This window comes from Pagrus major, chromosome 3 (genome assembly GCF_040436345.1).
Source record: "Pagrus major chromosome 3, Pma_NU_1.0".
Lineage (NCBI taxonomy): Eukaryota > Metazoa > Chordata > Actinopteri > Spariformes > Sparidae > Pagrus > Pagrus major.
Genome location: NC_133217.1, coordinates 7,826,778 through 7,950,122, shown reverse-complemented (window position 1 = coordinate 7,950,122; position 123,345 = coordinate 7,826,778). Strand labels below are relative to the sequence as shown.

At 41.3% G+C, this 123,345-nt stretch overlaps 1 protein-coding gene across 2 annotated transcripts; it reads left to right on the top strand.

Annotated features, from left to right (window-relative positions):
• Nucleotides 1-3,230: 3,230 nt before the first annotated feature.
• Nucleotides 3,231-122,434, top strand: elmo1 (engulfment and cell motility 1 (ced-12 homolog, C. elegans)). 2 transcript variants are annotated; one of them, XM_073463397.1, is made up of 22 exons: nucleotides 3,231-3,323; nucleotides 40,783-40,940; nucleotides 49,186-49,226; nucleotides 50,404-50,476; nucleotides 50,603-50,653; nucleotides 50,749-50,918; nucleotides 55,772-55,807; nucleotides 57,906-58,005; nucleotides 59,009-59,160; nucleotides 59,292-59,370; nucleotides 61,468-61,518; nucleotides 61,918-62,040; nucleotides 63,356-63,484; nucleotides 66,957-67,061; nucleotides 68,729-68,837; nucleotides 88,243-88,379; nucleotides 107,304-107,467; nucleotides 110,404-110,516; nucleotides 115,176-115,283; nucleotides 115,555-115,637; nucleotides 118,523-118,600; nucleotides 120,929-122,434. In XM_073463397.1, exons 2-22 carry the CDS (start codon nucleotides 40,863-40,865, stop codon nucleotides 121,127-121,129), a joined length of 2,181 nt encoding a protein of 726 aa, XP_073319498.1. In that variant the 5' UTR covers nucleotides 3,231-3,323; nucleotides 40,783-40,862; the 3' UTR covers nucleotides 121,130-122,434. The 2 variants fall into 2 exon arrangements, with proteins under 2 accessions (XP_073319498.1, XP_073319499.1); XM_073463398.1 differs by lacking the exon at nucleotides 3,231-3,323 and adding an exon at nucleotides 29,153-29,380.
• Nucleotides 122,435-123,345: the final 911 nt, after the last annotated feature.

The window sequence follows — 123,345 nt, the reverse complement described above, 5'->3', positions numbered from 1 at the left end:
TTAGTCTCTGAGTAGAACAATGAATCTCCCAGATGAGGTTCAGTCAGAAGCTGCTCAGAGGGAGGTAGTGCCACGTAGAGAGAATGTGGTCAGCGGAGAGTCTTTATTGAAGCACTCTGTCTTCTTGGACAAGAGACAGGTAGGATTGAGTGCCAGGGCCGAGTCCCTGTGCAGCAGATTGTGTTAGAGGCCCAACATATTTGCAGGAAACTACTTAAATCTTTATGACTTGAGCACTGCGCTTAACTCATGAATAATAATTATGTTTTGCCAAAAGGGAGAGAAGCAGTAACGAGGCTTCCCTCCCCGTTTTTTTTTTTTTTGGTTGTGTGATATCATCTTCACACCAGATGGGCAGAGGTTCAGCCAGCGGTTGTGAAGCGAGGTGCGTTCAAAGCCATTACACAACCAGGTAAAAGTGACAACTGAAGCCCATGTGAAAAGCAAACAGGAGTGACTCTGCACTTTATTGGATGCAGAGGTACACTGTGCTGCATTGTGAGTCTGCACTTTTATTGTCTGCACCATGCAGTACTTTTTAAACTACATTGGCTGACTTAAACCCACTCCACTGCCTCTCTGCTGCCTCAGATAAAAAGATTACATCTTCTGTGAGCTCTCTGATGTAGTTTTGACCACTTTGAAGCTGAAGTTGGAGATGCAAAAGTCACCATAACTTAATGATGGGAACAGAGTAAAAGAAAACAGAGAAGTGTATTTTGTTTTCCCATGTGCCCTAATCAAAAAAGAAATTAAAGGATAAGTTCACCCCAAAATGAGAATTGAGTCACTATCTACTCACTCCCATGCTGATGAAAAGTATGGAGGTATACAAAACATTTCTGGAGTTTGGATTACGAAACACTTGAGTCCTGCTACATTAAATAGTTGCCACACTGAATCAAATAATCAGTTTGCTTTCTGTTAATGTTGGATCAGCTCCCTCCACAGCTCATGTGTGTAGTCAAATTAACAACTTAATAGAGGACGTAGGCTGACTTTTAAATACAGAGGCTCGTTTATTTTTATATATTTTTTTACAGAGAGCAAAACCAACAGAGAGAGGGGAGAAAGGGAGATTTCTGCCGGGTGTGTCGCTCCAGATTATTTATCAGGACGTACAGGGCCTCTGTGTTAATCCTCCTCCTGCTGCTCCTGCTGAGTGGAGACAAGGATGAGCTGCAGGACTGTCTGCTACACACCAGTCCCTCTCTTTTTTCCACTCATAAACACATACACTCTGGGTTTAACATCAGAAACAGCCTGTAATCACTGACAGAATTAAAGGGAAGTGGCCTCATGTGGGATACAGTCCTGTAAAACGACATCCAATGAGACTATAGCGCTGCTGAGCTATATTAAAATGGTTCCCAACATAATGTAACATTAGGAGGTCATAATCCCACCCTCCACACAGCTCTGTGCGGAGACCAGAGACCGCTCAATAACCATGAATTATTGAGATCATTGTTCCTGTTTGTCTTTTCCTCCTGGCTGCAAGATGGGAGGCGGTCGTGTCTTTGTGTCCCGGCATGAGGAGAGAGGAGAGACATGCTCGATTGTTTGTTTGTTTATTCAAATATGATTCATTGTAAATCCCCTTTATTCATTTGTTCAGACAGTGTAGGGAAGTTTTCTGTCCTCTAGGGGAGCTCAGGGTCAGTTTGAACATGTTTTACCAGATTTTTAAAAAAGCAACAAAAAGCATAATTATTATTTAGACATTTAGCTACACATGTATTTTTTTTCCCACTAGTTAACTTGTAAATCAGCTCAGTTAACACGTGTAGCCTTTCTTGTGATTTCATGTTTTAATGTAAAGCAACTTTTAATTGGCCTGTTTTTGAACACGTTTATACAAACATGTATACAAACCTTGCCTAAATTCAACAGCTATCAAAATTATACGGCTTTTAATCGCCTAAGTCTAAACAAAACAAGCATAAACAAGCCTTTTTATAGCTAAAAAATAACACTAGGGCTGCAACTAACTATTATTAGCATTGTAGATTAAACTGCCAATTACTGAACAATGCTCATCACAGTGTCCCAGCACCCAAAGTGACGTCTTCAAACTGCTTCATTTGTCGAGCCAAAAGTTAAAAAAAAGCCCAATGACTTTTCATTTTTCTATCATAAAAGACAAAGAAAAGCAAGAAATTATTACATTTAAGAAGCTGGAACCAGAAAATGTTTGACATTTTTGCTTGAAAAATGAATTAAACAGTTAATCAGTTCTCAAAATAGTTGGCAATTAATCTTCTTGTGATCAATGAATGACTAATTGACTTATCGTTGCAGCTCTAAAAAAAACACACTTGAGTCCTCTTAATCAACCACGATGTGTCAGTGTGCTTCCTCTTCATGTGCATGTACAGGTTAAACACCAGGGGCTGAGTGACATCACTCTTGTCACCCTTAAAGGATAAGTTCACCCAAAAATATAACTTCAGTCATCATCTACTCACCCTCATGCTGATTGAAAGTCAGGTGAAGCTTTGTAGTCCACAAAACATTTCTGGAGCTTCACAGGAAAACATCCTGTGAAGTCCTAAGATCCAAAACTGATTGGAAAAGATGTTATTCACACCCTCGAGGCGTGATCGTGTTTCTGCACCCACAAAGCTAACGCTATTAGCTTAGCAGCTACAATGAAGATTTAAAGGTTAAAAAAGGGTTTAAATATCTTATTTTTTCAAATCAGTCTGGGATCTTGGGGCTTTTCAAGACAGCATATGAGCTGTTTGGAGTGTTTCATGTCTGTTTTTGGTCGTTTTTTTCACATTTGAAAACAAGTCCCCATCTGCTTCAGTTGTTTAGGAGAACGCTGCGACGCTGTTTTGCTGTGAAGCTCCAGAAATGTTTTTTGAAACTTCATCCGACTTTCAATCAGCATGAGGGCGATCAGATGATGACTGAATTTTCATTGTTTGGGTGAACTTCTCCTTTAAATTCATATATCAAGGATTTTTTTTTTCAACTCGAGAGCTGCTAAAATAAAAATATCCTAATGATTTTATTTTTCTTTACATCACATTTAATATCACCATCCACTGGTTGAAGCAGTGAGTCAGTGAGCAGCAGCAGCAGCAGCAGCAGCAGCTCCCCTCTGTCTGGTATCATGGAGCCAGCCAGCAGACGGCAGAAGAAAAGAGGAAGTGGAAACATCAGCACTATCTCTCCGGCAGAGAGGGAGTGAGAGAGGGAGAGGAAACAGCGCTGAGTGACACACACACACACACACACTCACACTCACAACACACACACTAACTCCGGACATCAGCGCTCCAGTAGAAGAAGAAGAAGTGTCCTCGCTCCGTCAGGTTTGTGAACCTCTTCTTCTTCTTCTTCTCCTCGCAGGCGCGTCGGTGCTGCCAGCCGGCTGCTTGTCGCTTCACTTGTTTGGCGTTTTTTGTGCGTAGTGTTGTCGGTGTTTCTGGTGTTCGCCCGCGTCTCGTGGAGCCTCTGTCACAGTCTATTGTACCCGAGGTGATACTGCGTGTGTCCCTCCCCTCTTTATGTCTTCAGACTTTGGTGAAGTGGCCCCTTTTAGCGGCTTTTGGGCGCTGTTCTCTCTCTTTATTGACATGCATCTCTTGATGGAGGCATCGCAGCTCACTCTTCCACACACACAGACACATTGAACTGCAGTGAATACATCATGCCTGCTAATTCATTCCCCGCTTTGTCTTTTTTAGTTGTGTTTTGCGTGATAAAAAGCTGCAAGTTGTGTGTTTTGCTGCAAGAGGCTGCTGCTGCTGCTCCCCGGCTTTCTGTTTGTTCAGTGCATGCTGTTCGCTTGATGCCAAAAAAAGTGGTGCGTTTACAGATGCCTCCCTATTTGCCCCCCCCCCCTCTCACTGCTAATTAAAGAGCTGCTTTAACGGTGTGCGGTGTGTAACTCCAGCCACACCATGGGCCTGTGACTAGGAGAGAGGGGGCTCAACAGTTAAAAAGGAAAAAAAAGCAATGCTGGAGCTCTGTGCTGTCCTCCCTTCAGATGAGAGAGGAAGACGGATACCAAGATGCATTGGATCCACTTATCTGAGGGCGAGAACTTAAAAATACCTTCCCTCTTTATAAACCTTTACATGTGGGGGGTGCCCAGAAGTTTTCATGTGACCCCTTGAAAACAAGGCAATGACCACCTGCGACCTCTCAACACATACTGCATATCTTTAGATTGTTCAGTCTTCCAGCTATTTTGGTAATCAGTTCATCGGTTTGAGTATTTCTTTAAGAAAAAGAAGTCAGAATTCCAGCTACTTAAATGTGAATATTCTCTGCTTTCTTTACTCCTCTATGACAGCACTCTGGATATCTTTGGGTTGTGGACAAAACAAGACGTGTGAGGACGTCATCTTGGATCTTTGGGAAACACTGATCGACATTATTCACCATTTTCTGACATTTGATAGACCTATTATCTGGGGATAGACCAGTAATCGGCCTGGGCTGATATTCAACATTTGTCTGATTTAAAATAAACTAATTTAAAAATGTGCTACTTTGGCTTTTGATGCAGCATCCTCTCACACAATGTCCCGCCCACAACAATATTTGATTGGTTACCTGTCACAATAAAACACTGTATAACTTGAATCTGCAAAGTAAATAAAGTAATCAAATAAATGTAAGTGTAAAGTCGTAGAAGAAGAAAATACTCAAGTACCCGAACTAGTCAGCAGATTAATCAACAATGAAAGTAATCTTTAGTCGCAGCCCCTTGTCCTCCTGATCATTGCTGCACTACCCTTCAGAAATAGTTTGCAACCACTGATTCTCAAGTATGCAACCAATGCACAAGACCGTATTGGCCCTCTGTTTTAAAAGATTTTGCCCTGAATAGCCTTTTGCTTTCGAGATTTTGCTGTTCTGAACAACAAACTGAAGCCCTGATATATTAATATTGTAAATCAGCCTTTTCTCAACAAGGGGGCACTTCTTCAGTTACCAGGGGACACATAGAGAGATTGTGGAGCAGATAAGCTAATTTGAAAACAAACAAAAAAAAAACATGTTTTGTCTGGAAATTAAACAATGCAATGCAAATAGGATTACAAATTGGCGTAATGCTGAATTTATTGCCACAATAACCCAGGAGCTGTTACAGGCGTAGTTTCCCACCAATCAGCGGAGTCATTTTTGAGCCGCAAATGAAATAATGTGAAACTGAGTAAACAAACAAGCAGAAAATTCATAAAACCTGAATGTAAACTTGAAAAAACATACAAAAAAAGATCCATGTCTTGCCTTGTCTTGTATAGATTCACATGTTCAGTCAAAAGGGTTCTTGAGTCTGTCTGATCTAGCTGTGAAGCAATGTCAGACCTTATGTCTTTGGTCCCACAGTGGTCCTTAAAGGGCCCCTGGACATCCACAGATGCATCTTTGAGAAACAATTCCTCTGTCTTTTCACAGTGATCACTCAGTAACCATAATACACCATTACAGCATTGGTACTCTGGCACACAACGTGCCTCAGATCTCTCCTCCTCACGCCAGTCGTAGTGTAGCCCCGGGGCTACGCTGCCTGCCGTCCTCTCTCGGTCCCTCTGGCCCTCCAGGCGGCTTCTGATGGAGTGAGAGCCCATTTACATGCCCTGTTAGCCACCAAAGATGTCCCTGTTGTGATGGAGCCGCACGAATGCCGGCGTTATCGTGTCAGCTCGACAAGAAACACATGCAAACATAGCCTGGATACAGTAGTGCAGTGACATGTGCAGCCATGTCTCAGACACGGATATACAGCACATAGGGGCAGTTCTCAAGAGCTCGGCGACGAGCGATGTCGGGGGTGGCAATTATGGTTTCAAGAGCCATTCTGGGTGTATCAGCGAAGTAGAAAGTTGGAGGTTGATGTCTGGTTGTTCTTTGAGTTATTTCATGTAAAAGTTTGTACATACTTGCACTCTCCGAGAGCCTCTGCTGCATTGTGAGGTTTTGGCCTAAATGTGCTGCTCCCTGTCTATGTAACTGTGGTTGACAGTGGGTTAGAGATTGATGTTTGGTTTTAGGTTTAGGTCTGGCACGGCTTTGAGCAGTCAAGGAACGCAATTTTCAACAAACCGCTAACTGGAACCCTCTCTCTCCCATTTAAACTGGTATGAAGTTCAGTGCGAGCACAGCTTTGGCCAGTAGCTGTCCAGTTTAGAAGTGAAGCGTGCCAGAAGCCTTATATTTCAGTTTTACAGCCACCTGAGGGACCTATATGTCAAAAAGAATGCACACACACACATGCGAAAACGAGTTTTATTAGCCACAGCAAACCTCCGCTTCTTGTTAGCTGGCTCGCCCTGATAAATATTTCTTCATCCCGACACACTCTTAAAAGTCAGCGATTAGAAATGGAGAGTAAATGAAAAGTGAGAAGGTAAAATACAGCCATAAGTCATAACCGATGTAATTAAACTTGAGCACTCTGGTGTATTGTTTTAAACAGTGAAACTTAATCCAGGAAATCCGATTAAGAGGCAGAGATGGAGTCGTTTTTTTGGGTAGACGATGGGTGCCTGGCCTCGCTTATTGAGTTGCATCACATGCGAGATCCTGGTGTGCATCTGTTTGACACTACCTACTGTGTTTGGCAGCCTCTCACCACCTCCTGAGGTGCAACCTTGCCGCTTTCTGAGCTGTTTCCCTCTCATCTCGAGTGTCAGCGGCCCCTTCCCCACCTCCCCATGCAGCTTGTTATCATTCTCTCATTAGCTTCTTTTACACTCGCTTTCTCACGCATGCTTTCTTACTGTCTCGCTCATTTTAGCTTCTCTCTATCCCCCTATCCTCTCTATCTCTCTAGCTATCTCTTGCACTTTTCTTCTCATCGCAGCACAGCACAGCACAGCACAGCACAGCCCCCCCCACCTACTTACTCCCTCTCTGTTCTTGCTCCCCGAGGAAAACGGAGGTATGCAAATTGTTTTCTCCTTGATGGATGCCCAGCCTGCTATCTGTCCATCTTAATGAACTCGTTTCCCCCTCTCCTAAAAGCTGCATTAAAGCAACACCAAAAACTTCAGGGCCCAAAGTTTCCTGTCATCTCCTTGCTGCTTTTCATGTCTTTTGGTGCTCACAGCCATTGAGAATGCCTATAGAAAGAAAAAAAAAAACGACTTTAATGCACTCTGGTATCCTTGGTTGCAGTACACACTGGTGTGCCTGTCCTTCTGCAGCTTGAGGTTAGATTAATTTGCAGTTCCAAATGAGATGAATGTTGCCTTGCATAATTGCTCCCTGTGGTATGAAGTTAATTAAAACAGCAGGTAGGTACTGAAGGTGCGATGGGGAAGGTGCCAGACAGCCAGACAGACATAGGTGGGTGAGGAGAGATCTCATAGGTACGGCTGCCATGTTATGCTCTTTAGTATACTGATTGTCGCCCCGGGCTAAATTCAAAGCCAGGCATCTGTTTGATTTGTGCAAAAAATAAAATGCAATAAATAAGAGAAACTTATTTTAAATTTTTCGATGACAAACTGTGATCTCTCAGCAGCAGTTGCATAAGGGAATACACTCATGGGTGCATTTTGACCCTGTGCTTCTATAACTGTGTAGCCTATGTATTGGCCCTCAGGCACAGTCCAGCCATTCTTAGAATATATTATGCATCTAGTTTAAGTGGAGAGCATCCGCAGGCGTGTTTTTCAGCCCAAGTCTAGACTTTATGCGGAGCGAAGCAGCCCTAGATGACCCAGAAACTGATACGGCTCCCTCTGTGTGCTCGCTCTGCCCGCTGCATTCCAGCTGTGGTACTGCCGCAGAGCTCTGTAAATATTAAGCGAGAGGTTAGCCAGCTCTCTTGCTCTGTGTGTGTGTGTGTTTGTGGTATTTAGCATCTCTGGGCTAAGAACCTCTCAGCCTCTGAGCCTAGTGACCCAGCAGGATAAATGGTTAGATAGTCTCTCGGTCTAACCAGTAGATCCCCACTCCAGCTGTGTGAGGGGCTTGAACCTACTTTACGTTTTTAGAGTCTGGGTACTTTGTCGGGATTGCCAAGTTGTGAGCAGGTGTTAGGTTCTGCTAGACCACGTACAGCTGTTGTAGTGGGATTGTGCCTGTGTAAGTGGTGTTAACATCACACAGTGTATGATTTATGGCGTGTGTGCACATGCGTTGCAGAAATTTGCAGATTTTCAGCGCTGCGTTGCTGTGTCAGTTTTTAGTTTTCTCCACAGTATGCTGGCGTTTCAGGCCAATACAGGTGCTAAACACATTTTCTATAGCTGCAACCTAATTATAGCTGTATAAATGTGTGTGTGTGTGTTTGTGTGTCTCAGCCTTTCAAGTGGTGTGTAAGAGTATGGGTCATTGCTTGATCTCTATGTTTGCCGTTCATACATGGATGGTTGCTGTCATGCTGCCTTTCCTGTCCATCACTCCATCCATCTGTACATCTCTGCATCTCTTGATCCATGACTCATGAATCCACCCATACATCCACTTGCCTTTATTTTCTCCTCCCTCTCCATGGAGATTTGATCAGGTGGTCTATCAATGCTTGATCAGAGAATCATTTCATCGATCTCAAGGGGACAAAATGAGAAATTTAAGGGATCATAGGTGTGAGCGTGAATACCTTCAGGCCCCACAATGTGCACTTACCCAACAGTCTCGCTCACTACAGTCTTCAGTGAGTGTGAGTCAGGGGAGGTGCCCTGGTTTTCTGTACCGACTCTTCTCAAAGTGTGCACTTGACTTTTTTAGTTTCTACAGAAATGTTGACCTATTAGTTCATGGATGCTTTTGTCTGATGTGGTAATGAGTTTTCTGTTTGATCTTAGCTCTGGGGTGCACAGGGATTTTTCTGAACTCTGTGTTTGTGTGTTGATCACAGCCGCAGTGTTATTTGCAACTTTTCACACTGTGTATCGCAAAGAAAGTTTGTGAACTGAGTGTGAACCGAACAGTAACTTACACCCAAATGCATCAGATTATAACGGCAGGCAGGAGGTGTCAAGGTGTCCTGTCCCCTCGAGCATTTTATGCTGTTATTTATAAAGCTTGCTTGCTTGCTGGGAAATACATTTCAAAAGTCACAAATTTTTCTGTTTGTATTAGCAGAACAAAAAATAACCTGCACATCTGCTGCAGTACATACAGCTGAAAAAACAGGGAACAACCAAACTGGGAAATTAGATTCACCACTCTGCTTCTAACTAACAGAGCAAAGTGGAGTTCACACAAAAAGAGAACAGTTTCTTGCACATTATGTTTAGCTCCATCCTAAAACTGATGTAAATGATTTAAAGGGGAACTAAACCAATGTATGGGGGTGTACCACTGACTGCAGAAAAAACATTTGAACAAATGGTTTGTAGCTCCAGATTTAGCTGAATGGAGTCTGATAAGCTGCCTCAAGTGATGCACCACTTCCTGATTGTCCGGCAACAGATAGTGAAAATCTGTCAGCTAGGACGTGGTTGAATGCTAATGTTAGCTAATGGGTTATCAATATGTTGTTTAACGGCCCGATGACCCTCCAGATTTTCACTACCCATCATCTTTTCAGCTGCTGATCAATTGGGAAGTGGTGAAATGATGACATTTTGTGAGATTTCTTAGTTTTGTATGACGAAAGCAGCATAACATTATCCCAGCATTCGAGCTTCCCACCCCAATCGTGAAAATGGCTGCCATGTGAATATGGTCTATTAGTTATTATGACCAAAACCAAAACAACCTTTGGTGATTATGTTGCATTGTGGGTGATGTAGGTACCAGGTTTTGACAAGATAGAAGAATGCATGGAATGACGATAGCTGTGGTTTTGCTGCATTATTGTCTGCTGTCAGTCTGACAGTGTTGTAGGATTGCATTCCTAAATCAGTGGAGTATTCGTGGAACAGCCAGCCAAAGGTATTACCTCCAGTACAGTGTGTGTCAGGCTGTTACAGAGATGAAAGTTAAGGGTACTTTATGTGAAGTGAAGTCCGGATAAGTCCTCAAGGGCTCAGGCCTGTCCCTCTGCAAAATCAGCAAGTGCCTGAGGGCTCGCTGGCTGACTTTTGGAGCCCTTTATGTGCCCTTTCTCTAAATGCTGCAGACATTGCTTGAAAGACTTACCCTCATGTTATAATATACTGATGGTAAAAATGTGGATGACAAGGAACCTAAATTGAACTGAACTCATTACTGATAAAATACAAGCAGTATATGAAGAAATAAACAGCATGTCAGGCCACGAAAGTGCCTCAGTGTTGACGAATGTTTTTGACAGTTGGACACAAAGAGACAGTGGAGGGTGAGATTAAAGGGAGTTTTTCCCCAAGTAAAGGACTGATCTTGTCTGTATCTTTCTCTGTATACATAGATGTGTGTGTGTGTGTGTGTGTGTGTGTGTGTGTGTTTGTGAGCCATGAGTCACTATGTTGAAACAGAGGATGGCCCCATGTTGTCTCTGTGTGTCACACAGGCGCACACACACAACGGTGATCTTGTCAACGCCGTTACTTGATGACAGTGGACAGCACACGGATGACTGGAGGTTCAGTGAGGTGGACCGGAAATAAAACCTAGCCTGTTGTTTTGCAGGATATGAAAAGGTGGAGGGGGGTGACACTGTTTCTAAGAAACCTAGAAACTTATTTGTGTCTTATTTTTACCCAATATGCTCTCCCTGTTTGTCTCTTCCTTGTTGTCTTGCTGTCTCTGTATGTCTTTGATGATCATCGAGTCCCAATGTTCTTAAATGTACAGATGGGGTAGAAAACGACTCTGTTAAGGCTTAATTCATTCCTTGCAGTAACTGAAAGGGAAGCAGAAAAACAGTACAGTACATGCTCAGAAGACGCTGATAGTGTGTACCTGTTTGTGTAGTCTTTGATGGTGTCGCCGCCTCGCTATGCTTCACTACACAAACACATTTAAAGATAGTGGTTCCTTTTGTTGCTTTCCCCACTTGTTTGCTTATGGCGGCAGCAAGCTTGTTCATTTCAAGTTCTTTTAGAGTAAATAGGACTTGAGGACAGACTGAGGTGCAGTTGTTAGATGGCAGCTGCTGTGTGAGTCCTAAGAAAGATGAGATTAGAGCTGCAGTGATTAATCTGTTAGTTGATTGACACATCAAAACAGTCATTTGTTAACAAAAATGTCTTAAATTCTTTGGGTTTTGGACTGATGGTTGGACGAAATAAGCAATTTGAAGACGTTACTTTGGACTGTGATGAGCATTTTTCACAATTTTATTCGCTAAACCCATTGATCAGTAGATTAAAGGGCAATTCCACCAATTTTATATTTATTTAAGTGTGTACAGGTCTTCGGAAGTAGTATATGTAAAAAAAAAAAAAAAATGTAGTATAAAGCATTTTGTGGCTCCAGAGGAAGATGTATGTAATCTAATAAATTGCTGCCAGTGATGTCACTCAGTGACTAAGTTGCATTCTGGGTAACGTAGGAACTGAGTTTGAAAACTAACAAAAAGGCGATATCTCTGGTTCTGCTGTGTCGATTTTGATCATTTGTGTTTAACCTGCGCATAATGAGTTCAACAGTGTTATAGGAGTGCAATGCTAGACCAGTGGACTGCTTGTCAAAACCTGGTGCCTACATTATCCACAATGCAACAGCCACTGGATGACATCACTGGAGGCAATTTTTTTGATTATACGCAGCTTCCTCTGGAGCCACAGAAGGCTTTACTTTACTTTATTCACATATGCAGTCATACTCCCCTAGCCCTGTAAACACACTTTAATGTGTAAAATTGTGGATTCACCCTTTAAACAATAATGAAAATAAATATTAGTTGCAGGCCTAGACCAGATATAAAACCTCCACAACAACTATGAAATAAAGATTTTGTTCAAATCTGTGGAATTTTGGTTGTTGTGCATTAAAGGCAGGAAGGATTGGGGGATCATTCCCACTGAACGTCTCGGCACGCAATAAAACACAGCTAAATGTGTTGCATAATTAATGTATGGACTGAGATTAAGGATTTGCACCCATTCTGTCACGACCGTGCGGGCCTCCGCAATGTTAACATGCCGCAGCAGTGATTTCCATTAGACTAGTCGAGGATTCCTCTAGAGAGAAAGGAGACTGAGGAGGAGTGGAGGGCCTCTCACAACATGCCAAGGTCACCAGCTCGCTCGTTCTTTCAGGCTGGGGAACTGCAAGCCTTGGATTGAAGGTGTGTTGCTTTATGTCGGGGCTGCCTCGGAGTGTGTCTGAATAAATCACAACACAGAAGGACATTCGGGAACCAACAAGACACTTTGATATCTCCCTCTCGCTCTTGCTCTAACTTTTGCTCCCAGACTCTGTGTCCTCACATCTCCCGTATCAGACTGTACCAGCCAGTGCCCCTTTCTTTCATGTCTCATTTATGTCTTGAATTCTTATCTGTCAATTTCTGTTTCTGCCTCCTCTCCAGCCTTCACTTCTCCAACTGAACAACAGCATATGCATATTGTCCAGTTGCCTGCCCTCGCTGCCCACACGTTGACAGCAGTGCTCGAAAGGGCATCTGGAATAGATCGACCTGGCTCCACTGCTCGTTCATCCAGCTGCTACTTTGGAGCTCAGCAACAGCCTGAAGTGAGTTTCTGTTGGCTCCAACCAGCCTGTACAAACAAGCTGTAATCACCCTCACACCCTGACGCTGCTTTTCATCACCTGTTAGCAACAAGTAAATGTGATCTGTGGCTAGAAAACAACCACTGCGTGAAGAAGGCTTCTTTTAGGGCACTTGTTTAGGAGGTATGCAAGAGGAACAGGTGAAGCTGAACCAGAGAACTCACATTTCCTTTACAAGGAGTTGGATACTTTTTTAATAGAGCATTGGTTATAATTTAAAGGATTAATTTTTTTTGTTTTTTCCTTTGTAACTATTATGTAATTATGCTTCAATTCAATAGTTACCTGGGCTGATTGTCGTAACATGTTTTTGCATTATGTAATCCCGATTAAATGTAATGCATTACAATCAGAGTCTGGTGCCCACAATGTTTTAAGTCATGAAAAATAGAGCGTTTAAATGTGTTTCTGTTCATTTCCCAGACTGTTTGCCTTATTAGGGATGTCAGACATATAACTGGACTCTCATAAACGCATACAGACACTTCATCAAACCTTTATGTGTCTCTTTTCTTCCTGATGACACACCGTAGTAAAAACTAGTGCCTTTCTGTTGTGAAAACACCCAAAGGACAGCCTGTTTTGAGTTTTCTTCTCCCTATTGTGTGCTTGCTTATCAGTATTTTTGCTTCTTGTCATTCCTGGCAGCTTTGTTGTTGTGTCTATAGACACAGGTTTTCCCAGCCATCTGAGAGCAAGCATCAAGGAGTGTTTTGTTGTCTCTCAGACTGGTATCATTGTGTTCAGCTCAGGATTCTGTTGCTGTCTGTGGCCTGACTGGATTCCCCATCTGTAAACCACCTGCCTTAGTTACCCCGTGTCACCCTGGCTGGTCTGTGCTGGCCACACATCAGTGTTTTCCATTTCCTGTGGATGTTCCACATTGTCAGTGTGCCCACTCCCTTATCTTATCCCCAGCTATGTTAAAGCAGGAGAATATCATGGTACAGCTCAGCTCAGCTGGGCTCAGCGTGGTTCTCTATTGAGAGAAGAGAGGTATTGTAATGGAGGACTAGCTGGGTTTAATGTTGCCTTCAGGGCTTGTTGCTGCGTCTGTTCTTTTGTTGTCTGGAGGCGAAGCTTAACACTCTGTGTTTGTATTTTTGTGTGTGTGTGTGTGTGCATGTCCAACTTGTGTGGCTGCATGGCCCAGCCCAGACAGTGCGGTGGAAGAAAGGCACAGGAAATACCAATGGCATTTTTTACAATAGCTGAAGAGCTACCGGATGCATGACAGTCTTTAGGCATGAAAGTTTCTCACATACACAGCAGCGGGTTTCAGAAGTAGATTTTAGTTCAGATAGACACGCCTATCCTGAACTGGAGGTGTAAGGTGAGCCACTTCCTGCCAATATCTGCATGTTAGCCAATCCATTTCCTGTTGACAGTAAGAGTTAAGAGAAAGGTCAAGACATGCAGGCACAACCCTGCGACCCGATGTAATGCGGTTAGTCGTTAATGTTTTTCCGAATCAATTACAGGCCAGGCTGACAAGTGAAACATGTCGTGTCTGATGTCTGTTTCCATGTCCTCAGTGAATAGATGTATGGGGGGCTGCTGTGCACAGATTACATCATCCAATGACATCGTACCCACAGCAATGAAAGCCTGGCCTGAGGAATGCCCTCTGCTTGTGTTTTCCTTTCTCTTCTTTCTTCCCGCCCCCCACTTTCTCCCTCAATGTGGGTTACATGCAGTTAACCCATAAAAGGCAAAAATGAAGTTCTTTGAATCCTATGCTCCAGTCCATAAATAGCCCCACGTCAGCCTCATTTCAACTCATGTTGCAGCCTCTGTCCCACAAGCGAAGCCCCCACCCACAGTTTTACTATAACTTGATAAAAATAAGGCAGCCACTAGCAAAACCCCAATGAAAGGCTTCATGGGACTCTGCTTTAGGCACGCAGGAGGGATGAAAGTGTTTCAGCCGCGAGCCAGTCACCACACTGCTAGGGTGGAGGCCGAGCTGGCAGCGACGCTGGCTCGTGACTGACCAGACAGGCAAACATAGGCCGGGGAGGGCATGAGTGTAGCATATGGTTAAAAAAAAAAAAAAAGACGTGGGGGTAAATGAAAAAAAGGAAGACTGTGGAGAGTGGGAGGCTGAGGGCAGAGTTTAGGGGTTAGAAAATGAATGGGTGAGCCCTGAGATTGGGCACGGGGCATCTGTCAGGAGAGGGGAGGGCATGGTGGTGGAAGGGTGTGGCATGCATGAAGAGGAGGCTGGGCAAGGAGAACAATAACAAGCATCTGTGAGACTCCAGAGGGCAAGAAAGACAGAATGAAATGGAAAATATTTTGAAAATCGTAGCAAGCGTGAGCTCATGTGTTGTTGCTGTGTGCAGTGGCGTGATACTGATGAGCCGTTGGTGGTGGTGATAAATAACATCGTGCCTCCAACAGTGCAGTCAGTCAGTCAGTATGGCAGATAGGCAAAGAGCACCCAGCAGGGGAGGAAGAGAGCGCTTTTGGTGAAGCCAGGCCCCCGAAGCCACCCAAGACACGGCGTGTTTGCATGTGCACGTTGGAGTTAAGGGTAGCTTGATGTATAGCCACAGCTGGGGGGTGGGGGCTCTGAGGCTGTGGGAGAGGCCGGAGAGACAGCTGGCAGAGCAAAGGGTGAGTGTAACGAGGAGTGAGTGTGACAGCCACAGTGACTCCTTTGTTCCCACTCACTTGTGCCAGTCACAGCGAGTCGATGACAGATCTGTGAAGTGACTGAATCCTTTCACGGCACCTAGACCCGATACACAGTCTAGCTTTACATTAGCCCTCTACTCAGCATGTTTGTGTGACTGGCAATGGCTGCAGGAGATTTCCACAAGCGAGCCCATAACCATCTTCTGTAATGTCAGTGGTCCTGTAGAGCGCTTATTACACTTGTGATGATAGTCATCAGCTGCTAACATAATTGTAGCGCCAGCAATGTTGAACAGTAGCCTGTTCGCTATATGCTTATGTAATGAGTGTTGTTGAGGGGGCCTGTGTTCTCTGCTGAGTTATGGTTTAATAAGGGGAGTAATTTTTGCTCAGGCAGAGAGGAGTGTGTGTTGCAGGAGTCCTGTGCGGCTTCTGGAAGAAATGCTGCGACGGCGTGTGTGGAGTATTATCGAGGTGCAAGGTCACTTGAGACAGCTTATTCCACCTTTCTTTTATTAAACCTGTCTGGCGTGTGTGTGTGTGTGTGTGTGTGTGTGTGTGTGTGTGTGTGTGTGTGTGTGTGTGTGTGTGTGTGTGTGTGTGTGTGTGTGTGTGTGTGTCTGTCTGTCTGTCCCTGTCTGTCCCTGTCTGTCCCAGCACGTTAATTTTCCCTCCTCAGAATGCCAGTGGCCTTTAAATAATAGACCAATGGATGGGGGATGTACTCTGTAGCTTACTCCTCTCTATTAAAAGGTGCTCTTTTTCTCCGAAAGCTCTCCACTAAAGCATCCACTCTTTCACCACCATTTAGCTTTCCAGTAATTTATTTTATTATTTTTTTTATAGTTCAATAAGCCTTTTCAGTGGCTGACTTCTTCCTCTGAGTATCTGAACCATTTAGTTCAAGTAGGACAAGTAAAAATAGCCACAAATCAATCCCAAATGTTCTGGGGCTCTTCGCACATCTCGATCTAGGCTAGTGCAAGCCAACAGGGGATAGAGTGCCACGGCATTCAAAGCTGGGCAGAATGACTGGCAGACTGGCAGTTTAACGGAGGGCATGTTCATTAAAAATGTGACTGGTGGCAGAGACTCGGGCCTTGACACAGTTTAAAAGCCATTAAAGAGGCAGCGGCGGATTATGGTTTGTTGAGTTATGATGATGACATGACCTTTTGGTTATTACATGCTTCAGTAAAGATGGTAATCCTCGGAGCTATTGAATTTAGCTAAGTGGAGAGCATGTTTCCATTAAGAGATGTATATGACGTGTGCAACACTGCAGCAGCAGCAGCTTGTGGCAGAGCACATTATCAATGGCACAGAAATGTCACATGCTGTAAATGTGTCGTGTGATTCCAAAAGACAGATGGAAAGAAGAGCTGCAGTGTTGTGGAGTAACGTGCATTCATCAGCAGGCAGGCAAAGAGCAATCATAGATCTTCAGATGACTTTTTATGTTGGGAACATTCAAATAATAATAATAATAATAAAGACAAGTTTTTTCAGGTCACATACAAGCAAACATTCTGAAAACATTTGAGATTTTTTATTCAAAGAATATCATAAAAAATACATCCTATTTTTTTTCATCTTCACAGAAAAAATCCTCACAAATCACCACCAATATTTTCTTATTTTTAATGTTAAAAGGCAATAAGTCTGACTCTGAAGCAGTGTGTGCAATTTAGTGTTGCTGATAACATACTGGAATTTTTAACTTCAATAAAACATCTTGAAAAATATCGATATCCAATACAATGTTCAAATTCAAATTGGCGGAACACAGGGCATCAAAATTTTGATTTTTAGAAAGTGCAGCTGGCACTGGTGTATTGATTCTGCAGAAAATGAGTGTTGAAACTGTTCAGATATTCGGATTTGATACGTATGAATATATTGATATTTTTGACACCCACCACATTAAAACTCTTAGCATCAGCTGACTTAATCAACTCTGAGTACTTAAAGTTAGCCCAGATACGATATATATTGGACCAATAAGGCTCGGTAATGGGAAATTTATATTATTGGTTATTTATTGGTAACGCTGGAATTCTGGCTGATAAATAGAGACAATAATACCAAGCCAAATTGCCTTCACTGATTTAAAAAGTGCAGCTTTTACAAACTCCGATACAGTGGGTGGCTGTTTGCAACACACAGAAAAAGAAGAAAATAATGAAAGAAAGAAAGAAGAATAATGGGGTGATAAATCTTCCATCTTGCAAAAATGTGAAATTATCAGTTATTTTATCGATATCTGCCATAAGAAGCAGGAAAATATGTTATTGTTATCAGCAAAAAAAAAAACATCCCTATCGTGCATCCCTACTAATAATAATGACAGAACTGTAACACACCAGGGCTGCATGATTCATCTCTACTTCTATTCTTCATGCTGTCTCATGTTTACCTGAAAAATATTCTGCAGTATTTGCATGGAGCTCCATTGCATCACATCAAGAACTCCTAATGTTTCCCTAATTTAGATAATGACAAAATTGTGTTGCACTGCATGACAAGCTTTGTACAGGCAGCACAGCTAGTAGCAAAAATGAAAGCGATGTGTGTGAGAAAGAGATGAAAAACACAAAACTAAAAAAGAGTCAGAATCAAAGAAAACTTGCTGGTCTCGGAAGATGAAACAAATTAGCTTCCACCAACAAAAAATTCAAAGTTGATGATGACAGTTCATATTTGCAAGCAATATTTTGCCATTTTTTCAGCAGTGCAGGGAAACACTGCATATTTACACATAACTTTACAGAGAAGTCATTGAAAATGGGAGCTTATCTCGACATTCGGAAGAACAGTGAGAGAAAAATGTAATCTCAATTCTGACACATAGCATGCAGGAACAGTGCTGTCGCAGCTGTTTTCAGTGTTTGTGTAGACCTCCTCAGACTGTGTCAACCCTGTTCTCACAAGGCTCTAAATGCATCAGAAACCGTCTGTGCATTAGAGTTTCATGGGAAAATCTGCACTGCAATGCAAACGCTTTGGCTGAATATACACTATGTCTTCCTGTGTGTGTGTGTGTGAGTGTGTGTGTGACTGTATGTGTCGTCATCGTCTGAAAGCAATCCTGGTTGTGTATGTTTGTGTAAACGCCGGACAAAATGAAAGCAGGGCCTTGGTGGCTCAGCAATCATTTGCAATGGAAATTCTCTGACCCGGGACGCCCGATCCTTCACATCCCATTTAACTCGATGGAGCACATGCCAACCCTGCCAGCGCTGTGAGCAGAGGGAGTTAAGCTCCTATAATGTAACAAAGCAGGTCTGAAAAAGCTTTCTAGTCATCAGTGAACCAGTAGCCTTTTAGTTTTAAACCGCACTAAGACTGTAGTCATCACTGTGATGCTTTTTGCCTTACTCTATAATAAGAAATTGCTCAGTGTATCGCTTTTTGTTCAGCAGGCAACAACGGTTGGTGGATAACTCAAATCTACCAGACCCTTTAATCAAATCAGTGATTATAATACATCATCTTTGTTTGTGTTTCCAGGGCGGATTCTGTTCGATAATGAAGCCAAATATGATGTTTACTTAATTTGCTGGACCGCACTATTTCACAGTTAGATTTAAAGTTTCTCTCAACTCAAAAGTGTTTTGCTTATTGTTGCATCACTCGAGTGTTTGACTTTCACTAGAATTACACAAGAAGGCTGTTTTTGTTCGTCTGCAAAAGGAGGGAGAGTTTCTCTGTGCTCTCCTTAAATCTCTGTCAATGATGTGTAGGTACAGGCAAGACTTCACTAGTTTGGACTTCAGTCGTGATCCAATATGTAAATTGCAGAATTGTGATGAGGAAACTTGAAAACCTCCAGCACGCATTCGCTGTGGAACAGAAGATATCTTGTTTTCTCCTGGAGTTTTGAAATGAAGATTATTTACATATTCATAGATTCGTGTTTTTAACGAGGGAGAAGAAGTAGATGCACTTGTGAGAATGTTTAAACTGGGGAGAGTTAACTTTATTTGTGTGGGAAAAAAATCCTCTCAGGCACAAATTTATATTCCAAGCAGAGTATTAAAACATGTTTGTATGGGAGTGATGCTGCAGCCTCCTCAACAAGCATCAATCAGTGCTGGATCAATAGCTGTGCCTACTAGATTTGACTTTGATTTTCTATCTTGATTGGTGGGGATACAGGTACATTTAAGGGGAATTCAGGTATTTTTAAACCTGGGCCCTATATCTTCATGTTTAAGTAAATTATATAAATGATTCTTTGACAGCACTCATACAGCGAACACACCTGTGTTTTTCTACTTATATACTGTATACTTGTGGGGTAAATAAGACTATAAATAATAATCTCAAATGAACTGCAGAAGTATCGAAAGCCTTTACATATGTCAAACTGTTGCAGGTCATAATTGTAGGATTCTTGACAGAATTATTGGTCAATCAGTGGCAGTATTCAAGTTTTATTGTCACCTGAAGGGGAAACACCAGCGATCTATACAATGAAATCCTAAGGCTCAATTTAAAAATGACTCATCCAAAATTAGAAAAAAACAATATAGAGTAAACAAGAGCAGCACTCAGTAGAGCACATACGTCCACCAAGGCCCAACAGTCCCCTTTAATTCAATAAAGTCTAATACAATGTCAAATAAAACATATTTAAATCCAGTAGATACCAGCCACCTAAATACATCTGATTATTTATATAAAAATGCCCTATCTCTCAATGTGGAAAACAGAGAAAACATATCTGGATCTGCACCAAAAAGTTTATGGGGTCTATTTTGGGCTGAGACCCATCCTCCATCCAAGTTTCGTGGAAATCTGTTCAGTAATTTTTGTGCGATCCTGCTGACAAACCCAACAACAAGACAACAACAGACAGACGTGGGCGGGAGCATGTAACTGACATATGGTGTAAACATTCTGCAGGCACTGTTCACCCTGCATCACATCACCCCATTCATGGCAATTCAACTTGAAAAGCAGCATGTTTAACAAGATAGACCCCATTAAATATATATAACATTTCCAATAATCGTATTCTGCCGTACTGCCAGTGCTTTTGGGCAGAAAAGTTCTATTTTCTCCGTCAAAATGAGTGAAACTAAGCCTTTAGCTGCAGTATTGTTCTTGCGTAAGCTCCACTACTCTATTCTGGGATTTATACACACAAACTCACGCCTGGTCGGCCGAGTGCTCTGCTCTGTTTGTGTGTTCGTGGGCGTGCGCCAGTAACTTCCCACAGCACCTGCCCGTTTGGTTTTCAATTAGCACACAGAAGACGTACCATCATTATCTTCCTCGTGAACTGTGCTAATCCAGTTAAGGGATGGAAGATCCCTCACGAGCGGTATTCGGTTAGCTGGGACTTGATAACCGCTGTCTGTTTTATGAATGAGAGGCCCCGCAGAGGGGAGTATAAAAGGCAGTTTTACGTCTGTTGTCTTTCGCTTACATATACACTTGTGGCTGTGTGCGCATCTTTTCCATAATAGCCTTTTGTCTGGTGCTTTTTCCCCTGCTGTCTGGGGTATAATTTTAGCACTCTGAGGAAGTGAGATTTTTACATTTCAGCTCTTTGGTGGAATCGAAAGACACTTGAGCTTGACCCTGCTGAGTTGAACGGAAGAATGCAGTTAAAACATTGTGAACAAGTGTTGATTCTCAAGAATTTCTACCTTTTTATAGGACTAGGGAATTCAATGTTCCAGCTGCTGCTTTTCTAATGAATATTTTTCCATAACAGAGTTCGTATGAGCCAGGCTAGCAGGCATGTGATGGATAAAACATGCCTATGATGGCGTTGAGCTGGGGAAGAGTTATTGATTTGCCCTGCAGTAACACGGTTTGATTAGTTACACAATGTGCAAACTGGAGCAGGGCGTTGCTTTAATGCCCTTTTTTTTTTTTTTCAATGAAAGCCCGGCTTCATATAACCTGAACTGTGTGAGTGATTTTATAGACAAAAGACAGATTGTGTTTATGTTTTGCCTCCTCTGAAATGCACCCACTTGAAATGAGAGGGGGTGTGAGAGAGAGAGATGCTTGGATGCGCTCGCTGTTCTGCTGGAGTAGTCAAGGTCGCTTTATGACGGAGGCGTTTTTCTGCTTGTGAATGAAGAATGCTATGCTGGTCCCTCCTGGTGCTACGATGCCTCCCGCCTCCTCCAACACACACACAGAAACACACACACGCATACATACAGGCTTCGAAGTTAGACAATGGGACTATAGACCTGACTTCCCACTCTGACCAACCAAAAAGCAACATTCATCCCCGCCTCGGTCATGTGACCTAGCAGAGTTTTTGTGTGGTCCTTGCCCATCCCCTCTATATGTTCTCCCTCGCGCACAGAGGGGTCTGGTGAACTTTTGAGGAAGGCTTGTTCCTTGAAGCGTGGCCTCAGAGGCTCCAATCATTGTTGTCTGCAGTGATCAGTCATGGGGAAGCTCTGGTCAAACCATTCCCCGTTTCTCCCCCACTGTCTGCCGCTTTTGAAGGATTGCTCTTTGATATTTTGTTTCTCTACACCACAAACTGTTGTGTCTTTGGAAACAAGGCGCACATTTGTCGTGTTTCTTTTGACTCTCATGAGCTTGCTCCAAATCTTTGATATTTTAAAAAGGACTTCAGCTTTTGATGTCACAGAAGGGAAACTTTTAGTTCCTACAGGTGGGAAATGGGTCTTTATTTCTTACTAATCTTCAATCTGTTGTAATTCCAACGTGGCAATACGAGATATTTTTATTTGTTTTAGCGTTTACTAAGGAGAACATACACTATTCTTATAACATGGAGTACAAGAGGTCATATTTATTTAAAGTGAAGCTTAAAGGGGCTCTGTGTAACTTCTGTGTTGTGCTAATTTATGTTGGCAGACTCTTGAGAGTCTGAGAGAGTGCATAAAGTCACATCTTTTGGACTGTCGCAGAAAATCAGAGTCCTTCGCAAAAGAAATCCACAGTCCAGCAGCATTTGAAACGACTTAACCAAATCGCCCACAGGCTTGTACAGGCAACCGAGAGAGACGGGGAAGGTCTCATTTTTCTTGTCTCATTACAGTCCGCTCACATATGATAAAAGTGATTAATACATGTAAATTGCTACAAATTGTCACATAGAGCTCCTTTAAGAGATTAGTTTGTCACTTTTGGAAAAAAATGTATTCACATTATTGCTGAGAGTCTGGCGAGAAGATCAAATCATATTTGTCTGTTCACTATAAGGCTATAGAGATTAGCTTAAAAACTGAAAACAGGCAAGATCCACCTTACCAGAACCTCCAAAGCTCATTAATATATCTTGTTTCTTCAATTATTTCAACAATCATTTTTACAAGGTGTAAAAACAAGTTTTGTTTTTGTGGGGGTTAAGAGCGGGACGATTTCTTGGCTGTGTGCAATGACTTGTTAAACAAACATGATTTGCCATGTTCATTAGTGAGGTTAAACATTTTCAGTAGGTTGATTTTTTTACCTTTGGTTAATGAACAAGTATACATCGATCTTTTAAACAAACTCTCAGCAAGAAAGCAAATAAGTGTGTTTTTCCCCCCTAAATACCACACTATTGCAAAAAGTCTAGAGCATTGTATTACTCAGTCTGAAACCTTTCATGCTCTCTAGACTGAGAAAGTCCTGCTGGCGTATTGCAATTTGGAAATAGTCTTTTCCTTTATTAGCTGGAACCCTTGAGTTTTTCTGTGTCGACAGTCCTTTAAAAGAAATGCATTTATAAGATAACATTTGAATAGTACCAGTGTCAGCCCTGGAGTTAATTTATTCAGTGTTGCTGTAGTATTATGACACGTTACAGATTCCAGTCTGTTCCTTTAAGCAACCAGGCTCTTCTCTCCAGCTTTCGTCTTTAATGGTCCAGCTCTGTAAGTTGATTACACCAAAGACCCCACGTGCCTGCAGCCAGACCAGCCACTGTGAAGTCTTCTGGGGACACACATAGCATAGCTGACATTTTTATCTCCCTCACTCGCATCCCTAGCCGAGGCAATTTAAGGTTTAGAAACCGCTGTTATCAGCCTCAGAATTTAATCTGAGGTTCGTGAAAGCCTTCTGGTGAAGCTCTGAATGGACGAGTGGTGGAGTGTGGTGTCTTTCATGGTAACTTTAGCCGCATTCCTGATGTAGAAAATCCTTATTCCTAATGATTTCAGCCTGCTTACCAGTAAAATGGATACTAATGTGTATTTTCTGGTTTCACAAATCGGCATGTAGACTCCAACAATGTTGATGTTTCTTGCTGCTGCAGGAATTTGGTGTAGACTTTTAAAAACATCATTGAATCAGTTATTTCCATAACTTACGCCTCCTATATTTGCGAGTTTGGAGGAAATACACTATGGACAGTGGGTGTTTGACCTGGATAGGCTGCTTCCAACAGGGCTAAGAAGCCTGAGAGCAGAAGGTCACACTGTCAGTGACTCAGTACGCCCGTGGGCTCTCTCACACTCACACTCACACTCACACACACACACACACGGACACTCTTTCCCTAACTGGCAGTGAAAAGGCTTCCAGGGTAAACACCTAATTGTGCTCCTCTCTTCTGTTTTTAAGCTCTCACCGCCGACCTTGATGCTGACAGATATTGAGTTATGTAAGGATAGCATGTTATTTTTAAATCTAAAGAGAAAAGAGATTGTGTTTGAGCAGAGCACACAGCCTATTGTGTTTCAGTTAGTGAGGCGATGGAGGAAAAAACAACATGTATAATAGTCACATTACGTAACACTCTTGAATACGTAAGTGCGGTGGATTAAAATACACACACCTGGGTATTTTAATGGTACAGGTGATGTTTCATAAGCACTTTAATATCCCAAAATATCATGTGCTGAGATTGATCAGGGAACAGTGCTGAACATTTGTGAACAATGTGTCACCATGTTTGTCTGCTCGCTTCTCAGTGTTTTGTAACTCGGACGTTGGATGCTGTAAACAGCCCATAAATTCAAATAAAAAGCCAGATTTATTCAGTCATCAGTCACGATATTGCTAATGAGATAATGGCACTTGGAAGCAAACACCAACTTCTGAATTTCAGATGAACCACGAACACTTTGTTGAGCTCTCCGTCAGTTTGTTAAATCACTTAGCACTACACTAGTCAGCCAATTTTGTTTTTAACACTATTTCTCTACACGTTTTTTTCGAAATAAACCTTTTTTCCTGAGAGTTAGAAGAGAAGTGTTGCACATGAAATGTACTGTAAAAACTGAGGTGTGAAAAATACTTTCTAGTTATGAGAAATTAAATTACTGAGCTTTACTAGAGGTGCTGTTAGGCGATTTATTTGGACAGACCCAAGCTAGCTGTTTCCCTCTGTTTCAAGTTTATGCTAACTGGATAGCTGAGAGCGGTATCAGTCTTTTTTAGCAAGAAACCTCTATGCACTCTATTTCACAGCAAATGTAAGAATTTTTCACCACACATGAGGTGTATATTATGGACTGGAAAAACAAAAAGAACAGATGAGTTCTGCAGAGACGTCGGAGCTCACGGAGGTTCCTGTAGGAATGAAGACTTCGGTCGACTTGCGGTCGACTTGCATACACAGAGCTATATGGAAACGAGGCGTTAGTGTGAACATTATTCTTGTTACTGTATACCGTTGATTGACATTTCTGAAATCTTTCCCTTTCTTCATCTTAAATTCAAAGTTGTTTTTGGTTAAGGAAAAATATGCTCTGAGGGATATAAGAGCGAGACGTTTCCCCAAATGTGGTTGGTGCTTTTTCATGTGTTTTTGATGTGCAGTGTTGGTTTCTCCGCTGACTTTAGCACAGAGGATTTTAGGGAAAACATCTAGTCCATCACTTAACTTCCAAACTTTGCAGAAAGCGCTGCACTAAACTGGGCAATGACTATGCAAGCATTATATTCAGAGCACACACAGTGTAAGCTTTCTGTTTTCGGCTGTTTGTTGCCCCCATGCAGTTTGCCCTGAACTATCTGGTATAAAGCTATTGTGATACAAGCGAGGAGTCAGTAGCACATTAATCTGTGCGACCATGTTCCAATTATTATGATTATTATGAAATATCACAGACAACAATAAGAGGACACTTGCACAACCCGTGGGCAGTGAGACCCAAATAACAGTCTAACTCTACTTGACATTTTAATGCAGTACGGTAGACCCAGGAGTGTTCAGTCCAATTAAGTAGCTGCTGCAGCTAGCAGGTTGTGTACCTATTAACTTTGCCTCTGCGGCCTTCACTGCAGGCTGTTTACTCCACATGAATGGTGCAATTTTGACTTTATTTTGCAGGGGGAAGTCTGTTCTTAACTCCTATTTATTTAATCTTGTCCAGAAAATAAAGGAAATTATGCCTCATACACATTCCATCCCTGGAAAACTCTAATGCCATGCGCTCGTTACAGTGTTGGGAATTGAGATATCTGTAATTTGATCATGCATTACTGTATGTTTTGATAGATTGCAGACATACACATCCAAGCATATGCATTGATGATGATGATGATCTGGACTCCAAACTGCAACTTGATGGAGTAGTTGCCTGCTGTTATTACACATGGCCCGTGATAATTACATCACAAGTCATCTCCCAGTATAACTAATCCAGTTCAGACTTTTCCAAGCAGGAAGTCTGTCTCTCTCCAGTAGCCTTTTCCTTGTTGATATAGTGGGATTTCTACAGGCTAGTAGCTTGTGTTTACTCATTTGTATAAAAACTAGCATATGTTTACCAAGAAGCTCGCCTCAGGCGGTTGCTTTGCGCTCAAGGCCAAAGAAAATGGTTACCTCTCAGTTTGGATTTGGCGCATTCATACACCTGCTCCTGAGGTGTTGTTTTGCAAGGTGACGTGCAGTTTGGAAACTGAAACGTGGCCCAGCTTTCTTGTTGTTGACGGGGAGGATTGTAACAGACCGTTGCATGTTGAAATTCATGGATCATAACCAGTGGAGTTTGACGATTACAACTAAAGCATGTTACTCCTCTTCAAGCCGAATAAATTTGGATGTGGTTTTGAATAATAGATGATCCCCCGAGGTGTCGTGGAATTATCTTTGCCTGACAACCTTCTCTGCAAGCAGACTGTGGGAATGTGCAGATTCATTTCATATTTGAAAAATGGCAACAACAAAAAAAACATTCATTGAATAAGAAAAAGGGGTTATGAAACACTAATCGACTGGATGACGTCAAAACCTGTCTGATATTATTATTCAGCATTTGCATTTACATTTTTGGGTTTTTCAGCAGACACTCTCAGGGAGAGCCATTTAGAGCTGAGTGTAACAATAAGCTCAAATTTCTGAATCACTAACATTTCAAGCAACGGGTAGTAATGTGCGCCAGGGTCAGAGCCCCAGCTGAATGATAATAGTCTCTCTTAAAATAGTACAAACAATAACAACAAACAGAATTTAATAGTTGTAGTCAGAATGTTGCAAAAAGTCTTTATCTCTTACTGAGAAGGCAGACAGGAGGCAATCATTTACTTATCTATTATTTCTATTTTGAAGGGGCTCTATTTGACAATTTGCAACAATTTACATGTATTAATCACTTTTTTATTGACCATATGTGAGCAGATTGTGACATGACGTGAAAAATGAGAATCCCTCATCTCTCTCGGTTGCCTGTACAAGCGGATTAACTAACCTTATCTTAGAACCGGAGTCTGCCAACATAAACAACCGCCTTCCAGCACAACACAGAAGTTCCCCAGAGCCCCTTTAAATTTTAAGCCACAGACCTTAAAGGGTGCAATATGAAATAATGTCAGTTTAAATAATTAGAAAATGAACTAATATTATTAACAGAATGTAAAGAAATACCAGACCAGCTACTGTAGACTGTACCTCAAGCTCCTAACAGGACCGCTAGCTGCATGCCTAACTGTGCAAGCTATCTAACGGCAGCCAAAGTTAGCAGCACTTAGCAGTTACTCCGGTGATATGTTGCGTCCTATTTTTGGTATGAATTCGACAGGTGGCCAGTTCTTACATATTGCACCTTTTTAACGGTCAAATTGGGTGAATAAAAGTCAATGAGATTTTAATAAGCTATGATACAGGACATTTTAAATAAACTGTATGTAATGTGTAATAAATGCAGTATACCACTGTTTACACTATAGTTTGACGAAAAGGGAATTTTTCATGTCTTGTAAATGAAACAATTACCTCAAGATTTCCTCTTTTGCCACCTAATTATATCTGATTTTCAAAAATGTGAGCCTTTATGTTTGTTAGTAGTTATTATGTTCAACATTTTAAATTCAAACATTGCTTCAACACAACCAGCTTTGCATGCTAAGGTTGAATTGCTCGAGACTGGAACAACAAACAGCTTAGATGCACAGTTTGTCAGGTTAACACTGACCAGACTACAAGCTGCTGCTCCTTTTTCTTTTTCTTGGAGTTTATAAAAGCAGAATGAATCACATATAAACAGAGCAGCAGGCCATGATTATAAACCACTTGTTAGCAGTCCAGAAGAGACTTGATTACTGACATCTAACATCTCTGGTATCAATCAATCATCACTTTTAGGCGTAAAGCTTGGCTGTTGGCACTAATGCTTGTTCATGAAGAACAACAGCTGTGGTTAGCTTGAATCCTCGTTCGTCATGGTAGATACCAGAAGTATGTTTTTGACTATCAGGAAAAAACTTCAGGAATACAGTCCGAAGTATACTATAGTTGTTGAATTAGGTTTGTTGCCTTAATCCGTGTGCTCCAGTATACTTCGGTATGTATTCCTGGAGTTTTTCCTGGTGCCGGTTGAAAGGAGGTTAAACTCCTTCCTTCATCTCTGTAGGCTGGACTTTGGCATTGATAAGTCAGGAGATGTGAAATCCAGAAACACACAGCTTTCAATTTTGACAAGAGCAGCCGGTGGAGGGAGAGAAGAAGAAGTGATAAGAAGGACTTTGAAAGGTTGTCGACAGACGGGTTGCAGCCTTCTGGATGGTTCAGTGGTGCTCAGACAGAGTAGAGAGGCGGAGGGGCTCACGAGGGAGCTGAGATAGTTTGGATAGATTATTAAAGCATTTGACACGAAGTTGGGCCGAGTCCCCAGTGAGTGCTCTGACTCAGCAGACTTCAGATATTTGTGTGTAGAGCACACTCAATATTCTTCTCTAGTCTAGCAGGGAGTCATTAGTGACAAAGGTCCTCTAAACTTTTTCACTTCCTCAGGTCTCCATGACACTCAGCTTTGGCTTCAGCAAAGCGACTAACCACATGACGGCTCGACTCATACACAGTGCTGTCTTCTCATTTTCTCAGCTTGAGACAAAATCGTAATAATAACATAATCTGTTTCTATTAGCTTGTTGTTTTTTCCGGTTGCTGTGTTGAAATGTTTTTCTTCTTGGATACCTCGAAGGCACTTTGGGAGTTTGTGTCATGAGTGAAAGCTCTGGATGTTTGCATTTATGAGGCTCATACGAACCAAGTTTGACCTCAGCCTGGGTGGAGTAAACATCTGTTTTTGTGTGACACTTGCACAGATGGCCTGTTGAGCTCACAGTCTGAAATGATCGCCCCCTGCTCAAACAATAAATGTTTCATACGGGCATTTAGCCTCTTAGCTGATGATCAGTGGTCTTTTGTGACAGTGTAAACCGTGTGACTCACTCTGTTGCCGCTTGCTGTAGACTCGGCTCTGACTCCGTTACATCAGTGGTGATTGGGGCAGAAGTGAAAGTGTGTAGCATGGTGGTGGCAATCACATAATTTCTGGCCATTTTTACAGTACAGTATTAAACAGTATTCAATTTACAATTGAATCAAACTTGACTTTAGAGGCAATAATTATATTTGAGTTTAATACATTGACTTTAGAATCCATTGATCCTTTTCTTGCTCGCTATCATCTTATCTTTAAATTTTCCCGCTTCTTTCGCTGACGGACCTGTTTCCTCTTTTCTTGACAAACGCCTACTTCCTCCTTCTGTCTCTCTCTCGGCGCTCTCTTGGTCGTTGCTTTGCCTGAGGCGAGGCACTGCACAAACCTTTCTGAAGTCTTTGTCTTTGGCGTATGATGCTGAAGGCACTTCACTTGCAGGCAGATACTAAAGTTGTTTAGAAGAGAGCTGCCTTCTCTCTCCACTATAAGCGGTCGTTTGCATGAGAAGAAGGTTGATTGGGAGAAGAACCACCAAGCCCGTTTGCTGTCAAGTTTTCCGGGTGAGTCCTCTCATCGTCATAGTGTTTTTTACTCTGTCTTTGCGCGACACAGGATGCAGTAGGCCTCAGGGTGCGGCTCCGTGCACCCTCCTGCCTCCTCTCCTCTCCTCTCCAGTGTGTCATCAGAGGGCACGAACATTGTGGCTAGATGTTTGCAGTCTGGATGTAGGGAATGTCTTGGTACGTACTGTACATGCTTGTTGGCTTATCCGAGACAGGACTCAGTGTGGGTTTTCCACATCTAACCAGAGAAGAATGGAAATGTCAAAGAACGGATGTGTTTTTAAGACAGTTGAGCGTTGTGGCCTAATGGCTTAGGGGGGATGGAAATGTGGTGTCCATAGTTTATGATTTTGGAAAGGATAAAGAAAGACCATACTTAGGCAGCCGATAAATCTGCTGCATTGGAAAGTAATTACTTGGCAATATTACTTGGTCTCTTCATAATACGCATTATGGATTAGTTGTGTGCTTGCAGGCCTATTTTTGCCTTGCGTTTTCTTCTCCTCTAGCAAGCGTCTTGTCTTTTTGTGTCCTTGTCTCCAAATGTTCCAATGTTTTGATTATCTGGGTTGCAGAATGCCATCCAAGTACCTCTAATTGTTTCTGACTCACTTGTTTTCCTCAAATTGCTGGCTTGCTCTGCTCGGAACACACTATTTAGGCTACACTTGTACCTTGCTCAGCAAACAGTGTCACTCCATACTTCACTCGTTCTCCTGTGTGTGCACATTTATGGATCTAGACACACATGCAGTAGATTCAGCCGTGCACGTACTGTATACAGCCGAGTACGAGAGTGGACTTGGTGTCCTCTCAAAGGGCTCACGCCTCAGTGGGAGGTTGGTTGACTGCTGTTGAGAGATGTTACGAGCTGCTGGTACTGACATTTGACAGGATATCCTGGTTGCAGCAGTTCAGTGACAACCTGGGCGGTTTTGTGACACAAACCTGCTGTGAGACACGCACAGAGAAGTCAGCACGCTGTTGTGATGCTTGTCAGTCAAATCCCCAAACTCTGGAGGATGCCTTATATGTCTTCTTACACAACACATGTCCTCATGTGACACTTTATTTTTGTGAGGAAAGTTTTTAGACCAAATGTTTTCTTGGTATCTTGTTTATGCATGTTAAGTCTCTCAGAGCTTGGCACTTCCTCCTTTGGTTGAGTCTAGAAGCCATATTTCTAAACCCTGACCCCAGCCTTCCCCCTTTTCCTTTTGTCTTCTTCCTTTATTTGTAGCTGTTTTGTCAGCTCTTTGTCTCAGAGCCAGCAGCTTTTCCTGTGGGCTGGGTGTTGGGTATGTATGTATGTGTGTGTGTTGGGGAGGGATTGGGCACAACACAGAAGCATTTTTAAAATTCTCAGTTTCAATGCACCCTTTCTTTTATGTTACTCTTGATGTTTTAAGTGTTTTACTTAACAATTCACAGTAAGGGGAACCTGCACTCCAGTGAGTGCTTCTGCAGTTGCCAGGAGTTAAATTGAACGATTGTTGAGTGTCTCAACTCGTTTGATAAAATCGAGCGTACAGTGTGATAAAGGACATAACCATAACTTATATTGCCTGAACATTGTTGGGATTAAGACTCGTTAAAAAATAGCTAGCAAACAGTTGCATAGAAGTAATGGTTAAATATTTTGTAAAAGATGGCATTAACAGATGCAGCAGGTTGCTAAAAGGGGCTGATATAATTGAAATAGCTAATAAATAATGGAGAAATAGCAAATTAATGGCTAAATGGTTAAATTAGCTAAAAATAATGGAGCATTTCTTAAAATAGGTCCATGTCATTAAGAAATAGTTAGCAAACAGTAATCAGTCTCTGCAGGATTTTGCAGGCTTTTTCTTGGGGTTGTTGTTGCCAAAAATGTCTGACATCATGGCAGCTTTATTTTAAAAGCCAAATTGTGTTGAACGTAGCAATGTTTTTAGCCGTTATGTTGGGAATTAAATTGCAGGAGCCAGTGATAATTGGCACTCTGGCACTTGTGATACACAATAAATCTGGATGCAGCTCTCTCTGTCACGATGTTTTGTGATTGGTCGGTTGTCCATATGTTCCAGCCAGTCTCTGAATGTATTTTTTTTACAGAAAGCTGGTTTTTGATCGATGACTTTTCTTTGTGTCCCACCACAACGTTGCACATCAGACAAGTTCTACATGAACTTAATTAGAAACCCAACTACCCCCTTACTGATATCCAGTGGTTTAAACTTCTCACCTTGCTGCAGTGATGTGCAGGTGTACTCAGGTTGTGTCAGTAAATCATGATATCACTGTTGGGTGTAGTTAGAGGTGGAAAGGAGCACACTTTTGACCCCACCAAACCACACCCATCAGTGTCACTGATGCAGATGTTAAAAGGGCAGTGAAACACTGCTTTTCAGATTGGAGTTAAGTAACTCTTTAAGTTTGTGTGTGTGTGTGTGTGTGTGTGTGTGTGTGTGTGTGTGTGTGTTTCTGACATACACACACCTCTCCTCAGGGGTGTAACGTGACCATCCTGTAGCTAGTATGCGTGTAGGCGTGTGAAGGCGTCACGCTCGGAGCAGCAATAACTCGGTCCTGTGCACCATGCCAGTGGCCTTTTTGTCTCAGCTCTCAGATAAAAGATGGTGCTCTTTTTGTAGGCTGTCACATACACACACATTCTCACACACACACACACACACACACACACACACACACACACACAGGCCCCTGCGGCTAGGCGGGCCCTTTGTAGAGTCATCAAATGAAGAGCTTGAAGGGGTCCTTTTGAAATCCACCCGGCACATAGGCTACAGACACACCCACACACAGGCACAGACACAGATGTCTGCATATACAATTGTAGGAGTTAATGCACACTCTCCCACACTCAAAATGCACATGTTACTGTGAAATTTGATGGTCTGAACATAATCTAAGCACATGAGAGCGAAGTTTAAGAGGATTCATTTTTATAGATTAAGAAAAAAAGCCTTTGAGTGTCAGGGTGGCTTCATGGTATGTGTGTTGTTAAACTGGATGAAAAATAATTTTATATTGCTCACATATCTGGTCCCCCAAATCTGATTATATGCTGTTGCTGTGCATGACAATAACAGATTGAGATGTTCTCTAAAACCATAATAATTACAGCTTGAAATTGAATATAAAATTGTTTTTCAAATAGTCAGAGTGAGGGTTTCTTAAGAAGTTGCTTGTTTGAAACAAGTACTATTGGGTCAGAGGCCTGTGTGGTCTGCTGTAGGAGGTTGAGGTTACACCAAGTTAGTTCTTTTTTTGAAAAGTCAAAAAGCGTGTCAGCGGGGAAGATATTTGACCCTTGGCCATAACTTTTATGAAGAAGACTAGCTGGAGTTTGATGCCTGGTTATCAAAAGTAGAACTGGGAAGCCTGGGAAAAGAAAGTAGTTGCAGTAAAGTTGATGTTACAGCCGAGGGCAACAATAAAATGAATTTCTGACACTTGTATGTATTATGTCAATATGACTCTGGCAGTGCACATGGGGGGTCTGAGGTGTGCTGTTTAGCATCTGGCTGCTCAGATTGCTCCAAATTAAGTGTCAATTAAATGCAGATGGTCGTATACAAGTCACCCAGAATTTGAACCTTGATGGAAGGATGACAATTTAGTAGATGTGTTAACAGAGGCTTTTCTATGCTTTTAAAGTGTGAGGTTTATTGGGGCTGAGTGTTGGTAGGTCACACTGACATCGTCTGTAAAAGAAACTGCTGCTTCGTGTTCTTTCACACCATTAGAGCTCATAGAAGAAGGTCCCAGGAGGAGCTGGCAGGAGAGGATCTGCGTAACTTAGATCGTGTTCCCCTTCATATTCACGCCCCCAGTCTCACTCAATTTGTCTCCTCTCTCTCTCTATCAGCAACTCCTGATGGAGTTTTAATTAAACTTACTTCAAAGTGTTAAAATTCCTTAAATACACCAAATCGGCATTTTCATTTTATATGCAGGGATGTCTTAATTAAAATTCTTTGAAAGCTGTTACACGCAATTAGAAAGTGATGTCGGTGGAAATTAAATGGGGCAAATGCCATAAATTGCATAGTTCAGTATTGGATCTATTAATTTTATTTTTGTGAGACTGCTAATTATTTTTGCATACCAGCTTTTTGTTTCTTTATCTTGAATAAGTTGTTTTTAATCCACTTTCAGGTACAGTTGAGGAAGCGTTTGGCATTTTGAAACTTGCAGACACCCTGCTCTGTGTCTATGTCAAGTAGTAGTTGTTACTATAAGCCATTGGTCAACTAGTCGTCACACGTTTATGATATCACTGCAGCTTTAGTGGCAAGTGGTGGTCCCTGTATTCAAACTTTCTTACTATTTTAAGTGCTGTTTGTCCAAACTGCACCAAATTCGGCACTGCACTTCCTCATTGTAGGTTGGGCATGCACGAAGTGAACCATTATGAATGTGTCAGAACAACCAGCAAGCATTCTGAACATTTTGTTGATTTAATTCAACACGCTGTCCTTATATTATAACATTAAACAATTTTCGTTTTAAACATAGGAATAAATCCTCAGCACAAGTCGTATCTTCATCGTCCTCTGAGTCAAACCTCCTGGTTGGAGCTGCTGTAAATCTCCTCTGTACTGTATATATTCCCTGTCCCTAGCTGTCCTCCGTTGGTCCCAGTCCCACAGTGTTCACTGGGTAGCCGCTGAGCCCAGTTCCGTATCCCACTTGCCTGGCTCCTGTTCTGGTGCTCATTTCGGCGCAGCTCCCTGCCAGGACTCCCACGCTCCTAGCCTTAAACCCTCCTCCTTCTGGCAGTCCAAAGCTCCAACATCAACACTCTATCCTGATAGCTGCATGGCTAACTGAGCTAACTAGCAGCTACACTTAGCAGCAGTTAGCGACTTCAGTGTTACAGTGTTGCAACCGTCCCCCCGGTATTTGCATCCAGGCCTTGACGATAAGATGGAGCTCCTAAATGAAGTGTAAGGTTTTTATTTTTGTGCGAGTGATAGACCATTGAAAGCTTAGTTGACTGAGACTCTTTTCATCGACGTACAATTTAGTCGAGTATCAGGGGGCAGCCCTTTCTTTCTCTAACCCTCTTTTCTCTTATTCTCTCCTCTCAAATCTTTTTTCTTCACTTGCTCTGTTTTGCATTTTTCCTCTTTTCTCCATCTGTCTTGCTTTATTAACCTCAATGTACCTGTGATGCCACTACTTCATGTTTACCGTCTGTGTCTACCTTCCTTTAATCTCTGTTACCTCTCCCTCCCTTCCTCCCTACGTGCCTCCTCTCCTGTTCACTCACATTTCTCACCTCCATCACTCCATCTCATCTCTTTGTCTCTCTCTCCCTCCCTCCCTCCCTGGTCCTATGGATGATGTGACCCTTCGCATTACACATCATGAATTATTGAGGTGAAACCTAGCACTTGTCTGCTGCCCAACAAATCACAGGCCCTCTCTCCTCCTCTGTTTCCTCTCCTGTTACCCTCTCTTCCCTCTCTATTGATGCTTTTCTTTCCCTAATTTCGACCTCTGGCTACAGATCAGATCACAGGTTTCTGAGGGTAACATGAGATTTAGTTTTTCCCCTCTCTTTTGGAGCTAATCCTGGGGAATTTTAGCAACTTTAACCCAGCAGCACATGCCTCTCTGGTTACGGCAGGTGGGTGACTGCTTGAAGACAGATTTACTGCACACGTACACAGTCACAGATTACAATACCTGGCTGGAGAGGAGCCCAGTTAGTCTAGTGGTTTGATGGTTTTGGCAGCGTGTTATTGCATATAGTACATTAGTGCAATTAAACCAATGGAAGGATTATAAATGTGTGTCAAATGATTTAAAAAAAGAGAGTCTATTTAATGTTTTTCATTGCCTGATTTCTGAGTTCTTTTTGGTCAAATCCTACAAAATAATATGTTCTGAGTGGGGACAGACTTGGCAGGGAATGGAGAAGAGATCGATGAAAGCAGGAAACGTTGGATGCGGTGGACAAAATGAATGAACAGAGGAACAGCGGAGGAAGGAAGGAAGCTGGATCAGATTCTTAAACAGTGACAGAGCATTTTTCTGCAAATAACAAAAGATGGAGTGAACTCTTTGTCCCGTCAGCCTGTTTAACCCTCTGGCTAGGTGAAAAATAAGCACACACTCACTCACACTCAACTGAACCAGGTTTGCAGCAAATCACCTGCGCTGACATGATGAGCTGTGACAGCAGCTAGCTCGATAACAAGGTCCCATTTACACTGTGAGGAGGCCAGAGTGACAGATCAGGATTTGATATACAGCCCCCGAGGTGATCGTAAACACTCATGATGACTTGTAGAGAATATATAGAGTCAAACACACAAACTACACACACCTGAGAACAATCCTGGTGCGAGACCTTGTTGCTCACAAGTTGTTCCTCCGGAGCGGAGTGTGTGTGTGTCGAGTGCAGGAAAAACATGTTGATCAGATGAGTGCCGGACCGTTTGTTAGCCCTGCTCATGGTGTGCTGGTGTGTTGAACCGCTGTGTCTCTCAATTACATTTGAGCCCATTTTCAAGGGATTTATGGTGGCTGTCAGCAATGAGATAGGTGTGTGTCCTGGTGTGTGTGTGTGTGTGTGTGTGTGTGCCTGCTCTCCAATCAATAAGACTCAAGGCCGCCCATCTCTGAGTCATCTGTGGTTCTCGGAAGATGATGACAAGGTGCTCGGAATACACACATACACAGGAGCGTTGTGTTTACTGGAGAACCAAAGCCAAATCCTCAGACAGGGTTGTGTTTGGACTTCACACACACAGACTTTCCACTCTCCATTTTCAAGTATAATTCTGTTTTATTACATCGTGGGTCTTTATTTTTGGATTTTTAGTGAGTGCATTCTGTCATAATGCGACAGAAATGGCTAAACTAATTGCTGAAATGTGGGAACACAGCAACATCGCTACAACAAAGTCTGACTTGGGCAGGAGAAATAAGCAGCCAGACGAGCTTTAAATAAACATTAGTTTAGCCAGATTGTCTGGACGATTGTATTTGGAGGTAAAACCAAAAGTAGTAAACCAAACTGTTGGTAAGAATCACTCATTGCACAGAAAAACTGTTTGCCTGGACAAATACAGAAAGTACATGTGCCAAAGTTGAACTTGTCCAAAGTCTGACTGTAAATTATGAAGAATGTTTACACTGTAGCCCAACCAAGACTGGATTTCAGAGGCTAAGACTGATATTCAAGCAATCTCAGAACCCACTGGCTGTCAGCTGAAGATATAGCCTGGGGCTTCCAGTGTCAAGATTTTATCATTGTTTACAATCCGATAATTAGCTTGAGACGCGAGAATGGAGTTTGAATTGAGGGATACTGCTAATCTCTATAAACAGACATCTGCATATGATTTGTTAAAAAGATGATACAAAGCTAAAACATCATTAGATCAAAGCTGGTGATGCTGAAGATCGTTTTTGGGCCAATGTGTTTGGCCTCTTTTGAGCTCCATGCAAAAGGTTTTACTTCTGCTACGATAAGCTGATGTTGATGTCATCCAACAGTTGATTTATTGGTCTGGATTGACAGTACAACAGCCATTTTGGTTATGTTATAGTTTATTTCCGTTTTCTGTAATGATGACCCAAACTATGAAAATAAGACCAAAGTTGTTATAAACTTACATTTGGTTTTTTTTAGATTTGCACTTCTTTTGTGGTTGAAATAAGACCAAGAGTCTACAGCCATGGCTACATTTAGCTCAACAGATAGTGACAGTGCTAACATGCTACCATCAAGATACCCTGTGCACAGCAGTGCTTCTCTCCCGGGTGCCAACTAGTGCAGGGTGAACTACAGTGGACCAAAAGAATCTATATTCCACGGCACACCAGTTAATGATTGACAAAGTTTTATTATTAAAGCAACCTTATGTAGAAATTGGCATTTTGTGTGATTTGGCACACCACATATGTGAACTTCATGGTGGGACTGGAGGTAAAGTCAGAGGACCACCAACAATATTACAGTTCATCCATCCAATAGCTGTTGTGATCTTTCTGCCTGGACCAAAACGGTGGACTGATCGACCAACAGACTGACATTTAAATCCCCAGAGCCGCGTCGCTGTAGCATGGCTAAAAACTTCTGACAGTCTGAGTGGCAGCTTTAGCTTTCCTTTACTGCATCTCTGTCTTCCATCAGGATGATAATCTGTGTATAGATGAATAATATGCTATTGTCTGTAGGATATATCTGCTTGTCTGTTTGTTTTAACATAGAATAGCAGGATGATGCTGCTGTTTTCTTTTAAATTATACACATTTGTTTCAGCAATTAACCTGTGAAGTGTAATGTGTGCAGGTTTGTTCTCATCCAGATTTCTATCCGTCATAGTGTTTTCTCTTCTCTTTCCCTCTCATTCGCCTCTTTGCTTATCCAAGAACGGGGACCTGAAGCGAATTTTTTCTCCGCATGAGGTTACTGAGGGGAGAGGCAGAGAGGGAGGGAGGGGAACGGAGAGATGCACAGCTGCAAGGCAAAGAGTCTCAGAAAGTACTTCACATATTCGTAACGAAACAACTCTAATCTTCAATGAACATACTCGTTCATATTTCAGCGGAAGCATTCAAAGCAGAGGGGCGGAGTGAGTCATATTTTATAGGGAGTTGTGACAAACGTGACTCGAGTATGACACGCGCTTTGGTAGGAAAGATGCATCCCCATCTCGAGCTATTGATGCAGCGGCTGCCATGGCAACGAGCCCTTGAATAAGGGCTATGTGGATCATTATGGGGTGACTCACACACAACGCCAGGCCAGCCTTATTACATAAACTATATTTAAATTAATACACGCTCATGAAACATGCACATGCATACTCGCACAGTGCTGTACAGCAGCACACACACTCCGGTCATCCACACTAAAACACACATTTCATTACTCACGATTTTGCGTGCACACATGCTATATCTATCAACACTCGCACTACTCTGCTCAATAGTTTTCTCCCAGGAATTAATCCGAGCCGGTCTTTATGCATTATGGATTGAGATTAAATATGTAAACAGCACTTCTCCACCAGGAACTAGGATGATCCAAGCTTTCCAGAAAGGATAGGAAGGTAAATTATTGATGCCTTCCTCTGTAGGTTTTGGGGATATCTATGGTACATTTTCTACTTGATATCTATGCAGTGGTGGGTTTTATTAGACCTCCCTGCAAACACACAGAAGTAGCTTTACCCAGCTTCCTCTCAGCAGTTCGGAGAGACTGATTTGGCTGTTTCTCCACCACGAGGCTTCTAACTGGCTTATTTAAGAAAGCCACAGGGTTTCAGGTCGATCCAGCTGCATGCGTCCCGGTCAGATATCGTGCAGAGGCGTCCTCTGCAGAGGGAGGAACCACCCCAGGATTACATGTTCAATATTTGAGTGTGTGTCACACTTGTTGCTATGAACCAGGGTGCACATGCTGACAAAAACAGATTGAGTCTGTTTGCGTTTTTGACTGGTGAAAGACAGAGAGCACGACGGTCTTTATTTAGCGTATCTGTTATTACTTCACTTCTGCGGGTTACTGGAAAGTGAATGTCAAACTGATGCTCTTATCTCACTCTCTCACTCTGTCCCTCCTTCTCCTCCCTCTAACCATTACCTCCTACTCCACTTTATACTTTCTTTAGCATCTTTTAACTGACTGATTTGGTTTTGCACCATAACGTTGGGGGACTTGACGGAACAAAATTTAATCAGAAGCACCCTTCCTGTCAACAGCTTTCAAAGCCACCCTCTAGTTTCTAAAGCTGTCTTTTATTGTTGTCTCCAAAATATAGTCTGACAGATGCCTGATTTTTTTCTTTTAGGCTGAAACCAATTTTGATATATGAGAATTTCTAAAAACTCTAATGACAACATATCGGCAAAATATTCATTGTAACATGCATAAAAATACAAGATTTCTGTTAAGCATCTGTTAAATTTGGCTTAAAAACATCAGGCCAACATGCTGTATTCACTAAATGAGACATTTTACGGTTGAAAAATAATTTTGTCATTACTCCTTGGTGGATAAACTATGTAATGGTTCAAGCACATATTCGGCATTTCTTTACTGCAATTTCTTGGTGCGCATCCCCTGACATATACGCATTAAGAAATATCTGCGATTCTTGTAATGGAAAAAACAAAGTTTTGCTTTGAAACATATTTGATAGTTGTTGGAAAGGATAGATTAAGTTTATCAGCCCATGCAAGTAGATTTCAAGTAAAAGAGCATTGGTTATATTGTAATTGCCCTGGTTCTGTGTTACACACTCTTTTGTTTTTTTGTTTTTTTTGAATATTTTTTTTGTTCTGTTGACGTTCTCCTCAAATAAAAAGAAAATGTAAAGCGATATATACCTGCTAAAAGCTAATATGCCAACATCTGCAGATATATCAGTGCAGCCAATTTTTCTCAGACATGACAGAGCTCATCCAGAACCACAGGTTTTAAAGGCTGTTTTGTGCTCCTCATGATGAGTACACTGACCTTTAAGTGGAAAATTGGGGGAATACTCCTTTTAAGCGAGTGGAATTTGGCAGAGGAATCAACTTTGTACTGGTAACCTTAACTTAAGCTGCCTGCTGAAGGAGAGATGGTGTAAGAAGAACACTTGCACTCCATGACAGTGGAAATGTCTAAAATGTGTCTCAAACGTCACTCTGGAGATTAAAACGTGATGCTGCTGGGTGGTCTGTGTCTTTAAATGACTGAACTGAGGCCAGTGCGACAAAGTGGGTCTTTAAAAACACTGTTCACTCACCTGCTGTGACCTCATTAGCAGTTAAACTTTGATTTGAATTCAACTCTACCCTACCGGCACGTCCTTCTGTTCAGTGTGTCAGCAACTGCAAATTAAATTAGGGCTGCTGCTGTAAAAAAAATCTCACAGGACAAACAAAAAGAACAACAGTTTGTCTGCTTTAGTTTGGCCGTTAGAAGTTGAACTGTGTATTTGATTTTTAGCATCAGTATGTGGCTGCAGAAATTTGCATGATGTGCTTAGTTTTTAAGGTCAGCCACGACACAAACAGCGTAGCGTGTTCTAGCTGTGGGCTACTGACGCGAGATGGCAGGTAGGCCTATTGCGTCTGTGGTTTCTAAACCGAAGTAGCGCTGAAGATGGACCCTCGTGCTTTGCAGCGAGGCAGCCTGACCTCAAATGGTTTTGGGGTATGAAAAAATAACAGGCTAGTGTTTATACTGTGAAGTTATCAGAGCTGCAATAACCCATGTCTTATGTATGTTTCAGCACTGCCCTTATCGACCTTTTCTTCTTCAGATGTAATATTCTTACTGATCAAACATTATCTTTAAGAGTTTCTAACATGCCCCATTTTCTGTCTTTTTTCCTCTATCTCTCCCTCTCCATCCTCTCCTCCTCTTCACTCTACTCCTCCAGGTTTGGATGAGCTACTTCCAGTAGTAGTGACAGAGGTGTGAGGCAGTGAGACCCACACCGACCACCCCCCTCCCTCAGCCATGCCGCCGCCGGCAGACATCGTCAAGGTGGCCATTGAGTGGCCGAAGGCCTTCCCCAAGCTCATGGAGATAGACCAGGTAGGTGTCTGAGTACCAATCAAATCTTATTTTGTTATCAATATACTGCACTTCCAAATCCAAACTTAAGCAGACAAAGCCTCGCAAATTTCTTGTCTGTGCGACACCATGCAGATTTTAACACCGTGAACAGGGTGCATGTTGTGTCTGAACACATTATTGTTCAGTAATCTGCTGCTGTGTATACACTGTAAGTAGTTCAAATATGTGGGTGTGTGTGTGTGTGTCTGGAGGAGGTGGGCAGACGGATGTGATCAGGGCATGATACATCTTTCCATGGTTCCTAACAATTACAGTAATTACCTAAAAGAAGTGCCTTAATTAAAGATATTTAACAGGCAACACAGCCACAGCTTTGACACATCTTTAAAGACACATCAATGAATGTGATTATAGAGGCCAAATCTTATACCACAATTGTGACTGACAGGAAACAAGTTTCACTAGTAACTCTATTGTAATAAATTTAGGTTTATAGAGTTTTAGAACTTTTATAGAATTATATAACTTTTATCTCTCCATACTCTTTTTTTTTTTAATTAGCAGAACATTCAGGCAGTGGGCTTCATTTTAGGCTCACCCTGACAGTCGCTTTCAGTGGTTAAATGACACAGACTGCAGATTATATTAATAGTAGCCAATTAGTTTTTTAACGGTTAAAAAAAAGAACCTGGGGATTATCCAGCTGCAGTATTGAACCACTCCAGGAGAATCTCCCACTTAAACCTTTATGGATATCAATAATAAGAAAATATAAGTATGTTTATCAATCATAAACTTATCTCAAACTTTCCACTTCCAATTCTGCACCGCCGGTATTTGGAACAAGTAGTGCATATAAATAAGCTGTGTGAGTAAGAAGGCTAGACCGGTTAATAAAATATAATGATAAATATTTAATCAACAGCTCATAACTTCAGGGGCCTATCTCATTTTCTGGTTGTAGCTACAGATTGTGAACATTAATAAGGCTTGTCCTTAAAACTGGTGTGTTTGAGTGTAGATCTATGAATCTTGAGTTACATAAAGGGGCTAAAAAGCTTAAACCTAGATGAGAATAGAAAGTCCATAAACATCCACAAAACCAAGGAGCTGATTGCTGATTTTAAAAAACCAGGAGGCAAAAACACACAGCCCTGTCTACATCAGTGGAGCAGAGGTGGTGAACAGCAGGTGAACAGTTTTTTTTTTGTTGGTCTTTTTACATCTCCGTCCGAATTTTTTTTAAAAAAGCACAAGAATGACTCTTTTGAAGGAAACTAAAGATGGCTAAATTCCTGAGCAACGGAAAGAATCCTTGGTTCGTGCATGGCCCAGGACAAGAAGGCTCTACAGCAGGTGATTAAAAACCACCCAGAACATCACTACCCAGCTACAGAAAGTCAGTCATATCAGTGAAGTGAAGTGTCTGCACAGAGCCCAAAGGATACTATAAGGCAACACACACCCTAGCCACAGTCTGTTCACCCTGCTGCCATACCACCAGTTGTAAAATTATAATAAATGAGTCTTGTATCTTGTAATTGATAGGGAATTTTAAACTGTATTTTGATTTGATCAAATGCTATCAAACCCCCACAATGCATCACAACAGATTCCACAGTTTTTCATAATGTGGTTGCTATAAATCATGTTCATAGTCTTGGACATTTTCAGCAAAAGTGGTGATGAAACTCCGAGTGTTAAAATCATTCTGCTGATCGCTCGATCGGTGGCTTCTGAGAGAGTGTGTGTGCTGGCACAGTTTCAGTATGAATCCACAAATAAAGGGCATCCTGTATGTCAGCAATCATCAGGGTTTAACAAACAGCGGATAACATGCTAATGAAATGATTAGCGCAAACAATGACTACCTCTTGTGGGGGGGTGACATGTTTACTGTGGCGTTGTTTGATTACACATATACAGTGTGTGTGTGTGTGTGTGTGTGTGTGTGTGTGTGTGTGTGTGTGACTCATGGAGGGGCTAATGATTGTACAAGCTATGACTCACTACTGGAGTTACAAATGCCCTTGTCAATGGATGAACCGCTGAATGAAATATTGAACTACAGAGTACGGGCGCTTCTGGGTTTGCCTTGAGGTCGATTTAGGGATGGAGTTTCTATGTTTAATGACCCCCTTATCAGCAGGGCTGCTGCAGTCTGAATTTTAAAGATCTGCCTTTCGTCTTCACTTCTTGAAGCCTCTTCTTCCTTCTCCTCCTCCTCCTCCCCTCTGCTTTTTCTCCAATTCTCTTATCTCTCCCTGTCATCTTTCTCTTGTTCCTCCTATCTGTTGCCTCCTCCTCCTTGTCCTTCTATGCTTTCTCTCCTGTTCGTTCCCCCTCTCACTCCTCCTCCCCGTCTTTTGTTGTAACTGTGAAAACTTGCGCTGTGCCTCCTCCTCTCTTGTCTTCCACCGTCAACCCCCACCTCTTCCTCCTCCCTCCGCATCTCCTCTGTACAATAGGCCCTGCAGCAGCATATGGCTGTCTGAGTCATGCAATGGGGAGTGGGTTTCAGGCGCTCGCGCTGTCTTGAGACACAGAGAAAAGTGTGCGTGTGTGTGCGAATGCAAATTTGTGTGTATATTTTTTTGTTTGTTGTCGTGGGTACAACTCTGCATAAGTGAAATTGTGTGTGGGTGTGTTTGTGTGGCAACATGCATACTTGTTACTATTCATGCATGTGTGTGTGCTTATGTGTTGGCAGTTCTGTGTATGTGTACCCTTGTATCCATTTGAATAGGGATTCATGTGCGTGTTGCTGTGTTGTGCTGCTCCCCTGCAGTGTGTGTGTGTGTGTGTGTGCGCGTGCTTGTGCATAAATCACACTGATTCCTGTATCTCTCCAAGTATCTTTAGGGCCCCACAGGCACAGAAGTCTGACATTTGTGTAGGAACACGACTGAATCAGTACAAGTGCAGACAATTGCAATAAGTGTTTTATTGTTCCTGTCAGAAATGCTGCAGAAGACAGGAGGAGGAGAAGGTGGAAGGGCTGCTGATGTCTGCAGGTAGAAAATAAGTTTTGGAAACGAGCAGGAGAATTTAAGTCAAACTGAAGGGAAAAAAAGCTGAGTTGGATGGATGTTTTTATGGGTTATGATTCAGTAAACTTTAGTACAGTACAGTGTGAGGCAGTATAAAAATGAACTGAGTTTAACCCTGTGTTTAAAAACAAAGCTCTATAGCATTTTTAAAGCTGCATTAACTGGATTTGTGTACACTTGGGGGCAGCAGAAACAAGCTATAACACAACACTGCCATTTTAGCTACCTCTGAGATGTGTTGTCTGTTGGCAAACGGTGGCTTATTTACACATGTAGCAGTTAAGGAGCAACATTAGCATTGATTTGGGCCTGTGTCCAGCTGATGAATTTAAGTCTTTTAGCTCTGTTTTGTTCTCCACCAACTCCTGAGGGAAATATCTGGCTCTCAAGCTGCTAAATGCTCCACTATGTTCACCACTCGGTCACTAACTTTGTCTGACTGCCGTTTGTAGCTGGGCAGGTAGTGTACAGTGGGTTTTTCAGAGCTTTTTCATTAAATATAGCTGCCCGCTGAAGCAGTAAAACAGTGAGGGTAAGAGCACTGAGTGTGAATCAAAACAGTCAAGGCTGAACAACAACACAGATGAGCTGAAAGATGCTGAAATGTGGTGTAGAGCTGATAAGAACTGCAGTGTTGGGTAATGATCATTATCTGTGGATTCAACATAACAAGCTACACCTTACACACTTCAACCTGCACCTGGGGGCCCTGCCCTGCATGCTTGAAGAACCCTGACATAGTCAACTGATCCATTGCTAATATAAAACTATTGATTATAGCAGCTTTAATAAATTCTGTCTGTACAGGTTTATATTCTGTATTGAATTTATAATATACTTATTTTGTTTAATTTACAATTGTATGAATTGGTTCTAAGCTGAGGAGTGAATTGTCAATTTGTTGTTAAACAATAAAGTCCATTACCCGTAACTGCTTTTCCTTTGCGGGGTGGCTAGAGTTGATGCCAGCTGACATTGGCCCCAAACATCCAGTATTGGTCGGGCTCTAATAGTTTGAAATGTCTGTGATTAATGTCTTGCCATCAGACATCAGTCCTAGCTGGTGAGGTTTTGATTGTTGTGTAGCTCAACAGTCTTGAAAAGAAAGACATTAGGCGTCCTTGTTATCCTCCCAGATAGAAAGAAGAGTGTTGTGTCAGGTAACAGGAGCTCAGGAGCTGACGGATAATATAGACTCACTACAGATTTAATATCAGACATTATGTTTTATTATACTGTGGATTACAGCTTTCACTTCTCTGCCCGTGCAGAAGATGAATACGACTCATACCAGGTGTGACACAGTGCTCCAGAGTTCAGACAGGGAAATGTGATGGAGTAGGAGAAGACTAGATAGGACAGTGCAGGTGGTGTAACTCCTGGATGATGAAGGTGCAGCAAAACGCCTCAGAGGTAATTGGATAGAAGGTGCAGATGGAGGCCACTGGAAGAGGAGAGTAGAAAGGGGTTGTGGAGGGGATAACTGGAGAAATAAATTATTAATTTATTTATAAATTAATTTGTAGATTAAATCTTTAACCAGTCCAAATGAATTATAAACCAGAAACAGGCTGTACGTGACATTTTTTATCATTCAAATTTGTGTTAAACAAGCGGAGCTCTCTGGGGAGGAAAAAAAATCAGATGAAAGGGAAGAGACACAAGCTGATTAGAAGAAATACAAAAAAATGCACAACTGTTGCACTTAATTACCTAATCAGACATGAATTGATAGATTTATGATTAATAACTTGATAGAACTGTGCATATTAGATAGACATCACATGTGAGAGAGAGAGATCTGTGGTTTGCACTGGTAACACAGAAGCTACACATTTGAAGACATTTTTCTGTATTACAAGTATTAAAAAGTTATGCACATATAGTTAATTATTTACCTTTTATTAATTAAAGCAATGTTTTGTAGAAATTGTTATTTTGTCCAATTTGGTGCTCCCCACAGTTTCTGAGTGCAACACCACTGTTGTAAATTTGTACAACAATTTGTCAGATGTGATGTAGGTGCTAACCACAAACAAAACTCATTGTGTCATAACAATGTTAGGTGTTGAAAACTTGAATCTTGAAATAAACATGTATGTAATGCTGTGGTCCTTCCCTCTCACCAAAGTTACATAGTGCAGAAACATGCGATGGGGGGGCGGAGTGGCTGAGACAGAGACACCATTCACCCTATTACAAGACGCTGTACCATCAAAATGATTTTGAAGCTGTTATTTTAAGTTAAATAAAAGTTACATAATGTTGCTTTAAATATCCACAAATTAAAATAAGGTTATTAATAATAAAATCAAAACTGGACGAAGCTTCAATCCTGTATGAAAGAAGGAATCACTCCAAGCACAAGTGGTTTCATGTCTTTTGAAATATTGCAATCTTCTCTGTTTCTTTCACGACTGAGCACATTAATGGAATATAAACAAACCAAACTCCTGCACTCACAGATAACTAGTCTTCTTATTTATTGTGGGCAGAAACCAAACGTGATTCAGCTCGAAGCCATCATCAGTCAGCTGATAATAATCTTGAGAAGAAGGCTCCGTCTTTGATGATGGCTTGCCTTGTAGCTGAAAGGCGTTCCCTTTTTGTGCACAGTAAATAAGAAGGCTAGTTATCTGCGATTGGCAGTCCAGATTTTTGTTTGTTTTTGATTCTTGTCACTGCCATGCACCTGGTGTATTGTTATCAGAAAAAGTTTTTGAGCAGCGTGCGTTGTTATTTTTTCACTGTCTTCATATTAAGAAGCTGAACATTTACTGTGTCAACCTGGCTTATTGAAGTCATGTTCATGTTCTTGCACGTTTGTCAAGAATATTTTTTGTATCCTTTCAACATTTTATCGATAATTTATTGTCAGAGGAGGATATATTATACAGTATATTTTGTACAGGACATCCTGATTCACTGTTTTTGGCATTTAAATGAAAAACTGCTGCAGTCCTGGGTACTTTTGGACATTTTTTTTTGTTTGTTTACTTTAGTCTGGCACCAAACTGTACGTCCCAGAGAGCCCGCCCCAGGGAAGACAGCAGCGGCGAGCGAGCAGATATTAAGCTAATACTGACTGGCATTGTGCACACACACTCCTTACATTTGTCACCTCATCCCCGCTGGCTCTTCATATTCCTCCAGTCCCTTTTTCTCTCTGTTCAAAATCCACTCTCCTGCTCTCTCTTTCTCTCCCACTATTATCATCCACTCTCCTCCGTGCTGTGTTTGCTGTTGTTTTCTCTTCATCTTATTCGATTCGCTTATTTCTCACTTTTTTTTATCTATTGTTCTTTCTTTTGTTCACATAGCAGCCCACACTCTTCTTCTGTCACCTCTCTGCCTTTCTCTCCCTGTCATATACACACAGCATCCTGCCAGCATTATCTTCTCTCTGTAAGTCCTCCATCACTGCAGCTCGTGCTCTTTGAAGAAGCCTCTCTCGCTACTCCGGGTAAATCCCAGTGAAGCAGCAATTCCATTATATCATCCACAATGCTCTGTACATTGTGACTCCATAGAGATGCTCACTAAATTGCTGTGTGTGTGTTTGTGTGTTTAAGTGTGCCGGGTTGAGACTGTGTGATTTTGTGCACATGCTGATGCCGCCTGTGTGTTTTGAGCAGATTATGTTTGGCACAGAAGGGATAAGAGACCCTTCACCATCCTTTAAACACGGTCTCGGCTCTTAACAACGACTCTTGTTGGAACGTAACCTGGGCTGGTGTATACAGTGTTCATATATTTGAATACTGTGCATACCAGTGCATTGCATCCTCAAGTTATGAGACTTATTAGAGACGATTTCAAACAAACAATGGTCAGAATTCGAGCAGCAGAGGCTGAGATATCCTGACTTTCATCTTAAGTCACTTTCAAGCAAGGTACAGATGCCAAAACAATACTTTTTTAATGTAATGATATTTAAACCTTTTTTAATTTGACAAAACATACCAAGCTTCTAAATGCTTTTGTGTGAGATAAGGAGTTGAAATATAATCAAAAGTAAGACAAGTATCTTCATTTATATCAGGAAATGTTTAATAAAAGAATAGTAAGGTTGTTTTTCTGTTAATATCTGTTAAAAAGTCTTAATCCCTATTTAACATAACCCTGATGACATCATCATGTTATCTTTTCAAATTTGGGGAAGGTCAGAGGACTTTTTTACAACTGTTATACAGGTTTGGTGCTCCTTGTAATGAGTTAACTGAACTTTAAAACTCCAGTACAAGTAAATATCCCATATTCAAGATTCACTGACAAAATAAGTGTCTGCATCCAAACTCGGGTATTATATTGGCACAAATATAGACACATTTTCAAACAATAACCAGACTTGCTATACTTTAATTAATAAAAAACGCATAATATTGTTGTCAAAGATAAAGAAACATTGATACATATCAATTCTGAATATGTTAAACCCTTTCAATACTTATTTTTTCACAAAAGCAGTAAAAAACCAGTACCAACTGTTTTTTCTCTCTCCTCGCCTCTCCGAGTTCACACACACACACACACACACACACACACACACACCCACACACACACACACACACACTGCAGTTGTGCCCACATAGCCTCACCTCCTCCAGAAGTAAATTAACTTTGATTTCATTCTGTTGTTCTTAACACACAGTACGCAAACCTTATTATATTTAACTTTTAATAAAATCCCTCAATGTTGCATCAGTTCCCTGTGGTATCGAACTTGGTATCCAATATCTATAAGTGTTGTGGTATTGTATTGAAGTTAGATATTCCAGTATTGATACAACACTACTGTGTAACTGTATGTGACTTTGTATCTGCCAAATCAATGTTATGGGATAAAAAGTAAAGTCTATCCTGCTGAAATTTGGTGGATCAGAAGTAAAGTAAAAGCAGCATGAAATGAAATGGCAAGTAACTAACTATAAAACAGTACTTGAGTAGAGATACTTAGTTACTTTCTCCCACTGTGGAGCAGCTGATCTGGAAGCAGTTTCACATACAAAAACAATGAATGAAGCGGTGCCACAGACATGGTCAGTGATCCCACATGAGCAGTCAGAGAGTTAAACACAGGCTCCTGAGGAACAGCCTCTCATTGTGCCAGTCCTGTAATATAAAGTAATTGCAGCTCACTGAGAGTTGACTGTTGTTTTAGGAACTCAAGCTTGGACTGCGGACGAAATGTAATTTTGCCTTTTTCTCCACAGAAAAAGCCTCTCTCAGCCATCATTAAAGAAGTGTGCGAGGGGTAAGTCTGCACAAATGCACGCTGTTTGGATTCGAAAAATGATTCTCCTGGGCTTCTTGCAAAAACCCTCTATCTCTCTCTATCTCTCTATCTCTTTATCTCTTTATCTCTATATCTCTTTATCTCCATCTCTATCTCTCTGTATCTCGTTATCTCTATCTCTATCTCTCTGTCTATTTCTGTCTCTCTATCTCTCTCACTCTATATCTCTTTATTTTTTTTTTTCAATTCAATTCAAAGGGGCTTTATTGGCATGAAAGTTTAACAACAATGTTGCCAAAGCATCTGTCCAAACATTCGGACATAACATAACAAATAACAACACCAACACAACACCAAGACTGATTTATATAAATTATATATACAGTGTGTGCGCCTGCGTGTGTGTGTGTGTGTCGGTCATTCACTGTCCCTCAGGTTGTGGCATGTTGACACATATTGGGCAGCAATTGCCCTATCTCCCTCTCCCAGGAGTATTTTTAATTTTGATATGTCGTTCATCTCTTTGAACTCTTAGATTACCGAATTGAATTTATTAAAATAAATGTTCCTGGTTTCGTTGAATGCTTTACATTGTAGGAGAAAGTGCATATTTATCTCTTTATCTCTATCTCTATCTATTTATCTCTTTATCTCTATCTCTCTATATCTCTTTATCTCTCTATATCTCTCTATCTCTATCTCTCTCTATCTCTCTATCTCTATCTCTCTATATCTCTTTGTCTCTATATTTCTATCTCTCTGTCTATCTCTATCTGTCTATCAATTTAATTCGATTCAAAGGGGCTTTATTGGCATGAAAGTTTTACAACAATGATGCCAAAGCATCAAAACACAACTTGTCCAAACATTCGGACAGAACATAACAAATAACAACACAAACACAACACCAAGATTGATTTACATTAATTATATATACAGTATATACATATATACTATATATAGTACAGTATATATATACAGGCTATCTCTGTCTCTGTATCTCTATCTCTCTATTTCTATTTCTCTCTCTCTCTCTCTCTCTCTCTCTCTCTCTCTCTCTCTCTCTCTCTCTCTCTTTCTCTCTGTGTCTCTCCACACTGAAATCCTATTAGCTGCATTTTATACTAAGATGTTCTCCACTTTAACACCAATTATGCAATGTGTTTTTTTTCTCCCTCCATCCAATGGCTTTTAGGTGGTCCTTGGGGAACCATGAAAACTTTGCTCTGCAGATTGCTGACGCGACAAATTTCTACATCACAGAAAAGGTTTGGTTATCTGTTTTGTTTTGTTTTTTGTTTTTTGTTTTTTGCTCAAGGCAGCAGTGTCCAAGGTAAAAAAAAAAATTGTCTCAAGTGCTCACTAACTGCTTTCATCCTGGTAAATCTCCACAGAATCGCAATGACATTAAGAACGGCTCAATCCTGCGCTTGACCACCTCTCCTGTAAGTTAAATGATCATTGTGGATGCACAGGCAGAAAATGTTTTTTTATTATCTGAAGGCATTTTACCTCCTCCCTCTCCCCTCGTCCACTCTAGTACCAGACTGCAGTCGGGCTTCATGAGCGGATCCAGTCGTCCAGCATGGATGCCAAGCTGGAGGCTCTGAAGGACCTGGCCAACGCGTCCCGTGACATCACCTTCGCCCAAGAGTTCATCAACCTGGACGGCATCTCCCTGCTCACACAGATGGTGGAGAGTGGGACTGAGTAAGTCTGTTCATCTCTTTTGCTGCTTTGGATTTCCTCCGTCACTGCTGTGTTTTATCCCTTAACTTCTCGTTCCTCTTTGTGTGATGGGTTTGACTGGGAAAATAGGGAACAGTAGAAGGTTGGTGTAAGATACTGGAGGAGTATCTATCCGATGAGTTTTTAAGAGTATTGCAACTACACAGGTCTGAGGTCAGTGAAAGTCCAGAGGGTCTTTGGAGTTGCACTGTGCATTCTGATTGGTTAAGTTCAAAGCAGCTGAGTTACCTGCCCTCAGTTTAGTAACACTCCTTAAATCACTGTATTGAACTGGATTTGTACTTTTGCATTAGGTTGCGGCTGACTCTTTGCAGATGTCTTTGCTGTGGGAACTGTGCAAACTTTAGGATTTCATAGCAACACTTGATAGACGTGTCAGCATCAGACTACGCTGCACAATTCATTATAGACTGTACTTGAAGTAATCTTGTTTACAATTTTATATTCACTTGGAGACTCAAAGCAGCAAAGCATCTGTTCTCCAGCAGCCACATTACTGATGTAGTTAAGAGTTGATTTGCTCTTGTTTAGATCAAGTAAAAGGTGCTTTGTTGCCATACAACATTTGGTTCCTCCAAACCTTTTCTGTCATCACTTTTAAAGTCAATATAGCCGATCTCACAGTAGGCTTGGCCTGATATTATCGAATATTGTGATATTTCCCGATGCAATATTTTTAACATTATCAAACAGCTGTCTGATTCTTCACCTGAGAGGAACTAGTCTGACTGCATTTTATATTTAAATTTATTACAGTGTTATTTCTCATCTGGCTGGCCCACTTAAGTTTAGATGGAGGGGAACCAGAGACAGAGTAGCTGCACCTCATATTGTCGGCTATTGTTATTATGTTTGCAGTTCTTTCTTTGCAACAAAGTTCTAATTTAAAAGTCCTATTTAATATAATTATGTTATTTAAAAGTGTTGTTTGTGTTGCTGCAAAGGGAAAAGTAAGGACGTGTACAGCATATCAACCTCTCAGTCCTTTATTTAGTCATACTGCTAATCAACATAAAATACAAATAAATAAAACAAAATACTGTGACATAAAAGTAGATAATATCGTCTACTGCGATATTTGGGCAGGACAAATATAATAATAGCTTATCTCACAGCCCAGCTGTTGACTGCTGTTTATCTTATTATGAGCTAGTCACATATATTACTTCAGTTGTCTGACAGCAGAAAATAGATGTTTAAAAAGAAATATAACCTCAAATCACCAAGGTGCCGATTCATATGGGCCTGTTTATTTGGCATTTGTGGAATTTTTACTTTACAAATTACGGATAATAATAATAATCACGAGATTAAGATCAGACGTCCTCTGCAATTACTCCAAATTACTAGAGGTCCCTAGGTAATAGTCTTATCCGAATAGGGCTTTAGTGTGACAATGAGAACATTTGTCTTGTCAGCTAGCGAAAAGAAAGTATTAATGTTTGCTCTACAATCATTTATAGCCAAACGATGCTGTTTATTTCACATTATTTAACTACCATGGTGATGAAGCAAATGGTGCGCAGGGTTGTAGGATAAAAGCACAAGTTGCCCGACCTGTCCGATCACAGTTCTCTCTGTCTCTGTGTAGTATATCTGTATATTTTTGAAGAGGTCAACGTCAGCTTCGGATGAGCCGACAGAGGCTGTCTGCATCCACAGCAAGCCCCATACCTCGTAACACACTCATCAAGGTGTCATCCAAGTGTGAAAAGAGGAGAGAACTGGCTTGTGAAGAGCATGCCCGGGGGCTGCTGTTCGCCTTTGTTGACCGTGATAGTGATATTACACAAAACTAAGATGAGAGCTCTGCACTACTGTTTGACTGTTCAGCAGATCCAAAAGCTCGCTGTGTGAAGGGCCCTGGAGACCGTCTCAACTGAAGGTTAAAGTGAGGACATTTTTCGCTGAGGTGGAGTTTCTCAGCCGTGATGCCAGTGGGAGGTGTGTGTGTATGTGAGTGTGAGTGTGAGTGCAAGGCTCCGGTCAGAGTAAAAACCCAGAGGAAAGTTACAGTAGGAGAGCAAACGCGCGCACGCACACACACACACACACGCGTACACACACACACACACACATGCACAGAAGCAGACATACGGTGCAAACTGGCAGGGAGGGCAACAGCAGCAGCCAGCCGGCCGGGACTCTCTCGTTTTCTGCCTCATGCAACTCTCATTATTCATCCCTTTTACCCTGCGAGAGAAAAGATAGATTGAAGAATTGTTTGCTCGCATGAGGACACAGTCATGTTGTAAACGCACACGTGCAGAAGGTCAAATAGGCTCTTACTGCGGCACGGTAAAAACCCCCAACACTTTTTGTGCTCCTGAGTGCTTCACATGTGCATTAAAGGTCAGATTCCGGTCAGATATTTCATTTCTTCTCCTCAGCAGAAACCACTTAATGAGCTCCTGTTTCAGAGCACAGCAGCAGCAGAAGCGTCTCTAGCATTACGCTCACTTTCACTATTTGATAGGAAATCACTGAGGCCTCGTCTCCTTTTTGCATATAGTTCTGGAGGTGGCAAATATTTGACATTGTTTGATCTCACTGCTCGGAGCCATCACAGTAGCCCTGGTGTTGACTCCTCTCTGCTTCTGCCTCTTTCATTAAATATATTTTTATGTGAATAACCATCACATCTGTTATTCAGCACTGGAGAGTTTAAAAGTGGCCTCTGCATGTGTGTGAGTGAGTGGTTATGCTGCATTTCCATCTGAACAGAAGGAGCTTATGAAACACTGACACGCGGTAAGGTATCGGTGTCTGACACACACAATACACACACACACACTCATTAGTGTGCTGCAAACCAACTTGGTGAACTGTAATTATTCAAGAGGCTCAGTGCTGGAGACTCTCGAGGGCAGAGCTGTGCTGTGATCTAATGCCTCTGCCAGATATGTGCCGTATTCATGTGGAAATCAGTTGGCTGGCATGTGCGCCTGCTGCTGCTGCCCACATGAGCTCCACGAGTCAAAGGCAGACAGCGCCCTCAACTGACTAAAACATGGAACTAGTGTATGAATGTGCTTCAACACAGGGAGGGGTGCAGAATGTGCAGTGCAACTTCAAACAGCTTATTATTAGGTGTTATTACTTTTAGAAAATGATGGGAAGGTAGATTTTAGGGGCATTTTCTTACTTACCTCTGGTGATTTCTAGTCATTCAGACAGTTTTTGTCGTCCATGAGTTATGTGACTCTGAGAGTTCTGCTGCCACCCCAGTACAATGTCATTTTGGTTTGAAAATTCATTGATTTATTTACTTATTTGTTTATTTATTTATTTATTTTTGTGAGTGGGGGGTTTGTGCTCTTTTACTTGGAAAAGGTAAGTTATATCTATCATATCTATCCACGTCCTTGAACACAAAACAAATAAGAAAACAAATAATTTCAATAAGGAAAACAGAAAAAAAATGAAAAAGGCAAATAAACCACACCAAAAAATAGTGGAAGAGTCTCTCTTACCGGCTGTCTAGTGTTTTAATTGGGACTTCTTTTTAGAAAAAGAAATAGTTTTGTAAAAATAGGAGTTTCCAAACACACCCAAACCAAAAAGTGCAGGTGCTGAGTCAAAAATAAGGAAAAAAAAAAACGTCTCACACATCTACAGGGCTCAATATCCACTATTTAATGCACCAAAATAGTTTCTTGTAACACTGCACTTAAAATGTCACTACTTAATTAAATAATCGATATTGGAGGCCTGCAGTTTCACACTAAAGAGTAATCCCTTTATGTGAGCTTTTTCGATGACAATATCAAGCTGAGCTATTTTTTTCTGTTTTGTTAATCCTGTTATTTCTTCATTTGTGTGTAATCTAATTATTGCAGCATTTCATTTATGATGCAATATGTATGACCACGAGGTTACAGCACACACAAGGAGACTAAATAGAGCAGAGGTTTATATAAAAAGATAGGTGTGCCTCCCTAGGGGGGATACAAACTGAACCTTCAGGTGAGGCTCAGTGAATGGAAGTGAAAACATATTACATTTGATATTACATTAGCTTACATAAGGAGATCTCATAGAATAGCCTAAATGTGTGTGATTTGGTGAAGAGGTAAAGATCAGAGATGTGCTACTTTTGTGGAATTTCACTGTTATTTTCCCCTGCATAGTCAAAAACTAATAAATGCCTGAGGACACACCTTTTTATGTATTTGGTGCAGATTCTTGAGTGTCTGTGGGATAAGATAACATAATCATGATCCTATAGGCATCCAGGAATTGAGCGAAACTAAGAAAGTAAAAGCTTTTTCCAAGCTTCGCCTGAGGGGAGACCCACAGTCTGAGACTTTGAAAACCCCTGGAGTGAAGGGCTTTGTTCTCTTTTCGGTACATACCGTACACCTGTCACTCAAGATGTTTGAGGTGTAAAACCTGGAATTTTCTTCCTCTGTTCTCGTTAAATGAAAGTGTCATTTGATCATTTCTGTCCGTCGTCGTCTCTACCCAAGCTTGCTGTGTGACTGTAAGGTTGGCAGCAAAAACTGCTTTTTCAACTGTTTCTGCTTGGCAAGCTTTTAATGTTTAATGAGTATTGGTCACAGGTTGTGCAAGTGTGCACTCAAAGTCAGTGTATGAAAGTTTTTGTTGAATGAAATATTGACATTTTATCTCAGTTTTCTTATGTTTGAATTTATCCGGTAAGATTTCATTTTTATGATGGAGTCTGGTCTCTTCTTTCAGGGAATTAATGAATCACCCGTTTGTGATGTGTGTTGTTCCCTGCTCTGTGCTGGCTGAAACGTTTGGTTGTTTGTTTCCCGACTTTGACAGCAAAGTTTCTCAAATCTTTGCAGGCGCTATCAGAAACTACAGAAGATAATGAAGCCCTGGTAAGCCCCTCCCCTTTCCCCCCCGACTGGGTAACGTCATTGGCTCTGTGCTCTTTCTAACCTGCTGGCCGAGTCTGCATGATTAAGACTCTGGCCCTAGTGCCTTATGGGAAATGATTTATGTACTGTACACGTATAACACAGCCACCGACAGGCTTCCAGTTGAAATCTCTGCATGTGGTTTTGGGCAGCAGACTCAAACAACATCCTAATTCTTCAACACAGGCTGAAAGAAGACCAAGATTTATCTCTACAAACCTAATGACGCTTTTTTAAACCAAAGATTTCTTCAAAATTAAATGTTTAGTATAGCTTAGGGCTGGGCAATGTAGCTATTTTATAGTTTTCGTGATATGAGAATATATATCGTGTTGTCTTTTCTTAGATTTAAAGGCTACATTACAGTAAGGAGATGTTGAACTCACCAGACTGTTCTACTTTTTTTTTAACACTTGTCTTTACCCACTTAGTCATTATCTCCACATTACTGGTGACTATTTATCAAAAATCTCATTGTGTTCATATATCGTATAATAACAGTCATCCCCACAATATTGTCGCAATATTGATATCGAGGCATTTGGGTAAAAAATATAGTGATATTTGAATTTGTCGCCCAGTCCAAGAATATATGAAGTGTTTTTTTGAGGAGATTTCATAATATATAGAGTTATACATATATAATTTATAGTGATCTAGCCTTAAAATGTTGCAATATAATTTTTAAAGCCAAAGGCCCAGCCCTATTACAGCTACATGTATTATTACTTCTATTACAATTAAATCTTGGTTTTCTTTCTGAAACAGTGCTGCACAGGGTGAGGGGATTGTCTGTGAACCAGCTACTTTTCTTACTTTTTCTTCATTATTATAAGCTAATAGCCTCTAGGAACCTCATCCATCCTCCAACAGGGCTTCCTTTACTCTTGTCTGCGTTCAATAATCTATCTACTAATCTCAGTATTCTACGATCTTGTGTAGTATTGTGTAGCAAACTAGAGCTGTGGTTTACTAACATTTCATTTACCTGATATCACTAATCACTTATCACGCAACAACAACTATCCGTGATGCTCTCTGTCGATCCTCCGTCTATGTAGGAAAGCCTCTATCTTCAATTCTGTATGATTTGGGTTTTCTTTGCTGAGTATCTCTATCATGTTCAAACTAACTCTACAGACTAACTGTAAAATTAGTTTTTTTAATTATTAAAGTGCATCAACAGGTTATTGCTCAGTTCTCAATAAGAGTTTAGAGTTTTTGTCTTGGTTTTAGCAAGATAGGTTTGTACAAAACCTGATGAAAAAAAGGTGGGACGCTGAGTAAAACATAAATAGTCGAGAGAGTTGAGGTGGGATGTTTATCTTCACATTACCTTGATGCAATGAAATAGAGCAGTGAAAGCAGGATGGGTGAACAAACAGTTCAGGGCGGTTCTGCAGTCCCACTTTAAAGCAGTAGAGGTCAGCATTGATGAAGCCATAAAACATTTAAAAACATTAAGTTAACTGAACAGTTTTATAACACAGAACAGCAGAAATAACTTTTAACTGTCTGTTCTACTTTGAGTTACATGCAAGTTAAAACTTTCTATTTCAATATGATTCCTGAATTTCTCATCAAGTACTTCCAGCAGTAATGTAACAGCTGTTTAATGTGTTTCCTGCTTTGGCCTCCTGTGACTCTTGCAGAGTGATTTATTTCTCCTGATATTCGTGTAACTGCATGACTTCACTCTATTATGTAGCTTTCTGGTCCTGATTGAAAACCGCACTGTGCTGCCCGGCTCCTGCTGGCCTTCTGACGGCCCCCCGCTGTCTCCTGAAGGCCAGTCTGTCTGCGCTGCATTGCAAACCTCTGTCCCATTTCCCCCTCTCTCCCTGTCTCTGTATTTCTGTTTTTCTCCAGCAAGCCTGGTCGCAGCATTGAACTTCTTTCTCTTGCTCTCCACCACCTCTCTCTCTCTGTCTCTGCTGACCGCTCATTCCTCGTTATGTTCCAAGCCATCTGGGCTTTGCAGCTAAACACTGGTCCAAGCCATCTGCTGGAGAGAAGTTTGCTATGGTGTGTGTTTTTGTTCATGTGTGTTGTCTTGTAGTTTCGGTGACCTGCTGTCCTTCACTCTGACGGCCTTCGTGGAGCTGATGGACCACGGCATCGTCTCCTGGGACACGTTCTCTGTGGCCTTCATCAAGAAGGTCAGCCAAGAAAATGTCTTATTTAACAGGGCAGGGATTTAAGAGGAACTTGCATAAATAATACTGCTGTTATACTGTATGTGCTGGAAAATGTTTGATTTAATAGTTACTTCATGGCTTTTAAGGTCAATATAAGGTTGGAGGTTTCGTATTTTCTGTTGATGCAGTCATGAAACCAACCAGTAACGTTTCTTAAAGTCCTCCTTCAGTCAAAAATGTTTTTGTTCTTGTTCCTGCAGTTGAATGTTCGAGCTTCACTGCGTAGAATAATGTTCGTGCAGAGTTTGACACTAGAAGGATGTTTTCATATTCATTGCTGCAAGTGTAATGTTTGTCTGTGCTCATTGAAAATCTTATTTTAAGAGGCGGAGCTACGAGCATGATTTGTGACATCACAAATGGTTACGGAGTCATTTGTGGTCCAGTAATCAGCAGACACAAGTGTGTTTTGGAAACTCGAAGCCTCCAGTTCACATAGACTGAGAATGAACTTTACAGTGAAGTAGAAGACAGCTGGAAAACTTAAGTTTAGTAAAAGCTGTTAAATAATATAAAGTTGACTTTGCAAACAGCACTTTGTCCTGGAGAACATACATTGACATATTTTAACTAGAAAGTCTAAGCAAAGTTTTACAGTGTAAGTGTTGCTTACTATTCCTCTGCTTGAGATATCTTTTGCATTTACTATATCTTAAGTAAGATTTCATGTTATGTTAAATAATAGTCCACCGCAACTCGATTTCTTTATTCATAGATTGCACCTCAGATTTCAGAGCATGCTACAAGCAGGAGAAGGAGGTGGAGATATCCCTTTTTGACATATAATTAGCTGTAACTGTTCAGAGAAAATGTCACAACACCTAATTAAAATGCAGATTGGCAGTTTTAACTTATAGCTATATTCTCACATGTCAAAAGCAAGTTTTTTTAGCTGCCCTCCATTACCATGTAAAAATGACATCTTATAAATGATTCAGTGTGTTCTGCTCTGTCCCTCCTGCAGATCGCCAGCTATGTGAACAAGTCGGCCATGGACACGGCAGTGCTGCAGCGGTCCCTGGCCATCCTGGAGTCCATGGTGCTCAACAGTCAGGATCTTTACCACAAGGTGGCACAGGAGATCACCATTGGGCAGCTCATCCCGCATCTTCAGGGGTAAAGGGGATCAGTATGAACGTGACTTATGTTCATTGATTTGTTAAACCATAATAAAAGCATTTCAGACCACATGAATAGATGATCATTGTGTAGTTTATAATCATATTTGTGCCATTTTCCAATTCCAGGACGGATCAAGACATTCAGACCTACACTATTGCTGTCATCAATGCTCTCTTCCTCAAAGCACCAGAGGAGAAGAGACAGGTGAGGCTGCAGTGTGCACACACAGCACTTTCACACTGAGCTGTGCATCATTTTCAAGATGCAGTGAGCTTTACACGGTACATTCACATGTGATCACATCAGCATTTTTCTACTGTAACACTGTACTGTGTGTGTATGTTTGTGTCTATGACTTGTCTTGTGTTTATTCTACATCACAGATTAGACTGTAAAGTAGAACAGCTGTGATTCTATCTAAGAGTTCACCCAAAAATAAACTTTCAGTCTGATCACCCTCATGCCAATGGAAAAGTCGGGTGAAGTTTTGTAGTCCACAAAACATTTCTGGAGCTTTACAGCAAAACAGCATTGCAGCATTCTCTGAAACAACTGATGTTGATGGGATATGTTTTAAAACGTAATAAAACAACCTGAAAAAAACATGAAATGGCTCCACACAGCTTGACCAGTTTAATCCAAGTCTCTGGAAACCTCGAAATTCTAACTTAATTAAAAAAAATATGTTATTTTCACCCTTTCGTCACTGTAGCTGCTAAGCTAAAAGCGTTACCATGCACCCTGTCTGACGTGGCTACATTAGCTGCGCATTGAGGTCGTAAAAAATGTCTTTTCGAATCAATTTGCAATTTCTGTAGTTACACCTGACCTGTAGCCGTTTTATGTCATTTTTCAGTCGTTTTTGTCCCTTTTTAAAACAAGTCCCCATCTACTTCATTTGTTTAGCAGAATGCGACAACGCTGTTTTGCTTTGAAACTCCAGAAATGTTTTGTGGACTAATCTTCACTCAACTCAATTGGCATTGGGTTGAGTAAATCATGACTGAATTAAAATTTTTGGGTGAACTTTTCTTTTAAGCGAGTATAAAATCACAACCAAGCTCCTTTTTTCCCCACTCATCTTTCTCTCCACTCCTTAGTGCAGAAAGTGACGTCATGTGCTCGACCATGCTCTCATTTCTCCTCACTCTCTCTCTCTCTCTCTCTCTCTCGCTCTCTCTCTCTCTCGCTCTATCACCTATGTCACGCTCTGCCCTGAAGCTAATCACATGATCTCTCATATCAGCACCATAGGGTCCAGCGATGTGCTGTGACATTAATAATGAATGATGTTAACCCACAGCTTTTCTCCTATGCAGCATACAAAGTTGAAGACACGCTATGCAGGAATAAGCTTCACGGCACCACGGCATACAGATTGTAGCACACCCAGATGTTGCAGTGCTTCTTTTGCTGAGGCTCGAATCAGAATCATGTGGCTGGTTGACAGAAATGTAAAGCAGCTTTCTCGGGTTGTTTTAGGTGATAAGTGAACAATAGCTTCTTGTAATATAAGTTTATAGCAGATTTCTGCAGGGAGCCAGTCTTTTATAATTATGGGGACAGCACCTGTTCCCCATACACAGATCAATCACAGGGGACACATTTTAAATAGGCAGTGGACTAATGACACTTTTGGTTCTCAGGTTGTGCTGTGTGTGCCTTAATGCCCAGATGGCAGTGTGTGTTTTACGTGTGTGTGAAAGAGAGAGTGTGTTAAGGACTCAACCATCAGTAAAGCTTTTATTACGAGTCTCTCACCATTCTGCTGACTCCGTAACCCCCACCCCCCCACAAGCTGCACCGCTGACAGAAACTGAATTTTTTTAACCTCTTCTCAGACTCCTCTTTTTTTCTTTTTCCTACATTCACTCACTCACGCTCTCTGTCTCTGTGTCTCTGACTTTGTTTCCTCACTGCACACGATATTGTAGTTTGATGAGCACATTGTGGACATCCTTAATTGTCCCCTGACAGTAAGTGCACCCTTGATTAGCACACTTTGTAGTTTGCACTGTAGAAGGCATCAGTTAGTGCATTTAGTATCCCTCTTTTAAGATTACGTTCCTTTTTTTGGGATGGCTTCCTTATTTTTTTTCACGGCCTGCCGCTGCTTTTTTTGCAGTGTGCCGTGGCAGTTTTTCTTTATTTTCCCTGCATTCATTCCTCATTGTAACATAGAAAGCCCTAAAAAATTTATTTATTTTGTTGGAATCTTGTGGTATCTAATCTTTATATGTCTCACTCTCTCTTTCTGCTTCTCTCTGTCTATTTCTCCCTCCTTTTCTTTCCCCCCTACAGGAGATGGCTCATATTCTTGCCCAGAAACAGCTGCGCTCCATCATTCTCAGCGTAAGTCTTATCATGCCCTTCTCCTCCTTCTATCTCCGTCTCTGTTTGGGGTTATAGCTCTGCACCAGTGTGTGATATCACAAAGGAATATGACATCTGCCACCTCTGCCGCTGATTATCAACCATACTCACTTTATCACACCTGTTCCCCTTTTCTCTCTTTCATCCTCTCCCTTGCGTTAAATCTGATTCCTCCCTCTCCTGTTCCCACATCTGAGTTATTCTTTTTAATCCTCCTTATTCGCTCCAAAATCCTCTTATTCTTCTTTGTTATCTTCTACCATCTTCCTCCAAAATCCATGTCTCATCCTAAAACCCGTCCCTTCTTTTCACCCTTCTTTGCACACTTAACACCTCCACCACATCCTCTGACTTACGTTTGTCCTCCACACTGCGTAGAATGTGATCCGCAGCCCCACGCCCATAAACGACGAGATGGCCCACCAGCTGTACGTGCTGCAGGTGCTCACCTTCAACCTGCTTGAGGACCGCATGATGACCAAGATGGATCCCCAGGACCAGGTGGGGGTGACGGACTGTGAACAATGGGTGACAAATGGAGGGACGGAGGGATGGTTGAAGGGATAGACAAATGGCTAGATGCCAAAAAGAGAAAGCAGGGGACGTCATTAACACAGATTTGGTGGAGTCACAAGAGGAAGTGGGTGGAATCAGCTTAGTTCTGCCCGAGTCGGTTATTCAGAGAGCAAAGGAAACGTATAATACATGCAGTAAATACACCAACATAGAGGGAAACAAGAACAGCAAGACTGATTGTGATTGTTTTCTCTGTATAACTTATCTGAAAGAATAAGTATTCAGTGAAATGCTCTATTGCAAGTACAAGCTGATTTCTTCAAATAGCACTTTATTGCAGACACGTCTTGCAAGAATTTATGCAGAAAGCAGTCTGGATCTACTAATTAGCAATCAATCATACAACAAAATGAAGTAACATGATGTATAACGACTTAAAGGATAAGGCTGCTGATAATTTATATGTCTAACGGCAACAAATCCCATAAACCAAAACTGAGAGTACTTTAGTCTGTCCATCGATCAATACTTTTCGACTTCCCCAGCCTCTGATCTGTTGCGCTCAGCCCAGCACTCATTCGTTCCTACTCAAGACATTAAACTTTAAAATGGGTCACAAATATCCGCGCTTTCATTATTTAGAAAACTCTGAGTAATTTCTGAAAACAGCTGGACATTATAGTTTATAGCAAATGTTACTCAAACAGGAGGAAATAGGTTTTTTTTGGCGGGGGCGACTATTTTGAGCTAGACACTTGCATGTGGGACTGACTCCAAAATACGACAGTGACCATATTCATCATAATGAAGACACGTCCCATACTGCAACTGTGTGGCTTTTGGACAACAGTAGAGCTCTATGGCACAGAGGAATGAGATACGCAGCCGCAACTTGTTTGTAGGATTAATTCTGACGGTAAGAGAAATATTACCACACTTGAGACATTAGCAAGTCAGAATAGTAAGCAGTCAAAACATGGTCGTCTAACTGTAGCTGACATTGCAAGGAATCCTCCACCAGGACAGTCGAGCATGATCCAGCTGCCAGGAAGACACAATCATTAATCTTTTATTCAGCAACAGTTTGGCCCCGATCCGGCCAGGTTTCTAAAAAACAGTTATTTTAAGTTGGCCAAGTAATGAAAACAGTGGAGACACATGGCTGTCGGCCAGGTTGCCTTGGGCACCGCAAGACAGCAGAGATGAAGCTGAAGCATTTGTTAAATTATAAAATGGTGAATGGAAGAAAAGACAGATGGATTTATGAGCAGCACTTTAATATTCTTCTCTGCGTGTGCAGGCTCAGAGGGACATCATCTTTGAGCTGCGGAGAATTGCCTTCGACATGGAGATGGAGCCTAACAACAGCGGCAGCATCGAGAAACGCAAGTCCATGTACACCCGCGACTACAAGAAGCTCGGCTTTATTGTAAGTTTGGCTCGTGTTCCACTGGGTCTCATGAATACACTTGTTCTCAGATCTACCACACGTACACGTACACGTACACGTACACACACTCACACACACACACACACACACACACACACACACACACACACACACACACACACACACACACACAGGACTGAAGATCAGAAAGGAAAACAGCAGCCAGTCTACACAGGATGGCTGTTAATTGGACATGATTGTCCTTCACTTCAAAATCTGCAGATTAAAGCTTGTGTGTATCTGTCTCTGTACCCAGAGAAACAGGGTTTGGAGAGTGGTGGAAGATGTATTCAGATCATTTACATAGACATAGACAAAAATGTTGTGTTAGTACTTTTACTTAGGCTGCCAGCAGCGGTTCAGTTTTATCAGCACAATATAATTAAAGTATAAGGCATAAAAGCACTCGTTTTGCAGGAAAATACTGATGCATCAGTGTATAAGGAGCGTTTTACTAGCTGCTCGAGGTGGAGCTCGTTTTCACTGCTTTATGTCCTGTTCGATATTTTAGTTCAGTGGTTCCCAACCTGTGGGTCACACACCCTCCAAGGGGTCAGATAGAAGATAGAAGATAAATCCGAGGATTCGTGAGATGATTCATGTGGTTGGAAACAACGAAAATTCTGCTCCAGACATCTGTTTGTTTTTCTCCCTTTTTTTTGTGAAACACTGAACATTTCACTCGTTAAGCCACAATTAGCTTTTAGTTTTTTTTATCTCTTTGGTGCGACTGATAACAACTCATGGATTTGTGAAGAAGAGCGCCAGGCTTTGAAGCCAATTTTTGTAGAGGCTAAACCATGTAATTGCAACGTCACGTGATGCTCTGGAGCCCAAAAAGATTTTTTCCCATAAGCTTACATTGTGAAAGAAATGGCTGTAAATCCCTAAATTCTACACACAGGACATTTAATATATGATCAGTATAATTTATTTTACTCACCAATATTTTGTTAAGACATTTTGGGGTATTTCCATGCCTTTATTTTGACAGAGTATGGTAAAGTAGCAGCGAGGACATGAGGGGAGAGGGGGATGACATGCACAAAAAGGTCGCCAGCTAAAGTTGAACTGGCGTCATGTAGTTATTTGGCACCATTCGGTTACCAAGGCGCCCCGTTGTGTGCAAAATTTTCACCTGAAATGGAATTGGATGTACTTTTGAACTTTGAAGTGTGTTTTTCTCTGTTCCCTCTCACTGATCATGTAATACAATTATTCCTCCTCAGGCATTTTCCCTCACTCACATTCTCCCTGAAATGTCTACTACTTTTCTTTCTCATTCTCTGGTCTTCCTACCTTGAAGCAGGCATGCTTTAATAAACTGTAAATGTGAGTCTGTGTGTGTGCGCGCGACTTTGTGTTGTACGCAGTGGTCTAACTATAGCATAAGAACTTGAACTAAACCCACTGTGGCTCGGTGTAAGCCCAGAGCTGTTTCGGGGCTCTTCCCATCCACACTCCCACTGCAGTGTGCTCGGCAAAGATAAGGACAATTGGACTGCCTTGTCTCCACTGGTGTGGAGAAAACCCACCCTAAAATCCTTAGTCTGCTTTCCATGCTAGACAGCTTTGCAGACTCACACACACACAGACACACAAACATGCTGCACAGACACAAGTCATAATACTCCAGATAGGCCTTATCACTGCTGAGATAATTTGTGTGCCGTCAGGTTCTTTAAGAAGGGATTGTTGCACATGCTGGAATATTTCTAGCTTGTCCATATGAGGGTATTTTTTTAAGATATGCATGTGCCTGGGTGTCTGTTTCTGTTTTAAGCCTATAAGTCTGCTGCTTCCTGTCAGGCAGAATTACAAAAACTGATGAGCCAGATCTCAGTGTCCTCCATTCCTCTTTCATCCTCTGCTTTCCTTCCTCCTCTTCCTGTCGCTTTCCTCCTTCAACATCCTGTCTCACCTCTTAAACTAAGATGAGCCTCGGAGTGATGCGTTTGCATGTCTATCTGTGGATTTAATCATCAGTTGACTGAATTCTCAGCAGTATCTCGGAGGAATTAAGTATGATAGACTTTGACAGCGCAGGCAGCATCTATTTGCATATCTCATACAATATTTAGATGTTATAGGATGCGGTTGTGTGTGGGCTGGTGGAGCGGGCTTGTCATTGCAAAGTTTTGGGTTTTTGTTCATGGAATTTTGGGTATTGGTCCAAACTCAAAAATGTGTGTATACTTGAATTGGCCGTTTTGTAAACCATCATGCAAGTTTGTAAACTGTTTTACTGCTGAACTTTTTGTCCATCAGCAGTTTATTTATTATTCATTTCAGGACACTCTGAAAATCAAATTGCAAAGACTTGGAAAAAGAGCACAGCCTGTTGCCTGAACTGGTGTTAAAGCATCAATGCAGTTTACTTTCGATGATTCAATTATTTATTTATTGTTGGTGCCCACGATGTAGAGAACCTAATCCAGGGCAGTTTGTCTAAAAAACCTATAGAGTTATCAACCTACTACACAATACTATACACACTTTATTGTAAGTTAATACATCTACAGGTTGTAAAGTGAGTCGATGAGTCTCCATGCTCAGCTTGATAACATTAAATATCCCAAAGAACCTCTATAGTCTAATTTAGCCACTTGTAAGCAACTGCTAGCTTCAAAATTCAAGAGTGGGGTCTTTTCTGACGTGTTTTATATCATAGAACAAAAGCTTTTCTGCAATGTGTGTTGTTGTTGTTGCTCAGAGGTTGGGTGAGGAAAGAAAAGACCTGTAAATCCGATGTTCTGTTTGTTCTTTGCTCATGAGTTTTACCAACAAAAAAAGAAAATCTCTGAATCCTGTGTTAACCACAGACCATACTTCAGACATCAAACAAAAACCTTATCCAAAAACCCATTGACTCTCGAGACGAGGGAACTGAAAGTGCAAAAATGTCAACTTAGTCTATTTGTGTTTTTGACTTTGCCTCACAGGTTTCAAGTGGGCGGGGGTTAAGTAGGAAGTAGCCATTCTGGGGACCTTATTTTCCTCTGAGAAACAGCTTGTTTTTATTCAATTATGGAAAAAATAAATATTTCTGAGTTTGTATTATTACCTCATTAACATTGTAAATATTAAAATTCTTAGTTTGAATTTCCTCTCCAAAAACTACATGGTGCCCCTTTTAATGTTGTAGGCTTTAAAAAGGTAACCACTAAGCAATGTATCGACAATGTAAGTCAATATTGCTACTTTGTACTTCATACTCATACTTAATGGGCAACTAGCAGCTTTACATGTTGTGCTTGAACCCAGAATTGTTCCCCCAACAGCAGGAAACTGTTTGTTCTGTGTAACTCCCAGTGTGATGGCCTGGCTGCTGTTTTGTGCTGGGCAAAAGAACACATTCACTGGAATTAAATCAAGGGAAAAAGGGTTAAAAAGAGATTTTGTGTTGTGTTTTTAAGTCCATGTGTCACCCTCCGCCTCCTCTGTCTCTCAGAACCATGTGAATCCAGCTGTGGACTTCACCCAGATTCCTCCCGGCATGTTGGCCCTGGATAACATGTTGTATTTTGCCAGGCACCACCAGGACGCCTACATCAGGGTAAGCATGAACGTACACTTTCATATGCAGCTAGACCCCATACAGAGACACTCAAACACACTCACTCACTCCTCGGAGATATCTGTGGTGTTATGTTTCTCATCGTCACCTTCGCTTCCTACCAAACCGTCTTCCCTCCAGCTCATTCACTTGTTTGTCGTTTCTGGCTCTTTCCCAAATTTCCTTTCAGCTAAAACTGCATTTCGTGAAGTTTCTCTGCCCAGACAATAGAAATGATTCCATTTCTTTCAGTGCCAGTCTCTGAGCAACCGTGTAATGACTTTAAGCATTTTGTCTTATTCACATGACAGTCGACACAATTTTATCCTCCTGGATAATAGACTCCTGCTGTAGATATAGTATAACTGCAGTGAATGTCTGTAATGGGATCTGGTTCGGTGATTAGTGTATCAGGTCTGTTTGAAGTCAACCATTTTATGGCAGCTGTCCAGCACTATTGTAATCAGAAATGTGTATTTAAAATCAGCTGCCTGCTCCTGCAAATCTGTGTGTATAATAATGTTAATGAGTAATTCTCACAGCGTCTGGACCTTAAACAGCGAGAAAAGAGATGTCTGAACTGTGCAGACTCAGCCTTTATCAGTCGACCAGAGGGAGAAAACACAGCCTCCAATTTCCCAAATTAAACTGTCACCAGCTGAAATGATTGGGACCTTGATGGCCTCATTTATGGCGCACTGCCACCATCCACATAATCAGAGTGATCTTTTTTTTTTCTATTTCTTTTTCATTTATGTTTTTTGGCTTCCGAGCAGATAGTTGAGAGCAAGTCTGCTAAGTGGGGCCCGTGGTCTAGAGTTGCCCGCCAGATTACTTTAAAAAAATTATAATAATTCTTATGCTGGTATTTTATTTGCAAGATAAAAGTTCTCTCTAAAAATATAGGATCCCTAATTATTAGTGACACTTTCTACAGGAAGTCGCTCCATTAAGGCAACTTGGGATCCTTGGGCTACATTCAGACTGCAGACAAATCAGATTTGTTTCTTATATGAGATCTGTCTCTCAAAAAACACTGAAACCCAATATGAGCGAGCAAAATGTCTGGACTGTGATGCATCTGTAGAACTCTGATTTGAATCACATTTCAAACATTGGTTTTCAGATCTGTTTTGCAAAAATTGCATTTCATGTAGTTTTGTGCTGTCAAGACTCCTTAAAATCAATCCGGACACAATCTGGATATGCCAAAAATGGATTTGGGCTTTCAGGCTGAACACACCCAGGGACTAATTTGCATTGTAACTCTACAAAACATTACAAATTGTATTTGCTTTTAACCTGAGGCCGACCTTTAAAGATACACTATGTAGTTTTGAGGAAGGAATTTTAATCAGAAGAGAAAGATCTTCATTATTTTTTATGCCTAGACAAACTAAATAAACAAACTCTTTGTTTTCATGACTGAATAAACAGAATAAACAAACTGTCCTTAAAGGACGAAAACAGCACAATAAAATATCACATAAAGACTTGTTGCATAGTCTTTAATCTGCGTCTGGATCCAGATCTGTGTGTTATTGTCAATCTTACCCAAATTCCAGAAATATTAGGGCTTTGAATAAGAATATTCTGACCAAAATGTCAGACTTATAACCACTGATCGATGAGGAGATATAGCCCTGATTTGATTGTGTATGTTTTAGATCGTCCTGGAGAACAGTAGTCGAGAAGACAAGCACGAGTGTCCGTTCGGCCGCAGCAGCATTGAGCTGACCAAGATGCTCTGTGAGATTCTCAAAGTTGGCGAGCTTCGTAAGTCTACATCAGCACACACACACGCAACCACACACGCACACACACACACACACACACACACACGCACATACACACTGGACTCCAGTGTATGTTGTTGATAGTTCTTCTTCATCCCATTTCACTTTGCTCACAATATCTTGAGCTTAGGAAAAGTAGCTCAGGGACCGCTTTACCCACTAGATGCATATACTTACTGTATGTGCACACAAATACAAACATCCACACACACAGTACACACACCATCCCTGTTAAGATGAAAGCAGCCATTATGTTCAGTAATTGTGCTGCTGGGAGTTCATTATTTAGTAATGCACCTCGCCCCCATTGAGCCCCTTTCAGCCTAATATACCGCCTATGGGAGGCACACTGCGCAGAGAAAGAGATGCTGTGCCCACGTCCACTCCAAATTGATGTGCCCTTTTCATTTGTCTTTACTTGTTTAAATGGGCAAGTTGGTCTCCGTTCCGCTCCAGACTGACCCCTGCTGCTCCCTGTAGGGAGGGAGATGGCATTCTTAGCTCAGTTTTAAACTGATGTGCCCTTTTCATGTGTCTGTTTTTCATGGACGATTTAGACTTGGCTGCATTGCAGAGTTCTTTTTTTGAAAATTGCGGCAAGGACATTAGACTTTAATCCATGAAAGAATAGTGTCCACTCCTTTTTAAAAATACTACATCATTCATCCAGATTCTCTCATTTGTCCTCAACACTGCTGATAAAGGTGACAGGCTAGGTTTCAATACAAGATAAGAAGGAGCAGAAATACTGATTTAACATTTCTAAGCATATTGTAATTTTCACGTCCCCTTTTTCTTATATGCTCTTATCTCTGCTAGACTCTGCTCTAATGCAAAATGTCTCCACCTTCCTCCCTGTCATCATCAAATTCTGAGCACATAGGCAAATGGATTTATATATTTTATTTTAACCAGAAAGATGCTGTCTACACTATTACACAAATGTAGCTCTCTGACAGGCGTGACTTAACCTGGAGAGACGGGGTGGCTGAATATGTTTGAATCTAGCTGAGGGGACAGGTGAGCAGGACAGGTCACGTCTCCTGCGGTGCTGTGTGACATGAGAACACACATACTGAGCTCTCAGTTTTTCCTCACTTCAGTGATCTGGTGGTTCTGTCTTCCTAATTCTGTGTGCCTGTGTGCATCTTCTTGTGCCTGTGATGTTGTTTTTCTGTGCTGTTGGTCTCAGGGCTTTATTTTCACTCTGAGTGTCTCATTAGTTTTCATCCAAATGTGCACCACTGCACATGCCCTTTTGATCTTCTCTCTTAGCTGACTGAAATTGCTCCCCTTTAGTCTCTCTTAGAAATATTTCTTTGACCTCGTGCATATCAAAATGCAGATTAAGCCACCAGACTTGTCCCCAAATAGGGGAACATCTTTATCTCTAAGGCCTCTCTAAGCATGTAGTTGAAGGCTTATGCAATAAAGCTAAAATCCCTAGGATGAATGCCGGGCCAGCATAATGAATAAGACTTTGTTTTTGTGGGACTTTCTTGTTCAAATAAATAGAGCTGGGCTGAGTGCAGGACTTCACATAACTAACTGAACAGAGTACGCAACCAGACGTACAAATTCTGCTCCAGCATATTGTGATCCTCCTGGTTTCTAGTGATATAAATCTCAAGTTTCATTACAACACGATATTTGTTGGTATCACAAAGTCTGCTATGACACGATTTCCATTTGATTCGATTCAGGATCTGGCAATCGATATTAGACTTTATCATATATGCCTATTTAACACAATCAGTTACAGAAGACACTGATGATTCAGTTGCCAGGCTCTTTGTGCTTCCTGACTATTTTATCTCGTAATGGCATTGTTGACATATGGCATGGGCTTCATCTGTTGACTGTCTTTTCTCTGAAATCAAAAATATTTCCACACTCCTGATTTATTCCTGAAAGTCTAGTAAATATCTTCATCGTCTTTTTCTCTGCCGCCTGCTCACCTGACAAGGTGACAACAGCTTCAAAGTCATTTTGACTTGTAATGGGGTGAATGGTGTCTCCGCCCCCCATCACTTGTTTCTGCACTATATAACTTCAGGAGAGGGTAGGATCACAGCGTTATATACATGTTTACTTCATAACATTGTTATGATGTTTTAAGTTTTGTTTGTAGTTAGCACATGCATTACGTTGGCGACCTGGGATTTGTATTTACGACAGTGGAAACTGTGGGGGGCACCAAAACGCACAAAATGCCATTTTTCTACATAATGTTGCTTTAAAGATGATGACATGGATCGATTTTTTTCGATTTTGCATCAATGTTATTTGATCGCCGATGATTTAATCAATATGTCGATCGAAATTGTTGGATCGTTATTCATGATAAACGTTTTCATTTATGACACTGAAATTTCCCTGCAAGCCTGAACACCTCAGTTGAATCCTGGCAGTGACCTTGACTCATAGATCAGGGACTTTTTATTCCCTTTGGCTATATTTTGTCCTCTTTACTGAGGCTGTTAGTCCGAGAGACTGAACCTACCATTAATATTTATGATGTGGTACAGTGTGTTTATCTGTGTGTGTGCGTGTGTGTAAAATACGGGGACAGATATAAATTGCTAAGGGGAATCTGTAACCTGCGAGAATGACCTATCTGTATGATATACTGTCTGCTGCCATGATAACAACATATACATCTACATTACAGGATTCCTATATACACAAGTAGGTCATCTCTGGGCACATGGTTAAAAATTATATACATAAGTCATAAAATAAAACAACTCCCTTGCAGAAAGTCACAGGGGACAGGAGAGGAACAGACAGCATTCTGATATATTTATATTTATTGCGTCCCACATCCTAATGTTCCCATCCATCTTTGTCACAACACCAGTAAATATTTGCACAGACTGGCGCCCACAGAGCATTATATGCATCCTATCCTTATGGGAGGAAGCCAACGTGTCCCAGAGTAGTCATAAGCCGCACTGCATCTTCTCTCGTCGACAGCTAAGTGCATTTTCATACACGCCCCATTAGCCCTGCGTACATTAACATGCGCTAATGAATGAACGTATGAGCAGGGTGAATGTAACATGGGCCAGCCAGGTGTTGTAAATGCTTAGTGGGTAACGGCTGATCATTAGAAAAAGTGTGTGTGTGTGAGTGTGAGTGTGAGTGTGTGTGTGTGATGTCGGGGCATGAGCGTGCGTTTTCCCGCAGGAAAGCAGGAAGAGGAATGAGTCTCAGCTCCACACAGACCGTCATCATTCAGCTGACCTTTCAGCAGAGAAACAATGAAATGTCTGACACTAATGAGGATGTTGGAGGGTGTGTCTGTGTAACGTTTTATCAGTTTTGATGGTGTGGTATTTGAGTCAGGATAATATTTGAAATTATTAGCATTAGCATTATTTCACCAATAACTTCAAGTGTAACAGTGACATTTTGAGCCTGTTTTTTTTTTTTCATTCAACGTATGCAGCACCTTATAATCTAATAATATTTTACCAGACCGGCAGGTCTTCAGGCTGTTGTCACTCATAGTCCAGGTGGAAATATTTCAACATTTCAGCCATGAAATTCTGTCCAGATATCCATTGTTCCCAGACAATGTAATCCAACCACTTTGATGTTCTACTTTTCCTTTAGCACCAGCATGAGTGATATCTGTGAATTTTCGACAGCCATAGGCTTTTTCTACAGCAGCCATTTTGACTTGTTGTCAAAGAAAAGCACAGGTGTTACTAATCAGATTACTGGCTTCCAGCACAACACAGAAGTTACACAGAGCCCTTTAACCCTGAGAAGTCCATGTTGTTTCCACATTACGACTTTAAAGCTCATAAACACACTCTGGAGTTGGCAGAATACCCTCCCAACTCTGGAAACGTGAACATCCGAGGAGCATGTGAATGCAATTAGCATTTACCTCAAATGCACCCTACAGAGCTGCTAGCACATCTGTAGATTCTTAGTCTAGTCTTGAATCATTCCAGCTGCAACCGCTTCCAATGCAAAGTGTGTGAGAGCTACTGAAGATAATAAAGCTGTCAAGGTACACTTTGAATGCGCAGAGCAAAACTGTCACTCAAAGCTGCCGGTGGAAACTTCATTAAAGCAAACCAGAACACAGGTACTTTATAATTCTCCATCAAAAACTCATGGTTGTCTTTCAGTTTCTATAAAAGCAGTCCAAACCCCTGGTGCAGAAAAAAAATAGCATTTTAGCGTCTTTTTTTTTTCCACTCTCCCCGTTTCTGCTCTGCGTCTCTTTATGGATGAAGGCAGAAGAAAGAGACAGCGGATTAATGGTGACGGCGGTGACGTCTTAGTGGCTCATTTGCTCTCTCTGTCTGTGTGAGACGTCAGTGCGGCACTGACAGAGGCCAGACACACTCTTCTTGTTTTCTCACGGGGATGAAACACGGAGGGATTCTGGATTTGCTGGTGGCTGTTGAAAGTTGCCTTTCTTCCCCGCTCGCCTCTTGAAGTTCTCTTTTCGAGCTTACTTTTTTGTCACCCTTCATTCCTTTCAGTTTCCCTTTTCTGTGGGTCTAAAGAACATCTGTCCCTCAGACTTGTAATCCTTTCTCATGCTTTCATGCTCCGATTTCCTCTTTTTCGACCCCATGAATTTGACGAAAATGACACCAATATACTTGCAAGTAGCTTCTTAGCATTTTAAAAATAAATAAAAGGGATTCCACTCCATCTCGGTGCTCTTTCAGGTCAACAGATTTTCTTCCATTCCACTTTTCCATTTAACACTACCGTCATTTTTTTAAACGATTTCCCTCTCAGTTGTTGTTCAGATATTTTATTTTTTATGCAGATGTGGTCTGGAGAAACGAGGCGGTGGAGCTTGTTTGCTTGAATTAGCTGTCAATGCTGCTAGATTCTACATAACTCACTATACCGGTGTCACTCTCTCACCTACTTCCATTATTTCTCACCCTTTCTCTCTCTCTCTCGCACTCCTGCATTTGCCATTGCCCTGCTTCAGATCCTAAAAGATTAATTGTCCCACCATGTTTCTGCTGCAACACGGGGCTTAATGGAATCTGCGACGTTGAGGCGCCAAGCCATGACTTTTCAGACTCTCCTGTTTAAGCTGGCCCATGGAATATTTATGAAGTTATTTAGAAAAGGGCCAGGCATGGTGAGTAATGGCCCTGCTTGGTGATTCACGGTGTGGCATCTCGATGCTGAGATGGAGAGCCGGGTGGTGAGCCGTGGCAGGTCTGGGCAAAGACACACACACACATGCTAACAGACACATTAAATTCAAAAAGAGACCAGACACACACACACACACACACACACACAAAGGCAGGTCTGGGCCGGCTCCAGACTGACAGTCACATGATGTCCTCATATTTGTAGCTGTGTCTTCCATCATGGAGCCATCAGCTGAGGTCAGAACAAAAGGCCACGTTCAGCACCATAGACAGCTCCATTGTACATCTTGGCTCATGAGTGTAGTACACAATACGTCATGTGGAATATCTGTATTGATTTTCTATTTAGGTGTACAGTATTTATTGATTTTCTTTTTTTAAAGATTGTCTGTCCTCAGGGACAGTAATAAGGTTTATATCTTCCATTTTAGTTGCTTAGTTATGAGCTTTAAATCAGAAAAATATGAGACACATCATCAGAGCTCAGGATGAAGCATTGTTTTGAAGCTTAATTTAAAGGTGAATTCCAGTATTATTTTTTTTTCAAACTTGGGCTCCTTGTACGGAGATTTTGGTGTGTAAATGACTAAGTTTTCCTGCAGTTCCCATTACAGTACCTGCCATTACAAGAAAATTAAGTTCAGTCTGTGCACCAAGAACACTTCAATAATCCTGTATGAAGTGAGCCTACAACCCATGTTAGGTCAAGAACACTGGTCAAGATCATGCCACCAGGGTGGCTAGAGTTTGTGTGTATGCAGTATGTCCAAACACGGCAGGTGATCCAGAGTCATCCAAACTCATTAACTGGACAACTCCCACTGTAATAACATTCCTGAGTCACCCGCTGTGCTCCAATAAAAACAACTAACAAACCACTCACACATGCACACACACACCTGAGACATGTCCCTGTGTGAGATTGAGATACTGTGGTGTGTTTGAACACACACTCACAGTCATGGTCAGTTTGAAATGCCATGTCTGGGCATGCAGTCGTACATTGAAGAGGGGCTGAAGAGTAAATAGCAGCCGAAGAATGTAATATCACAGATTCTTGGACAGTATAGTGAGTTTTAAAAACAAATATTTTTTTCATCAGTCTGTCTGAAAAGCTGCATGTGATTGCAGGGCTTCTATACACTTCTTTTTTATAACATTAAAATCTACTACTTAATTTGCAAGCTATTCTTTTTCATTAAGTATTGTTTTGATTTTAAGATGCAACAATATATTTTAGCATTTTCCATATACAAATTACAAATATTATAAATTATAAATTATAAATTACTAGCACATACTGCAACCATGCACTTTAAACTGTAATTGTAATTGAAGGTATTTATTACCAATAATGACTTAATTTTCTAATTTTTGTTCAGCTCAAGTCCTCTAATTAAGTAGATCTTTTTGCAGAAGTGCTCTTAACGTGCAATTAAATAAACATAACTTTCTGAAAACTTGACATGTTTACGCATGTAAATTACAGTGTTAATTCACAGCTATTTTAGATTTAATCTTAGTCATAACATTAAGACGGAAATGCTTCTTAGTTGTAGTCACATTTTAGTCGTCTTGATCCTTCAGAGTTTGTCCGGTCGTGGTCGACGTGAACTCAAAACGTTTAATTCCAATTTTAGTTGACGGAACATTGTTACATTTTAATAAACTATTATTTCAAATGTTTTCTGCCTTAAAACTAATTCAATGAAGCTTTTAAACCTCTGCATTGTCTGCAGCTCTGTACTAAAAGACACCTTGAAGAACTTCACATGGACTCGAGGACATGCATGTAGTTCTGCATAATAACTTGCATCTAAAAACGTCCACCTTTCCAGCCTATAGGGGCTTAGTGTTTCAAACTCAATAGACTTTAAGTATGACTTTAATAGGATTAGTTACATTTCTGACCCACTGAGAGAAGTTCTGCTCACATACTGACAAGTCATTACATTATCCAGTAATTATTATACATTAGCATTTGCTCAGGGCAAAATATGATTTTGCCTCATATATGAGTTTGCCTCGTAAATGTCAGTGTTAATTTTCCAAATTTGTTTTCAAATGGAATTCTTAAAGAGTTTTATGAAACATGAGGGAAGGCGAGGCTGAATTATAGCACATGAAATGTACCTTTCATGACGTTTGTGTCCTTCCTTTTTAATCATTTTCACTGAGCTCCCTCTGTAAGCAATTCCTCCCACTAATGAAGTTTCACTGAAATGAGAATTAATGTCCAAGATCAAACATTAGTATGCTAACATTAGTGTTAGCTGAACATCAGCCTTGAAACCGATCCCATTTGAAATGACTTGTTAAGTCTCAAGGTTTTAGCTGCTAATTCCTCCCGTAAGTCTTCATCCATGAATCATGAACGAAGTGGATGTTGGCAGGAGGAGGAAAGGCCAAGCCTAGAATCCCTCAAGTCATGACATGAGGATCTATTCGCAGTCAGCAGTCACTTCACACGGTTGTCAGTTGCAGCTGCGTTAAAGGGGGAGCGTTCTTCAGGGTTTTCTGCCTCACAGCCTCGGGCATACACCAGCAAAAGGTTTTTAAATTGGAGTGCACAAACAACAACAAACTTGACAGATTGGTGCTCAAGAATCCCAAGTTTCGAGCATCCTTGGAGTTTTTCAGACACGCCTGTCCCCTGTCAGCTCTCAGCAGCCCTTGGTGGACTTGAGGCAGTGTGCTGGATGAAACACGACCCAGCCGATGACAGTGCTGCCACTCTCTTTTTTTACTTGCATGTTTTCTTCGAGGAGCTCCCGGGATGTAATTTAGCATCAAACTCTCACCAACCCGTCACCCTTACTTACACCCTCAAACTTTATTTTTTTTAGAAACTATACACTGTGTTCTCAACAAACTGAAGCTGTTTTCCCGAAAGGCCCCTTACTAGCAGACCTTGTCAAAGGTGAAATCCAACGAGACTCAAGGCTTTCACTACGTGATGTGCACACACAAAAACACATTAACAGTGCAGCTGATTAAAGCGTTGAAGAAAATTCCTGGTAAGACTTTAGATTAAGGTTTACATAATAACCATGAACTCATTACTTACTAGCATGCATGTTAGTGGCATATGGAGTCTTTATTATTTATTATAATGCAATTAGTAATGCCTTTATCTGCATGACCATATTCTACAACAGCCAGGGAATAAGAGTTTTCCCTCAATAACCCTTTATATTAAGTAAGTAAGTTGTTGCACATAAAAATACAATCTTAATATGCCTTACAGTGTAAGGTAAACACCTAATAAATATGGTATATTCTTATGTCACAAAATTTCAAGTGTCCATATAACTCTAAATAAAAGTCTTTCTAAATCAGAATATGTCACACATTCAAAAGCAAAGTCTTGCTCTTAACATTTGTATTCACTATAAGAACCTGTGTGGGTTATTAAGTGTCAAATGAGTGAATTAGTAATGAGAAAGACCTCACTTTATGATTTATGCACAAATACTTCCTTACTTACAATCAATAAGCAGTAACTACAGGGTTATTAGGGGAAAACTCTTAATTAATGGCCTGGTCATTGTAAAATATGGTTATGCAGAACAAGGTATTAATAGCTGCTTTATAATAAGGAGTCAATTTTTTTGTAAATCAAGTTTAACATTTTTCCGCCATGAAAACACCATAATGCAGCACAACATCTTACAGGAAATCATTAAAGAAAGGACACAAATCAGCCAGATCTGGGCACATAAGGCATATAAATGTGAATTTCTTGAATGAGAAGTTGACATTTAAAGGGGCACTATGTAGTTTTGGAAAAGAAATTCAAACTCAGCATTTAAAATGTAAATGAAGTAATAATACAAACTCAGAAATACTTTTCTTTCCATAACTGAATAAACAAGCAGTTCTCAGAGGAAAATAAGGTCCCAGAACACTGTTTAAAGCTAGAAAGGTGGCAGAGTCCACCAAATATAAACAAAGTATACGGTATGAAACTGTGTTGTCCTTTAAGGTCAGTATGCTTATTCAGTTTATTCAGTCATGGAAACAAAGAGAGTTTGTTTATTTAGTTTGTTTAGGCAGAAAAAATAGTCAATGAAGATCTTTCTCTTCTAATCTACATAGTGCACCTTTAAAGGAGACACATTATGCTCATTTTCAGGTTCATAATTTTTATCTGGGTTACTACAAGAATAGATTTACACGCTCCAGTGCTCACAAAACACATCAGTTTTCTCAAACTGTCCAGTGCTGCAGCCTTGTATTCCCCCTGTTTTAGCTCCTAGGCACCCTTTTTGAATATCCGGTCTTTTCTGGTTAACTCAAACGCACCTGACCAAGCACTACCAACAACAACAGAGCAGCTGTACTAAATGAATCCTTTTGGGTCAAAGTAGCCGCTAGGCATAATTTTTGCAAACGTGCGACTCTGTGATGTAGTGTGATGTCACCAAATTAAAGAAGATATTACTGAGGAGACGTTTCAGGAGCAGTGTTTTCTGTGGAAGAGAGCAGCTTCTGTTGGTGTGGACTTTCAACTTTCAAGATCTCTTACACGAACATATATAAAACATAAAAAAAAATGAGGTCTCCTTTAAAGTGGAGCGTTTCTAAGTCGTATTGTAGTTGGTGCCGCTGTCACAAAGAACACTGGATTGTTTCCCTTGTCCTCAGAGTAATAACCAACAACACAGGACAAAACATGATTTTCATTCATTTAGTCTATAATGCAGACATGAAAGCAGATTTGGTGCCAGGCTGCCAGCCTGACTAGAGTGCCAGCCTTCATTTTGCAGGGAGATTTTGTGCCTGGTGGCAGCCAAAATTAAATGGTGAAATCAAGGTTTGTAGGGAAACCAATCTTTGAAGAGAAACCTTCAAATTATTCTTTGGATATACCACATGGTAGTAAAGACCTTTCTCCAATAAACACAGCAGAGAAGAGCCTTGAAGCTGCTCTCTGAGACTGGTTATCACTCAATTCCAAAAAGAAAAGACCAAAGAGCATTCCTCCCTTTTGTAAGATTTAAATGTTTCCACTGCATCTCTACTTTTAAAAATTATAATTATCATTCATGCACATGCCGTACGGGCTGTGTTTGTATGCTTTTGTGTGTGTGCATGTGCACATATGTGCATGTAAGCAGGTGAATCTTTTGTTGTGCTGTTACAATTATTTTTCTGAATTTGGGCAAACAGAGAGTGTGTGTGTTTGCTTAACCATGACTCACGCTGTCTGACTTGAGATTTCCTTCAGAAGAATTTGACATGAGATGCATATTATAGTGAGTACTGAAGCCCCCATATTTGGTGCATTGAGATGTGAAAGAGTTGTTTTGTTTTTCTGATAATTCAACCATGGGCGGCTATCACTTTATAAAAAAAACTCACAGCTAGATGAGGCCGTATTTTATTCGAGAACATATGAGCCTGTAAAAACAGATGTACAGCTAAATTTGTTGGATACGTGTCTCAGTACAAAGCACTGATGGATTAACTACATGCCTCCCTCAGTCTCATTTTTCCTTCCCTCCATCTGCTGCCACCCCCTTGCTTTCCCTCTGTCCTCTAATGCATCTTGACCATTGTTGAGGACTGTGCATGCTAAAATGGTTTAGTTCTATAATTAGAAACCACGGAGATAAGGCTTTGACTTTTCCCTGTTTGCATCCTTATCTAATGAGCGTTCTTCATGCTTTTCTTCCTCCCTGAAATGAAATGTTTGTCATAAATGGACAAATAGTAGTTTATTTTTGTGCAGCATAATACAGCCTATTTTCATCTTGCATTTCAACTTGAACCAGTGACCGCATTCTCCTGACATTTTTGTTTCATGATCATTAGTTTCAGGGTAGAGATACTATGAAGTATACCCTAAATAGGAGGAGCAAGTACAACCCAGCAAGCATTATTAAACTGATTCATCATTTCACATTTTTCATTTGAAAAACCCAGAGACGTTACATTTAATGTGATATATTTGGCCCAGAATCTACCCCAACAGTGCTGGCAAGATGCTTATTAGCTTGCAGGCTAATTAGTTTCCCTGCTGAACGTGTGTGTGGGTGTGTGGCCTATGTGCTATATGTCCTACTTATCTACTGAGACCATGTATGTGTTTAAAGAACTAGATACCAATTCCAAGAGTTTCCCCCATTTATTCCAAATAAAGTTGCTCACCAGGCACATATGTTAGGAAACTTTTAAAGGATTCTGTGTTTGTGAGACCAGAGCAAATGTACATTAGTTTTTCCACGGCCAATTACCTCCACACATTAAAGGCAAGAAAACAATTTCATGACATAGAAAATTTGTATTGGACCAAATGGCTCAAACCACCAAGAGTCTTAAAATATCTTATTTGTTTTACGGTCTTTCTGATATCATTGTGTTGGTGTTGTTCCCAGAACATCATAATTAATGTTGCTGCAGAACTGTCATTGCAATAATATTGAAATTGCAGTGACCAATAACGCTGTCAGGTCATAGCTTAGGTTTAGGAACACAAATACCTGGTTAGGTTTAGACAGCACAAATCTTGGTAAGGTTCAGGCAACAAAAATGCTTGCTTAGGTCGAGGGAACTAAAATACTTCTCCCATGTGCGTCTTTTGCCAGTCTTTTTCCCCAAGTCGCAAATCTGCAACTCAATTATGGTCCTGGAGCATTATTAATTACATCTCAGCATGTTCCTGGGGACATGCATGGCAAGGGTTCAAAATACCAAACGGATGAAAATGATCTTTGTACGTGACTTCTCGCAATTTTAACAGCCGTCAGTAAATAGATTGGTAAGATTTCGATATTTACTGTAAGCTCATGTTAACCTGGAATGAGCCTTATATGTATTAGCAGTTTCTTCACATTGGTGCTGTGGTGTTGTTTGAGTAGTACACAGTCAGCCTGCTCAGTCATCTAGCCAGCCGTGGTTTGCATCTCTGTGTACCTGCTGCTTTGGCATCCTGCACATACACGCAAACAGTGACTGGACCGGAAAGATGGTGCTGACGCTGCTCGCTGGACATACACACACGCGCACATGCATATACACACACACTCCCCTTGTCACAGTCGGACATCAGGGCATGCTGGTATTGTAATTAGAGTGAGGATGACACTTTTCGCTGTGTATTCATCATGTGGCCTAGCTGCAAGGTGACTCTGGGGGTTGTTTCGCTTACTTTGTGCACATTCACGGACACACATACACACAAACAAATACACACTGGACCTTGACAGATGTCAGGGTGGCATTCAGCCTTCACACAGCTTGCACACAACTGCACACATGCTTAGTCACCTCTCCTCTGCAGAATGTATCTGTCTTGTGGCCAGTTGAGTAATTAGCTCTTGGTTGACGTCACAGAGGCCTCACGTTGAAAGGACATTGACAAGAGCGTGACAGGCGACAGCTGTCCCACAGTCAGTCACGCTTGCAGTCACATACACATGAAAACACAGTTGCACATTCACTTTAGGGAGATGATGGTGACCCCTGACCTCAGTCCAGCTACACACATCTCGGGAGATGGATTGATGGATAGAAAATAAGAGGAGACTCTGTTCACCCTCTGAGTTGTCTTGTCGTCATGATGATTGTGTTATGTCGGAATTTAGTCGGCAGCCAATGACTTGGAACTCTTCTCTGCCTACAGAGCTTATGACGCGTTCACTTCATCATACTCTTCAGACCATAATCATGAGCAACCGAGGCATAAAAACATCAGCCTCCCGAGTTGTAATTCTGAGTCATAATTAATAGTTAATTTCTAACATCCCCCACTAGATGAAAAGCAAAATGGCTGCAAATCTATACGCGCTGGCAGTTGCATCTTCCTAAAATCCAGTGTTAACACTGATACAATCGATTCAAATAATTTGAAAGGAGCTATAAGAAGTTGGTTTGTGTCTGGTTTCATATTAATGAACCTTTTACGAATACAAAATACAAAATGAAATGTTACTACAAGGCTGGCAGTAAAGGTAATCATTTGAGAAAAATGTGTGAACACTCATACTGTGAATGCAGCATTAGTGTGGAAAAGCAGTTCTGGTTCTGCATCAGAAACATTGTCTCCAAATTTCTTGAACTCCTGTTTGGTTTCACTTGATGAAGTGCCTGTCGACTGGGAGGGTTTCTTGGGCTAATTCAATCTCAAACCAACAAGCTTTAGAAAATACAGTGTAGTCCTCTCAGCCATCTTACTGTACAGAATCAAGCTTTTGTGGCAGGCGATTCCAAAAAATTTTAAGTAACTGTATGTTATTGTACATGGTAAACTGGACCTCAGGACTCTTAGAAATTGTTATGAGCAAGAAGATTAATCACAAAACAAAAAGATAAACAGAAAATAAAAATAATTGCTAGTTGCTGCCCTATTTTGACACTGAATAACCAACATAACAAAGACGTTTTTTGTGTGTTCTATGATGAATTAACAATTAAGCTTGTCTTAGTTCAATATAAGAGAGAAAATTGAATTAAGACGGTGTATGGTTGTATTTTTATGTTAAATAAGGAAAACAGATGTAAGAAAATGTCCTTTCTTGACATTTTGTGAGCTCTTTTTGTTTATTTTTTACACTAAAACCTAAGAGAGCTTGTGAAACGTGCAAACCTGGTACTCGCACATATCTTCCAGCTGAAACTACGGGGGCTATATCAGACTATCGCCTCTTGAGATACAAAGTGGTGTTACGAGACAGAACGGGCCAAGGAGAGCTTAAACAAACATATTCTCTCATGTGCAGAGGGAGTTTTGTCGTAGTTCTTACAATTAGGTTTCAATACAAAAGCAACCAGTTGTACCACCAAATCCTATCTATTTGTCATCATTTTAGTGGCATATGGTCACAAAGTATTTCACTGTAAAGCAGCAAGTTCTGCTAATCCATGTGGGCATATGGTCCTGCAAAACCAAAACTGGTCATCACGGTATCCTGTTACCTACTTTATGGGTGGTACTGGCACTGAACATCTGGCTATGCAGATGGATGAAAAGCATACAGGACAAAAGAAACTCATTACAGCCCATTTTCCATCCATCTAAATTGTCTGCTGTGGTCCCATATGCTGTGCCAAAAAGAGCCATAAATTGTGTCTTAAATTGAGAGAGAGTTCATATCTACCCTGCTGTTTCGTGGCGTGTCATCCCGCTACAAGCAGAGTTCTGTGTGTGTGTGTGTGTGTGTGTGTGTGTGTGTGTGTGTGTGTCTCTCTCTCTCTCTCTCCCTGGCGTTGTGACTCATCCATCGAAAAGTGTCAGACTCCTCCGGCACTTGATGTGTCCAGTCGCCCACCCCATCTCCATGACCATGTTAGTCTGCCTGTGGCAGAGAAGGCTGTTTTTCAGCGGAAGTGGGGAAGAAAGGTTTTACATAACCGATTTTGACCAATTAAGAGTGCAGCTGACAGTGTTTAAGAAGTGCCTTACCTCAGGTTTCTGAGCTGTTTTAGGGACATGGGTCATGGCATGATGTAGTTTTCAATGTCTATTTAATTTTACATAAAAGAGGATTTAAAGTAACGACGCAGTTGAAAAAGACCAGAGGAGAGTGCTGTAAGAATACAGTGTATCCCATAAGAGTGAAAACTGTTGCTGCACTGCTTTCGGAGGGATCAGTGGGAAAACAATTTTCTCCATTAAATATCCAGATCAGGGTCTTGGTCGGGCTGCTGTAAATTGCCTCTGTACAAATAGACAGACTGAGCAGGTGGATGGGCTTGTCCCTCTACTTTGTTGGCTTGCTTTTCCTGGACGAGATGACCAAAAACAAGCTGATGGTGAGATGTGGTCCGGTTGTCATGGAAGTAGAAAAATTTGCTTTCGTGCAAATGTTAACGTCATTATTTGAAAATCTGGCCTCATGTTATATGAACATCTGACATTGTAACACTATATATATGTCAGAAAACAAGAAAACGCATAGTAGGTCCCCTTTAAGGCCGGTAAGGTAAAAGCTATCCTCAAGTATTCTGTATCTTTTTGTCCTCTATTTCTTAAAATGTTAAAAAGTCCCTTCAATTTGTCCTCTTATAGAAAGACATTATTTTTAGGTAGCCTCAGACGTTTGTGGTGTTGAAAGTAGTTCAAACGTAATGGTTTTCTGTTGTCAGTTTCACACACATGTACACACAGAGCCTCAGATTAAGGTCATGTACAGCCTAACGATTTGGGGCAAGAGTAGCGAGGAGCTTGGTGTTTCTTTTTTTCTTCAGTACAGACCTTCAGTACAGCCAATCCAGCCACTAAGCCCTGTCAGTCAGTGTGATGGGTGGCACAGTGTTTTATTGTAAAGCAGATGTTTTTATTTAATCATTCAGTGTCAGTCAGAACAATGTTTAAGCCTCGCTCTGTTAACAAAAGAAAGAAAACGAGGCTGGTTTAAGGCTAGCCAGGCTTAAAGCAAGAGTTACCTCATCACAGTAACATGACTTTGCACTCACATGGTGCCATCTCAGTTCAGGCGGAGAATTTTAAGTGCATTTGTGCAGTGGTGAGAATGATTCAGTCATGACATTTCAGCTAGCTGGAAAGAAGCGGCAATGCTGAAAGAATTATACTAAATTGTTGATTTCTTTCTTACCATGTAGACTGCTCATTTCATAAAAACCTATACATTCAAACGGCTGGTACTTCTGAAAACTCAATGAAATGTAGTACAATCTGTAACTCTCAGGATAGTATGGTTTTCGTCTGTCTTCTAGTGCATTGGATTTTAAATGAAGCAGTAACTGTGAGGTTAAAATACTGACTTTCAGCTTTAATTTGAGGCTGTTTTGCGTCAAAATTTTATAAGCAAATGTAAATCTTATATATATATGCAAATCTTACCCCCCCCTTTTTTTTAAACAAAACCTCAAGGGTAAAAATGAAACGTACACAAGTTAACATCTCGTGTGCCGGACTCAAATGAAAACTATCAAATACCCTCCGCATGTTGCATTCTCACTTCAGGAGTTAGCTAAAAATGCAGAGCAGCTGCACCTAGATTTCCCCCTCTTAAATTATTTCCTCAGCATGGATGACTAATGTTTGTCTGATGAAATATTCAGTGATCCACACTCTGTAACCAGTTTGCAATAAGAGTATTACAATGCAGAACTGTTTGTGAACTTTTTTGAGCATCAACAGGCTATAGTGGGTTTTTTTGTGTTGTTTCCAGACCTGCTGAGCCCTGCAAGAGCTAATAAAACTGTCTGCAGCCCAGCATGCTTTGCAAAATCCTCAGGATGGAGAAATTTCTGCAGAGCCACATGAGACTGCTCAGTGTCTGTATCTCCCAAATAGGCCTTGACATGTAATTCCCCTCACCTCGCCACCTCAGGGCTCTGTTGGTCCTATCAATAAACAGCCCATTTAGCTCAGAGGTCACTCCAAACTTCAACCTTGCCTACAACTTTTACCAGTCGGCCAAAAACGATATTTGATTGAGTTAGGATCTTTTTTTAAATTCACCCTTTCCTGTCTTTTTCCTTCTCTGTCCCCGAGGGCAATGTAGTGTTGACTAAGCAGCCAGTCAGCATCTGTTTTGGCTCACCTCCATTAGTTCCCTGATTGACTACCAGCACTACCGCCCCCCCCCCTCTGGATTTCTCCATCTCACCCCCCAACCCCCCCCTTTTAATCTCCCATCCATCGCTCCAAATCAAGGCTCAGGTCGCTGTGCCCGTAGCCTGCGGGCATCACTCATTATACTGTGAAGTTTCAATTGCTGCCTGACCCCTTCCATCCAATTTCATGGCTGCTTGGGGTGGGCTGGTGTCCCCGCTGCTCCGCTCTCAAACTCTTTAAACGAACCAACCTTTGGCTCAAGGCCGCCACTCATCTCAGCAAGACGACGCGAGGGAGACGAATTTAGTTCAAATGAATGTCAAGCCTTGTTATTCTACTGCTTGGTTAATATGATTTGGGCACTCAAGAGCCCTGGTGTTCCCTCTTTCCTCTCATTCTTAGTTCAAACACACTCTCACACAAACAGAAGGGAATGAAACGCTTCAGTGCACGGCTAACAAACAAAATAAACCACCTCTGGCTTTGGAAAATAAAAAATCTCAACCTAATCCAGTTGGAACAGTGTTTTCTGGTCAAAATGTATCTCTCTATCTCTCTCTATTCTATGTTTCGCGTTGATGAGGAGCAAAATTTGTAATATCACACAGCTTTTCTTTATTGACGAACTGTATCTCAGTCTCAGTGGTTGTTCAACTTTCTGCCATGTCTGTAATGACGAATCATAAAATCCCCCCAAGGCCAGTTAGATAACCTCTCATGATCACTCTGTCACATCTTATATTACCTCACACTCCTTATCTTCCGTAAAATGTCAAAAACTTTCGAACATTTATCTAGCCATGCACAAGCCTGATTTTATAATTTTTTTTAAGCTTAAGTGTCAGAACGACCATATATGATCATCATACCCATTTTAACCACCTCTGCAGCAGTGATTTTACTTCATCTGTAGCATTTTCTACCTAAGTGATATTTACTGGCAGTAGCTGTGTGTGTGGGCCGCCTGTCCCTGTTGTTGTGCATTAGTCAGGTGTTCAGGTCCAGGCTAGAGGCCACATTCCTTCAAGCCCAATTACATATTTATAAAATGAAAGCCACCATATGGCACAAGGCGCCTAACGGAGGAGATAGGTAAAAAGTAAATGGACCTTTGCTGGCTGAATGCCTGCTATTTATCAGTGTGTCAGTTTGTGAGGACATGCAATGGATATAAGACAGGACAGGTTTACTGGCATTAGATTTATTGAGCTACTACACAGTATATAATGGAATAGTTTTATAATTCGAGAACTAAGCTTTTTCGTTTTCTTGCAGAGTTAGATGAGCAGATTGATACCACTTTAATGTTACTAAACTAAATATGTCATGTTACTATACTAAATATGAAGGTGGAGCCAGCCTCCAATTAGCTTAGCTTAACTGGAAGTAGGCTAGTGGAGCGAGCTAGCCTGGCTCTGTAAAACCACCACTTCTCATTTGAATTATTGTACAGATTAAACAAGCAGGGTATAAATTGTTAAATGGTGAGTTTTATAGGTGTTTCTTACCTCTGGACAGATCCAGGCTAGCTGTTTTCCCTAGTTTCCAGTCTTTGTGCTAAGACAAGCTAACCAGCTGCTGTCTCTAGCTTCATGCTGACTTAGCGCACAGACATGAGAGTTGTGTCAATGTTCTCATGTAACTCTTGGCAAGAAAGGGAATGAGTGTATTTCCCTCAATGTCGGAATTATTCCTATTCCGACCCTTTTTTCAGCTCACAATTTGTTTGTGGATATTGAGTTTGTTGTCATGAGATCGCGTTTTCTTCCGTTATTTTGGCTGTCTACCAGGTAGTGGTGTCTGTCTGTGTGTTTTGATAAAATGTTTTCACTTGACATTTACTTTCTTGACAGTTATTACTGCATAATTATCCGGTCACATGGTTGGGCCTACTGCTTATCTTCTGCCCTCGCTATGCAAGTCAAGTAGAGACTAAGCCACGCTAAAAGCTAACACAGTTAGCTAGCGTAAGCTATACTCCTTCACTATTAACGAAAAAGATAAAATAAGCCTACCTTAAAGAATAATTAGACTAAACTTATAGCAGAAACAAATTAGTGCCGTTGCAAGGAAACTGGGTTCTCTATACGTGTGAAATTAAACAAAAGAAAAAATCTAGTAAATATTCACGTAGACTCTACAAGAGTTAAAGTAAATAGTTACCCCAACTGTAAAATGACTTACAATGTTGTATTAGCAACACATTAGCCTTAGACAGCTAGCTTAGTTAGAAGCAGTAGACTAAACGTATTACAGAAAAACTTAAAGAGAAACAATAAAGGGAAATGGGGAGGAGATAACAAAAATTACAAAATGGAGGATACCAGTGTCCGTTAAACTGCCATGTACAGTAACTGTGCTACTAGTGGTTGCTACTGGCAACAGAATACTCAACTGAAACCATCTGCAGGTAACAAAGAAGTTTACCCATTACCTCAATAAATAATTATAGTAGTGCTAAATATCAGTAGGTTAAGTACTAGCCCGATAATTGCACAATGAACACGAGGTAATTACTGCACCCATTAGAGCATTATTCATGGCACAAGTGATTGCAGTTTTGCATGAATTAAAAGCAAAGTGATTTGTCTTATGTAACCATTAAGTGGATGGCTGTCACTCACTAGCAGCCTTCATTCACTGCTATCAACTTTCATTCAAACTGCTGCCATAATTTAAATGACAACCTTTTTTCTTTCTTGTGTCCACAGCCAGTGAAAACTGCCATGACTTCCATCCCATGTTCTTCACACACGACCGCTCCTTCGAGGAGTTCTTCTGCATCTGCATCCAGCTGCTCAACAAAACCTGGAAGGAGATGAGGGCCACGAGTGAAGACTTCAACAAGGTACACTGCATGTGTGTGTGTTTGGGAGATAGGGACGACCATTTCCATGCTATATACTTCTTGTAACTAGGTTTTGAGTTTGGATTGTATTCACACTGGAAAGTTGACAGCATTAAGTTCACTTGCCAGTATGCAGTCTAAATTTGTTTGATTTTTGAGTGTGTTGCTGATGGAAGTTGAAACACATTGTAAATACAGATGAGACAGCTCCAGGATGAAACTGTTTCCAAATTTGAAATTGGCTGTAGCTTTTTCACAGTCCCACTTTGTTTTTTGTAGAGTCTCAAGTTGATTTGGGATTTGGGAAACATCTCATGTCTTTGACTAATTAAAAAAATTAAAAGAAGCGAACTCATGCAGATGAAACATCATAAGATATCATGGCATGAATTTCTTTTGAAGTGACATCTGCTCTTAGAAAATCTGCTGTTTTCAGATGTGATGGGGAACAACCACTTTATTTATTTATTTGTGTAGTCGTTTATTTAACAGGGATCATTCTGTTTAACATAGTTTCCTACACATAAGCAGTGCGACAGATGTCATGTACAGTATATAGGTATAGATATCTATATAGATATATGTCTAGCTGAAGCTGTGTGTGTTTATGTGTATTGTACATAACTGCATAAACATTGGTCTGACAGTGTGTGTTTATGACTAGATATGTACGCTCACATATACACAATAGTTTTTGATCTAGTGACAGATTTATATCTGCGACCAGGCCATTCATACAATTAAATATTGTTTTTAAGACAAGTTTGATGCCACTTTTATTAGTCTTTGATCTGTTACCTTTAAGTTGTATTTGTTTGTTTGTTGGTATAATAACGTATCTTGATTATTGATCACAAAGTAAGATACATGAGGTAAAAATCTTTGATAACACTGAAGATGTAACAGAACTGGGCAATTTTGCTATTTGAAGTTGAACGTCATACAGATTTATGGCACATCATTGACATCACTGACTTTCTTGTAGTAGTCGCTGGCAGCGTCACAGAGCTCACTCTTAATTACAACAGTGTTAATCATATCTCAAATGATGTTGGTTATTAAAATGTCATCGCCTTGATTCTAACGCAAATATCAGGCCTGATTAAGGTGCATAGACATGAAAATGTTTTCTTCCTGTTTGCACAGACGAACATGCTTGAGGCGTTTCCTTTTTAAGGGCGCAGATTGAGAGAGGGAACTGCATACACATCTCGGAGGCTTTTTAGATTTTGAATGTTTCCTACATTGTTTTTTTTTTCCTCTGATATGAAACATTAGCTGCCTCTTTTGGCTGAGCCACTGATTAAGCTACTACATCTTCATTTGGAGCTCATTTGAGTCTGGATGAAGATGATAAACTTCCTGTAAGCTGGCTAATGTTGAGTCGGCTAACGCAGGAAATATGCTTGTGAATGTGCGCTGGCAGACGGTGATAGTAATGAGATATTGTATGTTGTGTATTCAACTGGGCATCTGATGTTGCAGTCAACAGATGCTGCATCCCTTTTCCCCTGATTTGTGAAACAAATTATGATTATCTTATGGAGTCAAACACCAAACAGACCGACACAAAATACAAGCCACGCTGTGTCCAAGTCACTGTTTACACATTGATTTGTTATGGTCCAGATCATCACACGACTGAGCCAGTCCTCAGCTCCTACACTCGCTCTGCAGGTCCCCTTTCCTCTCGGTCCAATATGTCCCACCACTAAAGTGACACTGTAATTGCTCATTCGGCATCCAGCGTCCCCGAGATAAATCCTCAAGAGTTCACACATCTTCCTTTTGTTTGTGAATGGAGTGATGGTTCCAGTGCGTAAATGAAGCGATGCTGCTGTTGCATCATCCTCATGTCATGTCGCTAGGAGTTAAATGACGGGAGACAGCAGCGTGGGTTTCATAAGCCAGTCTGTCATTACACACAGAAGTTGGTGCTCAGATGCAACGTTGTGAATCAAGTCTAGCTCTCAACTTGCACAGAGGAAAGACCTGAGTGATATGAAAAATGTATCTGTTGTTGTTTTGAGACTTGGTACAGCCTTTTTGATCTGCTGCAGATGGGTATAAATGAAGAATCAGAACATGTTGTAGTCGAGATTAAAAATCTCGTCATCCTCTGTAGCCAGTTCTTGAATAAATGTTAAATCCACCTACAGTCTATTGAAGTCCTCGTCACCATCTGTGTTTTTACATTTGCTGCTCATTAAGACAAACCTTTGGTAGTGGAATAAATCTGAGCATGATTTTACTTTAATGAATTCAGAGCAGCAAAAAGGAAATGTTCAGTATGTCTGATCTAAATGTTGAAATAATTAACTGAAACTTTGAGCTTATTTAATCTGAGATGTACCAGGAGTGATGCAACCATCTTTAATAGGCCTGGACTGACTACCACATCTTGTGTTCAGCTGTATTTCTAGTTCATCTTGTGGGAGAATTCAACACACACACCATGCACATACCTCCCCTAGGAAGCGATCCTATTATCCAATCCCATCCTTCACACCTTTCCCTTGAAGGCGAGAGTCAGTTTCGATTGAGTTGGGATAGATGATGCTTCCCTTCCCTCTCCCCTCTCCCCTCTTTCCCTCCCCGGTCTCATCTTTCATCACACGGCACCTCTGGAGTTTGAAATTCAGCAGCAGCTTGTCGATAGCAAGACTGTTTGGTCTCGAGGGCTTCCTATCAGCTAAATGGTGCGTGAGGAGCTCTACGCTTGCAGCCTCTAATGCTGAGTCTCAGTTTGTGTCCGCCATGAACTTTAAAGCGCTCCCAAGACATCAGCCCCTCTGATGATCACTGGAAGTTGTCATTTTCTATCTAATTCTGTCAAGGAGAAACTGAGTTGGCTATCTGTAAATGAGGCAGTCATTGACTGCACACTTCATAAAACAAAATGACAAGAAGATGGAGAGGAGGAAGATGTTCCTAAAGTGCAGACTGGGAAAGCTCAGTGTAAATCCTACTAAATCCTTATCATTAGCATAATCCTTAGTATTAGCATGAGCAGATTAAATGATGAATTATCAGTAATGGGAAGAAGGAGACAATTTGTTTAAGTTAAGATGCTTTCTGGGTCAATAAATTGAGTAAGTAAAGGAGGGGATGGAAAATGCAAATCACACATCAACATTCATAGCAGGGCTGCCCAGGGTGGGGCCCGTAGGCAATTATGCAAGCAATTTTGCTTTTTCGCCCATTTGGTCCTCAAGCGTCTCTTAGTTTCTTCTCTGTGACACATTTCCAAGTGAAAAAAAGACACTGAAGTAAAATAAAATAATAAATTATTGTCATTGATTATAGAATTTAAGCTGCTGTAAGCGTTGTCGTCATTTTAACTAACCTTCTGTCAGTTTTGCAGTTAGTAATCCCCTCCCTCTTCTCTACGTCACCACATGAGAGTGATTAAAGAGTGGTAATTCCCAGACATGGCAGCAAACAGGAGGATCCTGCTCTCTGCATGTTAATGAGCAGACCGGACCGCCTCTTTATGGAGTTCTCTGTCCTTTTTGGATAAAGCGGTCAGGGATGCCAGAAAATGTATTTTTTCTTTTACTGCATAAGTGAAGGGAGGAGAGACAAGGGTTACTGACCAAAAACTCTATAATAGTGATTACTGAAGAAATATATAGAGCTATTTAACGCTTATCTTGATAAGAAATGAGCACTTACAGCAGCTTCAAATAATAATTCGTAACAGTAATAACTGAGCACAGCCACACTCTCTTAGGAATAAAAACCTTTTTGCAAGTGAAAATCCACACCCTTAACACATGAGATTTAGCTACTTTATCACATTTGATTGGATAATATACGTTTAGGCCCCAGAGATTAGACTTTAAATCATTGTACGGGTAGACAAAAGGGATTTTGTGATAGAAAATGTAATTTTGACATATATTCGGCAAGAGATAACTGAAGAATTCATACAGCGATGCAGGCTTAGAGCTTGAAAACTTTTTAATTTCACTGTGTCTTTAAATGATAGGAAAGGAGAGAGGGAATGAGCTCTTTTGGGTGCATAAAATGATCGAATAAAAGATATGTGGAGTGTGATAAAATCAAATAAAAACTTGAAGGGATTAAACTCTGACTTTCCATAAAAGGTAAGAACATTTATGCAGGTTTGAAGTAAGATAATACTGATTTGTCTAAGTGCTGCCTCAGATAATGATGGATGGTGCAAGCATTACTGTCACGAGGGGCCAAGGATCTGTGATACATACTTATACTGCTGTACATCCCACTGCTTCCACTTATTTGAAGCACAGTTATCGTCCTTTTAACTACCAACAATTGGTCATTTAAACTGACTGACTATTGAACGTGCTCGTTGAGCTGCAGCTTCTCAGGCAATCTGTCTTGTAATTATTTATTGGTGTTTCAGTCGACTAAGTAATTTCTTTTTTATGGCGTCTTGATGAAGACCCTAAATAGTCATTACTCAACAGTATAATTGTCACAGTGATATTCTCGCTTTTGTGTTTGGTAAGCACAACATCTCAAAAGATCCCTCTGTGAGGCAACATTTATGTGAGAAATGATCTATCAATTAAAACTACTGACTGATTTGAAATTCTACATTCATCGCCCTTCCTAGAACAGTAATCCTGCGTTGTAAGAGGACTAATCTGTAGCGATAATGTCTAAACCATTCAATTCCTCATGTACATACATACATGAGGATATATCCTCTCTACTGTGTGTGCAAGGATAACAAGCTGTGTCGAGGATAATTCTGAGGGCGTCCACTTCAAAACGCGACCGGTGTACGGCTAGATTTCCCTGCAGCGCCCACAGTCGCTGCCCGACTGAGCTTTCCGAGGTGTGGAATACTAAAACACCTCGCTCAGGTTTTTTATCAATGTTTGGCTGTGCGCGTTGCTGTGGCCTGCAAGGGTGCGAGCATTTCTTAAATGCTGAAGGTTCTCTCAGCCACCGGCTCTTCATGGCTGACTGAGCATGTGCCCCTCCACGCACACAAAGGCACACACACACATACAGGCTCTTACAGGAATTTATGCTCATTTAAGACAAAGGCACAGAGGCTTAAATGAGGCTTAAAAACAGCGTGGCACTTAAGCGCCCACACACACACACACACCATGGTGGAGCCACTATACATTCTGCCTTGTTTGCTTTCTGAATGTAGAGTTGAGTAAAGGATGTGCTTACAGAGAACAAGAGGTGTGTGTGTGTGTGTGTGTGTGTGTGTGTGTGTGTGTGTGTGTGTGTGTGTGTGTGTGTGTGTGTGTGTGTGTGTGTGTGTGTGTGTGTGTGTGTGTGTGTGTGTGTGTGTGTGTGTGTGTGTGTGTGTGCGCGCTGTGTGTACATGATGTGTGTGTGTGTGTGTTTAATGGAGGCAAGTCTGATGCTCCCAGGGCACAGCTACGACCGTCAGGCAACCGTTTCCCCTGTTTCCATAGCAACCTCTGTCCAATTACCACTGCTGCTCTGTTTCGGTAAGATGGAGCCACTTCTCCGCTGCATGCATGTGTGCACGCTGGTGTTTATGTGCGTGTATATCAGAGACTGTGTCTTGTACGGCTGTTTCATCCAAACGTCTGTGCTGAGAGCTTCTCCTCCTCCACCTCCCCTCACCAGAGAAGAAAACCATCTCCATCTCTTTCTCTGCTCAGGCGCTTGGATGGAAAAAAAAAAAAATCCCTCACTGATGTAGCGGCTTGCAGCCACTCACGATACCCCTCCTCCTCCTTCTCCTCCTCTTCTCTCATCCCTCCCCCTCCATCTGAACCTCTCTCTCCCCACAAACACACACACACACACACACACACACACACACACACACACACACTTATCATGTGATCCACTTGCTGCACCATCATTGGCGTCTCTGATCGTGGCGTGTGTCCAATCAGGGCATAAGCCCGGAGATCAACATAAGCGAAGCAGTGCAGCCTGGCTGATGCTCTTAGAGTCACAGAGGGAGGGAGGTAGGCAGAGAGGCATTCAGAAATATCATAGTAGAGGGGACAGAGTTAAAGAAGAAACAGGGAGAGTTAGTTGTTGTTTATTTTATTTTAAAGGGAATATGCTGAAAGAGAGAAGCAAACAGGAGACCTGAAGGAACACATATCCAAGGCAGGAAAAAGGAAAAAAGGGAAAAGGGCAGGAAGGAGAGGAGTGCGAGCAGTGTTGACAGACGAGTCTTCCCTTATTGTGGCTAACGCTAAAAGCTAACAGTCCACAATCAGCTAGACCGCTCTTCCGAGGAGCCATCTGCTACCTCCATCCATCCTTCCATCCATTCCTGTCTCGCGTCGGGCACTTAAAACTCCTCTGGGAACAGCACGAGGATTCACTGGTCACTGTGGAGAGTATCACACCACTCTTGGAAACATGGAGGTGACATGTAAGTACTAAGAACAGAAATAAGCGAAAGAGACAGCAGAGTGTTTTTTGATTAGCATGGATGGATGGAGCAAGGGGAGGTGGTAGTAAAGGAGGAAGAGGGACTGTTTGTGTTGTTGCCTAGCTGCGGAGGAGGAGAGGGAGGATGGAGAGGAGAAGACAAGGATGGAGATGATGGGACAGGGGCACAGCGGAAGAGAAAGAGGAGGGACAGATGGGGCCGTGTAGACTCGGCGAGGCGTAAGCAGGTTAGACAAGGACCCAGATCACAGCCTTTTCATTAACACACACACTCCATCAGACACATATAATCTGCTTGATTACAATTTTACCCTGTCTCGCAAACGCACACCCACGTCTACATGCATGCGTGCACACATCTCCTGTTCACCTTCCCCCAGTCCACACACCAGGCATCATCTGTATTCCAGTTTACAGTGTGTGCGTGTGTGTGTGTGTGTGCGTGTGTCTGTGTGTGTGTGTGTGTGTGTGTGTGTGTGTGTGTGTGTGTGTGTGTGTGTGTGTGTGTGTGTGTGTGTGTGTGTGTGTGTGTGTGTGTGTGTGTGCGTGTGTCTGTGTGTGCGTGTGTGTGGTGGGGGTTGGGCTTTGTTGTTGTGAATGGGATTACTCCACATCACCAACACCCACAGTTTGTCACCAGAGGAATTCAATGCCCCTACTACTGATCTCCTCCACTCCACTGTCTCTCTCAGTCTTGGATGAGCTTCAACCAGTGTTTTAGCCAGAGGGGTTTGACACAGGATTAGAGTGAGGTCAGGCCTCAGACTGTAGAGACAAAGTCTGTGAGATACTGCCAGGAAACCTGATTTCATTAGTTTTGGACAATGCATAGAACAGTTGTAATCACTCACTGTCCTTTCAAACCTGGCTTTGTTTGAAGGAACTCCCAATATGTCCTGGCTACCTGGGGACTTACTATATTAAATTGTGCTTTTGATGCTTGGTGCTTTTGTCAAAGAAACAAAACATTTACTTCTATCAGCTTCTCAAATTGACAATCGTTTTGATGTCTATTTTTATTCTTAGGAACAATTATGTCTTTTCTATCTTTATATTCTGCAGTAAACAGTTCAGGGAGAAGCCTCAATGTTTCGTTGTTTTGCACAGTCACAATAAATCTGAATCTTGACCTAAATGTATAGATTTGCCGTTTTTTCAGTTTTACAATAATTGAAAATTAAATGCACATTTTTGACATTTTAAACCACCTTATTGCTTCATTAGTTTAACTTTTTTTTTTGAAAAATATTTATAATAGATTTTTCAGAGTTAGAAGAGAAGTTCACTGGGACTGACAATATGTTTGTTCGGCATGAAGCAAGAGGCAAACATGGAGTTTGTGCAAAGGTTTAAAAAATACACCAACCTCACTAATAAGACATATATATATATATATATATATATATATATATATATATATATATATATATATATATATAATTTGTTTTATTAGGACAAAAAACAATGTGATGTCACCAGGGTACTATTTATAAGCAGTGTCCAGCTAGCTTTTTCCAGTCTTTATGCTAAGCTAAGCTAACTGCCTCCTGTCTCTAGCTTCATATTTAAAAATATAGATACGAGCATATGTCCCAAAATGTCCAACTATTCCTTTAATCGACAGTGAGAATACACATGAATTGCAGCCCTGTTAATGATACTTTTCACTCGAAGACAAGCCAAGTTCAGTCACTAAGAAAACCCACTGTCTGTCTGTATCGGTGCCCTTGAGCAAAAGACCTTGAACCTGGTCACCCATTTTTACTGTCAGCCCCTCTGGACGAGCCCCTCAGCTAAACAAACCAAACACAGTTGTAAAGCAATGCCCTCTTTTATTGATGTTTGACATTTGTGTTCTGGCTAAGGGTGATCCAGAGGAGAGTAGATAATCTGCTTTGTTGAACCATGTCGATGACCGACCCTGTCCCATGTGGGATTATTCACATGGCAATCCTCCAAAGCCGTAGAAGCAGCAGCCTGACCCCCTCATCAGCCATCAAACATCACTTTGTGTGTAGCTACTATTATTATTATAACAGAATATTTCTGACGTGGCGTTTAGCTGCTTTTATTTAAGGCCGCTCACCGCAAAATCAATTAAGGACATTTAATGCAAATCAATGCAAATGATCTCTGGCTCTGCTCTTTAGCAATAGGACAGTTCCTCCACTTCGCCAGAAGGTTATAACACGCACGCATACATGATTAATGAAATGGGTGCTGGTATGTCCAGTCAGAAGTGATGTGATAATAATAATGTGAGTGCAGGTGCCAAAGGTTTTGGGTGGATGCCATGTTTGGATTCCAGGAAGCAGCTTGGGACAGTTGGTGAAAGCGCTGCACGCGTCGCCATATGCCCACAACTGTGACTGCTGCTGTCGTGCTTTGCATGAAGCGGTCCATGTATGACACAGTAAAGCAGCCCCTCCCCCACTCCTCTCCTCTCCTCTCCTCTCCTCTCCTCTCCTCTCCTCTCCTCTCCTCTCCTCTCCTCTCCTCTCCTCTCCTCTCCTCTCCTCTCCTCTCCTCTCCTCTCCTCTCCTCTCCTCTCCTCTCCTCTCCTCTCCTGCAATGAGACCTGCTGTTTTTTTTTATTCCATACTGGTTTTACTTACCTGTCTATACCTCTCTCCTTCCCTCCATCCCTTAAAGCTCTCTTTTTCCCTTCCTCTCCCTCCTGTGCTCTCCCTCTCTCCTCGTTCCTGTTCTCGACCCCCCTCCACCTCTATTGTTGAATTCAGACAGGCTATTTATATCTTTCTGCCTGGCTGCCTCACCTCCCACTCCCTTAACAAGGTTTGCTTTATTGTTTCTGCACGCGTGTATGCACACTCGGACAGTGCGTGAATGTGTGTTTGCACATGTGTCGCAACAAATTGGTGAGTCCTTGTTGGGGTGTGTACGGCTTTAAGTTTGTTGTTGTTTGTATGTAATTTTTCCTGTGAATGCTGAGCTTTGTGTCGGTGCAGGGGCTTGTTTCTCTTTTTTTCTGTGCATTAGTTTTTCATGAGTGCGTGTGTTTTGTTTTTTTTGTGTGTGTGCCTGAAGGGGGGATCTCTGATCTCAGGCAGCATTGGCCCGCTCACAGTGAATGCCAAAGCTGAGCTCACTAATCAGACCAGAGAGATCATCAGCCATTAGCGTCAAACTATCAGAGTTTTGCCTGAGCAGACATGCAGAGCTAACATTTTGTTTTCTTGTCTGTCAAGATGATGTTACTGTTGTCTCCTCACTGGTAATCAGCAGGGAGAGAGAAACCTCAAGTTTACACGTCTTTTGATTAAGTTATTTATCTATCTATTCGTTTATTTGTGTCTGTTTGTTATTGATAAGTATTCGTGCATATATGTGTTTGTGTGTGTGTGTGTGTAAGCCATTTGTGCACAGCAGTCCGCACAGTATGTACTTTAGATTCCTTGAAGACAATGAAGTCTCCACAAAGGCTCTGGTGTGTGTGGGTGTGTCTTATTGTGGAAACATGCTGGGTTATGGCTGCTGCAGGCCTTATCATTAGCATCACATAATAATCCAGTTTTGATGTATCACTGCATGAATCCGGGTTTAATTTGAAGCAGGGTGATGACGCATGTAAGGCAGGGAGACAAACACAGATTCTCTGGGGTATGGTCAGTCCACCTTGCTTCACACTACAACAAAAAGGCAAGAGATGTAAATTCAATTACTCTCTTTGAAATGACTCTCAGTTTACCTAATGACGGTGTCAGACCGTGTGCACAAAAGGTGGAGCAGCACATAATTTTACAAAGCAGCTGACTTGGATGCAAAGGGCTACGTCAGGCTAGTAAGTAATATAACAGGCCTCCATGATATAAAGAAGGTTTAGGCAGGAACACTACTTTGTTAGGTTCGCTCGCTCTTTGTACTGTTTCTCTTCACTTCCTCCTTTGCTGCTGTAATAATTACTACAGCCACCAGAGGTTGCCACCAAACAAGAAACGTAAATGTGGGTTGTAATAACCTGCTTGAATAGTTGACCTATATGGTTACTTTCCTGATGAGGACAGGCTGTGTTTCCTGTAGAATTGTTGCTGTCATTACTGTGAATGCCATTTTCTCTTGAAATCGGCGCATTTGCTGCAAAACCTGGTGGAAGATGTACTTGTGCAGCTCTGTTCAAAGTCAGAAATGGCCTCTCTCTGTGCAATGTCAAACATTTGGTGTAAAAACCCATAACTGGCCTAAATGGGTGCCCTGTGCATTATTCATGGTGAACCTGCTGACTTCAGTTTTCAGCTTCAATCAGATCCAAAAAGGCATAAAACTCATTTTTTGGAATGTATTTCTCCTCGACAATGATGCATTGTGGGTAGACTCTATGATCTAATGAGAGTCATCTCATGTAATGAAATAATACCTGTTCTGATGTCCTTGAATAGATGTTTAATCACAACCAATTTACCCATCCCTCTGGGACAATTAATGCCGAATGTTCATATTTCCTGCAACATCCCTGTCATAATAAAACACTTATTAATGCAACACTGTGCACAAGCCAAGGTCAGCACTTGGCTTTCATCAGCATTTCTTGACTCACCGTAAATGGCCATTTTCCCAGGCGACTTTGCTCTCCAGTCATCCATATGGGCCGCGCTGCGCCTCACACTGAGCTGGTTGTTGAAAAAGAGCTCCTCTGACAGTTTGTCTGGCCATGCAGTGCTAGCACTCTAAATATGGCAACAACAACAGCTAGCAGCAACAGCCGGCGTCGACCCTGCATCACTCATGCGGAAGGAAGAATAGGACTGATGGAGGGAGGTCTGCAGATGGGTTGTGTGTGTGCATATGAGGGAATATTGGGAATTTACATGGAAGAGTTTTGTTTTGTGTGTTGGTGCTTGTTCGTACTGTATAATGCATGTAACTAAAGGAATAAATTAGTTTCTGTGCAGCAGAAGTGTGTGCATTGAGAGAGTGTATATCTGTCTTGCCCACAGTACAGTATGTGCTGTTCCCTGCGGTGCCGTAATGCTGTCAAACGAGTCCCGGAGGCATTTACTGAGAGAGAAAAGAGCTGCTTTTCTCTGCGCTTTAAAGTTACATTTACCCCTCACCGCTCCATTTTATTTTATTGAGATACCCAGATACAGTGGCTCCTTACATTCAAGCCGTGGGGCGCAGATACATAATTGAAATTTTAATGGATGAAAGTAGTGCCTTTCCACTTAGTTGCACTCAGCAGACTTACCATGAAGCCATGACAGGGTTATCAGGAGAGTCTAACAAGAAAAGCTGAATATACTTAATTTAATCTGGGAATCTGACTGAGCAGCATTCACCTCTTGTTCCTCACCCTCTATGAAATGGCACTCTGACTGTCTCTTGTTTGGCATTTTCATATTGGCAGTATGCTATGAGAGATCATTAGTAAGGTTGCAATAAACAACAACTAACTCTCTCTAAGCCCAAACGAACATTTATTTCGTTCAACCAGTGGTCCAAAATCCAAAGATGTTGAGTTTAGGGTCAAATAAAATGGAGGAAAGGCTGCCAGTCCTCACATCTGAGATGCTTGAACCAGCAAATGTGACAGCAATGTTTCTAGAAAAATGATGGAAACCAAACATTTACAGATTAATGAGTTAATAGACTAATGATTCCAGCTTTAGTTATTATGTATGCGTAGCTAGCGGCTGTTGTCAACAGTCTTTTACTGCTGTGCTTGCAGCTTGTTATGTGATCTATATTAATTCTGACAATCTTCATCCTTACTGATGGCAGTATAAAATCCAAATGGACATAAAGTTTACCCCATCGTCATCTCATGTGAAACTACAAAGGCACTCAGTAGAGCGCATACCTCCACCAAGGCACAACAGTCCTCTTTTAATTGAATCAAGCCTAACCCAATAACAAATATGACATATTTTATATTTGCTAGATCATAGATACCAGCCACCTTAATAGGCCTAACTTTTTTCATCAAGATCCATGCGTTATTCCCTGAAAAATTAACAAAAATGTGGGAAAACGCCTTGTCTCACATTGTTAAACCACGTGAGAAAACATCCCTGGATGCGTCCCTTTACCCGGATCCACACCAGAAGTTAATGGGGTCTATTCTGGGCCGAGACTCATCCTATATCCAAATTTAGTGGAAATCCTTTCAGTTTTTTTGTTGGAAACAGGTGAAAACATAACCTCCTTGGTGGACATAATTACAAACATCTCTGTCACCATCATATCTGCGATGGCAAAAACAGCTGAAACACAGGGCAGCATGAACTGTTTGTAGTCCAACTAGTGGTGAGCGTTTGAGAACGGTAGCTTTTCCTTACGTTTGGTATTAAAACCATAAATCTTGAACCACAGCTTTGTCACTTCTCACGTCTTTGTTCAGTTCATTTCTATCAGGTTCTTAAATTTATTGCAGCGCGCACCAGCACTCCTCTCACTGTACCGCCTGATAATAACAGACAGGCATCTTTTCATGTCCAACTCGTGGCATTGTTATATTTTGAATGACATCATGGTCAATTTTGAAGCAGATAATTAGTGATTGAACATGGGAAATGGTGGCAGGGAGGGAAGACATAATTACCATTTCAATAACAGGGAAACTGATTCCCTGTGTTCCCTTTCTCTGCTGATTATTATAAAACATGCAATCTGACAGAAGTGAACATGTGTATTTTTTATGTGTTCTCACTTGTGCATGAAAGCTTCCTTTTGCATGCATGTTTTGGGCTTTAAATGCAGAAACGCTCTTCACTGACGCTCCCATTATCACCATGTGAGATTGACTTTTTGATTGCTTTCAGGGAGTATCAGCAAAGTCATTATTCTGTGATTACCAGCTTATTATTTGCCCACCAAAGCGCCTCTCCAGTGCAATCTCCAGATTTCACCACCCTGGCTTGAGTGGCGGGTGAGCGTTTGACTGACAGCTGGTAAATGATGTCATTAGCATCCTCTTAGGCAAATGGAGCAGCAGCGACAGTCGATTGGTCGGTGAGGGGGGGGGGTTGGTAATTTGTTACGGCTGATGCGCTGTAGATGATGGATGGTGGGGCGACTCCTGGAATGAGGAACTGCCCGACTGTCCTGTTGGAGGAGAGACTGAGAGGAAGAGGAGAGTGATGAAGGAGTGTGGCAGACGAGTCACTGTGGCCAGCTCTTCATTACGTGTACGCGATGGCTCATGGGATGCCGTTTAATTACTTTTGCTGACACTTGCTCCTGTTCCAAAAGAGCTACAAGAAAGAATGATGGCCTGTTGTTTGGAAGAGATTAGGTAGCATGAGAGGGAATGTAGTGAAAGACGGAAATAAAGGTGGACAAGATAGAGGAGATAAATCTTGGATCAGCAGCTCTGACTGAATAGACAGAAGAGCACAGGATGAACAATTCTGCACTTAGATCATCCAGACTGCATCTAAAATAACGCCAGTGCAAAACCGAGCCTAAATTTATCCTGTGTGTGAGCTCAGCCTGTAAAGTTTGCTTCGGTGCTGACGTCATCTCACCTCTACCAAGGTGCTCTCCGAGCAATCAGGGGATGAAAAAGAGGGATGAAGATAAAATATTCATAATGCCCCTCCGCCCTGTTGTGAAAGGACCATGTGTTCATATTAAATGTGATGAATATCCGCAGTGTTAATTAGCATGAGTGCAACCACATGGGCCAACAGAATTGTTTTCCTGCCGGAGACATGACTGCAAACAAGGCATATTAATGAACGTTCCCCTGGGACGACTCTGCTGAGGCACCAGGGATGGATGGCAGTCGGTCTCCAGAGATCAGGAAGAGGCTGGAAGCTGCAGGTGTCGATGAGATCTGCTTTGAAAAGCAGCTAAGAAACAAAAGCATACATCTTTATAATTAAGTGCCGATCATTCTGTTGATTGACTGCTTTGTCTATAAAATGTTAGAAAAGAGTCAAAAATGTTTGTTTACTACTCTTTGCTGTACGCCCATTTGATTTCCTTTACTTTTCTGTAGCTTCTTAAAGGAGCAATTTATAAGATATGGCCAGAATTTTAGTTTAAAACATAAAAAAATAAAATAAAATAGACTTACATTATCAACAGAGTGTGAAGAAACAACATTGTTGATGGTATGCACTGTGTTGCAGAGATGTATACTGAAGTAAGCATGCTAACCAGCTAGCCTTGGCCTGCCCGGTCTCAGAATACCACTTTGTACTACCAAGAGGTGGTTTCAGTACAAAAAAAATAAATAAAAATCTCACAAAATGTCAAGAATTTAAATAGGGCACTCTCCAAGATGAGTTTCTCTCAAGATGAACTGTAAATCACCTCCATTCTGTATCCTCTGTTGTAAAACTGACCTCCGTCTGTGTTCAGTCGGTGTCCAGCCGTGATGAGTCTCATGTCAGGCTGTCAAATCCAGTCACCCATAGTGATTCCTTTGTGATCAAACTCTAGGAACACTGGCTCATCCAGCTAACTGAACCATGTGCTAATTAGCTAACAGTATCTAGCTACAGCCAAGGATAGTTAGCAGAGAGCAGCAGTTGGCCACAGTTCTGGCCATATTCTACAAATTACACCTTTAAGGGAAGAATGTTCCTGCGAGACACACTGACAGACCATTTGTAATCTTAATGGGAAAATAAATGAATTTGAAGCTTAATTATCTGGATTGTAAGGTGTGTGTGTGTGTGTGTGTGTGTGTGTGTGTGTGTGTGTGTGTGTGTGTGTGTGTGTGTGTGTGTGTGTGTGTGTGTGTGTGTGTGTGTGTGTGTGTGTGTGTGTGTGTGTGTGTGTGTGTGTGTGTGTGAAATTTATGATGGGCAACTCCACCAAAAGTTGTGATTAAAAGTAGTGGACAGGAGTGATGAATCTCTCATAGCATGATTGCAAGCTGTGGCTTCTTCCATTTGTCTGCACATTTTTCAGCTTGAACAGGAGGAGGAGGAGGCTGAGAGGCCGGTCCTGGTGGTTGTAAATCTGCTGTTAGCTGGACACTTGTGGTCCCTCCTCATGAAAATATGGCATGCATAATACAGGGAATGACAGATGAGGATTGAATGCAGAAAACAGCCATCCATGGAGATGACATCCAGCATTGAGAGTTAACATGAATATGTCAGCTGAGGAAGGAATGGACAGCTGTCTTTATGGAGGGATCGACAGACTACTCACCATACTCATAATGAGTCCATGCACATAGTCACCTAGAACAAGGCTTGACCGGTGAGGAGGAGGTGTTGACCCTCGCCCTCTAATGGTTGGTCATTTGTAGGCTGGTGTTTACATTTTGTGTCACTATGTTACTGAAGGGGTCCTCTACATGATAAAGTCAGCTGAGATTTATAATAGAACAACACTTGATATTGCACCACAGGACAGGGTCTCGACCTGCATGTCGGGAACGAGGACTTTCTACTTGGGTACTGTTGGTATTGTGGAGGTTTGGACATCTGAGCAGGTTACAGACAGAACAGCACTTGATTGACTTACAGTATGGTGTTGCTACAGTCAGAACTGAAGTGAATTAAAGGTGGAAATGATCTAGAAAACAGATCAACTTTATCTGGTTCCCCCTGAGAAGTCTAACCAAATGATTTTACGCCTTTAAAATGCCTGATAGAAGCCCACATTGTCAAAAGAAATAGTCCAGCAACTTTAAACAATGCATAGTCAGTTTTCTCTAGCTGCTACATGTTGAATTTGAACAATGATGTTATGAGGTTAATATTCTGCACACAGAGCAGAGCTTCCTTTCCCTGATCTCAAATTTTGTCTGCCTCTTGTCAAAAGCGATTTGAAGCATGTACTTGTGCTGAGTCACTGATGTTCTGCATCCACTTTAATGCCAGTTAGATTTGGGATCACACTAGAGAGGACCTCGTGTGCACTGACGTGGGTCTGTGACTGAGCTGTGCTGATAAGTCAGACCATACAAAGGCTCATAATCTACAATCTCCCAAGTTTTATTTCAACACTCCAGCTAATGGTTGTAATGGTTTGTCAGATCTGGTCACTAATACGTACCAAAAAGCCAAATGCCTGCTCCTTTGACACAACCATCCTCTTTTCTGTTGTCGTTGTCAGCCTTTATTTTTTTTTTTTTCAAGGTCAATTTGTTACCCATCTTTCAGAAAATACACTGCGATTACCGTCTTTGAACATATTTGCATTCTTAAAGCTAATCCGCGGATTAAATTGTGCATTTTCTTTTGCATTGAGAGCTGAGAACTACTTTCAGGGCTTATCAGATACCAAATTAAAAATGGGTTAATTCCTTTTTGTGGCGCTCTCACCATGGAGCGACAGCGTCTCAAAAGGGGACTTAAAGCCCAGACCACTTCTTAATGCATTTTTACACAGTGAATGCAATGCTGATTCAAGAGGATTATCTTATTTTATCGCCTTTATTGTCTCGAGTTTTTCAGATTTTTTATTTTTTTTATTATGATGCTGGGCTGAGCTCTACACTGTTCATTTTTCATTTTAGGCAACTCAAATCTTCTATTTATACCGCTCCCACCCCTGGCTTAGTCTGACTAGTGAGAGTTCAGGGGTTAGCAACTTGATGAGTAATGGCCTCGCAGTACAAACAGCAAGAACAATATTACATAAGACCATGTTTGGGATCTTGGCTTACTGGATTTTGGCATGATTTTTGAGGGTTAGGAAGCCCAGATGAAACAGGCTAGTTCAGAACAGGAAATAACACAAATTATAAGGGAAATCCAAAAACATCTACTTTTCTGTGCACATGCATACACCCTAAACTCTCTCTCACTCTCTGTTGTCATTCACGCATCCTGAAGAAATGTGAGGCTGCAATTACTCGCTAGTCCTCAAGTATTTGATCAGCAAGGCAAGCGGAGAAAACAGAAATAGAGTAAAATCAATGAGAAACAGAAGGGAAGACGGTCTATTTCTTCCTGTCACCTCAGTATGATCTAATCCAGTGAATCAGCATCTGCAGGCTCAGAGAGGCGGCTGCTAACAAGGCCGATCCATAATCAGCGCTGCTCGTCACGTCTACCGCATCATCTGCAGCAAATGGAACAGCACAGCTCAACCTGGCTGGAGAAAAGTAAAAATTTTTGGCCAAATATCACACAGAGCGTCTCAGCAGGATTTACAGGCTCACATCAACCGCTGCTGCTGGTGATGTTCTGTTGTGTTTGAACAATTTCAACCCATTAGGAATTATGTTTGCTCTCAGTCGAGTCCCTTGTGTGTAGGCTGAATATGTTCACAAAAAAAGAATCAATCTTTTAGTTATATTAGTGTTCAAATTCTAATTATGCTGAATGCAAATCAGAGTGCAAAGCTAAAGGGAAGCAGCTGTCATTGAAGATTTCAGCTTAGGTCTCTTTTTCTGGAGGCTCAGGTGTACGTGCTGAGATTTTATACTTTGGAAAGAATCAGTGCTTTATTAACTGTAGTTAAAAATCACTGTAGCCTTGTCATAAAGCAACTCATACTGGGATTTAATTGCGCTTTATATCCTAATAACCATTGATTTTGTTAATAGCTATTCATACTCCATGAGAGTAGCCATAAGTTTTTTACACCAGGTTTAAAGGTGCACTATGTAGTTTTGGGGAGGAACTTTTAATCAGAAGAGAAAGATCTGTTTATGCCTCAACAAACTAAATAAACAAACTCTCTTTGTTTTCATAACTGAATAAACTGATTAAACAAACTGACCTTAAAGGACACAATAATTTCATGCTCACGTTGTTTATATGTGGCGGACCCTGCCACCTTTCTAGCTTCAAACAGTGTTCTGGGACCTTATTTTTTTCTCTGAGAACAGCTTGTTTATTCAGTTATGGGACAAATAATTTCTGAGTTTGTATTATTACCTCATTAATATTGTAATATAATATGAAATATTAATATTCTGAGTTAGAATTTCCTCACATGAAACACATGAATGTGTCTGCTACAGCTCTGATGATGAACTGATGATGATGAGCCTATGTGAATATCAGAGCATTAGTTTTAAATGTGTGTGCGCAGCTCTGCAGCCTCTGTGTGTACACTTTAATTATCTCCTGACAGCAGCGCATACACGCTAGGCTAATTGATCCAGATATGCATGATGTGTTTTATGTGCTGTTGTGGAGCGCTCTCCTATTGTATTGCTACCTCCGTTGATCACAAAGACCCCTCGAGTGGGATTGATGACTTGGAACACCACTCGTGTCATGCTTCTGCAGCCACAGCCAGACTAATGGTATTAGCTAGCTGGGGTATTATAGGCAAGTTCTGTCATGCATTTCACTGATGCTAACAGCTGACTAGCCACTGTTGAATTATTCTGCTTTGCTCTTTTCCTCTTAAGGCTCAGTGCACCAGACTGGATTAAAGGCTCCAGCTCTGGAAAAAAAAAAAACCTCATCATTAATCCTGTTTGGAACTGAACAGACGTTTATATGCTCCCCTGACCCACCAAAAATAGGCAAGGGGTTAGCTCTGGCTTCCTGACTGCTTTGACTGTCACTCCACAACCTGTATTGCTTCTGATAGAAGCTTCTGCATACATGATGATCTCACCCCGCTCTTCTCTTTCCTCTGCAGGTAATGCAGGTGGTGAGGGAGCAGATCATGCGAGCGCTGACACTCAAGCCTAATTCCCTGGACCAGTTCAAGAGTCGCCTGCAGAACCTGAGCTACACAGAGATCCTGAAGATACGCCAGTCCGAAAGGATGAATCAGGAAGACTTCCAGTCCCGCCCCATCCTGTGAGTCAACTAACCAATGACCAGTGTGTTGTTTTTGGAGTGTAATATTCAAACTTGCACACGTTTGTCAAAGGGTTGTATTGATTGTCTGAAGCTATAAAAGCTTGTTGGGAAGTCAAGACGGCAAGAAAGTACTGAACTTAAAGGTCCAGTGTGTAGAATTTACTGTAAATTAGGGGCAGAAATGGAATTTAATGTTCATACTTATGTTTGTGTATGATCACCTGACCATGTTTTCATTAACTTAGAATTAGCCCTTTGTATCTACAGAGGGAGTAGGTCTCCTCCCACAGAGTCCGCCATGTTGCTACAATAGCCCAGAGCAGACAAACAAAACACTGACGACAGAGAAGATCTTTTGCGTTTTTTGCAGACACCGCAGGGGAGGGTGAAGTGAGGGGTATTCAATTGGTTGCGATCTGCAACCTCAGCGCATTCTGTAGTCTGACAGCTTTGTTTAGAGGAAATATTAAACTTGGAATGGAAAAGTGAAACATTTTTTGTACAGCAGGACAAATGTATAATTTTCCTGTTGTTAATTGCAGTTTCCCTTCTCCTCATCAACCTGCTCAGGACTCAAATGAGGACATAATTTGCATCTACATAAAGGAGCCGTGGTCATTAATATGCTTGTAATTACTTCCTTTTTTCTCCTTTCCATTTGTTAGCGCGATGCCAGCTGCCGGCCTAAAGCAGGTTGCAACCGAGCTCTCCTCTCATGATTGAAAATATGCATTAAATTCAAATTGTCTGCAAAATGGCATTCCCAGTGAATGCTCCATTAACGACCCTCCAACTCACTAAGCATGGAGAGCGAGTCTGTAATAGATCATTCATTGACTGATCATGGATGCAGGCCCTGTAATGGAGAACATTGTTTTGACCGGCTTGTAGTTAATGGAGTAGCCAGCACTATTGAAAAATCGTTTGGCGGAGAGAGCTTGTCCCTCTGAACAGTAATCAATGCTGAGCCGAGGGCTTATTGAATCGATATCGGGTGGGTAGAGACCAAACTTTAGCCGCCAATTAATCCAAGGGGAGAAAGCAGAACAAAAGCAAAGGAAGCTGTGAAAATATATAACCTGAAACACTTTTGAGATTAGCTTTTGATTCAGTCATCTTTAGAATCAAGTTACAAACACTTTTATTCTTTATAACGCCTCTAAATCAGTTACTGTTCCTCGATTGAAAAATAAGAGTATATGAGAATGCAACAAGTTTCCAAATCTCAGGCTGACGTCAAAAGGCATTCTGTGAGAAGAAGTGATAAGTAATTGAATCAGACGCTGCAATGAAAAGGCACATTTTAAGATTTGAGCACAGGATGACTGTTGGAAACATCACAGGCTGACGAGTCTCTCTTCACCAGCATGAGACTGCCCGAGGGTGGAATTTTCCTCTAATCAATACAGTACAGTCATGACTTGTAAACATAATGAGGAGAGCATGTCAGGCGACAGATTTAAAGGAGCTCTGTGTTACCTGCTGCATTCGCTGCCAGTTTTCTGCTTTCAATTATTGTAGAGGACGACCTTAGACATTAAAAGACGGTGAAGAGGAACAATTATGGTGTCAGAACAAAGCTGCGTCTCCTGAAGAAAGTCATTTTAACTCCTGAAAGGACATCTTAGAAGTATTTTGCGATGTTTAGTAAAGATGCAATTATTGAAATGTATGTAGGCTTTTTTGTGTTTACTGAAGGTTGCTTGCACCAGAAAATGAAAACATCACATAAAGAATTAATGCAGCAGGTCAACTCACAACTGCTGAGGATATGAGAAAATGTTAATACCCAACTTAATTTTAATGCAGTCATCAGAAAATTTGAGAGGTTTGACTCCCTTCTCTACCTCATGGATATCCCATGGATATATTTTACTGTGTAGGTGGTGGAAATGATTTTTGTTCCTTACTTCTTTCATCATTCAAACACTTGATACCAACCAGAGTGCTTCCTTAATAGAGGTCAACCTCAGCCCTTTAATTCAATTCTCTGTGATTTTCTGCATTTGCCAGAAAGAATCCGTTTAAATTGAAACTGGAGCTACTTCCTAAAAAGACCATCCAAGCCTCTCAGACAAAAACCTGTTCCCAGTGCAGTCGGAAGAATAGCACACGGGGCGATAAAGCCGAGCTATCATCATCCATCCTTCTTCTGACGAGCCACGCCCTCCCCACTAGCTGTTTCTTTAACGCTGTCAGAGCGAATGTCCGACCACAGATCAATGTAATGAGTCACTGATGAGGCAAACACATAGACAGCGAAGGATGAGCGGGGAGACAGATGAAGGGAGACAAGAGCGGATGAGCCTCGAGGAGGAAGAGGAAGAAGGACAAAAATGTGATCAAGGACAAGCAGGAATACAAGAAAATGTTAGAAATGCACAGCCTTTATTTGTCTAAAAAACCTGGAATCCTGTCGAAAGTCTTGTTCTTATTCAGTTCTAGAAAAAGAACAAGACTTTTGACAGGAATGTAAAATGGAAGAGAATAGACGAGAAATAAAAGATTGGGAGCAGCAGTGCTGCTCGGGTAGATAATATACATAATTCATGTTGAATTCACATTCATATGCAACACAGACCACATACATGTAGATGTATGAATAAATGACAGCGAGAGCTGAAGCAGCACAGATTCCCACTGATCAGCCTTTTGGGACGCTGCGTGACATATTTCCGAGTGTGTGGAAGTGTATCTGTGATTTTGGCATTCTGTTTCCTCCTGACGGTCATAATACAGGGGATTTTTGTTCGTCAGACGAATGTTGCACGCTGCCAGAAAACCTGTGATATGTAAAAGACTTCACACCCCAAGTCATTTGTAGCATCTTGGAACTTTGTGTCGCCTGCTTGCCACATCTGGATGGCAGTGGTTTTCAGGAGTTAGGCAATTCTCTTAAACTAAAAATGTGTTTCTGTATATTATTTTCTCAGGGAGCTGAGAGAGAAGATCCAGCCCGAGATCATGGAGTTGATCAAACAGCAGAGGCTCAACAGGTTGTGTGAGGGAACCTGCTTCAGGAAAATCAGTAGTCGCAGGAGGCAAGGTGAGAAACAGAGCACTCACGCACACACACGCAGACACACACACACACACACACACACACACACACACACACACACGTGTGAACATGCATACATACACAGATCCTAACCAGGCAGATCTCTGCTGTGTTCAAGAAGGGAGATCTTCAGTTTCCTCTCTCTCCCCTCTGTGTGTTTGTTCTTTATCCCTCCTCTCTGCACCCCCACTCATCGCCTTATTCCCTTTGCATTACGAAAACCCCACAGGAGAAACAATATCACAGGATCTTTGAAGCTCTGGACTGCTGTGGTGCTGCTGTTCACACAAATCTTTCCGGCTCTGTCAGCCTTCGCGGGAGAGACATATAGCGACACGACACCTCTTACTGGAACACATACAGAATTGCAGTACAAGTGTCTTTATGTCTTGAGACGCACAAACAGGCTGTCTTCCCCCTGCTTTTGCTCCTGCTGATATACGGCATGCAAAGAAATGCAAAGATGCATAAGGGCAAAAGCAGGGTAAACACACATTAATACACACTTGTTGAGATACTGTTGAAAGCTTTGAGAAAAGAAATGAATGAATGACAAAAGAGCTGACTGTGGTAACCCCGGGCTCTACAGTATGGAGGGTGTAGTGGAAATGATAAAGCAGCGCATATTTTGCTGAGACACAACACAAGTCAGACAATTTATGCATCTACTGTGAATGTTGAAGGCTGCAGCTTTCAGATGATCTAGCATCTGGTGCAGTAGTATAAAGAGCGAGAAAAGTCAGGGGGTAGTTGGCTGGTTGATGGTTCATACACTGGACTAGATCAGGGTTTGTGTCCCATGTGTGACTGAGAGTCAAGATTGATTTGTTTTTCAGTTAACACAAGTTACGGTACGTGACTGAACATAGTTATTTTAACCCTAAGTATGATCTAGTAGTAGCTGAGTAGTTGATGGCTTGACCATGGAGCCATTGACGTGCAAAACTGATGCTAGAGCGGTAGGTAGAGCATCATAGTTTGAACCTCAATGGGTGTCTGAGGATATATAGAGATGTTTTAGGTCTTCGATTTGTCTGTGAAGCCACGATGTGTTGAGTTTTTGGAAGTAAATGCCCTGTACACAAGGCATCCCTTGACTTCTGACTTAATTTAGCGTAAGTATTAATAGTATTCTTTCTGAGTGATACAGTGGAGGAGACAGGAAAATGGAGCAGCAGTCAGCTCAGATAGGAGCGTATTCGAATCACTCTGCCTGATATTGTGTTTCACACTGGCTGCCACAGGAGAGAAAGGAGATGAGGGAGGAAGAGAAAGGAGTAGCAGCGGCAGCATTAAGTCTGTATAATATACTGCTCCTCAGTCAGAGGGGGTTTAATCTGTTTGAAACCTGATCCCTTCACTCTTCTGTCCTCCCTCTTGCACTTTTCTTCACCCCCTCTCTGTCTGCATATACAAATACACAAAATAGAAAACCCAGTGACAAGCTCAGGTTTATTGTTATTGCATTACTGTCATCAGCTTCCCTGCAGGAACTTCCAAATAAGTCAAATCAAATTGAGCACAACCAGGTGGATTTTTCTCCTCTGACACCAATGTATTCTGGCGTTTGAAAGCCTGATCACGATTCGTCTTGGCAGCTGTCACCCAGATATCGTCAAAGCTGGATTACAGACAGCAAAATGAATGTAGGAGTGGGGAAAAAAATTATCTGGGTTGAAAAGATGTTGCAGGACAGATGTTCAGGTGGAAAGCATCACCCCAGATTGAGTATCTGAGCATCTTTTCCGCTTGTGGTCGGCTGATTGATGCTGGCTTTTACGCAGTGACATGGATGCACGCACCGGCACACATACTAAACACAGAAACAAAACCATTAGCCATTCAGAAGCAGTACACCCGCACACAGCCGTATATGAAGCAATTCATGATCCTCCCTGGATTTAATTTGGCACACTAGCCTGTAGGGCTACACCCGCTTTAATCTGCTGCAATAGCACACTGACTGTTAAAGAGTCGTCTGCCTGCTACAAGCTAGCCGGAGCTGTCCTTGCCTCGGAGGACTCTTGAAGGAGTCAAGGACAGGCTGTTTCTCTACAACACTCCAGAAAGAACTCCATTCTTCTCCTTGTGTGTGTCTGAACCACCTTCATGGACTCCTTCCTTCAATCCACTCTCATCTCTCTTCCTTCCAGCCATACATGTTAATCCTCTGCATCTTATCCTCTCTGGTCTCATGCTGGTGCGTGCAGTATATCCAGGCACTGGCAATCTGAAGACCACTTTGTCTTCTGCAGACGTAAGGCAAGCTGAACAAGAATAAACTGAGCCCTATAGCAAATTTAATTCTCTCTTGGTGTTCACTTGAATTGAGACATTAAATCAAAAGCAGGGTGTTGCATGCAAAATGCTGAAACTTGGATTATTGGTGTCATACTTTCTTGTCTTCTATGTGTTCCTCAGATAAACTTTGCCAGTGCTTATACTTCTTGTGAACCCTCTGTCTGACTGTTATGCATCTTGTCCTCTTTTTTACATACATATAATGTGCTCCCCTCCTCCCCTTACATCCTTTCTCCTTCTCCCACTCTCCCTCAGCATCTTATACAACTATTTCAAAGTCCTCCAGCCTGCAGAGACTCGAGTACTACATCAAATATTAATTTAGCTGACTTCAGTGCAGATGACTCTCCTCTCTACCTTCCAAAGTGCCAGTCTGCCCATTACGAGGGGATGCTTCTCTCTCTAAAAGCTCAGGTTGATGGTGTTTTGAAGTTTGGAAGAAAGAGCACTACCTGTGCAATCTTTTAAGTGCAGGTTACCAGCAGGTAACAGCACTCAGGGCTCTGGAGAGTGTAACTTGTGTAAATGCTGCACTGAAGCAAAGCTAAAATTGGAAATTTGGCCTGATTCTGTTGAATCTCACTGTATGTTCACCCACGTCCCGGCAGCTGACTCAGATTAAGACAATTATAGTTTAAGTGATACAAGAATCAATCCAAGATACAGACACAGCGTCTTCAAGCCAAAAGATGAACATATGTGCTTGTGTATAGTCACACATACACACACACAAACTAGTCACGCCTCGCAATCAGTTAAACGTCCTCTCTCAGAAAACCGCTCCCCTCACAGCTGCCGCACACATCTCTATCCTCCCCCCACCGTGGACCGGTGCCACTGTGCACCAGCCTGGCACCGCCAACTGTCTATTTTCAGCAATTAGGATTTGGACCGTGCCACCCAGGCACACGCCAGCCAGACCTCCCCAGTCTGTGCCCGCTCACTGCCAGCTCAGCTTGGTGCCCATGTTGGCAGGGGAACACCAGGTTGGTCCGCAGAGGCTGGTGGTGCAGGACAGTGACCAGCGCTTTACAGCAGCAGCTGGTAGTTACAGACCTCCACTGCAGGAGGATTAGACATCACGTCATCAAAAAGAAAAATGCCCATAACTAAAATGCCAGATCAACTAGTCATTTGCACACAAGTGTAAACCCGCCATGATGTCCCCTATGGTTTGTGGACTACCGTTTTAAGCCATGTTTAAAAAAGCAGTTTCCATCATGGTTTTTTTGAGCACCAGAAGTGACCATATTTGGACAAGGTAGCCACGCCCTAAAGCATACTCTGCATTATCGTATTTTTTACTCTAAATCGGACCATAATTTACAAAAATGAACATCATGCTTTATTGAAAAAGACTTGAAAGTAGCGATTGAGACTAAAACCTCATTAGCAAATTGTTTACTGAGGTAGTAAATCAAGTGAGAAGCAGGGTCATTTTCTCATAAGCTTACATACAATCAGACTTCTTTTTGAATCTACACGAGTTGCCCCCTGCTGAATGCAGGTTTAAGGCACTTTTGCATTGGCTTCACTTTTCAGAGCCAGAAGCTGCGTCCATATTTTATACAGTCAGTGCTTGCACCACATCATTTTAGGCTTTATTGTTTTTTTAATATTGTGGTCCATGTTCCAGTACATATCAATCAAGTGCAGCCTACAAAGTGGCCATGTAGTTGAATCCTCACCTTTGACACAACGAGTGTGTATGAAAAGTATGAAAAAAAACAGAATTTATTAGTGGACAGGTGGTCCATTGTTTGTATTTCAGAGAACAGTTTAAGCACAATGGTGTAAAATGGTCGCTTGACTACCTTGTAAACAGAGCTGTTATTATTTAAATTGTAACATCAGAAAACTTTTTCATAAATCACCTCAGTCATATTTCCTGTAGGTAGAGTTGGCACTTCCTTACCTCTGGTGAGGACTTGGTACGTTTGAACTTTGTTTCATCACGTCGCACTCCCGGTTTCATCTTCATTTGAGTCAGAGAAATCAAAAGCCGGGATATCCTCATGTGATCTTCACTTGAGTGTGTATGTTGAATCGTTGTTACAATGATGAAGGCAAACTGTCTGTTTTGTTGCCCATCAAGATCCCTCCCTCATGCAGAGCATCATGGCCCATCTGTGGATTTTCCTCAAGGCTGTTTTCTTTTTTCTTCTTCCTCTTTTTTTTCCCCTATATTTTTGTAACAGATTCTTTTTCGCCGTGCTAATTTCCTCTCCCATTGATGACTCATGAGATCCCATATGATGTCTTGTGCCAGCCGCTGACATATTTCATAACTCTTCTAAATCTCTGTTTCCTCCCCTCTGTCTTCCTCCTTGTGTTTTCCTCCAGATAAGTTTTGGTATTGCCGTCTGTCTCCGAACCATAAAGTCCTGCACTATGGAGATTTGGAAGAGAGCCCCCAGGGTGAGGTGCCCCACGACTCTCTGCAGGACAAACGTGAGTGTCAAGTGAAACGTATTCAAATAAGTATTTTCTTCAAGTCTCTATCTGCACCGAAGGCTTATATAGTGTGTATGGACAGTGTCAAGCAACTGTCATGGCATTGTGTGTTGGCTTTGAGAGCCGGTGTTAACATTAGTTTTACTTGCAGTGCATGCACGCTGATGGATCTGGAGAGAATTTTAACTTTTTAATCATTTGAATAAACCGGCCGCCCATCTGGGATGTTGATGTTGTTGTTGTTCATTCACTTCTGTCCTCTCTGCAGTGCCTGTGGCTGATATCAAAGCTGTTATCACCGGCAAAGACTGTCCTCACATGAAGGAGAAGGGAGCCCTGAAGCAAAACAAGGTGTGTTTGTGTGAGTTTGTGTGCACACGTGTGTGTACACGTGCATGCGTGTGGGTTGCTGGGTGTGTAACCAGGCGAGAGAATGTGTTTCTCTATGCGTGCGAGTTGCATAACGTGATGTCAGTTACATAAATTTGCTTTAGGAAATAACACATAACTATGGGTATCAGTGCTTGGCGCAGTGAGACGTATCCATCAGCGGCACTGTGTAAAAATAAACCACAGAATAGTCCTTTAGCTACAGACGCAGCTCACACAGGAGCCACCAAACACATGCTGATGCCTTTTCTTTGCTGTTAAAATTTGAAAGTAAGACATCGGCATGCCCTCTGCGCTGCTTTAACCAGGATGAAAGAGCCATCTTGTCTGGGGCTGTGTACACATCAAGCCCTTGCTCTCCTGCACTTTGCCTCTGCAAACCTCCACCCACTCCACCTGCAGGACTCTGATATATTGGATCTTGGATAAAAAGCCTTGAAGACAAAGAGCACGCCTCCTCCCCGCTTTGTCTCCTTTATTACCTTGTCGATAACTGCAGGTCTAGGAGAATGACCTGAGGGGGGTCTGCGGGCCGTCTAGCAGGCCTGTCCCAGCCTTGTGAATGAGAACAAGAGCACATTTCATTACTCACCGTTACAAGGCCGGACCAAAGTCACCTCTACGGGCGTTAGAGCAGAGCTGGCATCAGGACCATTTGTGGGACACAGAGTTGGGAGGGTGAGGTGGCAGATTGTGTTTTCAGGCTGTATTTCCAAAATTCTTACATTCTACATGTATTCATCAAAAGCAGTTCTTCGATAAAAGATGTTTCTTGTAATTATTCTGTACGCATATATCTCCTGTGAGTCCATATTTACCTTATTTCACCTTCTGTGCCTCAAGACATGTGTGCTTTTTAGCAAACAGGTTCACCAGTTTGCCTTTCATCAGTGTTGCATTTTCCATCTCATTACTGAAGCACAGCTCTCTGCTGTATGTACATGCAGGAACGCACAAATGACTGCAGGATACATTGTATGATAAGTGTGGATGATTGCATGTTCTGCTGCATTTACTTACATTCATGCGATTTGCGACGGGTTGATTCGTGTGGAGAATCCTCTGCATCTAAAGAGCAGGTGCAGATTTGTGCAGCTCTATTAAAGTAAAGCTGCGGTGGGGAAAAGAAGATTTAATTAAGCAGTATTTCATTGAAATCTCAATAATGGTAGAGAGGGGAGCTGCACTTAATTAGTTCATAAATAAAAACAGTTAAAAAAAACATTGATAAATGAAGACAATATAGTTAAAGAAGCTGTTCATTCACTGTGCGGATTATACTTATTTCATTAACAACATGCTCCCAGTGTCAATGTTAACATGCTGACATTCACAACCTTTTCTTTTGTGTCTCTAAAGATTTCTTCATCTCTGTGACTTAATTTGGGGTTTTAAAAGCTCTCACATTTTCAGTTTAAATAAACTTTTCAATGACTAAAAAGTATATATTGAGGAAGAAATATCCTAATACGTGTTTCTTGAATTGAATTTTGGCTGTAGTTAATGTTTTGATCTCTCAAGTGTTCTTATTTTAGCATCATGACATATTTTCCAGTGTTGTAAAAAGTACCCAAAAGTAAGACTTGAGCAAAAGTAAAGATAATGCATTATCAATTGCAGGCATTCAATCAGAGGGGTGTGCAGAGATTTGGTGTTTTTTGTCCGTATGTCAGGGTTTTCACTGGCCCGTCTATGATCAGATGGACTTATTGGCTACAAAAATGCAGATGAAAGGTTTGGATATTAATTCAACTAGTACTCAATTATGATTTTAAAGTAACTAAGTAGATTCCATAATGTAATGTATACTTAAGTACGTGTAAAATTGCAGACTTGAAAGTAACCCAAAAAATGACTTAATTACAGTAATTTGAGTAGCTGTAATTAGTTACTTCTACACCCCTGGTTCCAACTGCTGAATATAAAGTTATACAAGTAGCACACACACAGATCTCCAGTACCAAGTTGTCAAATCTCAGTTACACCAATTTATTTTGGTAGCAGGCCGGCTGGAACAAATGACTCCTTTCCTGATTATTGGAATCAGTGTTTATCTTTAATTATCAAATAAATGTAGGGGAGTAAAATGTGCACTATTTACCTCCAGAATGTAGTGGAGTGGAAGTATAAAGTAACAGAAAATGGAAGAGTAAATGTACTCAGTTACATTTTATCACTGATCTATTCTGTTCTGAGTCTCCTGATCTGAGACAAAGCCCTCCACTGAACTGCACCTTTTAAGCTCTCCGTCAGATAGAAGTGCACCTCGGCTGCAGTCTCAGCCTCTGAACGTGTAATTACCTGCTGCCTTACTAAATCAGACGCTAATTTCAAGCAAATTGCAAGCAGGCATTTAATGAATTGCTTTCATGTATACAAATCTGGCTCTCTGTGTCTCTATTCTGTCCTCGCACTACAGTCGATTCATTCCCCACAGTAGACCATAGTAGATATTGAGGGAATACACCCAAATATCATATCACACCACATCATATTCCCAGCGTCCCTGGGCATTTGTCAATATCCAGTATCTGAGGGCATCCCAGATATTTCTCTCTTTGAGTTCTAGCTCGCTGATACCTGATGAGTTGATGTGCAGCTGATGTAACAGATGGTGACAAGACGTGAGGAGGAGAGGGAGATTGTGCTGGTATGACAGCATTGTTGTGTGAATCTCACCTGTTCCTTTTTCCTTTGTACCTTTTTTTTTTTTCTTTTCCCTCGCCATCCCACCTCCTCCTCCACTCTGTCACCATCTGTACCTCCTGCTCTGCTCTGTCTTTGCACCATTTTCTCTTCCTCACCCCTCCCCTCCCTCTCTGCCTCTCACTCTGTCCTCTCTCCAGGAGGTGTTGGAGCTGGCCTTCTCTGTCCTCTACGAGTCCGACGAGTATTTAAACTTTATCGCTCCTGATAAACACGAGGTAAGCCGGCGGTGTTTGTAGACTGTGTAAGACAGAATGAACATGTGTGACTGCACAAAGAGAATGGTTTTTGTTTAGTGTATATTTATAGTGTATATGCAATTGTCTGTTATGTCCTGGAAATTATCACTAGAGTGTGTTTAAGCAAATTATCAGACACATACACAGTAGATTAAATGTGTGTGTGTGTGCCGTATTTTTTTTTTTTTTTTTTTTACAACCTTGCTCTGGGAGTTCAATTCATTGAGTTTTAATGGGACCATGTACATGTGGACACATTATCCAAGCATAAATGTGAGCATAAATTAGCAGCCAATTAAGATTAGATAATGCTAATTGCATACAAAGCTATCAAGGAATACTATAATACTTATAAACATAGCTGTAGATTTACAACATGAACTCATGCAGAAGTCATAAAAATGAGATTCGGAGATGTCCTGTTAGGTTTACACCCAAACACATTGTGTGTATTCTTGACATTTAACAAACATGTTTAATGCATTTACTTCCTCATGAATCATTTCGAAACCTGAAGTGTCAAGTCGTGTTTTTCACTGCCTTTGTGTTGCTTGTTTGCCGGTTGCTGCCGATAAAATTGTTGCTCAGCAGAATAGTGTGAAAGGATCAGCACGAGCGTGTATTAGAGCTGCACGATATACAGTTTCAGCATCAGCTTTGCAATGTGCACATGCGCAATAGTCACATCGCAGGAGCAACTTTTTTGCTGTTTAATATAAGAAAAAAACTTTCTCAGCTCTCATTTCACATGACTCATCTCCAAGAAGTCTGTCTTGCATAATTGAGTTAGAGACAGGCAGGCATGCACAGCGATCAACTATCATTCTTGATCAGTTTGATGAAATGAACTCCCCTACATAATCCCACCCATCATTCTAAAGTGATTAATTATTTACAAATTGAGCTATTCAAGTTATCTGGAAGAAATTCCAGTATATATTCATATCGCAGAAAACCCTGTCAGACCTGGTGTGTATCAGATCACCTACGTGCTCGTGTGCATGCCCGACACAAACCAAACCTTATCTTACAGAGGACTTGGAATCAATCACACCAAGTCTTAGGTGGAATAAAAACTTATAAGACAGCTACAGTAAGAAACACCCTGATAATTCATTATTACGATATCTATTGCTTTATAAGAACTTGGTCTCAGCGATGTAAAATAACACTTTTAAGCGCTCAGCAGGTTTAAAAGGAAAGTGCGATCCAGGCAGTCGAAATAAAAGAAAATGTGTCAAACGAGGAAGGAGATGATAAAAAGCTTTTATTACGTGGCTAAATCATAAAGAAGCAAATCAGTAAAAAGCCAACCTGTTCTGGTCACTCTTTCTTCATCAGGGTTTCAAACAACAAACAGTATGGGTGTGGCCTCACTTATACAGCAGCAAGACACGACTTACAAAATAACAACAAGGAAATAATGAAACAAGGAAATAACATGAGATGAGATGACAGAAAAATATACTTGCACACACCATGCAGAAAATAGACACCCATATATAATATATAATATTTCATGATACCACGATAGGCTGTGAAAAATTTTCAAATGCTGTCATTTTAATGACTTTTAAAGGCATTCAGGGACATTAAGAATTTATTTGCAAGTATGAGTTGGTTGGATATGGATAAAATCCCTTGGTATATTTCTCTTTTATAGTGCAAGATTTAACTTGATATATTAATATTCTAGAAAATCCAAAATTTCCATTAGAGATGTCTCATTGATTTGCAACATTGTCTATAATGGCATAATACACTGTTAACATAACTAACTAAGCTACCGTGATATAAGTAGTGCAGAAAAATCACCCAATCTTTTTTTGCATTCAGCTTTGAATGGACTTGACGAGCAACTTGACATTGACGTGAGACTTGGAGTTTACTTCAAAGAGTTTCCAACACTGTCTTATAACTGTAATGACTGGCAACAAGTGGCAGGGGAGTGCTTCTGTGTTTCATAAATGATGGTGTACTAGTACACATTGCACACAAAGTACTGATACTTCATGACTTCTTCAAAGGATAATTCACATCATTTTCTCACCTGCTTGAAGCCAGAAACCTTTTGTAAACATAGAAGTTGTATTCAGGACGAGAGAGAAGAAGATGTCCCTGCTCCATTTCTCCTGAGTCGCAGTGTACACACACTTTCCTCCCCATGTCTCTGTAGCAGCAGGTGGAGTCACCATCTCGCTTTGAGTTTAAAAACATGTCAAAGCTAAATATAATGTGTAGAATTTTTTTTGGTTTTGTGGTTCCTGATTTGTTTAAATGTATGGCTCTACCTGTCTGTCTCTGCAGTACTGCGTGTGGACAGACGGTCTAAACGCCCTCCTGGGGAAGGAGATGACCAGCGATTACACCAAATCTGACATGGACACCCTCCTCTCCATGGAGATGAAGCTCCGCCTCTTGGATTTAGAGAACATCCAGATTCCCGAGGCCCCGCCCCCGATTCCCAAAGAACCCAGCAACTATGACTTTGTTTACGACTGTAACTAGACGAACGACCCCACGAGCCCCGAACCCCAACCCCACCCGGCACCTACTGTACTCACTGGACCAATCCCCCCTTTTCTTACAAACTGGAACAAAAACAAATAAAACCATATAATATAAAAAATGAACTGTGATTGAAAGAAAAAAAAGGATTTATTGAACTATTTTCCTCTTGCTTCTGGCTTCATAAGAGAGAAAATGGTGCGTATTATCAGGCTCGCTGCACTTGAGGGACTCGGGGTCGACGCGGAGTCATCGGGTTGGAGAAGAGAAAACAGGAAGTGCTTGTTTGGCCTGTCGTTGGTCGCCCTGCGTCTTCTTCTTCACTCTCTTCCTGTGTCTGATGTTTTAAAACCTTCACTTATTCTTCTCGGCCGAGGCGCCCGCTGTCATTTTGCTTGAAGAACGTCGTAGACAAATGCTTAGAAGTTCTATTTGATTCCACTTCCTTGTTGTCCTGGCTTTTTTGTTTACTTTATTATTTTTCCTCAGGGCTTTTGTGGGGGGAGGGATGATGGTTGTGTAGGAACAGGGAGGGACGGGGGTTTTGTGTTTTGTCGTCAGCTTTCCAGCAGTATTTTCTGTCACATTCTCACTTAACAGTATTTGTGGCAGCTAAATGTTTCCCAAGAGACTGGAAGGAAGGTTGAAGTAACTTTTAAGGCGAATACTTCATAAAAATGGTCTCTTATATCCTCTGTCCTGCTACACATATACTGAAGACTGTTAGAACAAGTCGATCCTCAAAATCAAGGCACTGTACGACAGTAACAAGCCTTTTCTTTTGGATATTCTTATCTTAATGTTACTATCCCACCGCTGCTTTTTGCATATTGTACACACCTACACAGTGGCTTTGCCCAAAACAACCGTAAAAGCACCGCCACACATCCAGACACACACTCGTCTCTCCCTCAGTTGAGTCTCTCTCGTTGTAATGACTGCTGTACACAACATTCCTAAGCAATATTTGAGCTTTTTTTGTTTATCATTTGTAAGATGGTCATAATTCAGTGATTTTAAAATTGTGAAACTGCCAAGTAGTTGGTATTACAAAGAGGATGTTAGTGTTTTTGGTAAAGGGAAGTTGTCTTTTTTTGTGTGTGTGTGTGTGTGTTCAGGACTAAATGGCCACAAAATTGAAAGTTTATGTATTTTTTTAATTTAAAAACAAATCATGGTTGTTATTTCTGGTATGATTTATATATTTTCCCTCCTTCCTATTTAATACCTTCAGATGTTTTTTTCTTTAGGATTTTTCAAAGCCCCTCAAAACTGCTGTTTACATTAAAGATTTAAGAACCGTAACTTATTTTTCTTTCTGTTCCTCTTTTCATTCATGAACCACGTGCACTTAAAGGATCATACCAGTGTGATGAACATGCAAGTGAACGATTGCTCCTTGATTAAGAGCAGGCAAATCAATACAGAAATTTGGTGACAATCTCCATCTGGATTGTCTTTGTTCAACTGTTTTATTATTGTCATCAGTCATAACTAATCTAAAACCAAACTCATGTTAGAAGAATCAATCATTGTACCTTTAAATCATTAAACAAAATCTCTGGACTTGTAAACAATTGACCATCAGAGGGCACAACTGTCTTCTTCTTCTGTCTCTAGTATATTTATTTAAAATGATTATAACTGTATAAACTGAGGTATATGTAATATACCTGTAAAGGAGTTTTTTCATTTGTGCATTTGTGATTTAAACTTTCTACCACTTGAAAAACCTAAAACCTGAACTGAATCCAACTGAAACCAAACAAACACGAACACTTTAAAGTCATATCCAAGAAAATATGGAGCAATGTGCAAGTATGCATAACTGACTCTGTAAATACCTTTTTAATTTCACATAAAAATGATAAATTTTGCACAAATGTAAGTAGTTGCACCACAAAAATACATGTAAAGTCATTTGTGGATCAGTGAACATGTGGTTTTACATATTTGCAAATCACTCCTAGTAAAGTTTCACTAGTAAAGTTTTATGTGGATTATGGTACAGATTTGTGGATTGTCTTCTGTGGGTTACAAATATTTCAGACCAATTAAAACTTCTATATGTGCTAAAGCTTTTAGCTTAGCAGCTACAGTGAATTATTTGGCTTTAAAAAGGGTGTAAAGGAGAACGCTGCAACGCTGTTTTGCTGTGAAGCTCCAGGTATGTTTTGTGGACTACGACACTTCACCGGACTTTCCATCGGCATTAG

Coding starts and splice junctions, on each gene's coding strand:
- elmo1 (XM_073463397.1), top strand. CDS start 40,863: ATGCCGCCGCCGGCAGACATCGTCAAGGTGGCCATTGAGTGGCCGAAG. Junction 63,485..66,956: donor ACAAGAAGCTCGGCTTTATT/GTAAGTTTGGCT, acceptor TCTGTCTCTCAG/AACCATGTGAATCCAGCTGT. Junction 110,517..115,175: donor CAGTAGTCGCAGGAGGCAAG/GTGAGAAACAGA, acceptor GTTTTCCTCCAG/ATAAGTTTTGGTATTGCCGT.